Genomic DNA, 139,434 nt, shown 5'->3' with positions numbered 1-139,434 from the left:
GGTCTCCTGAGGCCTGAGGGCCAGAGGCGGCAGCAGGAGCTGGTCCTGGGGAAGCCCCTGAGCAGTGCTCCCCGGGGCCAGGCCGGGACCTGCTCACCGCGGGGGCCCTGAGGAAGCAGCGGTGTCTGGAGGCCCACGGCCCCGCCAGGGCCCGCGTGAGACCAGCCCCACTCACAGGTCGTATCTGGGGAAGGTTCCTCGTGGCAGTGCCCACTCCGTCTTGGGAAGCATCTCTGAGAGCCCGCCCAGGGCACATAGCCATTCCCGGGGCACTCCCTGGGAGCTGAGGACCCCGGGCACTTTGCAGGAGCAGCAGGGGGCAGAGGAGAGTCTGGAAGCTGGGCCAGAGCTGGGGAGGTCAGGTCTCGGAAGCCTGCCCTAACCCCCAGGCCAGGAAGGGAGCCAAGACGTCACTTCTGCTGGCTTGGGGTTTCATGCTGGTTCTTTTGGGTCCATCACAACTTTGATTTCCTGCCCAGTCTTGCCTGTGAAACATGGGATCAGTGGGACCCTGAGCCCCAGCTGGGACTTGGGCAGAGCTGGGCTTGCTGTACAGGTCCCCTCTGTAAAGTGCTGGAATTTGCTAGAACCTGTGCAATCCTCCATATATGACTTGGGAGTCCTAGTGCAATGCTGTGTGAGCGGCAGTTGGACCTGTCACTCAGGGATGATGAACAAGAATGATGTCCCCACAGTCTGGCCCAGGTGCACATGGCCCCGAGTTGTCTTTGAGCTGTTGTTGGTGGAATCCGGGCTGAGGAGCCATGGACAGGAAGGCTGACTGCCCAAGCGCGCAGGCACAGCGCCAGCCCGGCCGCCACCCTCTATGCAGCCATGGGAACTGCGCACCCATCACAGAGGTGCCGACCGCGCTCGCACCCCCACTGTGTGCACAGCACCGCCCTCACACACATCTCAAGAGGACAGCCAGGATTAAGAGCACGTGGACTCAGATCCTGGCCTGCCCCTGTGTGAACCGTGCTTGAACAGATTCCCTCCTAGACTTAATCCCACTCAGCCCCACGAGCCCTTCGCCTCTCCATCTGGTGGCTCACCCACTCATTCATTTGGTGTTTACCGTGTGTGCCGGAGCTGTCCCAGGGCACAGAGCAAACCCCTCACCAAGAGCGAGGCAGAAAACAGAATCAGCAGCCCAGGCAAGGGCACAGGGTGCTGAGGTGCAGGCCGCAGCACTGGGCAGGTGGCAAAGGGCATGTGTCCTGGGCCAGACGTGGTCATGTCCCAGCACACGTGTGTGTGACTTTGGGCGAGCTACTGACCCTCTGTGCCTTGGTCCAGCAGAGATAATAATCACAGGGGCCATCCCGGGCATGATTATGGGAATTAAATGAGTGTGAGTGTGTGAAGGGCTCGGGCTGGTGCCACCCAGCCTGTGCGGTGCCGAGAGCAGCAGAGAAAGCCCATGGGCTGGCTGAAGGTCAGAGGTCATAAGTCCAGCACATCCTCGGGTTATTGGAGCTCTGGACCACGTCATGGCTCTGGGATGCTTGGTTTGCAGGTGAGGGAGAGGGAGGTGAAAGGCCCTGCAGCCCCCGCCCCCCAGCCACAATCCAGCGGCCACCTTGCCCAGCTTGACACCACTGGGCAGGGGAAGCCCACCGGCTCTGGACCAGGCTGGCTCAGACCCAAGCCCCGTTTCCACTGTCAGTCCATGTGTGTCCTGGGCCAGGCACACGGTCAACCGTCTCTGGCGACCTCTTGATGACTGCTGTGTCCCAGGTGCTGTGGGAATCAAGCTCCTCTCCAGATTCCACCCAGCCCTGCACCCCACCCCTCCCAGCACCCAGCCCTGCACCCCACCCCTCCCAGCACCCAGCCCTGCACCCCACCCCTCCCAGCACTGCACCCCATCCCTCCCAGCACCCAGCCCTGCACCCCACCCCTCCCAGCACCCAGCTCTGCAGCCCACCCCTCCCAGCACCCAGCTCTGCAGCCTACCCCTCCCAGCACCCAGCCCTGCAGTCCCCACCCTTCCCAGCACCCAGCCCTGCAGTCCCCACCCCTCCTAGCGCCCAGCTCTGCAGCCCACCCCTCCCAGCACCCAGCTCTGCACCCCACCCCTCCCAGCACTGCACCCCACCCCTTCCAGCACCCAGCTCTGCAGCCCACCCCTCCCAGCACTGCACCCCACCCCTCCCAGCACCCAGCTCTGCAGCCTACCCCTCCCAGCACCCAGCCCTGCAGTCCCCACCCTTCCCAGCACCCAGCCCTGCAGTCTCCACCCCTCCTAGCGCCCAGCTCTGCACCCCACCCCTCCCAGCACTGCACCCCACCCCTCCCAGCACCCAGCTCTGCAGCCCACCCCTCCCAGCACTGCACCCCACCCCTCCCAGCACCCAGCTCTGCAGCCTACCCCTCCCAGCACCCAGCCCTGCAGTCCCCACCCTTCCCAGCACCCAGCCCTGCAGTCTCCACCCCTCCTAGCGCCCAGCTCTGCAGCCTACCCCTCCCAGCACTGCACCCCACCCCTCCCAGCACCCAGCTCTGCAGCCCACCCCTCCCAGCACTGCACCCCACCCCTCCCAGCACCCAGCTCTGCAGCCTACCCCTCCCAGCACCCAGCCCTGCAGTCCCCACCCTTCCCAGCACCCAGCCCTGCAGTCTCCACCCCTCCTAGCGCCCAGCTCTGCACCCCACCCCTCCCAGCACTGCACCCCACCCCTCCCAGCACCCAGTTCTGCAGCTCCCACTCAGTGTTCTTGCTCCGTGGTTGCGAATCAGCCTCCTACATTCATTGCGGCAGTTGAGGAAGCCCCAGATCACAGACCCATGAGGCCATTTACCTCCTCTACAGATAACAAAATATATTTCGATTATTTTTATTTGAAAGGGAGGGAGAGTAGGAGGGAGAGAGAATGAGAGAAACTTCACCGAATGGTTCACTCTCCAAATACCCACAGCAGTCAGGATCCAGGAGCTCCATCCGGGTCTCCCGTGTGGATGTCAGGGACCCAAGTGCTAGCACCAATGCCTCCAGGTGCCAGTGAGCAAAAGGAAGCTGGAATTGGGAGCAGAGCCAGGACGCAGTCCAGGCACCCCGATATGGGAACTGGGTGTCCTGGGCAGTGACTTCGCTGCTGTGTCAAACACCCACCCCAAGCAGCATCCTGAGGTCAGGCTTGTCTTGAGGGTTTTCTCAGGAGCCGAGGCCCTGAGCAAAAAGTGACTTCCACATGCATGTCACCCCGACAGGATCCACTTCGCCATCGTCAAGATTCCCAGAACACGACATCACCGACCAATCCAAGGAGGGCCACAGCTCTGCAGCCTAACTGGGGGACTGCCTCTCCCCACTTGGTGTGGATCCCTCAGCCCCCAGCCCTGGGGAGCCTGGGAGCTCGTGATGGCTGCCGACTCCTCGCTCTGCACTTTGCAGATAAACTGCAGGTCCCTTCACAACCCACGTCGGGGCCTGGCATGCGTGGGCTGGGTGGACTCGGGTCTGGGGTTCTGTGGCACTGCCAATTGATCCCATCGCGGCCTCTTCGCAAGTGAGGAAACTGAGGCAGGGCACCCCTCCTTCCCCTGGTACCATCTTGTTCTCATTTCCACCTCAAAAGTTCCTTCTGGGATACACGTTAGGGCTCCTGGGTAAGACGCTTACCTCCCGTATCTCAGCCTGGGTCCCAGCTCAGGCTCCTGGCCCCACTTCCTGTCAGTGCAGACCCCAGGAGGCAGCAGTTCTGACTCAAATAATTGGTCCTGCCACAGACTTGGGAGACCCAGGCTGAGTCCCTGGCTCCCAGCTTCACCACAGTCCCTGTGGGCATCTGGGGAGTGCCCCAGTGGGTGGGAGCCCTGTCTGTCATGGAGCAGTGGCCACTGGCTGAAACTCTGCGGGAGGCCACACTGCACCTGCAGCTGCCCCTCCTAACAACAGCAACATTACCAAGTTCCACGCATCCACACTGGATCCAAACCCAGCCCTCTGAGCGGGCTTGGCTGGGCCGTGTTTTAGAAGACTTAAAGATGAGGGTGCTTGATTCTGGAAAAGGCTCAGGAAGACAAAGTGACTGGGAGGTGGGGTGTTGCTTGGGGTCAGCAAGGAAATGGAGTCACTCAGCCTCCAGAGAAAATCCATGCACAGGTGGACAGCCAGAAACACACACGTCTGGAGCCTGCCTTGTGGCTCGGGGGTGAAGCTGCCGTCTGCAGTGCTGGCATCCCATATGGGCGCCAATTTGCGTTTTGGTGGCTCCACTTCTAATCCAGCTCCCTGCTAATGTGCCTGGGAAAGCAGTAGAAGATGGCCCAAGTGTTTGGGCCCCTGCACCCACGTGGGAGACCTGAAGAAGCTCGGGGCTCCTGGCTTTAACCTGGCCCAACTCCAGCCACTGCAGGCCTGGGGAGTGAACCAGCAGATGGACGATCCCTGTTTGTCCCTCTCCCTGTCTCTCTCCACTTCTTCCTGTAATTCTACCTTTCAAATAAATAAAAATAAATAAATAAACACAAATTTTTTAAAAATGAACCCCCCTGTGCTTGCTCCAGGGCCAGGGTCTGTAGGTGGGGCCAAGGCGGCTCTGCTCTGCCAGCTCGTGTGGCAATGGGTGCAACCTGCAACACCGGGGACCCTGAGGGCTCCACCACAAGGGGTCTGTGGCCACCTTCCCAGGCCTCTGCTGGAGGATCCTCGAGCAGCCGTGGTGGGGCTTGGTGGGGGCAGTGTGTGTGGTCCCTGCTTCCCTGCCTCTGCGGCTCCCCTTGCCCTGGCACTGCAGGGCCACAGGCCACGTTGGTGGCCACAGGCCGTGTCTGCTGGCTGTGGCTCCTCCCCATGCGTCCTGCGGTAGGCACAGTGCTCAAGTTGGAGGACCCTGGCTGACCTCAGCACTGCCCCAAGTGTTATCTGCTGCACTCTGTGATCCCCAGCCTGGACGTGCTCACCCCCGGTTAAGCCCCCTGTCCTGATGATGTGGCCTACACAGCCCTGCCTCAAGCAGGAGACAGAGAACCAAAGAAGGGGCTGCAAGAAATCCGGCATGGGCAAGGGGCCAGAGGTGACCACTGAACTCAGTCTTATGGAGAAAAGGAGAGGTCAGACGGAGGAGGCCGACCTGCTCCCTGATTAGTGTGGAAGGCTGCTCAGGGAAGGGAGGGGGCATGCGCGTGTGTGTGAGTGTGTGAGCATTTGTACCTGTGTGTGAACATGGATGTTGTGGTGTGCGAGCCTTGTGAGCACGTATGAGCATGTATGAGCATGTGTGTGTGAGCGGACTGCCAGACGCTAATGTGTCTTCACGCGCGTTGATGGTTTGGCTCTGTCGCCGGTGCCACAGACCTTGATGGCGGCCACGCCTCCATGTCCACAGAACAGTGCTGGGGCCTCTGTGCCAGTGCAGTCCCCTGGGAGCAGCCCGACCAAGGCTCTGTGAGACCGAGACGCTTGTCACCGGACAGGATGGGCCTGAGCCAAGCCCCTCCCCACCCATGCGGCTGCCCAGGTGCCACGGGTTCAGTGGTCGGTGATGCCCGTCTTCTTCTCAGAGGTCATTGTTGCCCACGTGCTGAGTCTCAGATCTCTGTTCAGGGAGCTTGGCCACCTTCCTACCAAGGCCAGCCCTCCAGCCACTCCCAGAAGACCCTGGGGGCCCTGCTAGGAGGCCTCAGACTTAGGTGAGGGCTTTGGAGGCCCTGGCCCCACAGCTCTGCCCTTCAGCCTGCCCTGGCCTTGGACAACTTGCGCCTTCTGCAAGCTCTCGTGACCCAGGCTGTGGGGTCCTCCCTTTCGGCCAGCATTGTCTGCAGTGAGCTCTGGCCTGCTCCCGCCAGGTTCGCACCTGCACCTGGCCAGCCAGTGCCCCTGACTCACCTCCCACACTGGGGAGGCTGTGGTGATGAGGCGTGGCTGTGCCTGAGGCAGCCTAGGTCCTCATCCCATAACAGCACAGAGGCAGGGACCACACGGCCCTCAGCTGCACCCTGGCCTCCTGCTGACAGAGGGGGAGGAGGGGTGCAGAGGGCCTGGCGGGGTGGGCAAGGGGCAGACAGCAAGAGGGCTGGGCCCCAGTCTTGTTCCTCTAGGACAAAGCAGGCCTTGTGCCCCAGGCCCTGCCTGACTGGCCGTGTGGGACGTGGGTCTCCACCGAGCCTTGGGCCATGTCGAGCCCTCACCCCGTGATGCCTCTGCCCTGGGCTCCGGGGCCGCAGGTGAGGAGGTGCTGGCAGGGGAGGGAGGCTGTGTGTCTGGAACCTTCCAGCCCCTAGGCCCCCGGCTTGCAGTGTTTGTCTTGGCCACGGTCACCTGAGCTTTTCTGAGGCTGATTTTCTCTCCTTGGCTCTCCCCTGGCTCTGGCCTCTGCGGCGTGGCACACAGAACAAGCCTCTTCCCTGGGCCCGGGAGCCCTGCTCTCCAAGGCAGTCACCGTGTCTGAGTTCTGGGAGACTGGTCCCCTCCTGGGGCCTCTGGGCACAGCCTAGAGCATCAGAGGACAAGAGTGAGGGCTGGCCAGGGAGGCAGGGTGGGGCACAGGGCCCACCGTGGGCAGACCAGAAGCTGCAGAGCCCAGGGACGGAGGCATGTGGGCCAGAAACCAGCCAGACGGGAACATCAGGTCCCAAACCAGTGGGCCAAGGAGCAAGGGGCACCTCCCCTGTCGCTGCTGCCCATCAGCTTTGGTCTGGGCCTGCCGGGACAGGCAGGTGACATCCTGTCCTGACCATTTCAGGGCCTTCCTGTGGACTCAGCTCACACCATGGCCCCGGGCAGTGGCCAGGCTCCCTGGGACGTGGCTCTGCCTTGTGGGGTTGCCATGAACAGAGTCAGTGCTGCTGAGCCACTGGCACCGCAGGACCCTCTCCTCCCTGCCCGGGAGCGCTTCTGCCTCCCTTCTCCTGCCAGGCCCACCCTACCACTCACATGGCAGAGGCTGAGTGGCTCGTGGAACCCCCTCCCCTGTGGCCAAGAGTGAGACTGGGGGTGGAGCTGCCACATTTTGATAAAGGCACAAAGAGAGACTGTCTGTGGCTTTGCAGGGTGCACAGCCTCTATCACAACTGATCACACACACACCAGGAGGGCTTGGTCCACGGGGCCACATGTATGTGTCTGGCATTGCCATGGCCGCCCCAGGATCTACATACACTGCAGCAAATGGTGAGGTAGTTCCCGCCAGTGCTGTGCATGGAGGAGCTGCAGAAGAGCTCTCCCCCCATGCCCCTGTGCCCTGGGCTCATCTCTTTCTGCTCCCCAAACCCTCCCCCAGGGACCCAGGTGGGGTAAGCTGCCAGGACAGTGCTGGCACCCTGAGCTCCTCCAAGGGTACCCGACTCAGCATCTATGCTGACAACAATGACCCAGGACCTCCTAAGTGTGCACATGACCCAGCGTCCATACTGACAATGACCCAGGACCTCCAGGTGTGCACATGACCCAGCGTCCATGCTGACAATGACCCAGGACCTCCCAGGTGTGCACACGATCCAGCGTCCATGCTGACAATGACCCAGGACCTCCCAGGTGTGCACATGACCCAGCGTCCATGCTGACAATGACCCAGGACCTCCCTGGTGTGCACACGACCCAGCGTCCATGCTGACAATGACCCAGGACCTCCCAGGTGTGCACATGACCCAGCGTCCATGCTGACAATGACCCAGGACCTCCCAGGTGTGCACATGACCCAGCGTCCATGCTGACAATGACCCAGGACCTCCCAGGTGTGCACACGATCCAGCGTCCATGCTGACAATGACCCAGGACCTCCCAGGTGTGCACATGACCCAGCGTCCATGCTGACAATGACCCAGGACCTCCCAGGTGTGCATACGACCCAGCGTCCATGCTGACAATGACCCAGGACCTCCCAGGTGTGCACATGACCCAGTGTCCATGCTGACAATGACCCAGGACCTCCCAGGTGTGCACATGACCCAGCGTCCATGCTGACAATGACCCAGGACCTCCCAGGTGTGCATACGACCCAGCGTCCATGCTGACAATGACCCAGGACCTCCCAGGTGTGCATACGACCCAGCGTCCATGCTGACAATGACCCAGGACCTCCCAGGTGTGCACACGACCCAGCGTCCATGCTGACAATGACCCAGGACCTCCCAGGTGTGCACACGACCCAGCGTCCATGCTGACAATGACCCAGGACCTCCCAGGTGTGCACACGACCCAGCGTCCATGCTGACAATGACCCAGGACCTCCCAGGTGTGCATACGACCCAGCGTCCATGCTGACAATGACCCAGGACCTCCCAGGTGTGCACATGACCCAGTGTCCATGCTGACAATGACCCAGGACCTCCCAGGTGTGCACACGACCCAGCGTCCATGCTGACAATGACCCAGGACCTCCCAGGTGTGCACACGACCCAGTGTCCATGCTGACAATGACCCAGGACCTCCCAGGTGTGCACATGACCCAGCGTCCATGCTGACAATGACCCAGGACCTCCCAGGTGTGCACATGACCCAGTGTCCATGCTGACAATGACCCAGGACCTCCCAGGTGTGCACATGACCCAGCGTCCATGCTGACAATGACCCAGGACCTCCCAGGTGTGCACACGACCCAGCGTCCATGCTGACAATGACCCAGGACCTCCCAGGTGTGCACACGACCCAGCGTCCATGCTGACAATGACCCAGGACCTCCCTGGTGTGCACACGACCCAGCGTCCATGCTGACAATGACCCAGGACCTCCCAGGTGTGCACATGACCCAGCGTCCATGCTGACAATGACCCAGGACCTCCCAGGTGTGCATACGACCCAGCGTCCATGCTGACAATGACCCAGGACCTCCCAGGTGTGCATACAACCCAGCGTCCATGCTGACAATGACCCAGGACCTCCCAGGTGTGCACATGACCCAGTGTCCATGCTGACAATGACCCAGGACCTCCCAGGTGTGCATACGACCCAGCGTCCACGTCTGACTACAGGGTGCTCCAACACTTTCGGGCCAACCTTGTGATGTTTAGAAGTAGCCCCTCGAGGGCCTGTATGGACAGCACCCAGTTCACAGCCACTTCTGCTCATGCTGCACTTCCCCGGGAGGCGTCGGAAGAGCGCCCCTGGCTGAGGGGGAGGGGCTCCCTTCTCTTCATTCCCAGTGGACACGACATCCCCTTCACTGGCTACACCACTGTCCCCCCAGTTCTGTCCCCTGCTCATAGCCGAGTGGGGGCAGGGGAGGTGCAAGGGCAGCCAACAGGGTCCCAACCACACAGTGCAGGTGTAGGCCAAAGAGTCCAGGAGAAAACAAGTTTCCGGCTGCCCTTAAATTCCCCGCACAGATCTGGCTCCTGTAACTCAGTGCAGAGCCGGGGCTGTGAGCCACTCGCACGTAAGACACGGCCCTGCCGTCCACAGGCAGGGGAGGACTCTCGAGCTGGTTTAGGGTTTCTTCTCAACATGTCACTCCCACCTGTCAAGTCCCCACCTAACGGGGAACGTGGTTGGTGCGACCATGATTCATCCCTGGCACTTGGTCGTGAGCCTTCTGCAGCTCCTGACAAAAATGCAGCCTCACACCACCCTCCAAGGCCAAGTCCAGGAGGGGAGCCCCAAGGACGAGCCCAGACCATGCAGCGGGCAGGACCCCAGGGAGAGAGAACGAACTGGCTCCGAGTGAGGGCCTCCTTACCTGCACCTCGGGCGGCAACTCCATCATGGATGCAGCCTCAGGGTTAGCAGACAGGAGCCTGGGGAACGGGATGAGTCCTGATGTCCCTGGACCCAGGGCCAGGGCCTCAGAGACCACGTGGGCATTGAGGGCAACACCGCCACGAGGAAAAAGGAAGCAGTGCGTGGGTCCGAGTGGTGGGCGGTGAAAACATGGGCGGCTCCGGGCCTCCCTGAGTTCCAGGCCCCTCCCTGTGCCATGGGCGAGCACCTCACAGGCCTGTAAACACAGGAAGTCACAGAGACCTCAGCAGCCATGCTGTCAAAGATGATGGCAGGATGAGAAATTTCCATCGGCTCTTGAAGAGCAAGGCAAACACGAGCCCCAGCCTGCCTGCGTAGTTGGTGTCTGCCGGCCTCCCTCTGCACAGCTCCAAAACAGAAGGCTCTGCCAAATGCGTCTGAAGGTCGCGTCCAGAGCCGACGGCCCAGACCCTGGGGCGGGCGCACTCAGGACCTTACAGACGGTAACCAGGGTCCTGAAACGGCCCTCAGAAAGTAACTGCCTGAGGCTGCTCCAGGTAGAAATGGGAACAACTCAGCTAGGATGAAAACGGGATACCCTGTGTCGACGCCCTCGGCGGCGCCCACCTGCTCTCTTGAGCATCACAGCCAGTGCTGGCGCCACCCAAGGACAGTGCCTCAGGGACCACCCTGCCCCCCCTGCCCTGGAGGGGACGCTGCCTGGTTCCTATCACCCACACTGGTTTTCCCCATGTAAATGGACCCAAACAACACGTGTTCTTCCGTCTTCCTGTCCTCAAAATAGCTTCAAGATGTTCATATAGCAGCAGTTCACACCGTTTCTTGCCAAGTGTGCCAGAATTCGCTTACCAATGCTCACATTTCCTTTGTCTTCACACTGAAAGACCTGTTGCCGCTTAGTGGGAGAGCACCTCCTGCAGTGACCGGACCAGAGCAGGGGAATGTGTACATCAACCTTCACCCCTAACTCACTTCCCACACAAACCAATGCAGGGTGAACTCAGCCAGCAGCAGGAGGGCGAGACCTTGTCTCCATGAATGCGTAACAGAAGCTCTTCACGATACGGGAAGCAGTGAGCACGCTGGGAACACACACATCAACCACTAACACGTTCTTAAAAAGTAAGAAAAGAAACTGCAATTCACTGCAGGTCTTCATTCAACGACTTCATTAGGAAAATGAACGTGTAAGTCAAAGACTAGGAGAGCTCACACACTCACACTCACAGACATGCACACACACACCCACACACATTCACACATCTGTGATGGAGTGGTTCCACTCAGACTAGGAGAGGTCTCACAGACACACATGCACACACAGAGTGTGATGGAGTGATTCCATTCAGTCCAGGGGAGGTCACGCACACAAACACACACACGCACATACACACGTGTATTGCAGTGGTTCCACTCAGACTAGAAGAGGTCTCACACACACACTTACACACACATGTGTGATGGAGTGGTTCCACTCAAACTAGGGGAGGTCTCTCACACACACACGTGATGGAGTAGTTCTGGACTAGGAGAAGTTACACACACACACACATGTGATGGGTCCACTCAGACCAGGAGCGGTCATACACATACACACACATGTGATGGAGTGGTTCCAGACTAGGAGAGGTCACACACACACATATGTGATGGAGATGTTTCATTCAGATTAGGGGAGGTCTCACACACACACATACACATACACGCACATGTGATGGAGTGGCTCCAGACTATGAGAGCTCACACACACACTCACACAGGTGTAATGGAGTAGCTCCACTCAGACTAGGAGAGGTCACACACATACACATACACACACATGTGATGGAGTGGCTCCAGACTAGGAGAGTTCACACACACACTCACACAGGTGTAATGGAGTAGCTCCACTCAGACTAGGAGAGGTCACACACACACGCACACAGGTGTAATGGAGTAGCTCCACTCAGACTAGGAGAGGTCACACACACACTCACACAGGTGTAATGGAGTAGCTCCACTCAGACTAGGAGAGGTCACACACACACTCACACAGGTGTAATGGAGTAGCTCCACTCAGACTAGGAGAGGTCACACACACACGCACACACACGTGATGGATTAGTTCCACCCAGACTAGGAGAGGTCTCCCTCTCTCCCTCTCTCCCTCTCTCCCTCTCTCCCTCTCTCTCTCTCACACACACACACACGATGAAGTGGTTCCACTACAAGCCAACAAGAAAATGTTAAACAAGGGTTTACACACACATGAAGTGGTTCCACCACAAGCCAACAAGAAACAATGTTAAACAAGGCAAAAGGTTTGATCAGGAATCTAACAAGAGTTCTGGATGACTGCTAAGCTTGTGAGAAGTCGCCCAGCATCCTTGCTCGCCAGAGAAATATACACTGAACCCCTGAGACGTTACCAAAACCCCACAGGGACATGGAGAAAAGAAGGCCGATGGCACCACATGTCGGGGAGGAGGTGGGCAGGTGCTCAGTGGGGTCCACAGAGGGTGAACAGCTCCCTGCGTCCGGTGATCCCACCTGAGGAGCCTACCCAGGAGCCCAGTGGCAGCCAGAAGCATGGTGTTCACCAGACTAAATGCTGTCCAGTCTCTAAGACGACAGGAGCCCTGGTGCCAGAGGCCTTGGAGCCCCAGGAAGGCTCCCCCAAAAGGCTGCCCCCTGGGGCCCTGACGGGCACTGCTGAGGTCATGACCCTGGGCCAGGCGTCCTGACCTGAGCTGGCCAGGTGCTGCCAGGCTCTTCCCGGGTGCAGGGACGACAGCCCAGGGTCCATGCTGTGAAGTGGCCTCCTGCATGCTGTGCCCTGCACAGTGGATGGGGGAAGGGGCTGTCAGAGGAGCAGGGAGGGCAGGTCTGAGCAGGCACCACCATGCAGTGAGACCGGAGAACACCACGATGGAGCTTGCTCCATCCAGAGCTGGGCCTCCAGCCAGCCTCCTGCTGCCCACGCTGCTCTCCCCTCCTCTCACTGACACTGCTGGGAAGAACTGTGCCAATGGGGCTTCCAGAAACAGTGGGACGGTGGGGGGGGGGGGCGCACGCCATGCCCACCACGCTGCCGGCGCATCCCACCCACATCTTCTCCCTTGAAGGTTACTGTAGCACCGTCAGACACAAACTGGAAGGTGTGTTTGACTCGGGACCCACAGGCGTGACCCAGGGCAGGCAGGCACAGAACCCACAGGGAAGTACACAGCTCTATTCAGCTGTGCCTCCTGCTGACAAAAGCAAGGCAATCTGCCGTTTTCAGTAAGAGCTACAGCACACACCCTAGGGAAAACAGAAATCCCGAGTCTGGGGCTGTTTCACAAGCGCTGTCCAGAGAAGCCACAACTACTCCACACTGGACATCCAGGAAAGACGTGGCTGTGGGTGCAGAGCACCTGCCGGGCTCTGGGGCAAGCCCAGCCGTGGTGTCTCCAGGCCCGGGCACTGCGTTAAGCCAGCACAGGAACTGGCAGCCCCCGGTCCTGCAGGGAGTAGGTCCCTGCCCTCTCCCTCCGCGCTGCTCTGAGGAGGGCACCATTCGTGCAATGGCCTGGACTCTGTCCTCCGTGTGCCTTTCTGAAGCCCAGCCCCCGAACCTTGAACATGGCTCATTCCAAAGCAGTATGGAAGCCCGGCTCCTCCCCGCCTGAAATCTATCAGCTGATGACTGGATAAAAATTTGGTAGACACACACAGTGTAATGTGACCCCACAGTCTGTAATAACATGGGTGGGGTGAGAGATCATTATCCCACATGCCAGACACAGAAAGACAAACTCCATGCTTCCTCTCGGATGTGGAAGCTTGCATATGTGTGTGTACACACACACACACATACCTACACAGAATATGGCTCTACATTGTAGTGTGTGGGGTGCCAGGCTATTGGATCTACAGACACTGGAATGTCCTCACTGACTGATACCCTTCTTTCCCCACTGCATGATTTTCTCTCCAAATCCCACGCTCTGTGATAGTCACAGCCCCACAACCGACTTGGCAGTAGTGCGTGTGCGTAACGTGTGCCCAGGAGCGATTTGGCAAAATGCTAAAAATCATTTAATGTGTGTGTTCCATGGACTTCTTTATACTCTGTTCTTCCAAATATTTTAAAATGAAACAATGAAAAACAGGGGAAGCAGTAAGAGCCCAGCAGTAAGGGGCCAGCAGTGAGGGGAAGTGTGCGAGGCCCTGGGCAGTGGGGCCAGCAGTGAGGGGAAGTGTGCGAGGCCCTGGGCAGTGGGGGCCCAGCAGTGAGGGGAAGTGTGCAAAGCCCTAGGCAGTGGGGGCCCAGCAGTGAGAGGAAGTGTGAGAGGCCCTGGGCAGTGGGGGCCCAGCAGTGAGGGGAAGTGTGCAAGGCCCTGGGCAGTGGGGACAGAGCAGTGAGGGGAAGTGTGCGAGGCCCTGGGCAGTGGGGGCAGAGCAGTGAGGGGAAGTGTGCGAGGCCCTGGGCAGTGGGGGCAGCAGTGAGGGGAAGTGTGCGAGGCCCTGGGCAGTGGGGGCCCAGCAGTGAGGGGAAGTGTGCGAGGCCCTGGGCAGTGGGGCCAGCAGTGAGGGGAAGTGTGCGAGGCCCTGGGCAGTGCGGCCAGCAGTGAGGGGAAGTGTGCAAAGCCCTAGGCAGTGGGGGCCCAGCAGTGAGAGGAAGTGTGAGAGGCCCTGGGCAGTGGGGACAGAGCAGTGAGGGGAAGTGTGTGAGGCCCTGGGCAGTGGGGGCAGCAGTGAGGGGAAGTGTGCAAGGCCCTGGGCAGTGGGGGCCCAGCAGTGAGGGGAAGTGTGCAAAGCCCTAGGCAGTGGGGACCCAGCAGTGAGAGGAAGTGTGCGAGGCCCTGGGCAGTGGGGGCCCAGCAGTGAGGGGAAGTGTGCGAGGCCCTGGGCAGTGGGGCCAGCAGTGAGGGGAAGTGTGCGAGGCCCTGGGCAGTGGGGCCAGCAGTGAGGGGAAGTGTGCGAGGCCCTGGGCAGTGGGGCCAGCAGTGAGGGGAAGTGTGCGAGGCCCTGGGCAGTGGGGGCCCAGCAGTGAGGGGAAGTATGCAAGGCCCTGGGCAGTGGGGGCCCAGCAGTGAGGGGAAGTGTGCGAGGCCCTGGGCAGTGGGGGCCCAGCAGTGAGGGGAAGTGTGCGAGGCCCTGGGCAGTGGGGCCAGCAGTGAGGGGAAGTGTGCGAGGCCCTGGGCAGTGGGGGCCCAGCAGTGAGGGGAAGTGTGCGAGGCCCTGGGCAGTGGGGGCAGAGCAGTGAGGGGAAGTGTGCGAGGCCCTGGGCAGTGGGGCCAGCAGTGAGGGGAAGTGTGCGAGGCCCTGGGCAGTGGGGCCAGCAGTGAGGGGAAGTGTGCGAGGCCCTGGGCAGTGGGGCCAGCAGTGAGGGGAAGTGTGAGAGGCCCTGGGCAGTGGGGGCCCAGCAGTGAGAGGAAGTGTGAGAGGCCCTGGGCAGTGGGGGCCCAGCAGTGAGGGGAAGTGTGCGAGGCCCTGGGCAGTGGGGCCAGCAGTGAGGGGAAGTGTGCGAGGCCCTGGGCAGTGGGGGCCCAGCAGTGAGGGGAAGTGTGCAAGGCCCTGGGCAGTGGGGGCAGAGCAGTGAGGGGAAGTGTGAGAGGCCCTGGGCAGTGGGGGCAGAGCAGTGAGGGGAAGTGTGCGAGGCCCTGGGCAGTGGGGCCAGCAGTGAGGGGAAGTGTGCGAGGCCCTGGGCAGTGGGGGCAGAGCAGTGAGGGGAAGTGTGCAAGGCCCTGGGCAGTGGGGGCAGAGCAGTGAGGGGAAGTGTGAGAGGCCCTGGGCAGTGGGGGCAGAGCAGTGAGGGGAAGTGTGCGAGGCCCTGGGCAGTGGGGCCAGCAGTGAGGGGAAGTGTGAGAGGCCCTGGGCAGTGGGGGCAGAGCAGTGAGGGGAAGTGTGAGAGGCCCTGGGCAGTCAGGCTAGCAGGAGTCCCGAGTGTGGGCTGCTTGTTGACAGCAAATTCCTCCTAGGTTGGGTCCCTCACGGCACCCAGTGATGCCGTCTGGCTCACAGATGTGCCTGCTTCACCCGAGCCTTCTGCCTCTTCCCCATGCTTGGAGGTGGCACAGGGTTCGAATCCGTTTCCCTGTGTTGTGATCCTGGACAAGCTACTTCCATCGCTGCCCCGTTTTCCTTGCAGGGTGGGATGAGAACGCATGGTTAGTCCAAGCCAGGTGCTCGGCACCCTGCGCTCTGCCTCCTCTCCAGGACAGCCCTGGCTGCCCCGGGCCCCAGGCACCCACGTTCCCCCAGTCTCCCTGCTGCCTGCAGGCAGCAGTGCCTAGCCTCCTACAAGCTCCGACAGGACCTCCTTGCCAGCCCAGCCGGTCACCGGCCTGGGTGACCTCTGGTCACCCCTGGCAGAACGTGAGCCAGTGCTTCCAGGGCGTTCTCAACCCAGCAGTAGAGCCACGCCTGCGGCAAGCAAAGGGTGAAGGAACTCTGAGTAACCGTTAGCTGTTTCAAAGTTTCAAACATCGATCCTGTCCCCCGAGCAGGAGCTGGGGGTGGTTCCTGGAGTGGAGATGGCCTCTGTGGGTGCCCAGCCTCCCCGGGAGCAGCTCACTTGCATGGATAAATTCTAATCTGTGGTTTTCCCAATCACTGCCTCTTTGTGTGCCCCACAGAGCTGTGCACACAGTGGGAGTTCAATAAACAGGTGTGTATTTGTGGACGCACTCCAGAGCGCGGGCTTTGCAAACAGAAACCAGAACCTGAGTCTCCTCCCGTGCGGGCCGGGGCTCGTCCCTCTGTGCACACAGATGCCCATTCACCGCCTGTCCCTCTGGGAGTCCTGTCCTGGCTCCGAGCGGTGCTGCTCAAAGGGGGCCATTCTCCCGTCGGAGCAGGCCTCAGGCACTTCACAGCGAGGATTGTTTCTCCACTGCCTCAGCTGACCTCTGGACCCAACGGGCAGGGGGCGAAGCCCGGGAAAGGCCCGCAGCAAACGGCTCAGGGCCCCACGCTGTGACCCTCTGGGCTCTCCCGGATTTCCAGGACCCTGGAAAAGCCCAGAAGCTGCGGCCTTTCCCTGCTTCCAGCCAGTGGGGGCCCAGGGTCCACAACATCTGGGCTGTCCCCTTCTCCCCTCTCCTTCCATCACAGCAAGGGGTCTTGGGCTAGCAGTTATATCTATTTTTAAAGGTTTATTTTTTATTTATTTGAAAGGCCAAGTGACATGGAGCAGGGGGAGAGATGGAGAAAGAAAGAGATCTCCCAATTGCTGGCTCACCCCCCAAATGGCTGCAATGGCCAGGGCTGGGCCAGACCAAAGCCAGGAACCCCAAACTCCCTCTGGGTCTCCCACATGGGAGGTGGCAGGGGGGCCCAGACACTTGAGCCATCTTCTGCTTTTTTAAAAATGCTTATTTATTTATTTGAAAGAGTTACAAAGAGTAGTAGGAGGAAGATCTTCCATCGGTTGGTTCACTTCCCAGAGGCCACAACAGCCCGGTCAGTAATGATCACAGGTGTTAGAAGTCAAGGCCAACATTAAAAAAAGGTGTGACTTCTAAATTTCTTTCGGTTTAAAAACCATGTATAGGGCCAGCGCTGTGGCACAGTAGGTTAATCCTCCGCCTGTGGTGCCAGCATCCCATTTGGGCACCAGTTTGTGTCCCAGCTGCTCCACTTCTGATCCAACTCTCTGCTGATGCGCTTGAGAAAGCAGTAGAAGATGGCCCAAGTCCTTGGGACCCTGCACCCGCATGGGAGACCTGGAAGAAGCTCCTGACTCCTGGCTTCAGATTGGCGCAGCTCCAGCCATTGCAGCCATTTGAGGAGTGAACCAGTGGACAGAAGACCTCTCTCTCTCTGTATCTTATCCCTCAAATAAATAAATACAATCTTTTTTTAAAAAAAAAAGAAAACCAATGTACATAAAACAGAGTGATAGAATCACAAGAACTTACCCGCCCCCCCCGCCCGCAGTATGTGCACTTAGCTGGCAAGGTGGCGTTCCAGGGCGAGCCTCGTCCAGTGCACTCCAGATGTGCTGACCCCTGCGATTCCCCACATGCGGGGAACTCAGCTACTGATTTGTGTTACATGCCCTCCCCTGAGAGGAAAACCCAGTGTGATATTTATACAAGAGGAAATCAAACACCAGAGACAGGCTGAAAATAAGACTGAAAGACATCCACAGAAACACCAACAAGAAAGCTGCTGTGTCTTATATTAAACTTGAAGATAACAAGCATTACAACAATATAAAGAACCGTGTAACTCTAAAAGCAGTAATTCACCAGATAACTAAGAATTGTGAATTTGTATGTATATAAAAATTTAGCATCCAAATTTATAAAAAAATGACAGAATTACAAGAAGGAATTTCTAAATTCCTAATCATAATAGCTTTAAAATTTTTTAAAAAATATTTATTTGAAAGGAAGAGAGAGAGAGAGAGAAACGCGTGGGTGCACTCTTCCATCCATTGGTCCATTCCTCAAATATCCACAACAGCAAGGTCTGGGTCAGGCTGAAACCAGGAGCCAAGAACTCCATCTGTGTCTCCCATGTGGGTGCTAGGGACCCAGGTACTGGAGCATCACTGCTGCCTTCCTAATGCATCAGCAAGAAGCTGGATCAGAAGTGGAGCACCAGGCACTCTGACGTGGGATTTGGGTGTCTCAAGTGCAGGCTCAACCTGCTGTGCCACACAGCCGCTCCTAACATCCAGGCATTTAATGGCGACAACTCAAGTCTGATCTGTGGGGGAAAAGCCCAGCCTGGCACCTGCAGTTCTAGCACGCGTCAGTTCTACTCACAGGAAAAGCTGTGCTGGCCGTGGGCTTGTCTCCAGGTGACAGGGGTTTTCACAGCATCATGAACTCTGTCAGAAAACCAGCATCTGAGTGAGTCCTTGGCCTTGCTTTTTCAAAAATCCATCTGAAACAAAACAAAACATACAGGATGCAGCTGAAGCAATACAGGGACATCTCCAGCCACAATGCTCATAGCAGAAGGGAGGAATGGAAGTCAATCAGCAAATCCAATAAACTCAAAGAAAGTAGAAGGAAAGAGAACACAGTTACACAAAGTGTTGGCCACAGCATGCAGTCACATGAACACGTCTACACTTCTGAAGAAAACTGCTCACGTGGGAGAATCTGAGATGAGCCGCTGGGACCTGACAGTTCCTCCCTCACAAACTTGTGCACCACCCCACATGCAGCCATGTTTGCACGAACTAGAAAATGAAACGTCCACAACTGAACGGTGAGTAAAACATGCCCTGGTCTTACAATGGAAGACTGCCGACGAGTAAAGATGGTGGCCACACTGATGGCCACAGACGAATCCAAAGTCATAATGATGGGCGACGGGGACAGAACTCATTTTTCAAAAGAAAACTTAGAATAAAGCCTCTGTGACCTCAGGGTGCAGATGAGTGTCTTCAGTAAGACTCCAGAAGACACGTGCAGTGAGTATTTGGCCTGGAGGTTAAGATGCCATCATCCCACACCTGAGTGTCTGGGTTCAATCCCCAGCTCTGGCTTTTGACTCTAGCTTCCTGCTAACGCAGATCCCACAGAGGCAGCTGGGTCCCCGCCCCCTCTGTGGGAGATGTGGACTTCGTTCCTGGCTCCCAGCTTCAGCCCAGCCCAGTCCTGGATGGGGAGTGAACCAATGCACACTCCGTTTCTGTGTCTCAAAAAAAAAAAAAAAATTATCAAAAAGGGCACATACACTACGAAGTGAAAGACTGATAAAATAGACAGCATTAAAATTAGAACTTCCTGGTTACATAATAAACCAAAGGGAAAAACACCAGAGGCTGAGAGAAAAAATGTATACCATAAATGATTTTGACTGGCAATGGGCTGGTCTCCAGAATTTGTAGGAAAATGATTAAGTATCAGCAAGATTTGTGCAACAGCAAAATGTGCCAAAGGGTGGGGATGCAAACTCACACTCCGCTGCTCGCACACCATCCCCACCCCAGGAGTCTGAGGTCGCACTCAGAACCTGTCACTGTCACCACTCAGCTCCAGTCCCTCGGGCTCTGGCTGGACCTCAGACTGACCCTCTCTGCTGTCCCCACTGAGCGCCAGAGCTCCCTGTCTCTTGATCAATGGTGCACGGCTAGAGCTGCTCGGGTCCCCCTCTTCCCCAAGCCACGTCCACTTCCTGGTCCGAGTTCTAGCAAACCCTGTGGTTAAGGAGGTGATGGGCCCTTCAGCCCTCAACCCTGTGGCCAACTTAGTCTCCCAGGCCGTGTCCTCCCTTCCCCTGGTGGATTCTCTTCCAGGTCTCTCAAGTGTCTGCTGGCTCCTCCAGCCTATTCCCGTGTGTCTGGAGCCCCAAGTATGACACAATTTGAGATCATGCCCAGTTCCCAGAAATATCAGTGCATAGCAAACATAATTCGTGGTTTTGCATTTTTTTCTTGGAGACAGGTAAACACTGCTAATTTTTCCATCAAGGTAGAAAGTAAAAACAAGAATTTGAGAAGAACCAAGGTATGATGACCTCAGCCATGCCATTCTGTTCAGACACAGTACTTTATCTTGGCCCAGTACACCCAGCATGTCTGCCACGGCTCCACTATGCAGGGATAACGGTGACACCACTCAAGGCTTCTGCCTCACCTGCCTGCCGAGGAAGCCAGGCCAGGGAACCTGCGGAAGCCGCCGTATCCCGGCGCCCACGCTCTCACGGGGCAGTAGCACCTCCCCATCCCCGTGGACCTGGGCACAATGACCTGTCCTCAAGCCCTCCAGGAAAGGGAGGTGAGGTCTGGCAATTCTGAGCTGGGCCTCTCAGCACACAGGGGGACAGGGCCACTGTCCTCTGTCAATACCTCCTGGGTGAGGAAGTGGATTTCTTGCTACTGGAACGTTTATTAAAAACTTCATTCGAATGTGGTCTTTGACCTATTAGCTTTACTTTGTGACTTGGAATGACATTTTTATATTTTTACATGGAAGTTACATTTAGACTCTAACCGCCCTCAGAAAATAGCTTTTTGTGAATCTAAAAATTCTTATGCTTGTTGTTTCAATAACTGGAAACGACATTTCTCTAAATGGTTTCTTTAACAGCAGACATAAATCAGCACCACTTACTGGCTACAAAAATACTGATGCAACTAACGGTTTAAAAGTTATTTGTAGATTGGACGCTAAATTTATCCTGAAAATCCACTCATGTCACCAAATACGGGTTTCTCTATAGAACTGAAAAATAAAGTTATTTTTAAATTTAATGTAACCCAAACGCCTGTCAATGGTGCCCTTGTTCCGCCTCATTCTTTCCTATTCTTCTTTGTCCACGGAATAAAATTTCTCCTTGTGATTGTGTTAATAATTGGAATAAAATCGCCCAAAATTTGGGAAACAAAGAAAAAGTTACCCCGATGTCTACTTGCACCCTGCGGGGCCAACACCTGCGCGGGCGAGGCTGAGAGGCGGGACTTCCTGCCAGCGCGGATCCCGCCACGTGACCGCGCCTGTGGCCGGAAGTGCTCTGCGGCCTCCCCAGGACCGCGCCGTGGCCCGGCTGGTTGCCGTGATGGCTTCGCAGGCCTGTAGCGGCCTTCCCGCTCCCGAGCAAGCGCCGTCGTCGTCCTCCGCACGACCAACGCGGAGCCAGCCCTTGGGCCCGCGACCTCTCCGGCGAAGAAAAACCGCCACCCCTCAGACCCGGCCCACGCCAGGCTCGGTGTGGTGCCACCTCCCGCGGAAACCCTCGCTTCCGAGCCAATCACTGGCACATGGGTCGAAGGCCAGCCAATCCGAAGTGGCCCCGTGCTTCTGCCGCCCAATCAGCAACAGCTGCCCTCTAGTGACCACCCCTTGGTTAAGATCAGCCAATCCCTGAACACCACACTTCTGACGCCCCGCAGTCTTGCGCTGCGCGCTGGAGGTCTCCCGAGGCTCAGAACAGTGGGCCCCACGCACTTCCGGTCACGTGGCGCGACCAGGTTCTCAGGCGGCCGGCGAATCCTCGCGCTGATTCCACGTGGGTTGCCCGCCGCAGGGGCCACAGAGGGCGCTCAGTGTCCTGAGGGAGGTGCGAAGGAAGGGTGGGCGGGACAGTGAGCACGCGTGAGGCGGCCGGCCGCGGCCCTTACAGCCCCGGACACGGCACCGCCGTCAAGTGGGAGCGGCGCTGCGGGCCGGGGTCGGGGGCTGCGGTGTGCGAACCGTCCCCGCGCACCTCCGGCCCCGCCTGGCGCCGCCCAGGCCGCTGCTGCCCCCCCGCCCCTCACCCCTCGTGCCCAGGCCGCTGCTGCCCCCCCGCCCCTCGCGCCCGGGCCGCTGCTGCCCCCCCGCCCCTCGCGCCCGGGCCGCTGCTGCCCCCCCCCCCCCCCCCCCCCCCGTCCCTAGCGCCCAGGCCACTGCTGCCCCCCTGCCCCTCGCGCCCGGGCCGCTGCTGCCCCCCTGCCCCTCGCGCCCGGGCCGCTGCTGCCCCCCTGCCCCTAGTGCCCGGGCCGCTGCTGCCCCCCTGCCCCTCGCGCCCGGGCCGCTGCTGCGCCCCTGCCCCTCGCGCCCGGGCCGCTGCTGCCCCCCCCCCCCGCCCCTCGCGCCCGGGCCGCTGCTGCCCCCCTGCCCCTCGCGCCCGGGCCGCTGCTGCCCCCTGCCCCTAGTGCCCGGGCCGCTGCTGCCCCCCTGCCCCTCGCGCCCGGGCCGCTGCTGCCCCCTGCCCCTAGTGCCCGGGCCGCTGCTGCCCCCCTGCCCCTCGCAGAGCCTCCAGGGCCGCCCCTGCCCAGCCCAGGGCCAGAGCCGCCCTACGTCCGGCAGAGGGGTGGGCCCCGGGCGCCGCTGAACCCGCGCTCCGCCGCCCCGGAGCCCGAGAAGGCAGCGGAGACGCTGCTTCCTTGGCCGGTGACCTCCGGTGAGCGGTCAGTCGGTAGGGGTTTAAGCCCAAGGGTTCTCTCCTCACAGCTGACTTGAAGTCTTTCCCTTCGACCTGACAATAACGTAGGGAGCAATTATGAATGTGGGCCAGGGTTTAATTACAAGGATGTTCACAGTTTGCAATAGTAAAAATATTGGACTCAGCTATGAGTTTGGTTAAATGAATCGTAGTATATTTCTGTGGTGGGGAAATAGGAATCATTTAAATAACCTTTATTTTATGAAGAAAATAATATTTCCCATGTGTTTTTTTTTAATAATTTTGAACTCTGTGAAAAGTTGAATTATACAATGAATACCAGCGTATCCTGGCGCCAGATTCATCTGTCGTTGGCTCCGTCCCTCGTGTATTCAGATCTGATAGATGTGTGTTTTTTTTTTTTTTTTTTTTTTTGACAGGCAGAGTGGACAGTGAGAGAGAGAAAGGTCTTCCTTTTGCCATTGGTTCACCCTCCAATGGCCGCCACGGTAGTGCGCTGTGGCCGGCGCACCGCGCTGATCCGATGGCAGGAGCCAGGTGCTTCTCCTGGTCTCCCATGGGGTGCAGGGCCCAAGCACTTGGGCCATCCTCCACTGCACTCCCTGGTCACAGCAGAGAGCTGGCCTGGAAGAGGGGCAACCGGGACAGGATCGGTGCCCCGACCGGGACTAGAACCCGGTGTGCTGGCGCCGCAAGGCGGAGGATTAGCCTAGTGAGCCGCGGCGCCGGCCTGATAGATGTGTTTTGTTTTTGCAAAATCACTTGAAAGAAAACTGCAGACCCTGTGTGACATCAGTGCTGGGCCCTGTAGGGCACGCCCCCTTCCTGAGAAACACCTAACCTAGAGACGCTGATGTTGATGTAACAAGGCCATACTCAGTCTTCTCCGATTGTCCCCAAAATGTCCTGACCCAGCCTCCACGGATCCTGTGCTGCATTTGTGCTCAGGTCTCTTTCGTACCCCTTTCATCTGGGCAGTCCCACACCCTGCTAAAAGTTTGAGTGCTTAATTTACAGGTCCACAGTCTGGATATCTGATTATTTCTCCATGATTGTATTTGTATTAATTTTTTTTTTTTTTTTGTAAAAACCCTGCACAAGCGATGTGGTGCTCGTCCCCTTGTGTGGGAATAGCATCAAGCGGTGTGCAATGGTGTTTCCATTCCTGGGGAGGACACATGGGACCCCTTCCGTGAGGCGACTTGCCACACCCATCAAGGTAAAGATACTTGAGCCCTTGCACTTGGTCAGGAAGCTGTCGCTGACATGTTGAAACTGTGAGCACCCTTTGGTGATCCTTGCCTGAAGCGATCTTTGCAAAGCAGAGGTTGTAACAGTAACTGAAAAGGTTTAGGTCCCAAGCCACGGACCACAGGATCTCAGCAGGTGGCTAGACAAAGCTGACCTTCTGGCCAAAAGTCGGTTGTCAAACTATTGGCTTCTGGAAGTCAGCCAAGGCAGGAACATTTACAACATAGACATCAGCAAATACCACGAACCAGGGTAGACATTCTTTTTGTTTTGTTTTTAAAGAGATGTTTCATCAGCACTCCACTGGTGTGCATACGTACACTACAAAAATAAAAATACTCTGGGGCCTGTGCTGTGGTTGAAGTCTCAGCTGCTCCACTTCCGATCCAGCTCCCTGCTAATGCACATGGGAAAGCAGTGGAGGACGGCCCAAGTGCTTGGGCCCTGCACCCACGTGGGAGACTCAGAAGAAGCTCCTGGCTTTGGATTGGCTCAGCTCCAGCTGCTGTGGTCATGTCAGGAGTGAACCAGAGGAGGGAAGAAGAGCTCTCTCTCTCTGTCTCTCTCTAACTTTGCCTTTCAAATAAATAAATCTTTAAAAAAAAAAAAAAAAGGACACCAAAGTCAGGAATGAAAACGACTTATGTCTCAAAGGAATTAAAATTCTAATATACAAGAGTGATGATCTGTGGTGTGATGATGGGTGAAGCTTCCTTTTCAGCTTCATCCTTTCTTGCGTTTTCTTTTTTTTTTTTCTTTTTTATTTTTTTTGACAGGCAGAGTGGACAGTGAGAGAGAGAGAGAGAAAGGTCTTCCTTTTCTGTTGGTTCACCCCCCAAATGGCCGCTACGGCTGGCACGCTGCGGCTGGCGCACCACGCTGATCCGAAGCCAGGAGCCAGGTGCTTCTCCTGGTCTCCCATGGGGTGCAGGGCCCAAGGACTTGGGCCATCCTCCACTGCACACCTGGGCCATAGCAGAGAGCTGGCCTGGAAGAGGGGCAACCGGGACAGAATCCGGCGCCCCGACCGGGACTAGAACCCGGTGTGCCGGCGCTGCAGGCGGAGGATTAGCCTATTGAGCCGCGGCGCCGGCCTCCTGCATTTTCATAATAAGCACGTGTCATTTTCATAATCAGAAGAAAAAAAAACACGTGGAAGCAGTTTTTTAGTGAGTGCCACTGTGTGCCACGACGGGCTCCAAGAACAGCCAGGCTGCATGACACAGAGAGAAGCCGGGACCTCGGGGTTGCCCAAGGAAGGGCGCCTGATTTCCCAGCCTTCAGTTCTAGGCAGGCAGTCAACAATGACAACAGTGGGAGTGGGCCTGAGGGGGAGGGGTGCAGCTGCCTCCTGGCGGTCTCTGGGAGGGCAGAGCCCAGCCCCTTGGCCGGGTGGGCGGAGCCTTCCAGGAACAGAGGGCTCACTTCCCAAGAGACACCCTTGTGCGTTCCTCACCGGGGTCCATCCAGACTGAGGCACTGCAGCCAAGACGTGCAGGTGGGCTGGAGGTCCCCAGGGCAGTGTTAGTGGCCGTCCTAGTGCACCTGCTGCTGCAGTGAAATAGCTGAGACTGGGCGGCTCTCGAAGAGCAGGGGTTTCTTCAGCTCAGAGTTCTGCTGGCTGGGAAGTCCAGGAGCCTGGTGCCAGTGTCTGTGAGCACCTAGTGAGGGCCACCCCGAGCCCTTAGTCCACGGATGGTTCACCCCCGGGCACAGCCCCCATGGCCCCATCACCTCCGAGGGCCCTCTCAGTGCTGCCACACTCACTGCTGGCAGTCACTGTCCACAGGCCAGCAGCTGTGGCCCTGGTGGCCTGGGCATCCCAGACTCCTGTCTCAGGGCTTCTGCAGCAGGCTGCTGTTGCCCTGAGGCGCACGGATGGCTGGAGTGTCAGTGTGGCAGAGTCAGCACATCCAAGGAGGGGCCGAGCTGTCCTGCTGCTTCCGCCTATTTTTGAAAGCACTGAGGCCGTTGGAGGGACTCTGCAGGCTCGCCTGCATGTCCTGTCACACTCTGAGCACGTGTGCGCCTGACCCGTGCGGGCTTGAGGCTGCCCTTGAGCCACATTGCGTGCTTTCAAAAGCAAACTGGTTTTGCACACACACAAGTCTGTGAGTTGCCCTGGGGTCTGCGGTCACTGAGTTATGCGGAGACCCTAGGACTGATTAAGTCAGGAGGTCAGGGAGCCCTGGAGTCTCTTCAGAGCCAGGTTGTCAGGGGAGGGAGACAAGGCACTCAGGGGAAATGCCTGCCTCTGTGCGTGCATCCTGAAGAAGTTAGAAGCACCCAGAGCCAGGCCTGGCCTGAGACCCCCACCCCATGTGATGCCGGGCATCTTCCAGCTCCTCTCCAGGAGGTCTCACACTCTGCAATAAAGGAGGAAGTGAGGGGAGGAGAGTGAGGCTCGGTGTGGCTCTGCAAGGCGGAGTCTTCTGGCTGTCTTCATTCTACTGCTTCCTCTATGGTTTGTGCTTCTGGGTAGCAGCTCAGTTTGGTTTCTTGCTATAAATGCTTCAGTCTCCTCCGCAGAAATGCTGTGAGTCTCCCAGAGGGACTCTGCTGTGCCAGCCCAACCCCGGCACCTGCTGCACCACCAAGGAAGTGGCAGCAGCCCCTCCTAAAGCAGCGTGGACACGGGGCAGAGTGCAGAGGACACCCAATCCAGGCAGCCCCCGGACTTGTCCCAAGCCCCAGGCAGGAGTGAACCCACCTTCCTGGGTGGGCTCCCAAGGTTCTGACAGGGCCCAGGGACCCCAGAAACATCCCATAATAGTGTTTATGGAGCACCTGTGGTGCCAGGTAGCATATTGTGTGCTTTGAAGATTTTTTATTTGTGTATTTGAAAGGCAGAGTAAGAGAGAGAGAATCTTCCATCTGCTGGTTCATTCCCCAAAGGGTCAGCATGGCTGGGGCTGGGCCAGGTGGAAGCCAGGAGCCTGGAGCTCCATTCAGGGTCTTTATCCAGTCCTGTGATGACTCTGTAAGTTGTTGTGTTTCCATGTGACACTAAGGAGCGTGAAGCATGCCCCAGGGGTGGGGGACAGGTGTGGGTCACACCGCGAGCAAGTGGCAGGGCTGGGACTCCAGCCTAAGCACGACTTTGCGTCCACACAACCTGGAACTTCTTGAGCGCATCCCATGGGCTGTGTGCGTGGCACTGTGCCGAGACAATGTCCTGAAATGCTGAGTTCGGGTTTTCTCTTTTCACCAGGTAGGTTCTGTGCCTGAGAACGGTCCCACCTGGGAAAGAAGGCGATGGAGCAGAATTTAGGGGAAAACGAACCGCCCTGGCTTCTGTGTGAGGCCCTGGCATAACGGCAGGCAGCTGTGTGAAGACCCCAGATTCGGGAACACGGCAATGTTAGGGCAGGCTTGGTGCCCAGGGCCAGGTAAGAGACCTTTAAGGAACCTGGAGGGTTCAGCTGTGGTGTGCCCAGGGCAAGGGCAGCCAGTTTCTCGGCGAGGATGGAGGGGACAGGGCCCAGACAGGCTCACAGGAGGGAGACCAGCAGGGCTGCAGACATGTTGGGGGGGGGGTCACGGCAGGCATGCCTGAACCCCTCTGAGTTCCTGTGGCCCTGCGGAGCAGGGAGGCCCTGAAGGACGAGGAGAGTGACCCCCCCCTGGAGGGCCCTCTCATGTGGGGACAAGAATGACGGGGTCACCCATGGTCCCACCAGCCACCCTCGGCAGGATGCCATGAGAGAGGGGAGAAACCACAGGCTGACCAAAGCCACCACAAACGAAATCAGGACTGGGAGCAGAGACGCAGGGCAAGAAGACAAAGCCACATTCTCCCTGCAGCCGGGTTTTGTGGATCGGGAGTTGCACCCATCACTTCCAACAAGAGTGTTTTGAAGGCACGGAGTATGGGTCCTGCTTTATCCCAGCCTAGCAGGAGACACCTGTGCCACCGTGGGCAGAAGCGGGGTGCACGAGGGCCCCGGTCCCTAGCTCAGCTGCTCACCTTCCAGCCGGGAGGCTTTGCCCAGGACCCTTCCCTCGGCCTGGCCTTTGTGGGCTACAGGGCAGGAGAGTGAAAGGCCAGAGACCGCGGGGAGCCTTGCACTGCACAAGAGCAACAGACACCTTCATCCTCTCACCCCAAGCCACACGAGCGCCTGGAGAACGCTAGACGGAGGCCGGAAGGGGCATCCTCGCACCCTCCCCCACCCCGCACTAGCGCCGGGGCCGCAGCCTCTCCTTGGCAGGACACGTTGCCACAGGTTTCTCTTCACTTTCCAAAAAGATTCATTTATTTGTTGAAAGGCACAGAGGCGGCCTTTTCCTCCCTGAGCCCTCTGCTTTTGGTCGTGGGGAGTCGCTGTGGCCTCAGAGGGCTGCTCTGTGTGTGGGGGTCTGGAGCCTGTCACAGGGCCTGTGTCACAGCTCTGCCCGACCTCCCTGGCCCCGCAGGCAGGCTTGGTGTCAGCCAGCCCGGTCCCACTGAAGACCTGGCACAGACCTCCCATGGAGAAAATCCCATGGGTGCTCTTCAGCCCTCAGGTGAAGGGTGTGTGGGTGGCAGATGTTCCAACAGTGACCAAGGGTGCAAAAATCCCCAGACGGCGGAATCCCCGACTTCACTCCCAGGCCTAAGGGACGGTCCTGCGGAAGGCGTCCGTCCTGGGACTTGTGTGTAGGCTTCTTGTGCCTGATGAATGCAGACAACGTGGCAGGGGCAGACGGACGCTGGCTAGGACCTGCCTGGGTCCCCCGTGAGGGGTCAGGGAGATGGGGCTGCAGGGGCTGTGGGTCAGCCTGAGCTTACCTGCTGACCTGTGCCAGAAACCGGGGGCCGTGGACCAGAGAACCTGCTCCAGGAGAAGCCACTACCTCTGAGCGTGAGGCCAAGAAGAGAGCAGATGGTGGCCCACCAGGCTTGGGGCAGGGCCCTGAAGGAGCTTCCCCTCAGGGCTGCAAGGCGGCCAGATGTGGGCCCTGTCAGTTTAGTCACCCTTGAAATGCAAAAGAGGGGTGTGTGGTGAAGAGGACGCTGGCCAAGGATGGGGGGGGGCATCCTGGGAGGGAGTGGGTCCTCGTGGAGCATCCAGGATGTGGGCAATCAGAGGGAGAGTGGCTGGACAGTGACCCCTCCTTCGGAGGGCAGGAGACGAGGCAACCAGTGTAGGGATGAAGGCCCCGGACGAGCCCGTCTGCTGCTCAGGTGGAACGCATTCAAGGACACTGGGTGTTGGGGAAGAGCACAGGGCCCAGGGGCACCCAGGGTCTGGGAGGGCAGCTGCTGGCCATTGCAGGTCTAAGCCAACACCTGATGGTGTCCAAGTGCGGGAGCAGCAGGAAGTGGTCTGAAGGAGGCTTGGTGCAGAGTGGGCGTGGCCAAGCCTTTGGCCCACCTGTGGCCTCGCCCAGCAGAGACTCCTCTGTGTCTGGGGAATCAGGAAGCTCTAGCCCACTCCTCAGCCAAGGACCTCCAGCCTGGTCAACCACACGTTGATTCTGCCCTGACTTGGGGCAGCCCTCTTGTCCTGCCACCTAATGTGGTTCCTCTGGGACCGGGACCCAAGGGATGCACTGCCCAAGCTGTGCCAGGGCCCTCAGGATCTGCGGCTACTGCCCTTCCAACTCCTCACCCACCCCTCCAGTCCCTCAGCACCAAGGCTGTGCACCTGCCACTGCATGCTTGGTGCTTCCCACAAACCACGCCCTGGAGCCCTCCGCAGCCACTGCACTACCATGGGCACCTGCTCCACTGTCCAGCGCTGGGTCTCTGCTCACTCGACCCACCAGTGCCTCTGTGAGGTGTGGGGAAACAGCAGCAGAGGCCCCTGCCCTCGCTCCCAGGTGCTCAGAGCTGCTGTTAGCCGAGAGAACCGCAAACGTTTGTTTAAAGTGGAATTCAAAAATGAGTTTATTTTGGTGCAAAGAATTAAAATCCATGCACAGTCTTCATAATATGCATTTTCATGAGGTTTTTGAAGACCCCTCATATGCATGGATTCTAAAATTTTTTAAACAAAATAAGCTTCAAATTCAATTTTCCATGAGCTTTTTGAAGTCCCCCTGTGTTAAAGTGTCCCCAGCAGGAGTGTCTCCTCTCTGCCATCGTAATCTGATTTTTAATGTTCTTCTTCAAGAGCAAGAGGGTGGGGCTTCAGGTGAGGGCCCCTTTGGGTGCAGAGCCCCCACACTCAGCGTGGGCTGAGTCACTCCCTATCTAGGACTCCACATCCTCTTTTGTCAGACACAAGATGTGGCCCTCATGTGGAGCTAGGCTGACCGTCTGTGTCCCCCCAGACTCTGACACTGAGCCCCCAACCCCAGGGTGGCGGTGGGCGAGGAGCGGTGGGCATGGAGCCTCATTAAGGGACCCCACAGAGCCCCCTGCTCCCCGCCAGGCAGGGGCATGGTGAGTGTGTGGCGTCTGTGACCCAGGAGGAGCCCTCCCCAGACACCAAAGCTGCCAGCGCCTGGTCTCAGAGCCCCTGTTGGCAGCTCCAGCTGGGAAAGATGCTTGGTCTTTCTTTTCCTTTTCTAAGAATTAAATAAGACAATGTGTCTAGAGTTTTCACTCAATCAACACTAGTCACCTTCTCTCACAGGGAAAACCCTTCATCCGTGACAGCAGACACCACAGGGGCTCCACTTGGTTCCCTGACATCCCAGCCTCTAGGGGTTTGCATCTGTACCTCCCAGAGGCTGCTCTGAGCTGCTGGAGCCACCACTGCCCCACCCCACTGCTACGAAGCAGGAGGCCATTTCTGCCTTTGTGAACACATGCACACACACACAGAGCCATGTCTGCTTCTGTGAACACGTGTGCACATATATGCACATGCATACACACAGAGCCATGTCTGTATGCACACACATGTACACATGTGCACACACAGAGCCATGTCTATGCACACACGTGCACACACAGAGCCATGTCTATATGCACACACACGTACACACACAGAGCCATGCCTGCCTCTGAACACGTGTGCACACATGTACACACACAGAGCCATGTCTGCCTCTGTGCACACACACATGTACACATGTACACACACAGAGCCATGTCTGCACACACACATGTACACACGTGCACACACAGAGCCATGTCTGTCTCTATGCACACACACGTACACAGAGCCATGTCTGTTTCTATGCACACACACGTACACACACAGAGCCATGTCTGTCTCTATGCACACACACACATGAACACCCAGAGCCATGTCTGCCTCTATGCACACACACACATGAACACACGTGCACACACACAGAGCCATGTCTGTCTCTGTGCACACACACATGAACACACACGTACACACACAGAGCCATGTCTGCACACACACATGTACACACGTGCACACACAGAGCCATGTCTGTCTCTATGCACACACACGTACACAGAGCCATGTCTGTTTCTATGCACACACACGTACACACACAGAGCCATGTCTGTCTCTATGCACACACATACATGAACACACATGTACACACAGAGCCATGTCTGCCTCTATGCACACACACATGAACGCCCACGTACACACCCAGAGCCATGTCTGCCTCTATGCACACACACACAAACACACACGTACACACAGAGCCATGTCTGCCTCTATGCACACACATACACATGAACACACACGTGCACACACAGAGCCATGTCTGCCTCTATGCACACACACACACAAACACACACGTACACACACAGAGCCATGTCTGCCTCTGCGCACACACACACATGAACACACACACGTACACACACAGAGCCATGTCTGCCTCTATGGACACACACACACATGAACACACACATGCACACACACAGAGCCATGTCTGTTTCTATGCACACACACGTACACACACAGAGCCATGTCTATCTCTATGCACACACATACATGAACACACATGTACACACAGAGCCATGTCTGCCTCTATGCACACACATACACATGAACACACACATGTGCACACCCAGAGCCATGTCTGCCTCTGCACACACACACACACGAACACACACACATGTGCACACCCAGAGCCATGTCTGCCTCTGCACACACACACACACGAACACACACACATGTGCACACACAGAGCCATGTCTGCCTCTATGCACACACACACACGAACACACACGTACACACACAGAGCCATGTCTGCCTCTGCACACACACACATGAACACACACACGTACACACACAGAGCCATGTCTGCCTCTATGCACACACACACATGAACACACACGTGCACACACACAGAGCTATGTCTGTCTCTAAACCAGAGATGCTCAGGACTTCTGCTCCAGTGACGGACACACAGGAGAACCATGAGGCTGGTGAGGAGCTGAGGCAGGGAGAAGCAGGACCTGAGTGGCTGGGATTAAAACTTGAAGGAAGAGCGGGAGAAGGAGCCAGCAGACAGCTCAGGGTAGCAGCACACGCAAAGGCCTGGGGCGGAAGAGCGCCAAGGCCGGAGCAGGTGGCAGAGTGGGGGAGGAGGCAGCTGTTGCTGGGTCAGAGAGAGACAGGAGCTGGGGGCCCTGGAGCTCCATGGCTCTTGGTGACAAGTGAAGTGAGGGGCAGTGAAGGGGTCTGACCCGGGTCTTAACACAGGCTTCCGAGCCGAGTCTGGTTGGACAAGGACCTGGGAGGAGACAACGGTGGAGCCGGGGGAGAGGTGTGGTGCGGCAGGGGCACAGCTGAGGTGGGGCTGGGTCCTGGGTTCAGGCGCAGACTACTTCCTGCTGCTCGGAGAGAAAGTGAGACCCGAGAGGGCGGTGCTCGGGCTGTGGGTGGAAAAAGTCTGGCTGGCTCCCGCATGGGAGACCAGGAGGAAGCACCTGGCTCCTGGCTTCAGATTGGCGCAGCACGCCAGCCGTAGCGGCCATTTGGGGGGTGAACCAACAGAAAAGGAAGACCTTTCTCTCTCTCTCTCTCACTGTCTAACTCTGCCTGTCAAAAAAAAAAAAAAAAGGTTCAGGCTCCCAGGCGGCACTAGGGACCGCCCAGTGAGACCTTGAGGGAGGCAGAATCGGGGGTGCCCATGTGGTGGGTGGGCACAGGCAGAAGAAAAGAAACAGATGCATCACACAGTGCAGTACCAGGCAAGTCCACTCTTTCCTAATGGTTCATTTATTTGAAAGGCAGAGAGAGAGAGAGAGGGAGAGAGAGAGAGAGGGAGAGGTCCTCCATCTGCTGGTTCACTCCCCAGATGGCTGCAACGGTCAGGGCTGGGCTGGGCCAAAGCCAGGAGCTCAGCCTTCCGTCTGGATCTCCCATGCAGGTGGCAGGGACTCAGGCACTTGAGCCGTCTTCCGCTGCTTTCCCAGGCCATTAGCTGGGAGTAGGCTCGGAAGTGGAGCAGCTGGGACTTGACTGGCGCCCATACAGGACACCAGCATTGCCAGTGGCAGCTTAATCAGCTGCACCCGGGCGCCAGCCCTGGTCTCCTCCTTAAACCTCTCCTCCCCCTCCCCCTCCTTTCCCCTGCCCTCTCCTGTCCCCCTCCCCCTCCCCCTCCTTCTCTGCCCCTGGAAGAGGAACACAACCCTCCCTTGTCCCCCTCTCGATATTTCCAGTAAGAGCACCTCAAGCACAATCTCCCTGCCACAGCCCTAATTATGTGTGAAATCTTTTTTTTTTTTAGCTCGAAACCAAAGCAAACAAGCACACACAGAGAGGCCCATTCTCTGTGGCCAGGAGGAGCTGGCCTGGCACTGTCGCCACCCTAGGCTGCACAGAGGCCCGGCTGTTTCGCCAGCGGCTCCGGCTGCCCGGGAGGCCGTCCACCCCAGGAGGACAGAGGGGGCTCGGTGTGCTCTGCGCCATTCCACACAGGGAGATGCTGTGGGAGGGGCCAGGAGCCTCTCTCGCCCGAGGTCTGCTCTTCTGGTCGTCCCCTCGCTCTCAGCCGAGTCCAGGGCTTCAGGACCCAGCGTGTGGAGAGGTCATCCAGGCCATGGTCCCTACACGCAGCTCCACTCCCACTGCCCTCCCGACGTGTCCAGCAGGCCCATGTGACGTGCCTCGACCTGGGGTCCTAGAGACCTGCTCTGTGTGGGAGGGGTGGCGTGGTGGGCTTACATGCCCAGGCCTTGGACCCAACTCGTCACAGCCACACTGCCCTGGTCTTAGCAGGCTGCAAGGGGCAGGTCCCTGAGTCCCTTGTGCCAGCAACTCCCCACTGTCGCTCCCCCAAGGATGACCAGTCATCTGCATAGAATGGCGGGGAAGTGTCTCAACACAGGTTTCACCTCTTATAGGCTGCCCACTCACACGTGCACACACACACACACGTATACAAGGCAAACGACATGTTTCTGCACATGTAAACGTACACGCAGATGCTCAAGACTACACATATGCATGCACACACATACCCATGCGTGTGAACACATGTGTGCACACACATGCATGTGAACACACATGTGCACACACACGAGGCTGCTGAGATGGCATTGCATTTGACATGAATCACATCACTGTGCTTCAGCACATCCACACTTATCCTCTGTCCCCACACCACTCTGGGGGCCTTGGCAGCCACAGGACTCTATGGTTTGGCTTTGTCCTGTATGTAAGACTGCTCTTGTTTTAAAATGTGTTTATAAACATCTCAAGCATTATTTTTTCATTAACATTTTTGTTATTGCAAAATTTTACTTTACTGCCCGGTTAATTTTTCCTAGAATACAGAAGTTCATCTTGAATCTAGCAAATTTTTTAAACTCTTTTAAAGATTTGTTTATTTGAGAGGCAGAGTTACAGACAAAGAGAAAGGTCTTCCATCCGCTGGTTCACTCCCCAAATGGCTTCAACGGCTGGAGATGCGCTGATTGGAAACCAGGAGCCAGGAGCTTCTTCCTGGTCTCCCACGTGGCTGCAGGGGCCCAAGCACTTGGGCCATCTTCTACTGCTTTCCCAGGCCATTAGCAGGGAGCTATATAGAAAGAGGAGCAGTCGGGGCTTGAACTGGTGCCCGTATGGGATGCTGGCACTGCAGATGGCGGCTTCACCCGCTACACCACAGTGCCGGCCCCTAAACTCTCATTAATACTAGGGTTTGTAGTTTCTGAAGGGTTTTCACATAAATAGCCATCTTGTCTATAAATAATGTGTTTTGTCTATATGTTGGACAGCAACCATTCTTGTCTTGTTCCTAATTTTAAGAGGAAAAGAGGAATGCCTCTACAGGTCTCTCTCCACCTGTGAGGCTTCCCGGAGATGCCAGCTGTCACAGGAGTCCCCCGACCTGTCAGGCCACCTCCTGCCCCTCACCAGGGACCACCTGCACCTCACCAGGGCCCACCTGCTCACCTCCTGCCCTCACCAGGGGCCACCTGCTCATCTCCTGCCCCTCACCAGGGCCCACCTGCTCACCTCCTGCCCCTCACCAAGGCCCACCTGCTCACCTCCTGCCCCTCACCAGGGACCACCTGCACCTCACCAGGGCCCACCTGTTCACCTCCTGCCCTCACCAGGGCCCACCTGCTCACCTCCTGCCCCTCACCAGGGCCCACCTGCTCACCTCCTGCCCTCACCAGGGGCTACCCACTCACCTTCTGCCCCTCACCAGGGACCACCTGCTCACCTCCTGCCCCTCACCAGGGCCCACCTGCTCACCTCCTGCCCTCACCAGGGACCACCTGCTCACCTCCTGCACTCACCAGGGCCCACCTGCTTCACCTCCTGCCCCTCACCAGGAACCACCTGCTCATTGCCTGCACCTCACCAGGGCCCAGCTGCTCACTCCCTGCACCTCACCAGGGGCCACCTGCCTGCTGCCTGCCCAGCTTCTCGCCCACATCTGCTAATATGCAAATTGCACAGCTGTTTTCTGATGTCAGAGCATCCTGGCTTTCCTTGGATAAACTGAACTTGATCATGATGTTTTACTTTTTAAAAAGCACCGGTTTGGGGGCCTTGTTGTGGGTAAAGATGCCGCCTATGAGGCCGGCATCCCCTGTGGGCATTGGCTCCAGTGCCAGCCGTGTGCAGAGGCTGGGGCGGCCAGGAGCAGCACAAAGACAGGGAACCTTTGTCCTCAAGGCTTTGCTCTCTTCCAGGCAATTCAGGCACGAAGGGACGCAGCACATCCTGGGGAACCCCACAGGGCAGCAGGGCGTCGAGCCGCAGGCTTCCATCACATGGACACAGCTGCCCGGCAGAGTGGCCCCGTCCTGCTCTGAGGCGTCGATCGCGAGGGAAGCCCTCGGGGATGCCTCGGGCTTCAGCGGTACTGTTGCCCACTGCAGCCCCATGCCCGCTCCCCAGAGTCAGCCCAGCTGCCCAGGCCGGATCACTCTCCGCTCTGAGAGCTCGGCCTGGGGCATCCACAGGGTTCCAGAAAGGCGAGGCTCCACACACCTGCCTGGTCACGTCCTGCGGCCCATCAGCCACACTCCTCGCCCAGCCCGCCCGTCCTGACCCAGGGGTCTAGGCCGGCTCCTACCCTCTTCCACACCATCTGCCCTGCAGGTCACTGCAATGCCATCCACGTGGTCAGCGCTAAAACCCACAACACCTGGCGCTGGGCGTGGGGCAAGTGTTCGGTCTCTGCTGCCGGCACACCCACGGGAGGACAGCCTTGTCCAGCGGGTTCTTTCTTGGGGTTTCCACACTCACATTAACCAATGAAAAACATGCACGGTTTTCTGTTTTTGCTGCATCCTCATAGATCTTCGAATAAAAATTGTGCCTCATGAAGCTGTTCTGTTTGTTATCAGTGTTTCTGGAAAACATAGAGATTATCAGGGGCGTGGCTTGGCTGTTGGGGGAGTGGCTTGACTATTGTGGGCGTGGCTTGGATGTCATGGGTGTGGCTTGGTTGTCAGGGGAGTGGATTAGTTATCAGATGGGTGACACCACATCCTAAGAGCTTCCTCCTTTACAGGCCCTCTCACCCCATGAAATGGCTATGCTGAGACCCAGCATGAAAGCTTACGGTGCCAGCACCTTCGCATTGGCTTTCTCAGCCTCCAACACTGTGAGGAGTAGATGCATTGTCTTGATAAAGGACCCGGCTGTGGCATTCTGTTCGCACAACAGGAAACAGATGCAGACAATGTCAATGTACAATGGTGTAGGCACTGTGGCAACTCAAAAAATTCAAAGTGTGGGGCTGGCGCTGTGGTGTAGTGGGCAAAGCTGCCACCTGCAGTGCTGGCATCCCATGTGGGTGCTGGTTCCAGTCCCAGCTGCTCCACTTCCCATCCAGCTCTCTGCTGTGGCCTGGGAAAGCAGTAGAAGATGGCCCAAGTGGCCCCTGCAGCCACGTGGGAGACCAGGAAGAAGCTCCAGGCTCCTGGCTTCAGATTGGCCCAGCTCCAGCTGTTGCAGCCATCTGGGGAGTGAACCAGCAGATGGAAAAGCTCTCTCTGTCTCTGCTTCTGCCTCTTTGTAACTCTGCCTTTCAAATAAATACATCTTAAAAAAAAAGGCACTAGGAGACAGCTCCTGCCTTTAAAAAAATTTTGAAAGTGCAATTCCCATGTTGTCTGCGACTCCACTTTTGAGCGTACACACTAAGGGATTGGAAGGAGGATCCCCGGTGGCACCAGCACGTCCCCACCTCAGCAGCCCTCTATCAGCAGCCCAGAGGGGGAAGCACCTGAACATGCACGACAGACCACTGGTGAGCAACTTGTACTGCACGGGTGCACTGGGAGGAGGCTCACAGGGGAGGAGCTGGGGGCACTTGCTCCAGCATGGATGAAGCCTGGGACATTGCATCGCGTGCAAAAGACAGTGTGATTCCATCAGAGGGGCCCTCGGAGACGGGAAGCAGGAGGTGTCTTCAGGGCTGGGCAGAGGCGGGGCTGGGGGGTTGAGTGATGGCAACACAGCCTCGTTCTGCAAGACAGAAGTTCCGGACACCGGTCATACAGTGCAAATGTGCTCAGCATGACCGAGCTGGTCACTCAGAAGCAGCTAAGAGAGCAACTTGTACGTCATATATATATAACATATATATATATATATATATATATATATATATATATATACACACCTCGGCACTACAGGTGAAACGCGGTCGCTGGGCAAGGGTGTGAGGAGTTGGACGGGAAAGCCGAGGGTGCCTGGACCAGCATGGTGATGTCTGCATTTCATGGTTTATGAGGAAAAAGGAGGCTGCAGAGGAGTCTGGGGAGGGGCCAAGAGAGGGGCATCAGGTGCTCACAAGCAGGAGCCTGGGCAGCCGTGGCTGCAGGATTGCACAGAGCAAACGGCTGGCTCAGCCCTCAGGAAGCCAGCGGGACTTGGGATGGAGATGGAGATGGAGGCCGCAGGGGTCCTGAGCAGGAGGCCCTGGGGGATGGGCAGGGCGGCAGTGGGGGTGCTGAGGGGGGTTCGAGCCGGGATGATGAGCACAGGGAGAGCCCGGAAGCTGCAGAGTGCTCACCCACAACCTCGCTTTCTCTGAGAACGTGACCCGGAGTCTGGGGCTGGCAGGGTCACTGCCATGAGCTGAGGGAGGGAAGGCAGGGACCCACGCAGTTTGTAAAGGGTTAAGGCCCACAGAGGCTGGAGGGGGCGCTGTGGTCAGCAGCAGGGAGTGTGATTGGGAGCCGAGAAGCCCACAGGGAGAACCTGGCTGACAGTGGGTGCCACCCATGGGAAAAGTCGCGACAGGGGCTGACATCTGAACACAGGTGCCCTCCACGCCCTGACCCCCAGCCCCAGGGAGAGTGTCCCCCACCCAAGAACACCAGAGTTTAACAGGAAGCCCAAGAAGGAGCAATGTGCCCATAACTGTCACCAGAGCCGGGGCGGGGAGGAGAGACATGTGCAGGGGTGTGAATCTTGCAGGCTTGGTGTCAGGCCCCCCACCTCCACCTCATGACTGGTGCTGCTCTCTGGGAGGCAGCTGTGCTCAACGGTGGGACTCACCTAGGGAACTTTACAGACACTATGGCCTGCACCACCAGCATCCCATATAGGCACCAGCTGCTCCACTTACCATCCAGCTCCCTGCTAACTGGCCTGGAAAAGCAGACGAAGATGGCCCGAGTGCTTGGGCCCCTGCACCCACGTAGGAGACCCAGAAACAGCTCCTGGCTCCTGGCTTCAGCCTGGCTTGGCCCTGGCTGTTGAGGCCATCTGGGGGGTGAACCAGGATGGAAGACTTCTCTCTCTCAGTCTGTCCCTCTCTCTCTCTCTCTAACACTGACTTTCAAATAAATAAATACATCTTTAAAAAAATAAAACTGCGTTGGCCTGGTCTGGGACACAGCCTGAGCTGCAGGGCCATAAAGCCTTTGCTGGGGACATCTTGTGTGGTCATCTTGTGTGGCAGTGGCTCCGTGGCCCGAGGGCCATCCTGGAGGAGGATAGCACACAGGCCTCTGCTCTTCTGACAGTGAGGGACACTGCGTGCGTCACAGCTCGGTCACACCCCGGGCTGCGGCCTCGGCCCCCTCGCTGGCTTTTCAGCTTGTGCCGTCCGTCTAGGTGACGTCCCCAACAGCACGGATCAGGTAAGGAAGGTCAGATGGACTCGGGTGTGGCGTGACACCGGCAAAGGCAGCCACACAGAAACAAACAGCAGGGCAGACGGAGGCCTAGCGACGGGGACACAGCGTCATGTGCTCCCAGAGGGCTGCTTTCGCTCTGTGCCTCCAAGACCAGAACTTTCCACCAGAGATGGCGCGACACCAGGACTTTCTAGCACAGACAGTGTGAGACCAGAACTTTCCACCAGAGATGCAGCATTTGGAGACCTGGTGATGTGGCTACCCCAACCAAGACAAAGCCGGAGAGCTGGACGCGGTCTGCTCAGAGGAGGAGTCGAGTGCCCAGCATCACAGTGGCTCTGCTGACCACACACCTGTGGGCTAGTCCACCCATCTGCGAGTCCCTGCTCACTGTGGGGCCTCACGGCACAATGAGCCTAGCAAACGTGTGGATGCAGGGCAGAGGTGTCCACGGCACCCGAACCAAGACTCAACAGCTCTGGTCTGCTCTTGTCAAAGAACTCAAGTCTGGGCGCTCACTCCCAACCCCTTGAGTCAGGACCACTGGAGGTGGGCTGGCTTGTTATTTGTGTCTATTGTTTCTTCATCTCCTGGTTAAGACCCTCTGCCCCGCAGTCATCTGTCTCGAGGGTTGGTAGGAACATGAGGTGACAGGAATGGAAAATGGTTCAACCCTGTGGGAAAATATTGATAGCTTCTTGTTTTAAAAAGTAAGATTTATTTCTTTGATTTGAAAGGCAGAGTTACAGACAGAAACAGACAAAGAGAGAGAGAGAGAGAGAGAGCGAGTGAGAGAGAGCTTCCACCTACTGGTTCACTCCCCAGATGACTGAAATGGCTGGGGCTGGTCTGAAGCCAGGAGCCTGGAACTCTCTCTGGGTCTCCCATATGGGTGGCAGGGGCCTGAGCACTTGGGCCATATTCCTCTGCTCTCCCAGGTGCGTTAGCAGGGAGCTGAATCTGAAACAGAGTGCCTGAGATGCAAACCAGCACTCACATGGGATATCACCGTAGGAGGCATCGGCCCTACAGGTTCTTATCAAATTAAACACCCAACAATCTCAGTCCTAGACGAGTACCAACAAAACTAGAAATGTACACACACACACACACATTCCTAACAGCTTCATGAGGATCAGCTGCATATAGTTCCAACATACAACAGGTGCAATGAAAAAGGAAACTGTGATAACCATACAATGAAACACTACCCAGTGACTGGAAATAAACCATGGACACAAACACTCAGAAGAACCTTGCAATCAGAAATCAGACATATCACAGACTCGCAGCGCCAGAGGTCAGGGGTCCAAGGTCAGGTGTTGGCCTGTCCATGCTTCTGCCCATCCTTGGCTGGGGCCGTGTGACCAGGCTCCTTCTTCAGGCTCCTGGCATGCAGTGTGGCCCAGTCAACCCACAGCTCTGTCCTAGCCTCCATGGTACCTGACTGCTGGACTCTCAGGGAGCGCTCGGCACGCCCAGGGCTCCTCTGGACCACAAACGAAACCACGGGAGGCATCCCCAACCCTGGTCCCAGCACAACTCCCTTGTATCAGGGGACAGCATGGGGTCTCGCAGGCTGTACCACACCCACTCCCCTTGCTGAGTGTGGAAGGCTGTGAGCCCCAGGTGTGCCCTGGCTCTGTGGCTCTCGTCCCTGTCCAGTGGCTAGAACTAACCACAGAGACTGCAGGGCCCAGCCAGCTCTACATCAGGGAGAGCTCAGTGGCCACAGGAGGCAAGGAACAAAGCTTGGGGAAGCAGTGGGCCTGCGGAGCAGCCCAGCGTCCTAGGGCTAACAGGGGACCTCACACTGGCAGGAGCCCCAAACCCACCACTTGCGTCTGAGACTGGGACCTGGACTGTGCCGGCAGTGGGGCCAAGGAGGGATAGCCATAACAAGGCCCTTTCTAGACAGGCCGAGAGGGGCAAAGACTCTCCCCGGGGCCCCCCAAATGCCCTGTACCAAGCGGGGTGCCAGCCTGGGGCCGAGGCTGATGAAGCAAGAACAAAACCTGTGTGATTTTAGGTCCCTGAGGGTTGGGGCTGTGTTGCCACCACATGTCCCAGCCTGTCCCCATTGGAATCTGGGCCAAGGCTAAGCAGGCAGGCCCTCAACATCTCCTTCTCCCGGGACCCCCAGCCTTGTCTCCGCCTCGGCCATCTCCTCTGGCCCTGGGTCCAAGCCTCTGCCCCAGTGTGGAAACCACAGCAGAGTGCCTGGGCACCCGCTCAGCCTGGATGCTCAGAGCCCACAGGCAGCTCTGTGGGATGTAGTAGACGGCAATGCAGGTGTGGGCGGCTCAGTGGCAAATCCCAGGTGCCAGCTGAGTGTCACCCACCTCCAAGTCCCTGTGAGGCCATAGCCATTTCCACACCTGACTGTGCCCCTTATTAATCTCCACCACGTCTTGTAAAGACTGACCTGACCTTCCCATCTGTGGGCAAGAAGGAGAAAGGACAAAATGAGCACTTGCGACCCCCAGGGACTGCCCCTCACCCCCACAGACCGCCAGGGGTAGAGGCTCAGGCTCTGAAATCATACTGCCTGGTCGTGCAGGTGAGGGCCGAGGGAGCCTGGGCAGGTGAGGGCCAAGGGAGCCTGGGCAGGTGAGGGCCGAGGGAGCCTGGGCAGGTGAGGGCCGAGGGAGCCTGGGCAGGTGAGGGCCGAGGGAGCCTGGGCAGGTGAGGGCCGAGGGAGCCTGGGCAGGTGAGGGCCGAGGGAGCCTGGGCAGGTGAGGGCCGAGGGAGCATGGGAAGGTGAGGGATGAGGGAGCCTGGGCAGGTGAGGGCCGAGGGAGCCTGGGCAGGTGAGGGCCGAGGGAGCCTGGGCAGGTGAGGGCCGAGGGAGCATGGGAAGGTGAGGGATGAGGGAGCCTGGGCAGGCGAGGGCTGAGGGAGCCTGGGAAGGTGAGGGCTGAGGGAGCCTGGGAAGGTGAGGGCTGAGGGAGCCTGGGCAGGTGCTCAACCTCTTGGGACCTCTGTTCCACTTCTTGCAAAACAGGAATAATTTGTGATGGGTCTAAGGGGTCATCAGGTCACCATGAGTTACTAGACACAAACTGCCAGCCACAACTCCAAGTGCAATGGCGCTGGACGCATGGGAGTGACCGTGATTCACTGTGGGCAGCAGACGGGCCAGACACAAGGACAGAGAGCACAGAACAGAACTATTCATCCACCCAACAAACATGACTGAGGGGCACGCCCCACACGCTGCCCTCCCGACGCCCAGTCTAGTGGGCACTCAGTGGCCCCAGCTAGGAAGGGCGGGGGGTAGAGGCTGATGGGGGTGGAGAATCAGAGTTCCTGGCAGGTCCCTGGGACACTCACAGCACAGTGTGAAGCCCAGGGGGCGCCCCCACCTCAAGAGCCAGAGTCCGAGCAAGGCAGCCCCACCGGGAGGATTGCTGCAGGCGCGGCAAGCGGCAGGGCCGGGCCATCAGGCCCTGTGGGCCAAGGCGTCCAGCGGACGAAGCAGCAGGACAGCGTCCAGCGTCTTGTGGTTGGGATTCTGCAGCTCCCCTCTCGCTGGGGCAGGGGTGGGTGGGGGACTGCCGGTCACACCGCAGGGCAAGCTCGGCACAACGGCAGCCTGGCGGCCTCCACAGGCCCTTGGCTCTCGTTGCGCCCGCCTGACGCCCGCTCACACACACCCAGGGCCTGCACGAGCAGCTGGGTGTCCACACCCACACCTGGGTGACCACAGGTAAACGTGTCCTCCTGGGACACAGCCACAGAGAACGGACAGGCCGGAGGTGCCAGGGATGTCGCCGCCCAGCAGAGGCTGGGAGGGTGGGGGCCCCCTCAGCCTTCTATTTTCATCAGGGCGGGGCCGGGCCCTGCTGGCCTCTGACGTCTGAAAAGATGCACAGTGTCCCTGGAGAAGGTGTTGCAGCACAGGAATTTCAGAGGCGACTGCAGGCCCAGCCGGTGAATAGGTGCCTTGTGTCCCGACTTTTGCCTCTGGAAAATCTGTGTTTCCAGCAGAGGCAGCAGAGGGCCAGGGCCAGGCAGACTTTGCACCAGCGTGGGGTGTGGACAGGGAGTGGGGCCTGGCTCCCCTGGGCTCAGAGGACAGCAGAGGAAGGCGGGGCACGTGTCTTCCAGGGTAACTCAGCTCCGTCTCCCCAGTGGATCGTGAGCTCTCCTTGCTCTAACCCTAACTCTAACCCCCGTTAGCCCAGGCCTGGCTCCACCTCCACCACTGTCCTCTCGCCATCCTGGGCTCCCCTGAGTGCTGATCTCCTAAGCTAAGGCATGAAGTCGCTGCAAGTGGTTAGTCTTCGGCTTCCTAACTACACCGCGAATGTCCCTTTGACAGCCACCTGTTGGATACAGTTTAGGCCCTGGTGGAGGGTTTTATTGTGGGGGCCACAGTGGGCCCCACTGGTGAGAACAGGGCGGAAAGGCAGCTGTGAAGTGACCCCACCCCCGCAGTCACGCTCTCCCTAAGGTGAACCTGCCCTGACAAGCCCTTTTCAGGTTGGGGGCCTTCTGGGCAGCTAAGAGCTCTAAGGTGGGCCCAACTTCAGGATTGCAGCTGTGCAGTGCCCATCTCTCGGGTCCTGGGGCAAAGGTCAGGAGACGCGAACTGCGCCAGTGCTCGAACTGCGATGCCCGAGCACCGATGCCCGAGCGCCGATGCCTGAGCTGCCGCAGATCCTAAGCCCCAAGAGCCCTGGCCCTGGGTCGGAGGAGAGCTCACTGCTTGACCAGGCCTGCACTTCTCCCCTCTGGCCCTTTCCCTCTGGGCAACTTCCCCAGGTTGCGTGTTGCATGTTCTAGGGTCTCTGTCTGCCTTTTCAGCCTCGTCTAGATGTTCCCTTCATTTCAGTGCAGAATTCAACACTGTGGAGTAGAATCTGCTGTCCCCATTCCTCTGCTGGGCTGACAAGTTTCTCCCAACTGCCGTCTCTTGGGACGTGGGTGTCGTCCCTCCTCTCCTGAGGCCCAGCCGCCTCCCGTCAGGGACTCTGGAGGCCCCATTCATCCCACCGCAGTCTTTTTTTATTTTTATTTTTTATTTATTTTTTATTTTTTTGACAGGCAGAGTTAGACAGAGAGAGAGAGACAGAGCGAAAGGTCTTCCTTTTCCATTGGTTCACCCCCCAAATGGCCGCTACGGCCGGTGCTGCACCAATCCGAAACCAAGAGCCAGGTGCTTCTCCTGGTCTCCCATGGGGTGCAGGGCCCAAGCACTTGGGCCATCCTCCACTGCACTCCCAGGCCACAGCAGAGAGCTGGCCTGGAAGAGGGGCTACCGGGACAGAATCTGGCGTCCCGAACGGGACTAGAACCCGGGGTGCCGGTGCTGCAGGCGGAGGATTAGCCAAGTGAGCTGCAGTGCCAGCCCCGCCCCCTGCCGCAGTCTTATCCCACGGCCCCAGATGAGTTTTGCTTATTCTTTAGCTGGCACACACTGCCTTCCAAATTTTTGATTGTCCATCATTGGATTCTACATAAGAGTTCAGACACTTGGCTTCCCAGGGTGGAGGCCACTCACGCTGCAGCAGCCCTGGGGTCTCTCCAGTCTATGTCCAGTTTGAGTAAAAGCTCAGGAAAGCTGACGTTGCTCTCAGTTGGGGTGGGGCGGCGTCTACCTGGGTGGGAGGGGCTGGCAGGAAGGGGTCAGTGGGGATGTCCACGCCTCCAACGGGGCTGCTTCCTGTGAACCTTCAGGGAGCTGAACATCTGAGATGCATTTTACGTAAGTCGTCCCTGGGTGTCATGGGGAATTGGCTCCAGGCGTCCGGGCGGACAGCAGAACCTCAGATTCTCAAGTTCTTTGTATTTGCAGGTAACCCACCGAGTCCTCCTGTATACCCTGACTCGGGACTCATAACCACACATGGCGGGTCTCACGGAACAGCTGCCACGCTGCGCTGTGCGGGGATGCCTGAGGGACAAGGCCTGCACCTGCTCAGACTTTTTCCACCCACAGTTGGCTGCGTCTGGGATTTGGGAGTGCCTGTGTCTCACACATCAATGGAAGACAGGAAGTGGGGAGCACTGGCAGTGAGCCTGGCTTGGTGCCGGCACACTGCAGGTGTGCAGGCGCTGTTGAGCGGCCATATGCGTGGGCAGCCCTGCTTTCCTGCCTTCAGTTTCTTCCTTGGTGAAATGCGGCCCCTGCCCTGCAGGGATGGCGTGCAGGGCTGGCACCCAGCAGGAGAGTGAGCCAACACAAGCACGGATGCTGTGACTCCACTCGCTGCCCCCTGCACCCCGAACACCCACGTTTGCACAAACAGCAAGTGGAATGTGGGACTCCGGGGTCTGGGGTGAGGGAACAGGAGTGGATCTCAGGCTGGGAGCCTGGGTGGCGATGCTCACACGACAGTAAGAATGTGCTTCCTGGCATTTTAATGCCTTGAGTGACGATGCTTATGCCACATGTACTTCTCCAAACCAGACGCAAGCACTGTGAGTAGTGCTGTGTCAGCCATGCAGGCACTGACAGTCCATTGTTGGGAGCCTGAGATTCTGAGATCAACCTGTGTCCTCTCCAGCATTCCCATGATGCCTGCCTTTTTCTCCATCATGTTGAAAGACACACACACACACACAAGAGGGGGAGAGAGAGAGAGAGGGAGAGAGAGAGAGAGAGAGAGAGAACCTGCTTTTGCTGGTTCACTTCTCGAAAATCCCAACAACCACCAAAACCCCAAATATGGCAAAGGCAAAAACAACAAAAAAGCAAGAAAACGATTCCCCTGCACTGTGAGCTGGAGCGAGCGCAGAGCTGTGGTGCCCAGCAGGTCGCTTCCGGCTGTGGGCGGCCGTCTGTGCCTCCTCTGCCCACTCCTAGCCAGTGCTGGGGAACACGGCCCTCTTGCTTTTCTCAGCATAGACTCCACGTCTAAGTCACAGTGTGCAAATCTGGGACAATTTTTCGGGAGAATCCAATGTTCATTGCTGAGAGAAAACGGAGGTTTCAGGAGTGCTGTGGCAGAAAAGACTGGTGGCTGTAACGAGGGGCAGAGAAGAGCAGCCCGAGGCAGTCAGGTGGGGGCCAGCAGCCCTGGGGCCTGGGTGCTGGAGCTGCCTGGGGTGGCCCACTCGGCCTGCACCGAGCCCGGGCCTCCCTCCACTCCTTGTACCCCAGGCTGCCCGGGAGACTGCATCGCTTAGGACGACATCACGAACACAGGGAAACACACACACACACACACATACCCTGCCCGGCACCACGGAGCAGTCAGCTGAGCAGGGTGAGCAGTGCCAAGCCCTGTGGACATGGGGAACAGCCGTCCACACCTGCTGCAGGAGGACACGCAGTGAAGAAAGCAAGTGGACTATGAGTAAAATATAAGAAATTATGAGTCATAATCTCTTATTGTATAAATGGCAGGTGCTACTCAAAATAAGAATCTGCTGGGGCCTGCATTGTAGCACAGTGGGTAGAGCTGCTGCCTGCAGCGCCAGTATCTCATCTGGGTGAGGGTCAAGTCCCAGCTGCTCCACTTCCGATCCATCTCCCTGCTAATGGTCTGGGAAAGCAGTGGAGGATGGCCCAAGCCCTTGGGCCCCTGCACTTGCATGGGAGACCTTGGTGGAGCTCTTGGCTCCTGGCTTCAGATAGGCTTAGCTTGGGCCTTTGCATCCATTTGGGGAGTGAACCAGTAGATGGAAGACCTTTCTCTCTCTGTCTCTCTTCCTCCTCCCCTGGTAACTCTGCCTTTCAAATAAATAAATCAATCTAAAAAACAAAACAACATAACAGATGATTGTACAACTATACTTCACTTCTGAGCTCTAAAAAAAAAAATTAAAAAAAAAAAAACTTCTATGAATTCAGGCAAAAAATTCCAACCGAAGCTTCTAGAGTTTCCTTAAGTGAACGCTCCCATTTCTCTGCCAGTGTCACAATGCTGCTGACCTGTTCCTCGCATTCAGCCCAGCACGGAGGTGGTGCACATCCGTCACGGGTCACCTCCCGGTCCGTCCTGCATCCAGAGGGCTTTCCTATACCTTTGTTCTGTGGCCTTTTGCTTCCAGAAAGGAGCACAGGGCTCTGCACATGGTGTGATCATGCCACAACCCAACAGCCGGCGTCTGAGCTGCTCTCACAAGCCCGGGCACGGTGCTCTCTGTCACCAGCCGCCGGCCGCCAGAAAGGCCTGGCCCACCTGCACTCCGGCCAGGCTGCTGCTCCGTGTGACAGCTGCAAGTGGACTGCAATTCTCACAGAAATTATTTTTAAAAGTGTTTACTTATTATTTTTATCAAGTGAGGGGGAGAGAGAGAGAGAGAGAGAGGTCTTCCATCTGCTGGTTCACTCCCCAAATGCCCACAGCAGGCTGAAGCCAGGAGACCAGAGCACCATCTGGGTCTCCCTCGAGGGTGGCAGGGCCCCAAGGACTTGGACCCAGGAGCATCAACAGGAAGCTGGATGGAAACAGATGACCCAGACTGACGCAGGGCTCCAACACAGGATGTAGGCATCGCCGGCAGGGGCTTGGCTGGGCAGCACAGCACCCACTCCCTGGCAGCCATGAGTGCTGTGAGGATCGAGATGCGGGGAGGTGAGGCCCCCCTGTCAGAACAGGGAGTCACAGCCATGCTGCTGGACACACAGCGACACTCTCCTACCTTAATTCCGAGTTGCTGCTTGAGACAGATAGAGTCCCGTTCCCACAGCTAGCATTGGCAGCACGAGGTTTCCACTGTCCACAGACAGGTTCTCCATGGTCAGGCCACGGTGGGCTTGTGCATCCAGTGTTCAAGGGGCACCAACAAACAAGGGAGGAGTGAGGGACCCAGAAGCGAACTCCCCTGGGGCACAGCAGATGCCTCAGGCAGTCAGCTGCACAGAGATGTGGGTGCAGGAACACGGGAGCCCTCTCGCTGTCCCCGGAGGTGCTGGGAAAGGACATCCCGTGCTCCGGAGCCCCGCCCTGGCTCCCTCCTGAGCAGAGAAGGTGCTTGCTGGTGAGCTCTGGGGAGGCCGGCTGCAGGCAGGAGCACACACCATGATGGGAGAGCGCCCCAAGGTGAGCTCCAGGTACCAAGGCAATTCTCAGTGCAGCAAAGTCCCACCCTTGGCTTCGAAAGGGCAGGCCAGGGGAGACGCTCAGCACAGCAGTACATGTGGAAAGCGGGTCTGGCTTGGCCACAGGCTCAGGACAAGCTAAGATGGGGCTGTCACAGAAGCACATGGGTACAGGCTGCAGGCTGCCTTGGCCCGAGCAGTCAGCTGAGCAGAGTGAGCAGTGCCAAGCCCCGTGGACATGGGGCACAGCCGTCCACACCTGCTGCAGGAGGACTCGTAGAGCTGCAAGGAGGCCATGGTCAACACAGAGGAGGCAGCTGAGGGAGGCATGAAGAGCAGGAGGGGGCAGCACACAAGCACAGGGTTCAGGGCTGGAAAGATCCGTCATATGGCAGGAGGTCTGGGGGCACGATGTCCCAGAAGGGGGTCCATCCCGCGGGCATAGCCAGGCAGCCCTGGCCATCACCGCAAGGCTGACACACCAGGTGCAGGGCGTCAGGTGCTCCAGAAGCTGCTCCTGACCCCCAGGCTCTGACTCAGTACAGTGGGACCTGCTGTGGGCACAGAGTTTCTCTAACCTCACACTGCCCTGGGGAAGCTTCAGAGCTGCGAGGGCACGGTGTCTGAGGTTTTGCCCGTCAGACAAGAGCTCAGCCGGCACTGCCAGTCTGCAGTCTGCAGATCACTCTTTGAGCAGAGAGAGTCTGGAACCTGCCAATGGCACAGACAGGGTCAGGCATAGCGAGTCCCAGGGAGGCGGGAAGTCCAGCGTCAGACACACGGGAAGAGGGATGCCACCTGCCCCCAGCCATGTCCTGACCCTTTGCTTCTCTGAAACACACGTCACGCCCGCACTCAGATCCCTGAGGCCCAGTGCCTCGTGTGTATGGTGGGAACGACCCGCATGCCTGTGGCACCAAGCAGCATCTGGCACGGAACAGGAGCCCAATTTGTCTCAGCCTCCTTACAAACCACTCAGCCAGCATCTGTCCCCTTCACTGTCAAGACGAGTTATTTCAGCCGGCACTGTGGCCTAGTGGGTTAACGCCCTGGCCTGCAGTGCCTGCATCCCATATGGTGGCGCTGGTTTGAGTCCCAGCTGCTCCATTTCTGATCCAGCTCTCTGCTATGGCCTGGGAAAGCAGTAGAAGATGGCCCAAGTCCTTGGGCCCCTGCACCCATGTGGGAGACCCAGAAGAAGCTCCTGGCTCCTGGCTTTGGATCGGCGCAGCTCCAGCCATGTGGCCAATTGGGGAGTGAACCATTGGATGGAAGATCTCTCTCTCTCTCTCTCTCTCTCTCTCTCTCTCTCTCTCTCTGCCTCTCCTTCTCTCTCTGTGAAACCCTGACTTTCAAATAAATAAATAAATCTTTAAAAAAAAAAAATGAGTTATCTAAGGAACATTTGTCCCAGGCCTGAGCTGTCCTTATCCCACATTTCCCAGGATGTCTGTCAGACCAGACCCTGTGACCAGGCAAGCATTGGAATCCAGCACCCCCCACCCCTGGGAGTGGGGCTAACGTTTTCCCAGATGGGACAATCCCTGTCCAAGCATCAGGCCGGTAACTAACAAGATTCCAGTGGGTTTCTCGCCACAGGGTATGGGCAGAGTCCCAGTGCTCTCACGCTGAGATCAGACCCAGGGGCCTCATGGACAGCCAGGGCCCCGCTGCCTTGCACAGGGGAGGGCCAAGGGTACAGATGCCCTGGGCCAGGGTCCGGGCCGCCGCAAGCAGAGATGCCCAGTAAAGCGCCCACACGGTCCAGAGGTCAGCACCGGAACTGCAGGGCCCAGATTCCTCCCCGTTGGTGCGCGCTCGTCCTGCTTCCCAATCTTGTCCCCTCCACGCTACGGACCCGCCACCTGGACAGCGCATGACCCGGGGTTCGAATTCAGAGCCCACCAGCGTCCGAGTCTCGGTTTCACGTCTTTATTTGGGGGAGGGGTGATGCTGTCCTCCTGGATCGCCTGGAAAAGTTGAATCAGACACAAGCGCACGCCACGCGGTTGCCCAAGGAAGGCTCCCGGACGCTGGGGTCTTCCGCGCTGTTCTGCGGCCACAAACCGCGGGGCGCGGGCTGCGGGGGCCCCGGGGGCTCCAGCTCCAGGGACACAGCCTGGGCCCCTCCGGTAGTTGGAAGTCTCGCGGCCCCAAGGCGCCCAGCCCGGCATCCTCTATGCGGCCTCCCCTGTGCGCCCACTCCCCAGAACGTCCAGCCAGCTCCCGGGGGCGGGGGGCAGTCGCCCAAACCACGGCCGAACCCCGGGGCTGCACCCTCGGCCGCCGCGTCCTGCCCTCCCGCAGCCGCCGCCGCCGCGCAGCCGCCCGCAATGCAGACGCGGGCGCCCCAGCCCGCCCCGCCCCTCCGCCGCTGGCCGCGCGGGTGTCAAACGGGTCCCGCGCTCCCCGGCGCCAGGCCCCGGCCTCGGCGCCTGCAGCCCCCCGCCCCGGGGGTGGGGCGTCCCTCGCGCCTCCCCGCCCCGCCCGCCCCTATGAATGTGGCGCCGCTCGCCATGCCCGCCTACCTCCCGCCGCGCAGACGGCTCCCGGGACACAGCTGCGCCGCGCCGCCCAGGTCCTCCCCGCGCGCGCCGGCCGGCACCTGACGTCCTCAGCGCCCCGCGGGCCCGCGGCGAGACCCGGCTGCCCTCCCCGCTCGGCCGCCCCAGGGACCTTCGAGAGCACGCGCCGAGGGAGGAGTGCGCGGCGCCCGCGCACAGCACCCGCGCCGCCAGAGCGCCGGGGCCGGCTTCACTGCCCCGCCGGGCGCGGGCAGAAGTTCGCGAGAGGGGAGTCCGACTGCGAGGTAACGGCCCCTGCCCCGGGCGCCCAGCCCCGCAGCCAGGCTGCCCGGTCTGCGCACGATCTGCGTGCGCGGGCCGCCGCCCCGCCCCCGCTTGGGCAAACTTTCTGCGGGCGGCCCCAGCGGAGGGGCTTGGGGGCGTTAGGATGGGGCGCCGGGGGACGCCCTCCTCAGGCTCCGTGCGACTTCGTCTGCGGGCCCGGGGCCGCAGTCGGGAGGTGGGCGCCGACCCCCGCCGTGGACCTGGCTCTGGACAGGGTTCCTCCTCCCAGGAGCCCCGGGCCTGTCGGGCAACGATGCGCGCTGAACGCCAGGCACCCCGAGGTGCCGGGGGGAGGCACCGGCCCCACTGACCGCACACCCGGCCTGCTTGTGTCCCTCAGGGCCGTAGGCGCCCAGGGCTGGGGACAGAGCGGCTGCGAGCGGCCCTGGGGCGAGGGGACCCCGTGCACAGGGACGCGACCAGAGGCGGTTGCTCCTCAGAGGAAGCCGGCGGTGGAGGGGCCGGAGGCCGTCAGAGCGGCCGGAGGCCGTCGGAGCGGCCAGGGGCTGCTCGGGGGCGCGGCTACTCCTGCGAGCGGCCGGGCGGGTGTTCCGAGTTGCCTTCTCCGTGGTCGCCTGCCTTCGGCGTCTCAGGCTGGTCCCCGTGCCGCCGGGGGCGACTGCGGGGTCCCGCTGCCCCGTTTCCTCTCTGATGAGGGGAGGGGCCATGGGGAGGCACTGGTGCTTTGTAAAGCACGCGCTCGCTGTTCCTAAGGGTTGGGCCGGAGTCCAGCCTCGAATCCTCACCCTAACCTTGCCTGCCCAGTGGTTGTGAACGGAGCCTCTGCAGGTGGAGAGACCCCCGGCCCCGGGCCGGCTGGGGTTGGAGCGCCGGCACGCTCCCCGTCCTGGAAGAGAGATCACAGAAGGAGGGATGTCCCCCGCCCGGGGTTCAGACACGTCTGTGGCAAGGGCGAGAACACAGGGGCCCCGTGCTCCTCCGGATGAATTTTTAGTGAAAATCGCCCTTACCCTGGGATGTCCCCTCCTCTCCTTCCTGGGTGTGGCATGGGGGCCTGGGCAACCCTGTGAGGTCACTGAGCCTCCGGGAGGCTTTGAGAGGACATGCTGTGTGTCCACTCTCCGTCACCCCTGGGGCCCTTGGGGTGCTAGGGGTGGGGTGCTCTGCCTCAGTGAGTGTCCCAGCTCTGGTGTGGGTGTTTACGGGGCCTGCTGGCTCTGGGCTCCTCCCAAGTCCCTTCGGGTTGGGCCCCAAGAGACCCTGTACTGAGATCCCACGAGGATCTCTCTCCAGCCTGGGGTTTGTCCACAAGCAGATGGCAAAGGCAGTGTGGCAGGGATTTTAACGGGAGAGGAAGAACAGGCGCTCCCTCAGGCTCGGCAGGAGGGTGGGAGTGGGCGCTGCCGCTGGGCACTTGTTTCTCTGATGCAGACTTCACCGCCCTCTGTGATGCCTGCTTGCCGTGTGTTCATTTGTCTGAAAGGCAGTGACACACAGAGAAAGGGGCAGAGATACCACCCTTCCCTTGGTTCACTCCCCAAATACCTGCAACACTTGAGGCCAACAGGGACCCAAGCACTAGAGCTGCCATTGCTGCTCCCAGGGTGCCCGACAGCAGGCAGCTGGATGGGAACCGGAGCTGGGACTCAAACCCAGGCACTCGGATTTGGTAGGCAGGGATCCCACTGCCCCACGGTGCCCACCCTTACACCTTGTATATTTGCAGCATATGTTTCTTACTGAGGGCTGTGGCCAAGACGGTTCTGTCTCTGGGGAGCCCTTGCCATGGGGGCCAGTGTCTGGGGGTGAAGGCAGCTGGAATGGCTGTGAGAGCCGAGTTCAGGGAAGAGGCCCCCGAGCCAGAGGGAAAGTGATGTGTGGAAGACGGGCTGCTGACCCAGGAGCAGGGGAGGGGACCGGCAGGCGCTGGGTCTCCACAGCAGCCTTGCTGCTGTCCCGTCCCCACCGGGAGTCCTGTGGGAGGGGGCACCTCCCTCCCCCAACAGCCCCCACCCCTCCTGGAGAGGGGTCCTGGACCCTGGGCACAGGTGGGATGGAGAGACCTGCAGAGGGACGCAGGCATGCAGGCCGGAGGGCGAGAGAGGGGACCCATAGGGAAAGTGGCCACATAGCTCCTGTTTTCAAAAGTTGAATTCAGGGCAAGAGCGGAAAGGGCTGAGTTTACTTTTAAAAACTCAGAGCCTCCTTGTAAGCAACCGTGTGCGTGTGTGTGCGTGCGCGTACGTGTGTGTGCGTGCGTGTGCCAGAGGCCGGCCTGCGGGCTGGCTGGGGCGTGTGTGAGGCGGCTCCATTCCCTCTCAATGGCCCTACAGTGTGTCCTAAAGGAGCTTTTTGTTAGACTCAGGGTGGGTGGACTTGGGGTGTGTGGCTCTGGGCATCAGTGTGGCTGTTTGCTCACCTCTGCGGGTTCGTGTTTTCCTTCCAGACACACCCAGCCGTGAGCCACGGCTCCTTCGTGGGTCTGCGCGGGGGAGGGGGTGTTGCCTGGCTGGGCCTGGGGCACCCCTCTCTGGGGAGACTGCAAGGTGACCCAGCAGGGTGAGGACTGTGCCCCGGCCACCCCAGAGCAGGCCAGGAAGGGTCCAGATGGCGATACAGTCTCAGTGCTCCTCCCAGAACGTGCCCGGTCTACAAACCATCCATCCATCCATCCATCCATCCATCCATCCATTCATCCATCCGTGCTCTGTGGGTGTGGCACCAGTCAGCTCTGTCTTCCTGTCCTCTCCTGCTGGTGATCTGATGGGGACGCTGCAGGCTGCCTGGCCGCGGCCCCTCGTTTCTGTAAAGCAATGGTTTTGGACTGGGACTGCTCCCTATACCCTGGGAACACTGGTGGTATCTGCAGAAGGTTTTGCTGTCACTCTGTGGGGGGGGGGGCACTGCCATTCTCGTGGCTGCAGGCCAGGGGTGTTGCTAACCACCCTGCAGCATACAAGACGGCCCCACTGTTGGAAGTGTCAAGGTCCCGAGACTGCTCTGGACCTTTGGTCCCTGAGTGGCGGAAGCCTGGGGTGGGAGGGCAATAACAAAGACTGGGTGGGGAAAGCAGGTCTGTGTTCAGCAGACACCGGGTTGTGGCTGCTGGAGCCAGGTTGAAACCCTGTGTGCCCTCAGGCCAGTCACAGCCTTTCTGAGCCACTGTGGAAGGAGCTGCATGGAGTAGACTGTGCACAGCAACTGTGACTGTCGTCCTCGGGCCTTTAATGGTGCTGCCTTGGAAAATTACAGCATCAGCAGGTGCACACTCATGATCTCCAAGCAGCGTTGCCATGGAAGAGCCTTAAGCTTGGCGTGGGGGCAGTGGGTGGTGTGGCCACATGGTGGCCAACAAGGCGTGTGTGTGGGAGGGGTGCTGACCGCCTGTGGGACAGGGACACGCTCCGTCCCTCTGACTTTGGCCCCTCTGTGAGCTGGACAAGCGCTGGCCGGCGAGGTCCCTTCCTCCCTGTCCCTAAGCCACAACAGAACGGTTGAATGAAGGATCGCACGTGGCACCGTGCATCCCTTTCAATTCTGGCCATGGGCACCCTCTGCTTGCAAGGCTGAAGTCAGGTCTCTCTGGTTCCAGCCCCAGGCAACAGCGCCCTCTGGGGGACACTGCGGATTCAGCACCGGCGCTGGACAGCACTGGGTGGTGAAGGTGGGGGCAGAGGCTGAGGGAAGCCCCTTTCACTGAGGGGACCAGACCAGGTCAGGGACTGGGCTTGCCCAGGCCAGACAGCCCAGTGATGCCTCCATTTTCCTCTCCGTGAGATAGCGTCGAAGTCACAGCAGGTTAAGACCTCAGCAGAAGCCACCAGCAAGGGGAGGATTTGGTAAGTCACTATGCGTCCCAAAGCTTGCTTTAGTCAGAGAACCTGGAGCAGAGGGGGCCTGGGGGTCACCCCCGGGCCTTGTTACACAGATGGGGAAGGCAGTTGGTGGGAGTGGGGGCGTGGCATGGAGCCTGGGCTCCCGCCCTGACTTCCGAGGCCCCTCCCTCAGACAGACGAGAGGAGGAGGCACCAAGTCTCAGAGCCACTCCGCACACCTGGCCCGAAGGTACAGCCACCTCCCTTCCCTCAGAGACCCCTCCTCTCCTCCCCCTCCCCCCCCCCGACTTCTGCACGTGCAGATGGCTCAGGGCGCATGTGGATTGTGGGAAGACTCAGAGGGCTGTGTCTCACCTTCCCCAGGTATGAGAAGGGGGCTGGGGGCAGCATCAGAGCTGGCCCCAAGGGGAGCCTGCAGAGCCTCTGCGTCGGGGTAGGCATGGAGGGGAGGCGGCCGGCCTGTGGGTGTCCAGCTGCCCCGAGGGTCTACTGCAGCCTGGTCTGTGAGCCCACCCCCAGAACGTTCAGGGCAGTTCCCCTGGAGGCGGCACTGTTTCCAAGGCCTTGACGCTCGCCCTGCCCTGGGGATCACTCACCACTGTCTGTGCTTCCCCTCTTTCCTGCCTGGGACAGGGTCTGTGTCCACCATACAGCTGTCCTTGGCCTTGGGCGCTTTGTCCCCAGGAGCCAGGATGGGATGCCAGGGCCGAGGGTTCCCCCTCCAGGGGCAAGGGACGTTGTCCAGGCTGAGGTGGGTCCCTGCCTGCAGGGAGGGCTGGAGTCACCGACTGGCCTGATAGGGATGCAGATGGAGTTGGCGGGATCCTGCAGCAGGGCCCAGGGCCTGGGCCACCCAGGGGAAGGAGACCCCTCCCAGGACAGCCCACCTGTGTCCCCGCCCCCTTGCTGACCCTGTTTCCAGCTCGCATCCACCTGCAGCCAGCCTGTGAAGGTTGGGGGGCTCACTTTTTAAAATTTATTTGACAGGTAGAGTTATAGACAGTGAGAGAGAGAGACAGAGAGAAAGGTCTTCCTTTCGCTGGTTCACTCCCCAAATGGCCGCTACAGCTGGAGCTGCGCCGATCCAAAGCCAGGAGCCAGGAGCTTCTTCCCCGTCTCCCATGCGGGTGCAGGGGCCCAAGCACTTGGGCCATCCTCCACTGCTTTCCCAGGCCACAGCAGAAAGCTGGACTGGAAGAGGAGCAACCAGGACTAGAACCGGCGCGGGGGATGCATTTTAGTCCCCTTTTTTTTCTGGACTTAAACAGTGGGGCGAGTGGTGCAGCCTCTGTGTCCTTGCCCGAGCTCAGCTGCCCCTACCTGGAAAACCGAGGGCCCTTGTCTGGCTGTTGCCCTTATTTGCTGGGCGGTTCTGGGCAAAGTCTCCGAAAAGGTTCACAAATAGCACGGGGTCCCCGGTAGCTGAGCCAGGGCCTGACCAGCCCACACTCCCTGCCCTCTGAGGGTACCCCTCTCCCCTGGCCACGGCCCAGCCAGGCCTCCAGTCCCCCTTCAGGCCCCGACTGAGACTCCCACGTGTCCCCTAAACACAGCCCATGCTGGCTTCACTGAGGGGGGCCTCTGGTGGGGGGAACCTCAGCCCTTCCATGGGGCAGGGGGTGCTGTGTTGGACAGGAGGGCAGGGCCCAGCACTGGGTTTGAGCTCCCCGGTTTACTTCTGTGTATTGGGGATGGGGAGCAGACGCTCTGTCATCAGAAGAGCCTGTGGCTGCATCAGGGGCAGGGAAATGTAGCTGACCCTGAGCAAGGTCACTGCCAGAGAGACCTGCCTCAGAGGTCGTTTGCATGAGGAGGGGTCTCCCAGAACTCCAGAGTGGAGCAGTGGTCAGCAGAGGCTGGGGCCGGAGGGGCAGGGAAAGGTGATTGACAGGTGCTGCCTTTCAGCCTGATGGGCGTCGGTTCTGGGTTCTGCACACTGGGCTACGACAGATGATGTTCACGGGTGGTGCAGTTCTCTAGAGCAAGCAAGAGACCAAATGATGGAGCTCTGGGCGCTCTGACCATAAGCAAATGTTAATGCCTGATGGGCACGCGTAGTGTGTGCATGTACTGTAAGCATGGCATGGTGTGTGTGTACTGTAGGTATAGCGTCTGTGCATGTACTATGGGCATGGCATGGTGTGTGCGTGTACTGTGGGCATGGCGTGGCATGTGCGTGTGGAGGTCCAGCGTCCTGGCTGCGCAGCTGAGCGTCCACCTCCAGGTGCCCACCCCCATCGTCCCAGCTGCCCTTGGCAGGTCAGAGATGACCTCAGTGGTCATCTCTCTGGACCTTTGCTGTCCACACCAAGGACGTTGTGCTCCAGCCCCAGCTGCCCCTGCTGCCTCCTGTCTGTCTTCGGTGTGAAAGAGACTGACAGTTGCCAGTTATGTTTTGCCCCAGCTCCTGGTGAACTCCAACACCCGGGTTCACAAAAGAATCCCTTGAGCTGTCGTCTTCCAGGAGTGGATCGGGTGCAAGGGTGGCCAGGACAGAGCCACTCAGGTTCATTGTACCTCCTGCCGGCCGTGTCGTGGGCAGGGCTGAGGAGGCATCGCTGAACCACAGACCCTCACACAGAGCAGCTGTTGCTGGTCACTGTGGCCGTCCCCAGGCTCACTCTGGGCATCCCAGAGCCCAGTGTCGAGTGGTCACGTCGGCTGTGAGCCCTGCTCTGCACACCTGCTGTCTTTGCTCTGAGAGCGGCTGCTGAGTCTCCCCTGCCTTCCAGGAGCCCACTGTTTGCCCGGGGGCCCGGCTCCGCCTCTGTGCTGCTGCTGATGGTGCAGCCGGGGGTGAACTTCTCCACTGGGGAACCTGGGACGGCAGCTCCCAATTTCAAATGCATTTGAGGCTCAGCTGCAGTGCAGTACGTGTCTGCGGCATGACTTCTGCAGGTGCCCTCCGCATGGGCGTCTCGGGTCTGCTGTCCTCAGAATCCAGCTTGGTTTCCTGCTCCTCCCTGCTGTGAGCATCTCAAGGCACCGAGCGTGTGACTGCCACTGAGAATTGTGTTTCGCAGACAGCACGGTTCTGGTAGAAGCTGCCTGGTTGGTGTGCTGCCCGGTCCAACCCGGCCACAGAGGAAAGAGGGTTGTGTTGGTCTCCCTGGGAGAAGGCAGAGGGACTCCAACATGGTGCCTTCCTAGGCGATTTCCACGGGGAACTGTGGTCCTGCCTGGCTTCTGCCGTGCTGGGGCTACACAGCCCAAGCCGGAGAAGATGCAAAAATTTCCACGGGGAACTTTGCATGGGGCAGCTTCCTGGGATACGGACACAGCTGGCAGGGGGTGATGGAGGGCATTGTGCAGCTTTCCACGGAGTGTTCCGGAACAAGCTGGGAGGCGGGGGCTCTGGGAGGGGCTCTGAGAGCAAGCCTCTGCCTCTCCTGACAGGTGCCTGTCCGTCGGACTTTGCAGTGGAGCCAGTCTGTGCAGAGCCTCCTGCAGCCGTCTGCTCCCTGGGGCCACAGAGCCCCAGCAGGTCCAGTCCCGTGCCTGTGGCCTCAGGCTCTGCCGCTCACTGGCTGTGGGATTCACTCCCTCGGAGCCTGGACGAGGACCAGTCACTGAGCCCTCCCAGCCCTGCTCAGTGCGTGGTCCTGTGGAGGCAGGAGCCGTGGGGTACTCACAGTGTGGGCGATCTCCGCTGTCGTGTTGGGGGCGGCACAGAGGACTTCCTGGAGGTCAGCAGCAAAGATAGCAGAGGCTGCAGTTTCTTGTCACCACAGGCCCCGGGCCCGGTCACTCCTGAGACCCGAGAGCCCCCTATCTCCTGTAGAACGGAGCTGCACACTGAAGCCCAGCTGCAGAGGCTGCCCAGAATCGGGCCAGGTTTTTCTAACTTAGGTCTCTCTCCATCACTTACCCTGCCCCGTTCTCTGTGCTGTTGTGCGCTCTTCTCCTCCCTCCCAGGGTGCCCTCCCCCTGCCTCGTCACCTCCGTCTGGCTCCTGCCCACAGGCTCAGCTCAGCCGCCTGTGTTCTGGCTCCCCAGAGCCTCGTCTCCACCACCTCCTGAGAGCTGTGCTTGCACTTCTCATCGGCTGCCCCCACAGGAAGCCCTGAGGCTGCCCCACGGCCGGTCCAGCTGTGCAGGGTCCACCCCAGGCAGAGGCCCCCAAGTGACAGAGCTGGGGGGAGCTGAAAGGCAGCGACTCCAGATGGGAGGGGCCAGAAGAGTGCTCCACTGGGCGGCAGCGCCCTGCAGGATGCCTGTCCACTTGGCCCCTGGCCAGCACCGAACCACCCTGGGCAGGGGCGCTGACCCGAGGGAGCAGAGGTCCACAAGGCCCCCTCGGATTCTGTGGTTTGTACTCAGATCTCTGCAGTGCAGCTCTGTCGGGTTCTTATGGCCAAGGGCCACAGGTCGAAGTCAGCAGGGCTTCCAGCCGTCCCCTCCCACAGGAGTCACATGGACAGCCCTCCCTTCTCCCAGAGCACGGAGGGCCACCCACTGGGGCAGGCACCTGAGCCTCAAGGTCATGGAGATACAGCTGACCCTGGCCCCCCTACCTCCAGGGGCTGCAGGCAGGGTCCCCAGTAGGCTGGGACCCCTCAGGCAGGTCACTGCAAGAGCTCAGAGGTCACTCCTGGAGCTGGGGTCAGGGGCCACCCTTCCTCTGGGCAACACGAGCCTTTCGTTCCCGGAAGGGCTGCGCTGTGAGCACCTTCCGCCAGTGGGGGCAGCGTTTCCCCGCTCAGAGCAGCTGAGTGTGTGTGTGGGGTGCTCTCTGGGAAGCCCTTCCTGCCTTCCCCCCCACAACCAGGGGGTGCATTGGGGCCCAGAAGAAGAGGTTGACCCAGGTGGCCCATCCCCTTTCTCAGCCTGATGGAACCCCAGGAGCCTGGGCCTCTTCGTCCCAGCACGTCACGGCCCTAGGCCTCTGCTTTGCCCAGGAGTTCGGCTGTGAGCAGGTGTTTCCAGAAATGTAGGGAAGGTGATTTGAAACCCACCTAGGCAGGCACGGAGGAGTGAGTCTGGATCAGGGCCTCCCTGTGCCGCCAGGCTGTCGGCCAGCGCCAGGAGAGGGTGCTGAGCTGCTGGCCTGCGATCCCCGCCCGCTGGACACTTTGGGCCAAAGGACACTCCTTGCCCAGACCCAGGGCTGATGTTTGCACAAGGTCTGGAATTAATGCAGAGGAAACTTCCAAGTGCCTGGGCTGCGGCAGAGGCATGAGAACAGGAAGGGGCTGGTCCCAGGCACCAGGGTTTTTCCACAGAGAAGACAGGGCCCAGTGGAGTGGCCCTAGGTGAGAGCAGCAGGCGCCATTGCGGCCATTCACTTAACTCGGGTTTTCAGTGAAGACGGTACTGGGTGGGTGGAAAGAGCAGGGGAGGCTGCCGTGCTGCAGGGCAGTGGCCGTCCAGCTTTGAGCTGTCTGTCCCCAGACACCGTCTCAGGGCCCCCCTCCTGCCCCACTCCAGGTACCCCGCTGGCCTCTGCCAGAGCCTCTGGCACTGCCATGGCTGAGGGGGCAGGAATGCGATGGCCCCTGGGGGGGGACGAGAGGAAGTTGTTCTCACTGGACAGCAGCAGCTTCCAGAGTCCTTGTCCATGGGAGTTCCAGCCAGAGATGCCAAGAAACTTGTCTGCGGTCACCAGATAGCAGGTTTAAGACCAGGATCTAAGTTCTGGCCGTGTTCTTTGGTCGACCTGCCGTGTCATGCTGCCTGCCAGGAAGTTTCGGGAAGATGCAGAGAGCCTGGGTTCACAGTGGCCCCGGAGGGCAGGTGGAGAACTGGACTTCTCTTGTCAGAGAGACAGAGAGGTGTTGCTAGCAGGGTTGTGCGTCAGTGATGAGGGATCTGGGGAGACAGGCTGTAGGGGACACAGGGACCCCAGTCGGCCCCTTCTAGCCCCTCACATGCCTACCTGCACCTATGAGCCCACGGGGTCTCCAGCACACCAAGGCCAGCTCTGGTGCCTGGGCCCTGGGTTGGGACAGTGAGGTGACCACAGGTGGGTACTGCTGAGTCAGCTGTTTGGGCCGACTTCATGAAGCTGTTGCTCAGAGGGGCTCCCTCCCCTTGCTCCCCACTCCCTGCCCTGCTGCGATGGGCAGCAGCAGGAGCTGACTGGCTCTCCCAGCCGCCAGGGTCCAGCCAGGAAATCCCTGCCTTCTCTGGGATGTTGGCCGACAGGGTCCCAGGTGCTGCTGGACAGATGATGTCTCACCTTGCAGGTGCCTGCTGAGACCCTGCCCACTTAACCAGGAGGGGCTTGGTCAGGGCTCTAAAAAGTACCCCCCCCCGGTGCTGGCGGGAGTCGGGAGAGCCGAGTGCGTCCGTAAGCAGCACTGGGGCTGTGTCCTCTTCTGGAACCCTGGCTGTGGGGACCAGTCCTGCAGTGGTCTTTCAGGGATGCAGGGAAAGTGGGCCCTTCTCTGTTGCTGGGAGCCCCTCCCTCCTGGCACCATTCTGCCAGCGTGGACCCTGCATTCATCCTTGTCTTCCAGGCCCTCTGCAGGGCTGGGCAGAGCCGGGTCGGGGACTGGTTTTCTCCTTCTTAGGAGCTCAGTTAGGGTTGCATTTACCCCACCACCACCTAAGACCTCTGGATCTGAAGTTCCATGGGGACGTTGCTATCTCCCTGTAGCGAACGCATGGTACAACAGATGAATGTAGGGCTGGGACTGTGGAGAAAACCATGAGAGCCAGACTCCCAGCCACCTGCTGTCACGTGGCTCCAGACCAGCCATCCCCTGTCTGCCAAGTGCAGCAGCAATGCTTGCCTTCGCAAAGTTGTTTTAAGGAGAAAGGGCCCACCTGCAGCTCAGCTCAGCACAGGCCGTGCTGGGACTGAAGCCACAGTGTGACTGGGGCCTGGCTCTGAGATGCTCCCTGCTGCCCGAGGAGCCCTGAGTGCTCTGGGCCCAACCTGTGTCCCTGGGGAGGTGGAAGGGGCAGCATCACATTCTTACTTTGCAGTCCTAGACTCTGAACCCTAACTGCAACCCAGCTTGGGGTGAATGCAGACCAACCAAGCTGGAGTGGGGGCATTGCTGTCATTGCGAGTCAAGAGACTGTTGGCATGGGGTGCCACTTGGGTGTGGCTCCTCAGCCAGGTGGCACCTGCTGTCTGCTTGGTGTTAAGTACAGGATGGGCATCCTCAGCGTGGGAGGAGCTGGCAAGGAGATGCCATTCATGGAGGCCATGCAGCGTCTGTCATTTGTCAGCAGTTGGGCAAGGAAGCTGAGCTCCCAAGGGTTAAGTGTTCAGGCCAAGGTTATCTGCTCACAAGCGCCTGTGGGAGCCCAGACTTAATGAGCTCCGTCAGACCCCAAACCCTGCCCCCCACTGTTGGCCCTGTCGCCGGAAAGAAGCCACAAGCCAGGATGAGTCCGTGTACTGACTGTTCCCAGCAGCGAGAGATGAGAAGAAGGAAACCGTTCAAGTCAGGGGACCCTGGGCCCCAGGAAGGAGCGGAGTGGGTCAAACAGAGCTGAGTGCCTGAGATGTGTGGACAAAACGGCAGGGCCAGACCGGGCCCCGGCTTCAGACACCGCACTCGCTGGAGAGCCACCGGAGGCCTCATTAGCAGATCAGACAAGGACGACCCACACGTGGGACGCCCGGCCTGGTGTCCTTTTGTGATTCCCAGTTCCACTACCTGTGCCACACGGACCCTCACGGCTGGGCTCCCCCACTCCAGCATCCAACAAGCACAGGCCTCCCCAGGGGGTGTATGGTGGCCTTGAGCATTGAAGCTGAACAGACGCAGTCGGGGGGTCCCTGAATGTGAGGGAGGCTGTAGGGGGCGAGAGGAGGCTGGAGGGCCGACCTCTCTTCTCCGCCCTGCGTCGAGTTGGTGTCTAGAACTTCAGCTCCAGGGCCAGTTCTGCCACTGCCCCATCCCGGAGGGGAGAGTCCAAGCCTTGAGCTCACGCAGGGCCAGGGTTAGGGCCCAGAGCCCACTCACCATTTCCCGAGGACCCCCCAAGTGACCGGAAGGCACAGCAGCGTGTGTGGAATTAGATTTCAGATGCTTCAGTGACAGCAGAGCGAGGGCATCCAAAGACGGGGGCAGAAGACTCAGTGGGGGCTCAGCGAGGGGGAGGGAGTGCAGAAGGGAGGGGCACAAGAAGCAGCCCGCAGTCTCCCTGGGGCGACTTGTGCAGCCGGATGTGGAAGCTCCAAGTTGAGGCCTCGCGGGGTTCCCCAGGGAGTTTCAGAGGACCTAAGCCTGGGACCAGCGTCCCAGCTGCCCGCCCACACCACCCACAGCGTGTGTTCACAAGAGAAGCAGCTGAACCCGAGGTCGGTCTGGCTGAGGAGCCCCGGCCCTTTCCCCAGGCTGAAAAGTGCGTGAGCTGCTGTCACTCATGGTCTAGGCCCCGAATGATGGGATCGGGCACCACTGGGAGATCAGCCTGCAGATTTGTGCTGTGCTGGAGGCGGGGCTGAGGGGCCTTGGCCAATGGGTCAGTCGTACTGGTCTCCCAGGCTACCAGATTCCAGCGTCCACTCACTCGTAGTGGGGATTGTCAGTCTCATTTTAGATTGATCCTGGCACTCTGAGTTAATCCCGAGGAATTTTTCTTTAAGTTTTTCAAGCTTGATTTTCAGTCTTGAGATCGTAGCCCAGGTCGCACAGTGAGAGAAGGAAGGGGGTGCAGAAGCAGCTTGGTCGAGGGCAGGGCCCAGCGAAGCTGTGGGGCAGCAGGAGGTGTGCAGGGCAGAGAGCTGGGGGGGCGCTGCGTCCAGCACAGTTTGCTGAGCCCACTCGGCTGTGGCGCCCAGGCTGGGCTGGGGAGGGGGACCTGGGCCTCTGGGCTGGCAGATGGCCTTGGCCTCCATGTCCCCTGGGACATGTGTGGACCCAGCAGTGAGTGGACGGGAAGAGAGGAGTGCCCCCTCTCCTTGCCCTAGTCTTTCTCTTTGTGGATGAGAAAGTTCCCACCTCAGCCAGCACCAGCACCCCCTCCATGACCTTGACCGTCTTCCAGCTGCCTGGGTGACGTCACTGACGGAGTTGGTGACAGGCGAGCTCTCCGGGAGCCCCGGGGAGGGCGGACACCGATTGTTCTCTGGGCATACACCACACCGCATGGCGGTGCCGTCTTCAACCAATGCAGACAGCAAGGCCGTGGTGCCTCTGCCGCTGAGCTCTCCTGGACGTGGGACGGGGTGGTCTGAGCGCCCCTGGAGCTGGGCCTTCCTTGGGTCTCCCTTTGTTCACTCACTCGTCCCTGATGGCCCTGGGCACCTGGGAAGCCGACTTCCGTTCTGGCTCCCCCTCAGCCCGCTGTGTGTCCTGGACAAAGACCTTAATCTACTTGGCCTCAGGTTCCTCACCATCAAACAGAGGAGCTGGGCTTGGTGTTCACAAAGATTTATCGCAGCTCTGACTTTCTGTGGCTCTTGGGAGGTCCAGTGTTGATTGACAGCACCGGGGGAGGGACATCTCTGAACAGCAGGCAGGAACAGGTTGGATCCCTGCAGTCTACCTTGAGTTCAACAAGGGGAAAGGCATGTTCTGTGTGATGGGGATGTGAGTGGGGCGGCTCATTTGGACCCCAGGGGCAGATCCTGGGCACAGCTGAGCTGTCCAGAGCACCTGTCAGCCCACCAGAGGCTGTGGACCATGGCCCTTGGTGGGGGAGACTGTAGTGGTGAAGCGTGATAAGCAGTAGCTTTGGAGGAGCAAAAACGCAGTGGGGTCCCCAGTGTGGGGACGCAGTGACTGAGAAGTGTGGCACTGTCCTCCCGTTTTCCAGGCATCTGGCCGTGTGGTGACACTGTGTTTGAAATGAGAGCTGTTCTGCTCTTTTGGGGTAGGCATCCAGCCCCCCTCATCCCAGGACAGGAAGCCTCCCTGCAGCCACTGAGGTCTCTTCCAGGGCCCACACCCACAGAGGCTCCCTTGGGCCCCACGCACAGGCCGATGGGAGGAGAATGGTATTGATGGACGCCTGCCTCTTGTCACTCAGCTCTGAGGAGCTCTGGGGCGGGGGTCTGGAGTTGTCAGGCAGTCACCAGCAGCAGGACCAGGGCCCGGGTCTGAGGGTCTTCATTGTGACTGGAAGAGGACCTGGGGTGAGTGGGTGAGCTGCCTGGTGTGTCCCACAGTTCGATGGAATCAGGGCCAGGTGGGCAACGTCGATGTCAGCTTTCAGAGGTGAGAGATTCCCTGTCTCCGGCTGGGAAAGTCACACACTCACAACACACACATACACACACTCACAACACACACAAGCAAGTACATATATACTCACGCTCACACACACACACATGCACTCACACGCACACACACACTCATACACATACATACATACACACACCCACTCACATGCACATGCACACACCACACACACCACTCATACACACTCACACATACATGCACACACAAATATACATGCACAAACACGCACACTCATATACACACATATGCGCACACACCACTCATACACATACATACACACACTCACACCTACACACATACATGCACACACACCACTCATACACATACACACGCACTCATGCACACATGCACACAAACACGAACACACACACACATACACATGTGCACAAACACATACACACATTCATATACACACACAGTCACACACACACACAGTCTCAGCTCAGGTGAAGGGCACTAGCATGTGAGGTGGGTGTTTGGCCTTTTGATTAAGTTACCTGCATCCATAGTGAAGGGTCTAGGTTTGAGTCCTGGCTCCACCCGCCTGGGAGGCAGCAGCTGTGGCTCTGTAGTTGGGTCCCTGCCACTCACGTAGAAGACTGGGGTGAACTCCTGGCTCCCAGCTTCAGCCTGACCCAGCCCTGGCTGTTGCAGGTACTGGAAACTGAACCAGGAGACGGCAGCTCTTTCTGTCTGTCTCTCTTTTTTTTTAAGATTTTATTTATTTGAGAGGTAGAGTTACAGAGCGAGAGGGAGAGACAGAGAGAAAGGTCTTCCTTCTGCTGGTTCACTCTCCAATTGGCTGCAATGGCCAGAGCTGTGCCGATCAGGAGCCAGGAGCTTCTTCCTGGTCTCCCACACGGGTGCAGGGGCCCAAGGACTTGGGCCATCTTCTACTGCTTTCTCAGGCCACAGCAGAGAGCTGGATTAGAAGAGGAGCAGCCGGGACTAGAACCGGTGCCCATATGGGATGGCGCCACAGGCTGAGAGTTAACCTGCGGCCCCTCCCCCCATTTTTAACAAGTAACAGCACACCTACTTCCTGTTCCACCTCTGTCCTAAGGCAGTGGCTCCCTGGTGACCCCCGCAGCCCCCCCCCTCCGTCTCCACCCAGCTCCCTCCTTCCCTCCCCTTGCCCTCCTTCCCCCGCCCCCAGCTCCTACTGCCCGACAGCTTGGGGCTGGCAAAGCTGACTCCACTCATGAAAGACTCAGTGAGTCCTGGAGATTCTTGGAGCCCAGACAGACTGGAATTTCTCCCTGTTTTCTTTACAGCAGAGAACACACAGCACAGGCGCGTGTTTGTTGCACTATTTCTATCCCAAAGTTTGTCTTAAAAACAGAAGAAATGGAATCAGTGTCTCTGCACCCACACCACCCCCTTTCTCATCACTTCCTGTTTCCTGGTCTCAGCCAGGGAGAAAACCAGACCCAAGCCCCAAAGAACCCTGTGCTCTAAGACAATGTCCAGCTTGTTCAGAGGGCAAGGGCAGAAACAAACACAGAGCTCCCAGAAAGGGTGCCTGAGGGAGGCACAGGCCGGCCTTGTCTGAGCCCTGCGGCTTGGGGGAGAGGGCCACACCTTGACGCCCCTCCCAGCCTGGAGCAGACCACCACAGGTTGCCACACCAGCTCCACCGCACCTGGAGCCCCAGAGATGTCCATCAGAGCAGGGAACCGCTAGGGTGGGCGGGGGCTCAGAACCTGGTGGTCTCAGCTCCTGTGCACAGAGGCACCAGTGTGTGCCTCGGGTGCAGGCAGGAAAGGGCCCATACACCCTCTCCCTCTCCCGCACCCCTACCCCCAGGTGCTCCTCTCATCCCCAAACCCCTCCAGCCCCAGCCCCCAGAGGTGAGCCAAGAGTGACACCTGCTGGGCCCACAGACTCCCTTCCTTCCCCCGCCCCAAGGCCCCGCCCTCTGTGAGGCAAAGGCTTCTCAGCCCAGGAGTCTGCTCTGTCCTGGGTGCCATCAGGATGGACACCACTGGAGACCATGCCAGGCCCAGACGGCATCCACACCGTGGCTGTGCTCACGTGGGCCACACATTAGCACCTTCTGTGATGCTGTTAAAATCCCCGAGGTCCAGGCTGAAGCTGTGATTGCCACGGCAGCCACGGCTGGGAGCCCCAGCTCTGGCCCGTTGCTTGGGCATCCAGCTGGGTCCGCCTGGGCTCTGGTCAGCTGTGCGGGGGCTGCCCTTCACCCTCTGGTTGTCCCGATGGTGAGGAAGCCTTGCCGTTCTCACACACAGGGAGTCTTTGCATCCATAGCAGCACTCTGGGGGCCGTGCCACAGCCCACGGCCACCCTGAGCTCCTTGGGTGGGCACAGCAGCTGCTGGGTCTCCTGAGCCCTCCCAGAGTGGCTCCTGCCAAGACAGACGGGACCCCTGGAAGGCCCAGGTGTCGCTGGGAAGAGGGGGCCTGTGTTGTGAAGGCTTGCCAGGGAGGAGAGCCGGAGATGGGGCTCTGTGTGCACCAGAGAGGAGAGACTTCCCGTGAGTGGCTGGCAGGGTGGGTGGCTGGGGTCTTGTCCACGTGCACAGCCCGGATGGCTGTCGGCTGAGGGGCTTAAGGCCCCCCAAGAGCTGGGTCTCAGCTGGAGCTCAAGGAAGCAGCAGTGTCCGCCAGGCAGGAGGAAGGGTCTCTCTCAGGAGGCCGGGCTCACACCAGGACTCGGCCCTAAGTGTCAGTGCCACCCAGAAACCCCCACAGGCAAACCCAGAGCGAGGCCTGGCCCCACACCCGGCTGCCACTGTGAGAGTTCCTTAGGGTGAGGTCAGCAAGCTGACCCCCGCCTCAACGGAGAAGCCACCAAGGCTCTGGGGGGAGAATGCGTCCCCAGCCCAGGCAGCCTCTGGTGGGCTGTGACCTCCAACTCTGGGTGTGGAATGTGACTCCTATGCCGCCCGCGACCCTGTAGATAACTCCCCCGTCTCCCCTTCCAGGTGAGCCATGACCACTCTGCTCTTGGTCCTGGTGGCTCTGAGAGTCATTGCGGCAGCCGTCTCTGGGGACATCTCAGGTAAGCCCCATCCGCACGGGCAGTGCTGAGGGCTGAGCCCAGCGACCCTGCTCCCGGGGATGCGACTCCCCTTCCTGACCCGTTCCTGGCACTGCTCCGGCCCTGTCGAAGCCAGGGAAGCCGCCGAGGGGCCCCCTGCCCTCGCGCACATATCCAGTAGCCGCGTCAGGTGACCCTGCTCCTGCTCCTGTGCTCCCATGGAGACGGGGCAGCCCTGGTGGATGGCCTCCCTGCCAGGGCCCTTCCTGCCGTGGGTGTCACCCAGAGCTGGGCTGGGGGCAGGACACAGGTGAACCAGGAGGCAAAGCTGTCAGGGAGGCTGGCCTGGAACGTCTGACTGAGAGCGTGGCCTAAGAGGCCATCTGAGAGAGGCCTGCCCCTGGCAGCCCCAGCCTGCTCTCGTGTATGGGGTCATCAAGCCCTGAGCCAAATGGACGAACTTTCTGCTGACCCCAGGGCGGGCTTGGCCCCAAAGCGGAACGCATTTCCCTGACAAGGGCCCCGCTCAGCCATGGTCCTCCAGCCTCAGCTCCCCCAGGGGAGGAAGGCCTGGCTTATGCATTCCTTGTGCAGACACGCAGAATGTGGGTGTGGGTCTCCATCCACACCGCTGCCTGGGGCCCACCCTTATTCAGCCCTGGCCATCTGGGGTGGTTTCCCCACACAGGTAAAGCAGGTCCCCAGGTGGCTCAGAGCTTTAAAAACTGCTGAGCTGGGCACTGCAGTCACCGCCAGCACCCCGGGGACTCGCACTGCAGGAGCCCAGCCGTATTGCACAGTCCACAGAGGGGTGTTTGTGGAGCACCGAGATAGGGGCTGGACACCTCTCAGCAGCAAGGGCTCCATAGCCTGGGACTTGCCGTGGAAAGTGCTGTTTTTTGGAAAAATGTTTGCTTCCACCCCGGGCAGACATGTCAGCGCCAGCGGATTTGCAAGCACGCATGCTCCCTTTCAATGGTCTCCACGGTTTCCGTGGCAGCCAGTCCCACCCCGAGCCTGCTGCCCATGGACTCTGGAATGAAATCTCCGATTCTTCCCAAGGCTTCTCCACTCAGGAGCTCTGGGTTAGCAGCAAGAGGAGCTGTCTGTGGCCTGCAGGGCCAGACGAGAGCCCTCTGTGGTCTCCACCAGAGTTTTGTTCTTAGCTTTAAAGTTGTGAGGCTTTTTCTTACACCTAATGATAATAATTTTCCCCAAAATCTTTGAGTTGATCAGATGGATCCCTTTTGCCAAGGGTGTAGTGTCCCCTGGAGCACCTCAGCTCAGGAAGCAGAGGCAACCACGCCCTGACCGCCCTCCTGGCCTCGCTCCTGGCTTCTGCCTTGAGCTGTGCTGCTCTGGGTGGCCAGCAGTGTCTTGGACACCCTGGAGCCACACCCTGGCTTGGGTTGTGGTCCCTCGGGGAGTCCATGCCTGGGCCCTGTCTGGGGCTGACAGGCCTGTCCCCCCACTCTTCTACACAGACCTTGACAACGCGTTGAGTGTGAGCATCCCCCAGCCATCCCCAGTGCGGGCCCTACTGGGGACCTCGCTGACCATCCCCTGCTACTTCATCGACCCCGTGCACCCCGTAACCACCGCACCTTCCACGGCCCCCCTCACCCCGAGAATCAAATGGAGCCGGATCTCCAAGGACAAGGAGGTGGTGCTGCTGGTGGCCAACGAGGGACGTGTGCGCATTAACAGCGCCTACCAGGACAAGGTCTCGCTGCCCAACTACCCGGCCATCCCCAGTGACGCCACCCTGGAGATCCAGAGCCTGCGCTCCAACGACTCCGGGATCTACCGCTGCGAGGTGATGCACGGCCTTGAGGACAGCGAGGCTACATTGGAGGTGGTGGTGAAAGGTGAGATGTGCACAGACCCACTACCATGGGGCCGCTGCCACGGGGCCACTGCCACGAGGCCACTGCCACGGGGCTCACCTGCCATGGGGCCCACCTGCCACGGGACCCACCTGCCACAGGCCCACCTGCCATGGGCCCACCTGCCATGGGCCCACCTGCCACGGGGTTCCCCTGCAATGGGGCCCACCTGCCATGGACCTACCTGCCATGGACCCACCTGTCACAGGGCTGCCGCTTCACCTGCAGGGAACCAGAAGGGCAGCCTCAGCCCACCCTCCCACCCTATTCCCACATGGTAGCTGTGGTGCCCCGGCATAGGGCTGAACTTCAGCTGTGTCCTCTGTCATTGCAGTGGCTATCTTTGCTCTCTCTGGCCCTTTGTACTTCACGGCAACCCCGTGGCTCCCTGGGTCCCATGGTTACACCATGAAAACTGAGGTGAAGGAACTTGCCTGCCGTGGCCGTGGAGATGACTCAGAGTGGGGCCTTGCTGCCGTCCCCAGGGTCTCTTCCCTCCCTTCCTCTACCCTTGCTCTCCCTCCCCCAGAAACCCTGGAAGGGACTGAAGTTCCCCCAGGCCCTTGCCTTGCTCTGATCCCAAGAGAATGGCTGAGTCCTGGTCTGGCTCCCACACTGTCAGCACCAGGTTTTCCACAGGGGAGTTGAAGATGGTCCACTCCAGGGTGTGCCCTACATAGGGTTTCCAGCAGGTGCCCCCTGGCTGAGGGTACCTGGAGCTCTGAATGCCTCTTCCCTCAAAGAACTAGGAGGTTCTGGAATGATGAGAAAAAATTATGAGAAAGTAAATTTAATTTTAATTCAAAGAAATTTCTTTCCTTTTTTTTATAACATAGACATCTGTCTATCATCTATCATCTGTCTATCTATCTATCTATCTATCTATCTATCTATCAGGCAAGCAGAGACACAGAGAAAGCTGCCATCCACTGTTTTACCCTCCAGATGTCTGCAGCAGCCAGGCCAGGAGTTCTCTCCAGGTCTCCCACATGGATGGCAGGGGCCAAGTACTAGAGTTGTACCTGCTGCTTCCTACTATGCACATTAGCAGGAAGCTAGGTCACGAGTGAAGCCAAGACCCAGGCACTACCGTGTGGGATGCCAGCTTCCCAAGTGGCATCTCAACCACGGTGTGAACACCGGCTCCCAGAGAGCTCTCTGACTCAGCTTGAACACATGTTGAGGCAGTGGGGTCTCAGTGCTGGGGGTGTCCCGACAAACTCGGGACCACATGCAGACGTGCTGAGATCCCGGTGACTGTGGGACCCTGGAACCCCGGGCCTCTGTACCTGACCAGCCGCCTGTGCTGCCAGGTGTTGTGTTCCACTACCGGGCCATCTCCACGCGATACACCCTGGACTTCGACAGGGCGCAGCGGGCCTGTCTACAGAACAGCGCCATCATCGCCACCCCAGAGCAGCTGCAGGCTGCCTACGAGGATGGCTTCCACCAGTGCGACGCAGGCTGGCTGGCTGATCAGACTGTCAGGTGAGAGCTTCCTGCTGGTCAGGGGGCGTGGTGGAGGAGGGGGAGGGGCTGAGTGTGGCTCAGCTGGAGCTGGAGTTGGGGGCCAGGGTCCTTCAGCCCTCCCCAAACCATGCTGCTCTCTGGCGAGGGAAGAGTGGCTGGCGGCTGTTTGCCTTCTGCCAGTTCCTGCACTGCTTGTTTTTAGCTCTGCCGTTATCCACTATTTTGTAGACCATCTTAAATCTATTTTTTTGTGTTTAACAAGGCATGACACATATAAACTAAGCTTCTAGGTCCCGCAGAGGATGGGGCAGGCAAGGCTTCTGGAGGCTGGCTCTGGTGGGATCTCGCCCAGATGCCAGCACCCTTGAGCAAAGCCTCAGGGAAGCATCTGCAGTCTTGGGATAGACCCTGGGATAGATCCTGGGACACAGAAATGCTCACTTAAAACAGAGACAGTGGTCGAGTATGGCCCAGGACCTGCCCCTGGGCCTCAGAGAGAGCTGGACTCCAACCCCAGCTCTGGCTCTTGGCAGCTTTGTGACTGAGCAGGTGTCCCCCGTCTGTGGGCCCCGGTGTCCTGCGGTATGAAACACAGTCCTTGTAGCAGGTCAGTGAGAGACGGCAACGGTACTGAGCAGTAGCCCTGACAGCCAAATCTAACCCACCTCAAGTTTTACTGAAAGGCAGTGAGGCCCATTTGCTTTTATGTGGATACTTTAAAGCGTTTGTCACAAATGGAATTAAAAGACAAGTTTATTTCGGTGCAAATAATCTTGAAATCCATGCAGTTTTTTTATAATATGCATTTTCCACGAACTTTTTGAAGATATTCATTTGCATGGATTTCAAAAAGTTTGCACCAAAATGAGCTTCTCTTTTAGTTGCACTTCCCATGCAGTTACCAGAGTTTCCACATGTGCTCTGTGGCTGCTGCCTGCTAGAGTGGTCATCACTATCACAAAATCTCAAACATTTACCCTCTGGCCTCTCGTAGGAACCGTGATAAAGCATGTTTGGTACCAATAAATACTCAGCCCTGGGGGCCGTCTATTCCCACATAACTCCAGCAGCAGGGCAGACAGCCAGGTGCTCCACTGAGCCGCTGCTTCCTCCCACGAGAGGCAGGACATGGGGCACACTCCCCGGCTCCCCCCAGACTCTGGGTGTCACCCCACACTGGGATCCTGGTGGGTACCCCATCCACTCTCCCTGGGGACCCACCCCGGGCTCCCCCCAGACTCTGGGTGTCACCCCACACTGGGCTTCTGGCAGGTACCCCATCCACACACCCCGGGAAGGCTGCTATGGAGATAAGGATGAGTTCCCTGGCGTGAGAACCTATGGCATCCGGGACACCAACGAGACCTATGACGTGTACTGCTTCGCAGAGGAGATGGAGGGTGAGGCTACCTCCTCAGGGGGAACCCTGCTTCTGTCCAGCAGCCCCAGCACCCGTGCCCAGGATCACTCACAGGGCCTCCTCTGGGTAGGACTCAGGCCTGATGCCCAGGACATCGCACTGCCATGTGGTGGGTGGGGTGCCGTCACATCTGGACCCCTCATGTCCACTTGGAGAGGGTCTTGGTGGCCCACAGGCAGCTGCAGCCCATGTCACCACTGGAGCAGGAGGTCTCTCCCCTGGGACTGCCCCTTCCAGCCTGGACCCTGACTGCTCTGGTCAGCCCAAAACCCAGCTAATCCCCGCCGAGGCTGCTCCAGGGTGGGTTCATCAGATGTGTGAGCTCCAGGCCAGCGGGCTCTCAACCTCCTGTTGCCAGTTCCCAGTCTGTTCTGGGCCAGCTGCAGTTCCTTGGAGAGAATGGGGGCAGCAGGGAGGAACCTGAGTTTGTTCTCTGGTTTGTAAAGGACGCTGACCGTGGCCAGGGAGCTCCCCTGGCCTGTGGGGACAACCCCTCCCCATCACATGCCTTTGCCTCTTGGGACAGTTCTAGAACCCACCCCCTGCCCTCGAAGCCTTGGCCCAGGAGGTGGCCGACAAGTGGCTCATGGGGCAGAAGCACAAGTGGCTCACACCACAGCCCCTTGTGTGTTCTCACCCAGGGCCCCACCCATCCATCAGAGGCACCAGGAGATGGGGACACCCAGATCTGTGTTCAGGAGCCAGTGCCCCCACCCCCACTCTTCCCTGGCGCACTCCCTGTTGGGTTTGTGGGAATATTCTTTAAAGCAGCACTGGCGTCTCACTGCACCGTGGCCGATGCCGCCACCCCCGTCAGACTTGGAGTCACTGTGCGCACGGCCGGGGGCCTCTGCTCTCCACTCCACTTAGCTCCACCTGTGCCCCTCCTTCCCTGTGGCTGCTTCTTTCCTGGTGCCCCTGCCTTGGGGGACTGATGTCACCAGGACAGGGTGGAGTGTGGAGGGTGAAGGGCAAGATCTGGGGTGGGAGACCCTCACCTGCTGACCATGTCCCTCATAGGTGAGGTCTTTTACGCAACGTCGCCAGAGAAGTTCACCTTCCAGGAGGCAGCCAGTGAGTGCCGGCGGCTGGGCGCCCGCCTGGCCACCACAGGCCAGCTCTACCTGGCCTGGCAGGCCGGCATGGACGTGTGCAGCGCTGGCTGGCTGGCTGACCGCAGTGTGCGCTACCCCATCTCCAAGGCCCGGCCCAACTGCGGCGGAAACCTCCTGGGCGTCAGGACCGTGTATGTGCACGCCAACCAGACGGGCTACCCTGACCCCTCGTCCCGCTACGACGCCATCTGCTACACAGGTGGGGCTGGGCCTGGCGGCAGGAAGGGGGTGCACACCATCGACACTGGGGCCCAGGGCAAGATGGGACCTTGGAAAGGAGGTTTTGGGTCCTTGCCTCTTCCAGAGGCCTCTGGGCACCTACACCTTGAGTCTGTAGCTCCTGCTCCATTTTCCCTGGCTCCCTGCAGGAGCTAAGGTAGACAGGGAGACTGCAGACCGCCTGCCCCTGTCGGGGCATCAGCACAGGATGGCACTGTGAGCTTCCGGGTTTGCTTCCCCGGCACTGGGCCCTGAGCCTCACTCCCCTGCCACTAAGCTGCACTTAGAGGCAGCCTGAAGGGTGATGGGAAAGTCGGACTAGGTTTTTAGGTAGGTATTTCATACTTAACACAGTTTGATCATAATTAAGTCTTGGAGGAAAAGACTCAGTGAGTAAGGTGATGAGGAGGTGCCAGGCTTCCTGCTGGAGCTGGTAACTCCTGGACAGGCCACTCTGCAGGAAGAGGCTGCGGTAGCAGAAATGTCGGTTTCCCCCAAAGCCTCTATTCACGTGTCGGCGCTCTAACCTGCCTTTGGAAGCAGTGTCATGCTCACGAGCTTTGTCTTTGCCGATCGCCCGCCTGTTTATGCCAGACGGTTCTCCAGTGCCACCGTCACCAGTTCCACCCACTCTGTCTTCTGCAAGGTTTTACAGATCCCCTGCTAGCTGACGTACACTGTCTTATTGGACAGCTGGGGCCTCCAGTAGCCATCAAGGTGCCCACAAACAGGGGACATGAGGGCTGGTGCTGACTGGGCAGGGATGTTGGGTGGCACCTGCTGCTCGGGTTCCTGGCCGTGAACTCAGCTGCCCCTCTATAGCTGCAGGTTCCAAACCCATGGATTCCACCTATGGTTGAAAAGGAGTTGGGAAAATGTGTCTGTACTGAGCAGGTACAGCCATTCCCTAGGCAACACCGTGCAAGTAGGCCTCGCATGAGGGATGTCAGTCACCCAGAGCCCATTAGAGCTGTGTGTTTATCAAAGGGACTCCTGGGCCTGCAGCTCTTCAGACTCATCCCTGTGGGCACTGAAGCAGGGCAGGGCGTGGGCAGCCCCAGGCTGAGTGGCTGCAGCTTGTCTGCCCCTTTCCAGGTGAAGATTTCATGGACATCCCAGAAAACTTCTTTGGAGTGGGCGGTGAGGAGGACATCACGGTCCAGACGGTCACCTGGCCTGACGTGGAGCTGCCTCTGCCCCGGAACATCACTGAGGGCGAAGCCCGAGGCAGCGTAGTCCTCACTGCGAAGCCGGTCCTGGACGTCTCCCCCACTGCGCCGCAGCCCGAGGAGACGTTCGCCCCTGGCGTTGGGGCTACCGCCTTCCCCGGGGTGGAGAACGGGACTGAAGAGGCCACCCGGCCCCGCGGCTTTGCCGACGAAGCCACCCTTGGCCCAAGCTCTGCCACGGCCTTCACGAGCGCGGACCTGGTGGTGCAGGTGACCGCTGCCCCTGGTGTGGCTGAGGTCCCTGGACAGCCACGCTTGCCAGGGGGTAAGTCCTCCCCCTTGGGGGGTACACCACAGCAGGAGGGTGGGGGGCCCCTGGCTGTGCCTCCACCTTCACCTGGGACCTGGGACAAGCCCTGCCCTGCAGCCATGAGACAGAGCATGGCCCCCCAGCCACGCCCACATCCTTTGCTACCTGGGAACTCACTTATGGGGACTGACAGGAATGGCAGGCGGATTAGGGACCCTGGAGGTCCGAGTGACCGGGGCTGGGGTCCTCATGCCTCTTTGCCTGATCCTGCCGGACACTGCCACAGAATGGGGCCACAGGGAGCCGCTGTGCTGGGTGACCCTGAAGCCACTCCAGCTCTGGCTCTCCAGGCCAGGGTTAGCAAGGCAAGGCCAGTAAATCGAATCCAGCTGGTGTTGCGTGGCCTGGGGATTCAGAGCCGCCTTCGGCAGCTGGGGTGCAGCCCACAGAAGATAGCGTTGGACGTGGAAACACATGCATGTCCACAGAGGGGTTTTTCTGGAACAAGGCACTCGTGTGTGGGTGTGCTGTCTCAGGCCAACTTAGAAAGCTGTAGTAGATCCTCATAGCAGAAGCCAAACTGCCCACAAAGCTTGCCCGGCCAGTTCTAGCCCTGCCAAAGGACGGCAGTGCTCCCAGCGCTTGGGGGCTATCTGGGGACTGGGCTGTCCTGTGGCACAGAACTCAGCTGCTGCCCAGACCCAGATCCATGACCAGGAAGGACATTCGTGTGGTCTCGATGAGGGCTTGCTGGTGTCCCTGGCCCTAAGACAGACGGGTGGACACCACCACCATGTGGGAGTTCTGTCCAAACAGAGGAGCTAGGCTTTGAGCCAGGTGGGTGCCTGAGCCTGATCCCCTCCTCTTTCTCCACCTAGGGGTCGTGTTCCACTACCGCCCGGGGCCCACCCGCTACTCACTGACCTTCGAGGAGGCCCGGCAGGCCTGCCTGCGCACAGGGGCGGCCATGGCTTCGGCGGAGCAGCTGCAGGCCGCCTACGAGGCCGGCTACGAGCAGTGTGACGCCGGCTGGCTGCAGGACCAGACCGTCAGGTGAGGTGTGGGCCGGCCCCCCCTCCCTGCCCAAACCCTCCAGCATCAGGCTCGAGGCCGGCCCCACGCACACTCGGCAGGCAGCCAGTGCCTTGTAGACTGAACACCCCTGTGATCCCTCCCACATCCCCCCCCAAACTGAGGCCGTTTCTAAGAGGACAGCGCAGGACACAAGGGGACGGGAAACTCTCGGCCATTACCCCCAAGAGGCCTGCAGGGGGAGCCCCTCCCCCAGAGACCTCTGTTCCTCCCCAGCATCACCAGGTGCCCTTCTATGCGGCAGGCTCCCTTCTGAAGCCAGGGATCCCCCAGGGGCCCCCAGGCAGTGCCCCAGCTGCTCAGGGTCACCTTGCTGGTTTGAGCCCTGTCAGACCCCTGAAGATGCTGCCCACGTCTGAGTGCATCCAGAATAGACCTCATCCTCCCCTCCCCCACTCCTTTGCAGATACCCCATTGTGAGCCCACGGACTCCCTGTGTGGGCGACAAGGACAGCAGCCCGGGGGTCAGGACCTACGGCGTGCGTCCACCATCAGAAACCTACGATGTCTACTGCTACGTGGACAGGCTCGAGGGTACGGGGCCCTGATGGGCAGCGACGCTGGGGCAGGGGGACCCCCCTCACCGTGCTTCCAGCACTTGTCTGGGTGGAAGGGAGCCTGTAAGAAAGAAGCCCCCAGACGCCCGGCACACTGGCCGGGGTGCCCCCACTCCGCCTCCCGTCACCGTGAGTCCCGCCACAGAAACTTGGCTGACACTGCCCAAGCGCGTGTCCCCACAGACCTTTATTTTGTCTCATTCCTTTTAATTTTGGTGGAAGTCACCAGGTTGCTGTTCTTCTGAACCCAGTTTTAGAAGTGCAGGTGTTCTGGAAACATCTCAGTGTTGCCCTCACTCACGCTGGGGCCCTGATGATCACTCAGCCCTCGGGCCTCAGCTCCCCACCCAGAAAATGGACTCATTTACGTCCACATCAGGGGCTTTTTGAGCATCCAGTGAGATTTGTCTGAAAAGTTCCTGGCACAAATAGGTGCTCAGTAGATGTGAGCATCTTCCCCCGAATCGGATGGGACTGGTTCTGAGGGTTGGGGTGGCCCCCAGCACCCACGGTGCTTGTGACGAGTGTGGGTGCCTGGGTCTGGAAGGTGCCCAGATGTGACTAGCAGCTCCAGGAAGGAGGGAAGGAGGGAAGCTGATTACAGGACCTGCTTCCTAGTGTCCCCAGGGGAAGTGGGGAGCTGCGCCCTGGTGTTGGCCTGCAGGGTCCCCTCCACATCCTGCCTCTGACCCCTGGTGGGGCACAGAGAGCTCTGCCCTGGCGTCCCCCCAGAGTCCCCATCTCCTGCCCCTGTCCCCTGGGGAAGTGGGGAGCTGTGCCCTAGTGTCCCTCCAGAGTCCCCACCTCCTGCCCCTGTCCCCTGGGGAAGTGGGGAACTGTGCCCTAGCGTCCCCCCAGGGTCCCCACCTCCTGCCCCTGTCCCCTGGGGAAGTGGGGAGCTGTCCCCTGGGGGGGGAGAGAAGAGCTCTGCCCTGGCGTACCCCCAGGGTCCTCACTTCTGCCTCTGCCCCCAGGGGAGGTGTTCTTTGCCACGCGCCTTGAGCAGTTCACCTTCCAGGAAGCACTGGAGTTCTGTGAATCCCACAACGCCACACTGGCCTCCACTGGCCAGCTCTATGCCGCGTGGAGCCGTGGTCTGGACAGGTGCTATGCAGGCTGGCTGGCCGATGGCAGCCTCCGCTACCCCATCGTCACCCCGCGGCCTGCCTGCGGTGGGGATAAACCCGGTGTGAGAACCGTCTACCTCTACCCCAACCAGACGGGCCTCCCGGACCCACTGTCCCGGCACCACGCCTTCTGCTTCCGAGGTGAGTCCTCCTCTGCCCAGGGGGCCACCTGGGCTCCCCGTCCTGGTGCACTGTAAGGCTCCGACCACAAGGCAAGGTTGTCCAGAGCCGGGGAGGGAGGGGAGAACCTGGGCGCTGGGATTGGACAGAGCTGAATCTGAGTGACTGTGTGGCCTGGGCACGGGCCTGGGCCTCTCTTCCTCTGCCTGGGGGTTGCTACTTCAGAGAGCCGCCCTCAGCGTGAACTGGGAGCACGGTGTCAGCACCGCGCTCCTGTGCAGGAGTGCTGGGAGGATTGCTCCGATCCACTAGCACAGCTCACGCACCTGTCGAGTTGATTGACCCAGGCTAAAGATGGGCAGCTGCCCACGACAGTGGACGTGGCCACATGGCTCAGGGCGATGTCCTCGCACAGCAGTGGGCATGGCCAGGGTGTGGCCATGTGTTGCTGGGCTCTGACCGGATAGGTTCTCACAACAGCATCCATGGAGGTTCCAGGCCTGCTGCCTGGAACACAGGTTGGAGTCATGGCGTGGGCCGTATTACAGATCTCACATTCACACTCGGTGTTTGTGCGATTTCCTGTGAAGCTGTCATTATTTCCAAATAAAGTTGAAGAAGTAAAACCCCGAGACTCCCAGGGTCACCTCTGAAGTTTTCGTTTTAAAAAACTCAGTCCCTCTGGCTGAGCCTCGAGAAGCTGGGTTTGCCCAGGGGGTCTGATGAGGTTCTCGCCCCGGTGCCCCTCCCACCGCCTGTCACTCACCACCCTTGGGTGCTATTCTGCAGAGACATGAGACCAGCACAGTCACCCTGCCACTGAATCTTGACATCACCCCTCAAAATGGTGGCCTGAGAACCCCTGGCTTGGTCCAGAACAGGCAGCCTTGGGCACTGGCTGAGTGTGTGGAATCTGGCACCTGCTGCTTCTTCAGGCTACACTGCCTCAGTTTGCCCTCCTGTGGCATGGGGGAGACTGTTCTGAGATACAATGCTTTGCACACAGCGCTCGGAGCAACACCACCCTGACTGCTAACAGAGAGTCCCACACTGGGCTGGGAGTGGGCAGGTCTGCCCATCTGAGTCCCACCCCTCCCCACTCCTTTCAGGTACTTCAGAGGCACCCTCCCCAGGGCCGGAGGAGGGTGGCACAGCCACACCTGCATCTGGCCTGGAGGACTGGATTGTCACCCAGGTGGGGCCTGGCGTGGCTGCCACCCCCAGAGCAGAGGAGAGAACCGCAGTCCCCGGCTTCGCCACTGAGCCAGGAAACCAGACAGGATGGGAAGCAGCCTCCAGCCCAGTGGGCACATCCCTGCTGCCAGGTTGGTGTGGCTGGGCTTTGCCCCCGTCTGCCAGTGGTGGGTCGTTTCTCTCCCGGGACCTGTGCTTGCTTTTCCCAGCCCTGACCCAGCTGGGAGACCTCTGCTGGCCTGTAGGGCCTGGTCTTCATTTCTCCTGCACACACAGCCAGTTACCCGACCTCTGTGTCTCTCTTCCAACACTGACAACCCTGTTCTAATGCTCTTTAACTTCTCTTGCATGGACATCTCCCAACAGGGGAAGAACCGGGGTGGGGGCAGGTGTAGGAGGGGTGACTGTGGTCTGTTGGCTCCTCGTCTTTCTCCTCCTTCCCATCACTCTTCTGGGCCAGGCCTCCCCAGCCAGAGCCTCAGATGGGACACGACACAGTGAAAGCCGCATCCCCAGACTTTGCTGGAGAAAGTGTTTTGCTCCCACCAAGCTCTGGGAATGCTGCTCGTTGACGTCACCAGGATCGCCCTCTGCAGACTGTCTCAGCCTCACAGAAGCCCAAGTGCCCTGGGGAGGGTCTCCCAGGGGAGGGTGCATGCAGGGTGCCCCAAACGGCCCTGACCACAGCAGCTTTTTTGTCTTCTGTGGCTCCCAGTTTGGGTCAGGCTGGACGAAAGCAAGGCACCGTGGTATGTGTGTGCCAGACAGAGTGAGCTCCCCGAGTGCATGTGCATCTGAAGACAGGAGGGTCTGAGAGCTTCCCTCCAGTTCGGTCCCAGGTTTTTCAGTTGTGCCAGGTGCTCCTCTGTGCTAGGTGAGGGTGCATCTTAAGCAGGTGAGACTCTGGCCCAGCTACCTCACCCACAGCCACACCTGCCCAGGCCCTTCCTCACCCCTCCCAGGACAAGAATAACGGACTCCCCTTTGGAGTGCGATTGTGGTGTGGGGCTGGAGCCAGCAGCCACCCTCAGGAGTTCCCCATGGGGCGGGGCTCCCACAGCCCCACAGCCCTCAGCTCCTGGCTGCCTGACTGACGGCAGCTGTGCCTGGAACCACCTGTGCTGTTGTTCACGCCACATCTTCTGCTGTAAATTGGCTTGATTTTTTTTTATTGGCTTGATTTTTAAAAACAAGTGAGTTGTGGTGGCATCTGGCACAGTGGGTAAGACACCACTTGGGATGCCTGCATCCCATTTCGGAGCACCTGGGTTCAGGTCCCAGCTCCGCTTCCGATTCCAGCTTCCTGCTGATATGCACCTGGGAGGCTGCAGGTGATGGCGGAAGCACTTGGTTTCCTGCAACCGGGAGACCTGAACTGACTCTGGGTTCCGGCTTCCGCCCTGGCCCAGTCCCAGCCGTCGCAGGTGTTCGGGGAGTGCGTCAGTGAGTAGGAACGCTTTCTGTTTCTCTGCCTCTCAAACAAACAAATAAATAAAGTTTTGAAGCTTGCGGGAAAATGGAATTAAAAGTTAATTTTTTTCTGGTGCCAAAGTGTTTGAAATTCAAACACAACTTTTTTCATAATATGCATTTTCTGTGAACTTCCTGGAGACCCCGTGTGGTGTGTGCACTCCATGATCAAAATGAAAAGTGCGTTTCCAGGCTTCTTCCCTCCCTACACCTCAGTGCTCAGATGCTCACTGGGAAAATAAGGCCCAGGGTACATGCGAGGCTCGACACTCAGCTTGGGTATTGTTAAACGCTCAGGAAAGCAAGATGGGTAGAAGATCACGCAGCCGCGATTATTTAAAGTGCTGGAGCTTGCTTTTTTCCTCTCTATTTTTAAGTCTTCTGTAACAAGGCATCAGAATGGTTTACAAACAGCACCCTTGCTGCTGCCCACCTCATAGGGATGGGTGAGACCCAGGGTCCCCACACTCTGGCCGGCACCAGTATTACCCGAGGACTTGAGGGGACACGGGGTCCTGGCCCCAGCAGAGTGTCTGCCTCAGGCTGAGAATTTGCTTCTCTCTCAGCCACCCCACCCTTTGGAAATCCGAAAGTGTGGAAGGACTTGAAGGGTCGCCCTGGTTGTCCTAGGTGGCAGCTAGGCCCCTACCTCCAGCCTCACCAGGCGCAGCCAGTGTAGCCTGCAGCCCTGAGGGTACTGGGGGAGCCTCTCTCCCCTCCCTGCCTTCCCAAGACATTACACAGTTCCAGTAGAACAAGTTGACATACAGCTGAGCACCTGAGAGAGAAGTTTTACTGTAGAAGGAATAGAGTTCAGCTCCTTTAGATGAGCTTAAAACGGGGCCGAGTTAACAAATGCACACCTGGTCTTTCTTCTTCCGTTTTTCAGGGATCCCTCCCACGTGGCCTCCAACTGGCACGGCAGCCGAGGGGACCATGGAAGGTCTTTCCACAGCCGCAATGCCTTCTGCCTCTGAGGAGCCGTACACACCCTCATCGCTGGTGGCCAGGGAAACTGAGTTGCCAGGTCTTGGGGTGACATCTGTGCCCCCCGACATGAGTGGAGACTTCACAAGCAGTGGAGAAGCTTCAGGACTCTTTGGCCCCACCGGGCAGCCCCTGGAGGGTAGTGCAAGTGGCCTGCCCTCTGGAGAGCTGGACTCCGGCAGTCTCACCTCCTCAGTGGGATCAGGTCTGCCTATTGGAAGTGGACTGGCCTCAGGTGATGAAGACAGAATTCAGTGGTCCAGCTCTACTAAGGTTGGTGGAGTGACTTCTGGAGGAGAGATTCTAGAAACTTCTGCCTCAGGAGTTGGGACTGACCTCAGCGGGCTTCCTTCTGGGGCAGAGATTCTAGAGACTTCTGCCTCAGGAGTTGGGACTGACCTCAGTGGGCTTCCTTCTGGAGGAGAGATTCTAGAAACTTCTGCCTCAGGAGCTGGGACTGACCTCAGTGGGCTTCCTTCTGGAGGAGAGATTCTAGAGACTTCTGCCTCAGGAGTTGGGACTGACCTCAGCGGGCTTCCGTCTGGGGCAGAGACTCTAGAGACTTCTGCCTCAGGAGCTGGGACTGACCTAGGTGGGATTCCTTCTGGAGGAGAGATTCTAGAGACTTCTGCCTCAGGAGTTGGGACTGACCTCAGTGGGCTTCCTTCTGGGGGAGAGATTCTAGAGACTTCTGCCTCAGGAGTTGGGACTGACCTCAGTGGGCTTCCTTCTGGGGGAGAGATTCTAGAGACTTCTGCCTCAGGAGTTGGGACTGACCTCAGTGGGCTTCCTTCTGGGGGAGAGATTCTAGAGACTTCTGCCTCAGGAGTTGGGACTGACCTCAGCGGGCTTCCTTCTGGAGGAGAGATTCTAGAGACTTCTGCCTCAGGAGTTGGGACTGACCTCAGCGGGCTTCCTTCTGGAGGAGAGATTCTAGAAACTTCTGCCTCAGGAGTTGGGACTGACCTCAGCGGGCTTCCTTCTGGAGGAGAGATTCTAGAGACTTCTGCCTCAGGAGTTGGGACTGACCTCAGTGGGCTTCCTTCTGGGGGAGAGATTCTAGAGACTTCTGCCTCAGGAGTTGGGACTGACCTCAGTGGGCTTCCTTCTGGGGGAGAGATTCTAGAAACTTCTGCCTCAGGAGTTGGGACGGAACTCAGCGGGCTTCCTTCTGGGACAGAGATTCTAGAGACTTCTGCCTCAGGAGTTGGGACTGACCTCAGTGGGCTTCCTTCTGGGGGAGAGATTCTAGAAACTTCTGCCTCAGGAGTTGGGACTGACCTCAGCAGGCTTCCTTCTGGAGGAGAGATTCTAGAAACTTCTGCCTCAGGAGTTGGGACTGACCTCAGCGGGCTTCCTTCTGGGGCAGAGATTCTAGAGACTTCTGCCTCAGGAGTTGGGACTGACCTCAGCGGGCTTCCTTCTGGGGCAGAGATTCTAGAGACTTCTGCCTCAGGAGTTGGGACTGACCTCAGCGGGCTTCCTTCTGGGGGAGAGATTCTAGAGACTTCTGCCTCAGGAGTTGGGACTGACCTCAGCGGGCTTCCTTCTGGAGGAGAGATTCTAGAGACTTCTACCTCAGGAGTTGGGACTGACCTCAGCGGGCTTCCTTCTGGGGTAGAGATTCTAGAAACTTCTGCCTCAGGAGCTGGGACTGACCTCAGCGGGCTTCCTTCTGGGGGAGAGATTCTAGAAACTTCTGCCTCAGGAGCTGGGACTGACCTCAGCGGGCTTCCTTCTGGGGCAGAGATTCTAGAGACTTCTGCCTCAGGAGTTGGGACTGACCTCAGCGGGCTTCCTTCTGGGGCAGAGATTCTAGAGACTTCTGCCTCAGGAGTTGGGACTGACCTCAGCGGGCTTCCTTCTGGGGCAGAGATTCTAGAGACTTCTGCCTCAGGAGTTGGGACTGACCTCAGCGGGCTTCCTTCTGGGGGAGAGATGCTAGAGACTTCTGCCTCAGGAGCTGGGACTGACCTCAGCGGGCTTCCTTCTGGAGCAGAGATTCTAGAGACTTCTGCCTCAGGAGTTGGGACTGACCTCAGTGGGCTTCCTTCTGGAGGAGAGATTCTAGAGACTTCTGCCTCAGGAGTTGGGACTGACCTCAGTGGGCTTCCTTCTGGAGGAGAGATTCTAGAGACTTCTGCCTCAGGAGTTGGGACTGACCTCAGTGGGCTTCCTTCTGGGGGAGAGATTCTAGAGACTTCTGCCTCAGGAGTTGGGACTGACCTCAGCGGGCTTCCTTCTGGGGGAGAGATTCTAGAGACTTCTGCCTCAGGAGTTGGGACTGACCTCAGCGGGCTTCCTTCTGGGGGAGAGATTCTAGAGACTTCTGCCTCAGGAGTTGGGACTGACCTCAGCGGGCTTCCTTCTGGGGTAGAGATTCTAGAGACTTCTGCCTCAGGAGTTGGGACTGACCTCAGTGGGCTTCCTTCTGGGGTAGAGATTCTAGAGACTTCTGCCTCAGGAGTTGGGACTGATCTCAGCGGGCTTCCTTCTGGGGCAGAGATTCTAGAGACTTCTGCCTCAGGAGTTGGGACTGACCTCAGCGGGCTTCCTTCTGGGGTAGAGATTCTAGAGACTTCTGCCTCAGGAGTTGGGACTGACCTCAGCGGGCTTCCTTCTGGGGCAGAGATTCTAGAGACTTCTGCCTCAGGAGTTGGGACTGACCTCAGCGGGCTTCCTTCTGGGGGAGAGATTCTAGAGACTTCTGCCTCAGGAGTTGGGACTGACCTCAGTGGGCTTCCTTCTGGGGGAGAGATTCTAGAGACCTTAACTTCTGGAGTTGGAGACCTCAGTGGGTTGTCTTCTGGAAAAGAAGGCTTGGTGGGATCTGCATCTGGAGCTTTGGACTTTGGCGAAACTCTAGGAAGTGGACAAATTCCAGAAACAAGTGGCCTTCCCTCGGGACATAGTGGAGAGTACTCCGAGGTCGACCTGGAAAGTGGCCCCTCCTCCGGCCTGCCTGACTTCAGTGGGCTTCCATCTGGGCTCCCAACTGTCTCCCTGGTAGATACTCCATTGGTGGAAGTGGTCACAGCCACCACTGCACGTGAACTGGAAGGGAGGGGGACCATTGGCATCAGCGGTGCAGGGGAAATATCTGGACTTCCCTCCAGTGAGCTGGACGTTAGTGGGGGGACCAGTGGAGCTGAGATTAGTGGTGAAGCTGATGTTGGTGGGGAGACATCTGGACTCATTGTTAGAGGACAGCCATCAGGGTTCCCCGACACCAGTGGGGGAGCCTCTGGAGTGACCGAGGTCAGTGGACTGTCCTCTGGACAGCCAGATCTCAGTGGAGAAGCATCTGGAGTTCTTTTTGGGAGTGGTCCACCATTCGGCATAACTGATCTGAGTGGAGAGCCCAGTGGGCAGCCATCCGGTTTGCCAGATTTCAGCGGGACGACGCACAGAATCCCTGACCTGGTTTCTGGAGCCACAAGTGGTAGTGGTGAATCTTCTGGCATTGCCTTTGTGGACACCAGTGTGGTCGAAGTGACACCTACTACACTGAGAGAAGAAGAAGGCTTAGGGTCTGTGGACCTCAGTGGCTTCCCTTCTGGGGAGACAGGGGTGTCAGGCATGCCTGAGACCATTGATGTCAGTGGACAGTCCTCTGGAACAATTGACTCGAGTGGGTTTACGTCCTTGGCTCCGGAAGTCAGTGGCTCACCAAGTGGAGTAGCTGAGGTCAGTGGAGAAGCTTCTGGGACTGAGATCATGAGTGGCCTGCCCTCAGGAGCGTTTGACAGCAGTGGACTTCCATCTGGTTTCCCCACTGTTTCTCTAGTAGACAGAACTTTGGTAGAATCCGTAACCCAGGCCCCAACAGCCCAAGAAGCAGGAGAAGGGCCCTCAGGCATTTTGGAACTCAGCGGTGCGCACTCTGGATTGCCGGATGTGTCTGGAGCCCATTCTGGATTTCTGGACCCAAATGGACTACAGTCTGGGCTGGTGGAACCCAGTGGGGAGCCACCACGCACTCCGTATTTTAGTGGGGACTTTCCTAGCACCCCTGACGTGAGTGGAGAAGCCTCTGCAGCCACAAGCACCAGTGGGGACGTCTCAGGACTTCCAGAAGTTACTTTAATCACTTCTGAATTCATGGAGGGTGTTACTCAACCAACTGTTTCTCAAGAACTTGGCCAAGGACCCCCTGTGACCCATGTCCCAAAGCTTTTTGAGTCCAGTGGAGAAGCCCTTGCATCTGGGGACATGAGTGGAGCTGCACCAACCTTCCCTGGGTCTGGACTAGAAGCATCCTCCGTCCCAGAATCCCACGGCGAGACATCTGCCTATGCTGAGCCTGGGACGAAGGCAGCTGCTGCACCTGACACCAGTGGAGAAGCCTCTGGGTTCCCTGATTCTGGTGAAATCACCTCTGTTTTCCGTGAAGCTGCTGGTGAGGGAGCCTCAGGCCTGGGGGTAAGCAGCAGCTCTCTGGCCTCTCAGCAAGGCCCCAGGGAGGGCTCAGCTTCCCCAGAAGTGAGTGGAGAGTCTACCACCAGCTATGACATGGGCACAGAGACATCGGGCCTGCCTCTGGCCACTCCCACAACTTCTGAAGACAGAGCTGAAGTCAGTGGAGACCTATCTGGCCGCACGCCGGTGCCGGTGGACGTTGTCACCAATGTCCCAGAGGCCGAGTGGATCCAGCACAGCCAGCGTCCTGCAGAAATGTGGCCAGAGACCAAGTCCTCAAGCCCCTCGTACTCAGGAGAAGACACGGCTGCAACAGCCACCTCTCCAGCCTCTGCAGACACGGCAGGTGAACCAGGGCCCACCACAGCAGGTATTGTTGGGACGTGTTTCCTCTAAGGTGCTTTGGTAAATTCAGCCTGCAGGCAGCTGTAGTGCAGTGGGAGGCTGTGCAGCCTCAAGGCTCCACCATAGTTGTGCAGCCTCAGGCAAAATTCTTAGCCTCTTTGAGCCTGTAGTTGCAGGGGAGCTAAGAAGGGTCAGCAGAGCATAAACACAAGCACTCAGCATCACCCCTCGCACGTGGTACACTTTCAAAGATGAGTGATTGCTGTCGTTCCAGTGGACTCCAGCACAGGAGCATTTTTGTGTGGATCCAACCATCTGTGCTTTGCACAAGGAGGGAGAGGGTGCCAGTGTAGGCAGTATTAGAACCCTGCTCGTGCACCCTGGGGAGCGGGAACCCGCTGTTCACTCTGCAGTTGAGGTCTGCACAGTGCAAGGAGCTGCGAAGGGTCACTGTGGCCATGTCCTGATTCAGACCCTGAGTCTACAGGGACCCCGTCCTATTGTCACTGTCTCACTGCAACACAATCACGGGCAGTTGCTGCTTTCCCATTGCTCTTGGCTTTGGGACCCCTTGCACCTGTCTCTGGGCTGGGAGAGCTTTCACAGGCGGAGCCCCCCGCCCAGTGCTGGAGGCCAGGAGCCAAGGAGGGACTGAGTCCTCAGAGACAGACTCTCCCAGCCTCGCAGGGGAGTGTGGGAACCTCCTGCTTCAGCCGCCCCCAGGCTGCTGGGGTCTTGATGCTCAACCTCTTCCCTGGGGTCACAGCCCCCAGGTCCTGTGCTGAAGAGCCCTGTGGCCCTGGAACCTGCCAGGAGACAGAGGGACACGTCACATGCCTGTGCCCCCCTGGCCACACTGGCGAGTACTGTGACATAGGTAAGTCCCTCGTGGGCCATGAGGTGTGAGGGTGGGGCACTGGCTGGGCTCCTTTCTCCCAAGAAGTACAGCAGGAGGAAGTGGCAGAGCTCAGTGGAGGCTGAGAGGAGAGGCGGGGGTGGGGGAGAGGCGAGGGGGGGAAGTGGGGAGGAGAGAAGGTGGGGAGAGGAGGAAAGGAGAAGTGGGGGGGAGGAGAGGCAGGGGAGAGGTGGGGAAGAGAGGGGAGAAGAGGGGAAAGAGGTGAGGGGAGAGGAAGGAGGAGAGGGGCAGGAGACTGGGAGGAGAGGAAGTGGGGAGAGGTGGAGAGGGGAGGGGGAGGAGAGATGTTGGGGTGGAAGTCGTGAGCCCACAGCAGAGTCACTGGGCACCAACTCTGGAGCCCGTCTGTCCTTAGCCTCAACCCAGGACCTGTTGGGTAGGTGAGGAGCTTGGAGGTCCTCCAGAGGAAGGAATGGCCACTTTCCTCCAAGCTGATAGTCTTGAGTTAGGTCTCTCCACCACCCCAGGGCCCTTATCCACAGCTCCTAAGTCCAGAATTCAAGGTCCAAGGTCTTTCAGGAAAGGACCTGATTCCCAGGACAAATGGAAAAACTGAAAGAAATGAATCCTGGGGAAGACACTGGCTGGAAGAGCCATTTAACAACAAGCGAGTCCCACCCGCCACGGGGGTCTCCCGCTCCTGTGTGGCTGAGGAGCCAGCGATAGGGACCAGCCGCGCCCAAGCCTGGGCTCCCAGATTCACTCAGCTCATGGTTCCGATGCTTACAGCGGCAGCTCGGGCCGTGCCCGTTCTGCACAAGCACCTGTTGCTTCTGGTGCTGGAGCCGGGAACCAAAGGTTGTCAGAAGGACTGGGACCCATGTCCTCCAATGCCTGTGGGCAGGCAGCACGGGTCCCGAGGCAGTGTTTGAACCCTCAGGGGAAAATTTCCACCTTGTAAGGGGTTAGAGGCTGTATTTAGTCCAGAAAGAAAACATCTGACAGTTGCTCTCATCTTGTTCAGTCAGTATCCATAAACAATTCCATGATAAGTTATTTTTTAATATTTCTTTTCTTTTTTTATTTTATTTTATTTTATTTTTCACAGGCAGAGTTAGACAGTGAGAGAGAGAGAGAGACAGAGAGAAAGGTCTTCCTTTTTCCGTTGGTTCACCCCCCCAAATGGCCGCCAGGGCTGGTGCTGCGCCGATCCGAAGCCAGGAGCCAGGTGCTTCCTCCTGGTCTCCCATGCAGGTGCAGGGCCCAAGCACTTGGGCCATCCTCCACTGCCTTCCCAGGCCACAGCAGAGAGCTGGACTGGAAGAGGAGCAACCGGGACAGAACCAGCGCCCCAACCAGGACTAGAACCCGGGGTGCCAGCACTGCAGGCGGAGGATTAGCCTAGTGAGCTGCGGTGCTGGCCTCATGATAAGTTATTAATCAGTACTTTGGACTTCAGAATAACTGTTGAGTGAACTCCCCGACTGTGTGGTGTCCCAGGCACGACTGCTGCGTTTCTCACCTGCGGCAGCAGCAGCACCGGGCCCTGGGGTTCCGACTCAGCCTAGAGCCAGCCGGTATGCTTTGAAAAGTGTTTTGTGGCCAGCACCGTGGCTCAACAGGCTAATCCTCCGCCTGCGGCGCCGGCACCCCGGGTTCTAGTCCGGGTTGGGGTGCCGGATTCTGTCCCGGTTGCTCCTCTTCCAGTCCAGCTCTCTGCTGTGGCCTGGGAAGGCAGTGGAGGATGGCCCAAGTGTTTGGGCCCTGCACCCGCATGGGAGACCAGGAGGAAGCACCTGGCTCCTGGCTTTGGATCAGTGCGGTGCGCTGGCCGCAGCAGCGCACCAGCTGCAGCGGCCATTGTGGGGTGAACCAACGGAAAAAGGAAGACCTTTCTGTCTGTCTGTCTCTCTCACTGTCCACTCTGCCTGTTTTAAAAAAAAAGAAAGAAAAGTGTTTTGTTTTGTTTCGTTTTGCTTTAGTTACCCCAGTGATTCTTACATGCAGCAAGGTTGAAAAACGTGGTTCTAACCCAGTCCCCCGTCCAGCCTCAAGTGGTCCCAGGGCTGTGTGGCTACCTCTTTCTGTTTTGCTGCTGCTTCTCTAGAGGAGCTGAACTCCTCCCCGGGAAAGAAATGCTTTCGAAGCCATTGGCAATAGAGGGTTGCAAGTGAAAATACAAACTACACCTTCTTGACTTGACAGAGAAAGTCCACAGGCAGATTTAGCAAGGAGGATATTCAGGGTACTTTCAAGATCAACCTTTAAAATATAAAAGACTTGAAATAGTATAATAATGATCACACACTTTTTAACTTAATGAAGCATATTCTAGAAACTAACTGGAACTGGTCAGGATTTAAAAAAAAAAGATTTATTTATTTGAAAGTCAGAATTAGAGAGAGGGAGAGACAGAGATAGAGAGGACTTCCATCTGCTGGTTCACTCCCCAAATGACTACAATGGGTGGAGCTGGGCCAGTCTGAAGCCAGGAGCTGGGAGATTCTTCCAGGTCTCCCAGATGGGTGTAGGGGCCCAAGGATTTGGGCCAACCTCTGCTGCCCTCCCAGGAGCATTAGCAGAGAGCTGGATCTGAAGTGGAGCAGCCAGAACTCAAACCTGTGCCCACATGGGATGCCAGTGTTGCAGGCAGTGGCTTTACCCGCTGCGCCACATTGCCGGCCCCAATCTGGGTGCTCTTAAGTCCTGTTCTCAACTGTGCAGCCCAGGAGCCACAGGCAGGTCTGTCCTGATGGACCCTGAGTCTGTACAGAGGGCAGAACATCTATGGGGCTGAGGGATTTTCCCCTGGGGATTGTCCCCTGTCCTCTTCCAGGAAAGCTGTGTGAAGGGTCAGTGCACAGGTGCACAGGTTGTCCCTGACCTCCTGGTATCAGAGTCTTTGTGCAGGGCAAGCCCTTGACTTGAATATCGTTAAGGTCTGCTGTCACAGAGTTTTCTATTTTCACACCTGCCAGGAGCCTTGCAGGTCCTGGGCTCTGACCCAGGCAGACATGACCCATTCAAGGCGGGGCCTCGTGATTATCGGCTAGATCTCTGCTCCCCTCACCTTCACTGGGTGCTCAGAGGGCTTCCTCCCCAGAGTCGGAGGCTTGCAGAGGGCCGGCTCAGAAACAAGCTCTCTCTTTTGCTTGCGGGAGTGTGGAGAGGACCAGGGAGCCCCCCCGAGCACCTCCAGTGGTGATGAGGGAGACTTGCCGGTGCAGCAGCTGAGCATGGAGGACCCCCGAGTCTCTTCCTCCACATGGGGCAGAAGCCGGCTTCAGATTCACTCCCAACTCTCCCCTCCATCTCTGCTCTGTCTCCCCTACTGACCAGTGTGGGCCAGGCACTGTGCTCGGTTCTGCCCCTATAAGTGACCAGCAGCTCCCTGCCCCTGGGCCGTGGGAGCTGACATCTGGCTCGGAGGGGTTCTTGACAGTTACTGCTTCCTTGCCTTTGTGCTCTTCCTTCACGGAGTCTGCCCAGGCCCCGCCCCCTTCTCTCCCTCCCTGCGAGCACCTGGCCTGGGGTTCATACTCCACACTCACAGCAGTGACACGTCCCTTGGTTCCAGAAGCCCAGAGATACCCTAACTGCCCTTCACAGGAAGCAGAGGGGAGGAGGCAGGGCGGGAGCGCATCCCTGGTGAGCGGGACCCCCAGGACCCCTGGGACCCCCAGGGCCCCGGCTGTGCCCCCTGCTGTGGAAGCGCTGACTCAGCTTCTCCTGGCCCTTGGGGCTTCCTCTCCTCACCTTTGAGCCCAGAGCCCTGCAGGAAAGACGGCCCCTGCTGCACTCTCAGATTTTGTACCCTGGACAAGCACAGGAGGGGAGGGATACTGCCTCCTGGGGCCTCTGGCAGCCTGGGAATGGGGGTGCAGTAAGCGTCTGGGACAGCTGGGAGCCTGGTGTCCGGCTCTTCCCCCAGAGGCCACTCCTGTGCCCTGCTCTGTACGACTGCTTCAGCGCCTACGTTTGCTTGACTGCCCTTGCCCAGTGCTTCCCATTCCCGCAATGACTAATGGACAACGGAGCACGGAAGCCCGGCTTCCACCCTGCACACTGGCCTGATCTGTTTTTGCTGCCACTGCTGCTGCCGGGAGTCCTGCTGCATGCTGGGAATCAAGTGCATGCTGGGATTCCAGTCAGTTCCTCATGCATTTTGGTTTTGCTTGGTACAGTTCCACCCTTGGAACTGTTGGTTTCTAATCCGCGGTGTGTGCTCTCTGAGGTGTTAAGGACATGGTCAGATAAGCAAGAAGCCTCCCACTGCATAAGCCCAGCCCTGGTCCAGAAGATATCCGCTGTGCCCGCTGCCCAGGACTGGCTGTAAGATCTGGCGTGCGCTTGTGGGAGGCGAGGACTAACTCCTGGCATGTGTTCAGGAGCACAGGACTCAGCTGCTCAGTTGGGGAGGACCATGGACGCGTCATTGAAGCTGACAGCCATCAGCACAGTGGCCACGTCAGGTGGCAGAGCCCTGTTGACTGGCAGGAGGAGCTGCACCATGACTGTCACGTTCCCAGGGGAGGAAATGCAGCAACAGCCAGCAGGAGCCGCGGGAGTGGAATAGGAAGAGAGCAGAAGGAATTTCCAGAGCTGCTTGGAAAGAACCGATTTGATCTCATTTGTCACGCTGCATAACTGATGAGAAATTGAAGTAAAGGCCGGTGACTAACTCAAGTCCTACGTAGAGGTCTGTCGGGAAGAGCGTCATGGGCCAGGAGCACAGAAGGAAGACAGATGCCCCTGAGAACATGCTGATGGCAACCTGCCTGCATCCTAGGGGAAGAGCGCTTCACTGGGGGAGGGGCAGTGCGCCAGCTTCCAGTGCTGTCCCCCTCTGGACGGGATGGAGCCCCTTTAGACACTGTGACTCTGCAAAGAGGTCGCGTTCTGGGGAAACGCTGGGCACGATGTCTGACCTTTTCCCGAGAGATGCTGGCTTCGTCTTTACGAGACATTGTAGATAAGAAGGCAGTTGCTGAGTCTCCCGGGAACGCCCGTGCGCCCTTGTCTGTGGGTCTGTGCTCTGCAGGCCACTGCCGTTCTTTCTGGTCCTGCTCGGCCTTGCCCCCTTCCCCGGTCCCCAGCTACAGAGGAAGGACCGCTCACCAACGTGCTACCATGTTCACAGCCAGTTCAGAACCCTTGGCTTCTTCAGTCACAAGAGAACACCTCTGGGAGGACTCTGTGTGCTCACAGCAAGCTTTTGGCCTTACAAGTACCAGATCCCCTCACCCCACTGGAAGACCCAGCAGCAGCACCCTGTGCTTGCCAATCAAGAATCACACACATCTGAGAAAACCTGTCTGGCTCCAGGATGGCAGCGGCGATGGCGGCAGCGGCAGCAGCAGTTCTTAGGAAAACCAGCCAGTCCCCTCCTGGGGCTTGGAGAGGCTGGAGTTGCCGGCGGGAACCCTAATGGCAGCCCTTGGTTTCTTGCAGACATTGATGAGTGCCTTTCAAGCCCTTGTGTGAATGGAGCCACCTGCGTGGATGCCATCGACTCTTTCACATGCTTATGCCTTCCCAGCTACGGAGGGGACCTGTGTGAGACCGGTACGGCCGTCTCGGCTTCAGCTAATGTTACTAACTGCTGTACCCTTCCTCCTTCACCCTTCCCTTCTAACCACAGACCACAGGCCCTGGAAGGGGCCCCCGGGACCACAGCTGCAAGTCTGCCCCACTGACTCCCACTCTTGCTCCTGAAAGCCTCCTCAGGCCCAGCCTGTGCACGGCACTCGTCTTCTCCAGGGCAGACACGCCTGCTGGCGACAGCGCCGAGCTTAGGTCGGTGCACGCGCCAGGCTCAGAGGACAGGGCTGCTTCCATGTGTTTGTCTCGAAGGAAGCTGCGGGTGGGAGCAGTCGCTTCTCGTCCCAGTGACTGCCGTGGACCTCCCCAGCATGGTCACAGGCACATGTCTGCTGCTCTGCCCGTGGAACCTCTGTGGCACCCTCCACAGCCCTGGGAGCCACTGTGCACCTTGCCCAAGTTGCCTTGTCTTCTCCTCGGGCAAACGTGATGGTTGGTCTGCCTGAGAGCTCCTGTGTCCCGGATGTCATCACTGTCAGTGCCAGGCCAGCCCGCACTGCTGCTCTCTTTACTTTGTGCAAGACCAGGGGCTGGCCAGAGAGAAACGGCCTGCTTAGGGGGCCTCTGCTTCTGCACCTGGGTCAGGCTGCCCGCTCTGCTCAGGGAGCTGTGCCAGGAACCCCCCAGGCCAACCAGAGGGAGATGGCTGCTGCAAGGGCGGGGGGGGGGGGGGGGGGCTCTGCTTCTGCCCCTGGGCAGCTTAGCCCCCAGCTCACTTACCGAGTGTCTCCCCAGCCTTGGGGTCTCAGAGGCATCCCAACTCAGAAAAGGGGGCAGCTGTAGTCCATGCAGAAATGGAGGAGTGTAGGGTCTCTAGGTCCTTCTCAGTAAACCCAGAAACTTCCAGAGGGTTGTCAAGACACTAGGAAGACTCCCTGTGGTACCAGCAGTGTGGGGAGGTAGTTTTGTGTTATATGCTCCTTGGAGGCACTGCCAAAGTTACAGGCTGGTGGAGGAGCTTAAGCCTTCTGGAAGAAAAGGCCTGGAATCCTTCCTCCCCTGTAGCCTCCCACCCTCAGCCCACGGCCCCCAGAAGTCAGTGCGCGGGGTCTTGGCTGGGGTGGGGAGACTTTTCTGCAGGGAAACACTGGCCACAGGGGAGAAGGGCCTGGAATGCCCACACAGACAACAGCTCTCTCCCTTCCTGGGACGGGGGCTGTGCTGGAACAGAGATGGTGCCCAGCCACAAGGCTGGGCCCTGGGCCCTGGCACCTCCCCTCCCAGTCCTGAGCCCACACTGCCCCGTGGTGCCGTGTGCCATGGCTCTGGCTCTGCCACTTCTTCCAGCCTCCATGCTTGTTTCTCCAGAGCCTCCACCCTGCATGCCACCCCCCCCCCCCAACACCCAGCAGAACACCTGCACCTGCCAGCTTTGCCTGCCCAACCCTCAGGTCAGCCCTGGGCGGCAGCTCAGGACTCAGCAGTGCCGAGCTCCCTCTGAGACCTCTCTGCCTCTCTCCAGACACTTGCCTCGTGCCTTGGGGTGGCATGGGCAGCAGGGGTGCCCATGGCCGCCTCCTCAGCCACTGCTCTGCTGCTTTCTTCTCAGGCTGCTGCCTCCCACTCTCCTCTGTCTCCACTCTTCCCGCTGTCTGTCCTGCAGCCCTGCCAGGCGTCCATGCCTTCAGCACGGGACTCCTCCCCCTCAGGTACTGGTTCTCCCTTCCTGAGACAGCCAGACTTTGGGGGCAGCCCGGGGGGAGGCTGCCTACTGAGTTCATGGCCCCACTCAGCCAGGGAGGGCAGCTCTCCACCTGGGAGGCCTTCAGGGAAGGAGGAAGAGAGGGTCTTGGAATTCCCTCTGCACAGTCAGCGATGGCTCTTTCTTACAAAGAAGGAAGCCTGACTACAGCACCAGGGCCTGCAGGGAGCCGCTCAGCTCAGCCACACCAGCACCAGGGCCTGCGGGGAGGTGCTCAGCTCAGCCACACCAGCACCAGGTAGCCAAAGGCAGCGCTAGAAAGCGACACTTGTGATTGGCTCTCACACCTGTGTGAGAGGCTCCCAGCCATCCCTGCTGCTGTTCGCCAGGCTGCTCTGTGAGCTCCACGCCAGCCCCTTGTCCAGAACTGAGGAAGAGAGGAACTTACCCCTTTCCCCATCTGCCAGCAAAATAGGATGGAGAACCAGGCCCCCGACTGCCCCCGTGGGCCAGCATGGGTGCTCACCGGAGCCGGCCCTGGGGCCCTGCGTCTCACCCACAGCAGACTCCTGGCTGTTGCTCTGTCCGCTCCCATCCAAGGCTCTGCCCAGCACTGCCCGCGCCAGCTGCCCGCGCCTGCTTCTGCAGCTCCTCCTGGAGTCCTGCGGAGCCTCTGAGCTGCAAACCTTAGGACCTCTCACCTTCCACCTCTTTTCACGGACTCTGCCCCAGGAGGAAAGCTGGTGGGGGGTGGGAAAGAATCATTCCCTGGCCTTTCCCCGAGTGGGGCGCCTGCTCAGAGGCTCCGGGGACCAGGCCTTACAGGTCGCCTCCGGGACGAGCCGTGTGCGGTGGGGTGAGTGCAGGAATCCTGCCTTTGACTGGCACCGCCAGTCACCCCAGTTGGCCCAGCCCCCCTTCAAACCCTTGCCTATGTTGCAGACCAGGAGGTCTGTGAGGAGGGCTGGACCAAGTTCCAGGGCCACTGTTACCGTCACTTCCCTGATCGCGAGACCTGGGTGGATGCTGAGGGCCGGTGTCGGGAGCAGCAGTCACACCTGAGCAGCATCGTCACCCCGGAGGAGCAGGAGTTTGTCAACAGTGAGTACACCAGGCTCCAGGCCTAAGGACGGTGGCCTTGTCAGCCCCATTGAGGCTGCGTGGGGTGGACCTGGGAGGGAAGGAAGGGGTTCCCGTAGCCTGAGTCCCCTGAGAGAAGGCAGAGGTCTGGGGCCAGTGGCTCTGGCTGCATGCAGGCAACCCCACACTGGCCCTCTGGCTGTCACCTGTCTGTGCCAGCCGGGGAGGCAGCCACACACGCACGTACTAAGACCTTGCAAAGACCTACCGTGCTCCTGGGAGCCCCCACTTCCTTCTCTGAAGCCCCCCCAGCTTAGACACTCTAAGGTGTCCATCAGCATTCCCAGCACCATCCTTTCTCTCCAGACAACGCTCAGGACTACCAGTGGATCGGCCTGAATGACAGGACCATCGAAGGGGACTTTCGCTGGTCGGATGGACACCCCCTAGTGAGTGCTGCTGGTGGCCCAGTGGAGGGATGGGATGAAGACTCCCCCAGAGACAGTGCCGTCCAGCCAGGCACGCAGCTGCTGGCCCAGGCCATCGCAAGGGCAGGGAATCAGCTTCCTTTACCTCTGCCTCTGAGACCGCCCAGGGCACCGCAGGAGGCCTGGGGAAGCTGGGAGAGAAAGGCACGGATAGCAGGACCCACCACTAGGGGTCTGTGGATGCTCAGAGATGCCCCTTGTGGAAAGCAGCCTATGTGAAGCCTGGAGGGCCTCGGGGAAGGCTCCCCAGAAGAGACAACCTGGGAGGGGTGTGGAGCCTTTGAGGCAACAGGAAGGGGGAGGTCTCAGGGACTGGAGAGCAGAGTCCTGACTGGAGAGTCGGGATTCTATCGTCCAGTCAGTCCCACCGGCCTATGGGAACAAGGAGAGTGATTGGTGTGTGAGCGGGGGTGGGGTGGTGGTGGTGGTGAATCCTGGCCGGTTCTGAGCTTCTGAGAAGTGTGGCCAGTGCCCTGGGGGCCCATGGGTTCCAGTGCCTGGGACAGCCCTGACCGGACAAGCCAGGGCGCCTGCCCTCTCCTCACTCCCTCCTCTCCCATCCACAGCAATTTGAGAACTGGCGCCCCAACCAGCCGGACAACTTCTTTGCCACTGGGGAGGACTGCGTGGTGATGATCTGGCATGAGAAGGGCGAATGGAACGATGTTCCCTGCAATTACCACCTACCCTTCACGTGTAAAAAGGGCACAGGTGCGCAGGCCTGGGAGACCCAGAGCAGAGGGGCTGAGGCTGGAGGCTGTGGGTGCAGCTCCTGCCGTGTGGCCGGTGCCAGAGCCCCTTGTCTTTGGTTGCTGGCGTCCCCTTGCTTGTCTCTGGGGCCCGGCCCAGCACCAGCATTGCAGGGCCAGAAGCAAGGGCAAGCTGGCTCCTGTCTGTCTGCCAGGACAAGGGAGTGTGTGACCGTCACAGGCCAGGCACAGGACCCCCACTGCACACAGCACCTCAGACGTGGGTTGTGGGAAGTCACCGCGAGGCCGGCTTGGCTGGAAGCCTCCCTTTCTTTGGGGTTCCCAAGTCCATCGGAGTCAGGTTTGCCAGGCTCTGACCACTTGTGTCTGTGGACACCCCTTGCGCCTGCTTGTGGCCTTGTGTCTGCCAGGCCTCTTTTGGGTCCCAGTCTCCCCAGCCTGTGTGTTTTCACAAAGAATCCACAGTGGTCTGCTGGCTCTCCCAGCCCTTCCCTCCCTGTGTTTGCCCATGGAGGACCCCTCTTTTTTTTTTTTTAAGATTTATTTATTTTATTTAAAAGATAGAGTTATGAGAGGCAGAGAGAGAGAGAGAGAGAGAGAGAGAGGTCTACCATCCCCAAGATCACTCTCCAGATGGCCGCAATGGCTGGAACTGGGCTGATCTGAAGCCAGGAGCCAGGAGCCAGGAGCTTCTTCCAGGTCTCCCACAGGTGCAGGGGCCCAAGGACTTGGGCATCTTCTACTGCTTTCCCAGGCCATTGCTGGGGCCTGATCAGAAGTGGAGCAGCCGGGACTTGACCCAGCACCCGTATAGGTTGCCGGCATTCCAGGCGGCGACTTTAACGTTGCACCACTGCGCCGGCCCCTGAGGGCCCCTCCTATATTCCTTTCCTGCTGCTCTAAATTGCTGAGGGATCCGGGTGTCAAACCAGTGGTGTGCAGACCCTTAGCTGCATGAAAACACTCCTGAGGGCAGTCCCGGCTCTGGGCCATCTCGGTCATCACCGAAGACCTAGGAGGGCCCTTACCAAGAGGCTGCCTGCCCCACAGTGGCCTGTGGAGACCCCCCCGTGGTGGAGCACGCCAGGACCTTTGGGCAGAAGAAGGACCGGTACGAGATCAACTCCCTGGTGCGGTACCAGTGCACAGAAGGCTTCACCCAGCGCCACGTGCCCACCATCCGGTGCCAGCCCAGTGGGCACTGGGAGGAGCCACGGATCACCTGCACACACCGTGAGCTGTGCCCTGATTCGGGGGTGGGTGCGGGTCCTGCCCAGGTCGGAATGCTGACCCGTCCTGGCCTGGCCCCCTCCTTATCAACACCAACCTGAATTTCTGTAGCCCAAGGAAGTTTGCAGACCAGTGAAAGCCAGCCGAGCAGGAAAGTCTCGGGCCGGGAGGGTTGAGGCCTGACCCCCTTCTTCCATCGCCCTCTCTCCCCAGCCACCACCTACAAGCGCAGAGTGCAAAAGCGGAGTTCCCGGACCCTGCAGAGGAGCCAGGCCAGCACGGCGCCCTGAGGGACCTCCAGGTTGAGTCGGATGCTGAGCCCAGGAGCCCACCAGGCTAAGAGTGCGTCCCACCCAGACGATGTCCTCTCATTGCCGCTTTTTGCCATATATGGAATCCCATTAAAGAAGAAAAACATAAATCCCACACATGTAAGCACCACACCCCACCCGCCCCCAGATCACCAAAACTGCATCTAATTTGTCCCCCAAACGCCAAAGCCAAGCACTTCCTGCAACCCACGGACTGAGGTTAGAGACAATCTCCCGTCGTGCCTTTCCAGGGACCAGGGCAGGGACAGGGGAGAGGGGGAGGGGTTAAGTTAAATAAAGAAGATTATTTTTTGTTTCCTGACTTTATCCAAGAGCAGTGCAATGTTGGTTATTTCACCTCCAGGGAGAGCTAGGGAGGTGGGAGGAGGGGCCAGAAGGAGCTGGAAGGGGCAGAGGCCCAGGGGCCGGACCGGAGCCGCAGCTGAATGTATTGGAGAAGGAGCTGGGGGGGGGGGGGGTGCCCTCTGCGTGGGGCCAGGGAGCCATCAGGGGTCATGCTCCCCTGCAGGGCTCCTCCTCTCCTCTCACCTGGTTCTGCCGCCGGTGGGAGTCTACCTCGGCAGGGCTGGATGGGGGCACTGCTCCCCTTCCCTACCCCCATCCCCGGGACCGTGCAGGCACCAGGGTTCCGTGCACCTATTTATATTTTTGGAAACTAAAGATTATGATAATTATAATAATAAAGACTTTGGAACAGATCCATTTCTTTTCCCTTCTTCAATGTAAGAGGAAGCCAGGATCCGGGTGCTGTTGAGGGCTCTTAGGCAGTTGACCAAGTGACCCCCACATCAGGGGAGTCCCCCCATCTGTTCAGAGTGGCCACCATGGCCACGAGTGCTTTGCTGTGCTGTGCTCCCAGTGGAGTGTGAGAGAACACAGGACATGTGCACCTGTCATCGCTGACGTGTCCTCAAAAACTCCAGCGAAACAGGCGTGGTCACATGCGCAGTGCAGCTATGTGACGTCACTGCTTACGTGACAGGTGCCAATCAGCAGACTGAGTCCCAGGACCAGGATTTAGAAGAGGGAAGAAAAAAAACACAGATTGCAAATAGTGTAGCAGCTGAGGAACTGCTCACACATGGGTTCAAGGGTCTGCGGGCTTTTGTGACGTCTGGGCGTCCTGCTTTCCAGCAGATGACTCAGCTGCCACCCTAGGCTGCAGCTGGGGTGAGTGTGCTCAGCCGCCAGTGTTGGGGCGGGGACGCCTGAGTGTTGGCCACAAGCGTTGGGGGGAGGGATGCCCGAGTTCTGGCCATGAACATTGCGGGGGAGGGGGGGAATGCCCGAATCCTGGCTGTGAGCACAGGGCGTGGGGTGGGGTGGGATGGGATGCCCAAGTCGTGGCCACGAGCGTTGTTGGGGGATGCCAAGTCCCGGCTGCGAGTGGCAGGGGGCACACCCTCTGAGTGGGAATTTGAGTGTGCCAGCATTTTTTTTTTTAAAGATTCACTTATTTATTTGAAAGAGATACGGAGAGAGTGGGAGACCGAGCACGCTTTCATTTGCTGGTCCACTCCCCAGTGGTGGCAAAAGCCAGGGCTGAGGCAGGCTGAAGTCAGTGCCTGGATGTCCGTGTGCGTCTCCCACTTGGGTGCAGGGCTCCTGGGCCATCTTCCACTGCTTTCCCAGGCCATTAGCAGGGAGCTGGATTGGAAGTGGAGCAGCCGGGACTTGAACCACTGCCCATATGGGGTGCGGGCTACACCACACCAGCCCCTGTCAGAATCTTCGCAGGTCTGTGCGCAGTTGAGTGTTGGCAGGTGAGAATGCAGGAGTGCCCACTTCACCTGTGACTGGGTGATGGGGGCAAAAGCAGAGGGAAGTGCCAGTCACCTGGGAGGGGCTCCATGATGGTGTGACTGATGGCGGCATCTCTGGATGTCCAACTGGAGCGTGCATCAGACTCTTCTGGAGAGCTGGGCTCACCAGGCCTCGCAAGGGCCCAGGAATCCGATCTCAGTGCCCCGAACACTGCCAGCTAGGGAAGGGCCTGCCTGCTGGAGGCAACAGGCAGGATGACGAGGGCAGCCAGAGATGGGACACAGGGGGATGGCTGGTCCCCAAGACCTCTGGCCTCTGAGACCCTCTGCAGGGCGCAGCCTCACCCCCTCCCCTGCCAGGCCCCACACACGCTGACATGGGCAGACACGAGCTGGGCCCCAGCTATGAGGCCAGCCCCCGAGGTAGGCCAGCTCAGGAGTGCACTGACCCAGCTGACCTTCTGGCCCCATCACATCCACTGGGCAGAGCACTGGGCCCTGAGAGGGGGTGGACCGGGCAGCCAGACCAAGAAGGGACTGCAGCCATCGACTGTTCAAGGGGAATACATACCTGAGGGCCACTCCCCAGACAGGGAAAAGTCAGAAGGAAACTTCGGAACTTTCAGAACTTAAAAAGGAGGCGAGAATGGCATAGAATTTCTCCGTTCCTTTGGATCTCACCCAGGAGCTCAGGGACCCACCAAGAGGTCAGCCTTGCCCCCAGCCCCTTCCTGCCCAAGCTGGGCACCACCTCCCTGGGCAAGGGGCTGACTAGAGTCAGCAAGGCCCTCCAACATCCCCAAGCAGGCAGGAGGGCTCCTTGGAGGAGGTGGCCTGGGCTATGCAAGAAGTATAAACAAAACAAAAACAAGATTTCCCCAACCCACAGGGAAAGTGAGCTTAATAAACACACCGCTCATGAGGGAGGGGGGACAAAATGGGGCCGTAGTGCTGGCGGTAGCCACAGACATCTTAGGAGCAGCTCCAGGGGCCCACGGTGGGGGCGGGAGTGAGCCTCAGGGCAGTGGTGTGTGGTGCACACATGAGTGGGAGGTGTGACATGTGAATGCAGTGTGTGGTGTGCAGAGTGGGAGGTGTGTAAAGGGTGTGTGGTGTGCTGAGTGAATGCAGTGTGTGGTGCACACACAAGTGAGAGGTGTGTGATGTTTGAGTGTGGTGTGATGTGAACGCAGTGTTGCTGGGTGTGTGGTGTGTGACGTGTGAGTGTAGCATCAGCATGTGCTGTGCAGAGTGGGAGATGTGTGTAATGGCTGTGCAATGTGCGAATGCAGTGTGTGGTGCACACACAAGTGGGAAGTGTGTGTGCTGGGTGTGGTGTGTGATGTGAATGTAGCATCAGCGTGTGCTATGCACAGTGGGAGGTGTGTGTGCTGGGTGTACAACGTGTGAATGCAGTGTGGTGCACACACAAGTGGGAGATGTGTAAAGGGTGTGTGTGGTGTGTGACGTGTGACTGTAGCATCAGCGTGTGCTGTGCACAGTGGGAGGTGTGTGTGCTGGGTGTACAATGTGTGAATGCAGTGTGGTGCACACACAAGTGGGAGATGTGTAAAGGGTGTGTGTGGTGTGTGACGTGTGACTGTAGCATCAGTGTGTGCTGTGCACAGTGGGAGGTGTGTGTGCTGGGTGTGCAACCTGTGAATGCAGTGAGTGTGCAGCGCACATACAAGTGGGAAGTGTGTAAAGGCTGAGTGTGGTGTGACGTGTGAATGGTGTATGTGTGGTGTGTGAATTCAGCGTGCTGTGCACACAAGTGGGAGGTGTGTGTGATGGGTGTGTGACATGTAAATGCAGTGTGTGCTGTGCACACAAGAGGGAGGTGTGTGTGACGTGAACGCAGTGTGGTATACACAAATGGGAGGTGTGTGACATGTGAATGCAGTGTGTGGTGCACACAAGGGAAGTGTGTATAGGGTGTGTGGTGTGTAAGTGTGGCATCAGTGTGTGCTCTGCACACAGCACCTGCACTGGATGAAGCCACCTGAAGTCAATGCCAGGTCTGCCGGGTGACAGCGCCAATGCCGCTCCCTTAGAAGGGAAGACATCTGAGCACCAGGTGCAGGACTGGAAACAAAGCAGGTCACAAGGACCTGGCAGGAAATCCTCCCAAGCTTCTCTGAGGACACGGACCTGGTTCTGATGGGCTGGTCTTGGCATCGGTGCTCCTGTTCACTCTCACCCTTGGTCCCACTACGGCCAGTCTTGTTCCCATTTCACAGGTGAACTGAGGCCTAGAGAACCTAACTGCCCAAGGCCACACAGGGCCAGCATCTGCACCGACTCAATGACCTGAGGCTCTCATCTCCTAGCCGCTCGCCATGTTTATCCCGAGAACAGAAGGGAGCGGACTTGTGGAAAGGCAGGGGCCACAGGTCGTGGCAACAACAGCCGCAATGCAGGGCGAGGGTTGGACAGAGGGCGGGCGAGTTTGGTTACAGCAGTCTGACGCACCAGCAGTGGGTAGGGGGCCAGCACATGGGATTTCAACCCTGGCCGTCCACGCTGAGTCCATGCAGACTGCCCAGGGAAGGAACCGAGGTAGGAGTGGTTCAACAGTGAGGGATGCAGGCAGGAAGAAGGGACTAAGAGGGCATAGGTAACTCCACAGTCACCTGAGGTCTCGTGGGCAGGTGGGGGCTTGGTGAGCAGTGTCCGGCTGCCTGCACAGCCCCTCAGCAATGAGAAGAAACGCATGGCCAAGCTGGCAGACGGGAGGGCAGCCCTTTGCTCTGCAGCTGGGACTCCTGGCACCAGCAAGGCTCAGGTCACAGTTCCTGGAGAAACAGAACCACCAAGGGCAGGGCTGCTTCTCCCAGTGTCTGCTGATCCCCAGGGGAGGTCAGAAAAGGGGCCTGGGGGAGGGAGGAATCCCGAGGTCATCAACTCCCAGAATAGGTGACGGCAAACCCGGTCCACCCAGAGCTCAGCCAAAGGAAGGAGGGGGCTGAGGGGCCCGCAGGGGTGAGAAGTCGCCCTCCCCATTTTTTTGTTTTTGACAGGCAGAGTTAGACAGTGAGAGAGACAGAGAAAAAGGTCTTCCTTCCTTCCTTCCGTTGGTTCACCCCCCAAATGGCCGCTACGGCCAGCATGCTGCGCCAATCCGAAGCCAAGAGAGCCAGGTGCCTCCTCCTGGTCTCCCATGCAGGTGCAGAGCCCAAACACTTGAGCCATCCTCCATCTGCCTTCCTGGGCCACAGCAGAGAGCTGGACTGGAAGAGGAGCAACCAGGACAGAATCCGGCGCCCCAACTGGGACTAGAACCTGGGGTGCCGGTGCCACAGGTGGAGGATTAGCCTAGTGAGCCGCGGCCCCTCCCCATTCTTGTGGAGACCACCCCCTGGCTCTTCACCCCATCCCTATCCCTGCCCCGTCCAGCTGGCCACAGCAGCCCTCAGGAAGGAGTCCACCCCAGAATCTTCCAGGAGTTGCCAGCAAAGCTATGCCTGCCCGCCCAGAGGCACCTGTGTGCTTCCAGCATGGATCCGAGTCTGGATGGGAAAATTCACATTTAACACTAGGCTGGCTTCACACACCTCTTCCCAGGGAGTCAGTTCCTCCTCTGCCACCCCTTCCCAGATCACCAGGGCACTGTCCTGGCCACACTGCCACGGGGAGGGCAGAGTACCCTGGGCTTTCCTCCCCACACAGCTCTAAAAGTAGCCTGGGATCACAGGGTTCCTGTTTCTTCAGCCCAGCCCTCCGGCTGCAGAGAAAATGGAAATTCTCAAAGAAACCTCAGCCCAGGCGGGGCCCATCTTCCAGGTGTGGGAGGGGACCAGGCATTCACGGAGAGTCTGTGTGCAGGGGGAGTCCTGGGCCCCTCACCAGACAGCAGTTGTGGGTCCTGCCTAGGGGCAGCAGGAGGTGGAAGTCCCACCCCCTAGAGACAGACAGACACTAACTCTCACTCTCTCTCTCTCTCTCTCACTCACACACACACACACACACACACTCTCCATCCTACTGCTGTTGAGCTACTTGAACACAAGGGGGCGCTGCAGGGGCCCCGCAGCACTGGCTGGAGCAGTACAGACCACAGCGAGTCCCAGTGAAGAACACAAATGTATCTGGAAGCTGCCTGTGTGCTGTGCAGTGAGGACAGCAGAGTGGCACCACACCCGCCCGGCCAGCCCCCTCCCTTCCGCAAACCTCCAGGTCCAGGACAAGGGTCAGTAGCGGTCTCCAGGGAAATAGGAGCAAAGGTTCCAGGGCTAGGTGGATGTGAGGATGTGGTGTATGGGAAAAGCAGCCAGGGGCTCTTCAGTGTCAGCCAGGGCCTGGCAGCAGGCACCCACCCTGACTCCAGCCCCGAGTGATGCCTGAGAAATCGGGATGGTAGGGGGGCCGGGCGCCAGAGCATTGGGAGCTTAGGGTGAAGAGAAGAGAGGAGCGTCTGGTTGGACCCTCTCTGAGGCTGTACTACAGCCCACGGCAGGAGCCCCCCTGGCCAGGGCCCCCAGGAGCTGAGGGTGAGGAGGAAAGAGGAGTGTCTGGTGGCACCCCCTATAGGGAGCCGGGGCAGGAGCCCCCCCCCCCCCCCCAGGCCCCCAGGGAGCTGAGGGTGAGGAGGAGAGAGGGGTGTCTGCTGGGATCCCCTCTGGGGCTGTACTACAGCCAGGCAGGAGGCCCCCTGGCCGGGCCCCCCAGGAGCTGGATGGAGGGTGAGGAGGAGAGAGGAGCGTCTGGTGGGACCCCCTCTGGGGCTACACTACAGCCGGGCAGGAGCCCCCCTGACCGGGCCCCCACTAGCAGCCCAGCAGCTCCAGGCGCAGAGTGATGCGGTTGTGCCACGCCACGGGCAGGATGCGCACAAAGCGAGCTAGCACGGGCGTCTCAAACACATTCTTCTTGTGCGAGTAGTTGTCCAGGTTGCCAGGGAAAACCTGGAGACAGAGGGAGTAGCATTAGCAGGACCCCAGGGCTGGCAGCCCTCCCTCCCGGGCCCAGGTGGCATAGGGGAAGACAGCTGAACACACACATACCTTGCTGTCCGCGGCCCCCTGCTCCTTGTACTCGGTCCAGTTCCGGCCATCGTTGCTGTGGGCCACCTTGTAGGCTGCCACATACTGGATGTGGCCAAAGTCCCGAGCCCCCTGGGTGATGACGCCCGTCACCCGCTTCTGGGAACCCAGGTCGACCTGCAGGAGAGCCACGGGGCAGTCAGGTGGACAGGCAGACGCGCTAGGGCACAGTCAGGTGGACAGACAGACACACTAGGGCACAGTCAGGTGGACAGACAGACGCGCTGGGGTACAGTCAGGTGGACAGACAGACACACTAGGGCACAGTCAGGTGGACAGACAGATGTGCTGGGGCACAGTCAGGTGGACAGACAGACACACTAGGGCACAGTCAGGTGGACAGACAGACGCACTGGGGCACAGTCAGGTGGACAGAGAGAAACACTGAGGCACTGTCAGGTGGACAGATGACAGACACACTGGGCACAGTCAGGTGGACAGACAGACACGCTGGGGCACAGTCAGGTGGACAGACAGAAGCACTGGGGCACAGTCAGGTGGACAGACAGACACACTAGGGCACAGTCAGGTGGACAGACAGACGCACTGGGGCACAGTCAGGTGGACAGACAGACGCGCTGGGGCACAGTCAGGTGGACAGAGAGAAACACTGGGGCACTGTCAGGTGGACAGATGACAGACACACTAGGCACAGTCAGGTGGACAGACAGACACGCTGGGGCACAGTCAGGTGGACAGAGAGAAGCACTGGGGCACAGTCAGGTGGACAGACAGACACGCTGGGGCACAGTCAGGTGGACAGATGACCGACACGCTGGGGCACAGTCAGGTGGACAGATGACAGACACGCTGGGGCACAGTCAGGTAGACAGACAGACACGCTGGGGCACAGTCAGGTGGACAGAGAGAAGCACTGGGGCACAGTCAGGTGGACAGACAGACACGCTGGGGCACAGTCAGGTGGACAGAGAGAAGCACTGGGGCACAGTCAGGTGGACAGACAGACGCGCTGGGGCACAGTCAGGTGGACAGATGACAGACACGCTGGGGCACAGTCAGGTAGACAGACAGACACGCTGGGGCACAGTCAGGTGGACAGACAGACGTGCTGGGGCAGTCAGGTGGACAGATGACAGACACGCTGGGGCACAGTCAGGTAGACAGACAGACACGCTGGGGCACAGTCAGGTGGACAGACAGACACGCTGGGGCACAGTCAGGTGGACAGACAGATGCACTGGGGCACTGTCAGGTGGACAGACAGATGCACTGGGGCACTGTCAGGTGGACAGATTACAGACACACTGGGCACAGTCAGGTGGACAGACAGATGCACTGGGGCACTGTCAGGTGGACAGACAGATGTGCTGGGGCACAGTCAGGTGGACAGACAGATGCACTAGAGCACAGTCAGGTGGACAGATGACAGACACACTGGGCACAGTCAGGTAGACAGACAGACGTGCTGGGGCACAGTCTGGTGGACAGATGACAGATGCGCTGGGGCACAACCCCATGCTGTGGGAAAGCCACTTCATGTGGCCAAGCTGTTTCAGTTTACAGTTTCTGCTGTAATAGGGACCGAAGTGATGCCACCCAGCATTGGGCACTTCACCGTTTCAGATCCCAGGCCCAGAGCCCAGGTCCCGGCCCCAGGCACAGGCCTATGTGGGGTGTGACAGGAACAGGGACAGGACAGCAGGGGCCATAGCTGGGCCACCCACAACCTCCCAGCAGCCCCAATAGAGTCCCAAGGCTGGCAACTTCTCTTGGGGCCTGCAAGACACACCTCCTGCCCCACCCCCAACCAGCCTGGAGGACTGGTCAGCCATGCCTGGAGGTGGTCCAAGCCCCAGGCTGCAAAGCCCACATAGCCTCTCAGCTGGCAAGCCCCAGGTTAGTGCTCACCTGCCAGGCTAGTACTCACCTGTCCCAGACTAGTGGTCACCTGCCCAAGGTTGGTCCTCACCTGCCCCAGGCTTGTGCTTACCTGCCCCAGGCTAGCACTCACCTGTCCCAGGCTTGCGCTCACCTGCCCCAGGCTAGTCTTCACCTGCCCAGGTTAGTCCTCACCTGCCAGGCTAGTGCTCACCTGTCCCAGACTAGTGGTCACCTGCCCAAGGTTGGTCCTCACCTGTCCCAGGCTAGTCCTCACCTGCCCCAGACTAGCACTCACCTGCCCAGACTAGCACTCACCTGCCCAGGCTAGTCCTCACCTGCCAGGATAGCTGCCCCATCAGAAAGACTCTGTTTACCCATTTCCACAAAGCCCAAGGCCTTCCCACACCCATGCCCACATGGAGAGGTCCCCAGGAGCCTGGGTGGGGTCTCCATCCTCCCTCCTGCTCTGCTGCCCACAGGCAGAGCCTCATCCACTGGGGCAGCCAACGGGGGCCTCGCACACCCTTTCTCCACCTGGAGAAAGGTGGAAGAAAGGGAAAGGTTCAAATACAAGAAACCACGCTTTTCAGAAACTCTTCTGGGGAGAAGTCTGGGCTGGGCAAAGTCAAAGATCTGGCTGACCTGGCCCTGCAGCCCGGTAGGGCCTGACCCACCTGCAGCCACTCAGAGGCGTCGTTACTCTGGGCCGTCCAGGCGTTGAACTTGCCCTGCTTGTCCAGTCGCCCATAGAAGGGATACCAGCCAAAGGCACGCAGGCCCCAGGTCTTGTAGCTGCTGGAGGCCGTGATCTGCTTGTCGGGGATAGTGTTGTCCTTTAGGCCCAGGGGTTCCGAGCATCCTGCTGGCAAAGAAGGCCAGCACTGTGATCCCAGGGTGTAGACACGAGGCCATGGAGGGGAAAACTCCACAGGCCCGATCAGAACCAGCTGATCCACCTTCTCACTGCCTGTCCTGCTTGCAGCCTGCCCTGCCCAGCTGGTCTCTGCTCCCATCCCCACCCCAACCTGCCCCTCACAGACCACCCAGGACCACCCTTCTCCCTTCTCCAACTTCTCCACCACCTCCAACCTCTTCCAGGCCTGACCTGCTCCAAGGAGCCTGCCCTGACCCCTTCACTGAGGCAGTCCCCTCCCTGCTCTGGATTCAGCGCCCCTGCACTACCCCTGGTGCAGCTGCCAGCCACACCTCTGAGTTCGGGGATTGCTGTCCAGAACAACCACCTCTGTATTCAGTGCTCCTTTGGTCATTAAATCTGCTACAAAAAGATCCAGAATGAAGTAGAAATGGCATTTAGGAACCCCATTCTACAGATGGAAAAACTGAGGCCAAGAGCCATTAGCAGTGTGTCCAAACCCCACTACCACCACCCTACACACACACACACACATACACACCCTGGACAGCAGCTCCACCATCCACTCATCCCCCAGGACCCAGGAAGGCCCACCTGGCAGTGAGGACAACACTCCTGCCTCCAGGAGCCCGAGACCCCATGCCTTTTGGGGACTTTTCTGCAGCAGCCCTACCAGAGAGCCTCGCACACTCAGCAGATGAGTTCCAGGTACCGTCCCACGGGTCCGAGGGCCCAAGAAGCCGGCCTTTGTTCTCAGGCTGATCCACACTCCCAGCAATGTGCAAGCTACTGTGCTGGCATCTGCGCCTGCAGGTGGCCAGGACAGCCAGGCACAGGCAGGAGATAACACTCGTAAAGAATGGGGGTGTTGGCCGGCGCTGTGGCTCAACAGGCTAATCCTCCGCCTTGCGGCGCTGGCACACCGGGTTCTAGTCCCGGTCGGGGCGCCGGATTCTGTCCTGATTGCCCCTCTCCCAGGCCAGCTCTCTGCTGTGGCCCGGGAGTGCAGTGGAGGATGGCCCAAGTGCTTGGGCCCTGCATCCCATGGGAGACCAGGAGAAGCACCTGGCTCCCGGCTTCGGATCAGCGCGGTGCGCCAGCTGCAGCGCGCCAGCCGCAGTGGCCATTGTGGGGTGAACCAATGGCAAAGGAAGACCTTTCTCTCTGTCTCTCTCTCCCACTGTCCACTCTGCCTGTCAAAAAACAAACAAAAAAAAGAATGGGGGTGTCCTCCACCCCTGGCAGAACCCCGTTTCATGGACCAGCACTATGGCACCTCACAGTGGAGTGCCACAGCTCCCTGCTGACGGCCTGGGAAAGCAGCAGAGGATGGCCCGAGTGCTTGGGCCCTGAACCCACGTAGGAGACTCAGATGGAGTTCCCGGGGAGTGAACCAGTGAATGGGAGATGTCTTTCTGTCTCTCCCTCCTCCCTCCCTGTCACTCTATTTTTCAAGTGAAAGAGTTTTTAAAGTGAAAAAGAGGAGGAGGAGGAGGAACAGGAAGAGCTGAGGGGAGGGGCAGGGTCCTGCAGAGCCACAGGTCCATCTGGGAACAGACCAGAGATCACGCGGTGCTAAGCCTCCCCCGTCACCAACTGCCTGCCAATCACACTCTCACCTTGTGATGGCTGAGTACCAAGGGAACCCCACCTTAGCCCATGAAGAAAGGCCTCGGGCAGGGGGATGGCCCAGCTCTTGGCTAAAGAACAGGGAAGTCCTGAGGCAGGCAAAGTTGGGCAGCCTTGCCGATGGCAACAATCCTAGCCGTTCACTCAGACTGGGCCCGCACAGAGACCACCAGCCCCCAGCAGGTCAGGCCCCCGCTCTGGGCCTCCCCAGGAAATCAGCCTTCCAGGAAAGAGCAGCTGAAAAGGTTCTAGACAACACCAGGACTCTCAGCTCCGTCACTCCGTGAAGGAGGGAGGCCCTTCTCGCTGTGACTGGGTCCACATCTGGTGTAGTCCAGCAGGCCCAGGGTGTGACGCTAACACTGCTGGCCCACGGGGCACTGCCCCTCACTCTCTAAGGGCCACATCCATGCCAGGTCCTCACCTGGTGTCCTCTCAAGTCCCTCACCCAACACCTGCATCGCGTCACCACCCAGCCGCCCTCAGGGTGCTCATGGCCATCTGACCGGAACAGCTCTGTAAGGTCGAGGGTCTCACCTTACTGTTCCCAAGAGCCAGGTACTGAGCCACTTAATAAAATGTCTTAACAGAAGTTTACAGAGTCAAAGACTTCACACACTTTCCAAGGACACAGTTCCTGCCTGCGAAGAGGCGACCGTGCACAGGGCACCAGTTCCCCTGTGCATGCCTGTGACCGCCCATACCTCGGCCTCACACACTCAACATGCCCTTTAGTTGGCAGGAATGCCTGTCAGCAAAAGGGTCAGGCTGGGCCCTGAGGGCGGACCAGCCAGCTCTGAGGCTCCGTTAGAGGCTCCTCCCAGCCCAAGGCTAAGGCAGCAGTGCTGAGAGGCCTCCCGGTAGGGCACAGGCCTGGCTCTGTCCCCAATCAGCTGCTTAAATTCCCTTTTAGCAAAAACAAAGTCTTTTACTCCCCACTTCCAGGACAAGGCTCAGAGGCAGGACTCTGGGAGAGGAAGAACACCAACTTAAGCTCGGGCAAAGCCACCGCCTGCAGCACCGGCATCCCATGTAGGCATGGCTTTGAGTCTTGGCTGCTCCACTTCCCATCCAGCTCCCTGCTGATGCACCTGGGAAAGCAGCTGAAGACGGCCCAAGTGCTTGGACCCCTACCCCACATGGGAGACCAGGAAGAAGCTCCTAACTTTGGGCCAGTCTCTCTCTCTCTCTGCCTCTGCCTCTCTGTAACTCTGCCTTTCAAATAAATAAATAAGTCCTTAAAAATCAAAAAGAGGCAGGCAGAGAGCTCAACTCTGAGTGGTTTTAGGGTGGTCTCTGAAGGTAACAGGAAGGGGTGCCACATAAGGAGAGAGGGGTGTGTAACAGGAAGGGGTGTCATGTAAGGAGAGAGGGGTGTGTAACAGGACTGGTCTTTGGTAAGACAAGAAAGGTAGTCCACAGCTCTGGCCAGTAAGCTGTAAGTTCCCCCAGTGGCCAGCAGGGGACACTGTATCTACAGAGACAGGGAACTACCCAGACGCCCACAAGGAAAACGCTGAGACAAGACGGCCAGTGGAGTCTGCAATGGGGAGTTTTCCCGGCTCTGGGTAAAGCTTTCCTGTTCGGGGACCCCCATCTCTCCCCCCAAAAGCAGGAAGCACGAGCTTAAAATCCACAGACCTAGAAGCCCCCACACTTCCCCCAAGTGCAGACCACAGGAGGTTTGGCAGGGGAAACACTAGACAGCCCAGAGACCTGGAACAAGTTTGAATACCCTAATAAATATCTGAGTCTCACTTCATCACTCATCAAGTATTTTGAGCACTGGGACTACATCAGGGAACAAAACAAATCCCCTTCCCTCGTAGAGCTGCAAAACGGCAGCAACGCTGGGTGTTCTAGAACTTGAAGAAGCCACCCAGAACTAGTGAAAGTACTCTGCAAGCTGACGTGATGCCTTTTCTCTCTGCCAACCACTGCCCAGAGCCATGGGGTGGCGGGCTGGGAACACCTAAGCAGGGTGCTTCCTGTCTGAGCCCAGGTCCCTGGGACGGCCTGCTGGCCCACCTGGTTCAAGCAGGCTGAGAAGCAAGGGAGCAGGGCCATCTCCTAGGAGCAGCTGCCACGCCTGCACTCACCATTCAGCTCACAGCCCAGGAGCTCCATGCGGAGGGTGCAGCCCCGGTGGCAGGTCACAGGGTACAGCCTCACATACTGTGCCTCCAGAGGGGACTCGAACAGGTTGGTCTTCAGTCCACTGTTGTCCACGTTGCCGGCAAACACCTGGGAGGGAAGGGACAGGCCAGGAGGAGAGGTCGGTGTGGCAGTCCCCTTCCTGTGTCTGCAGGGCAGAGGTGAGCTGAGCAGGCAAGGACTCAGCAGAGCCAAGAGGCCTCACACAGCAGCAGTCTGGTTGGCCAGTACACGGCGTTCAACACAGCTGCTGCTTCTCACACCCTTCTTGCCCCACCCTGGGGCCTAAGCACCAACACTGACCCACAGGGGCCTTCATTCTGACCATCCTGGCCCACAGCATGCAATGTTTGCCTTGTGAGTGGTGCCCACTTAGTGATGCTATCCTTGAGCAGGATACAACCTGCACAACTCCACGTGGCCCTGAGGGCTCCAGTGTCATGACCACCCCACAGGGTCTCCCACACGCTTGTGCCTAAGTGGAACTAGTACTACCTGCGTCTGCTGATTTCTGGGAACAAGATGCACCTGGAGACGTGCCTCATCTGACTCACCCAAGGTACCCTGCCCAAGGAAGGGCCCCCAACAAGCCCCACCTTGTCTCCAGACCCGTCCGCTTCCTGGATGAACTGGAACTTGCGCCCATCTAAGCTGTAGGCCACCTTTAAGGTCTTCACGTACTCAGCGCTGCCCGCGCGGCTGGCACCTTGTGTCACAACACCTGTCACCCACATCTTCCGCAGCAGATTCACCTGGGCCAGAGGCAGGGAAGACAGCACCCTCATCTCCTGGCTCCCTTCCACCTCTTCTCTCCTCCCACCCAGGGGAGGGACAGCCCAGGCAGAACAAAGGAAGAGAGCCCTCAGGCTCTCCACCTGGTGCTCAGGCGGCCAGAGAGGCCTTATCCAGTGCAGACAGCCCCCCACAGCCTGGGGCCTGCTCCCTCCACTCAGAGACCTCACCCGTGTGGACCATGCTGCAGAGGCCCCAGTGTTCGCCCTGCCACAGCGACCCCCAACACGGCGCCTCTCCCATCACCCCACCTTGGGGATTCCTCATCGTACCTGGATCCAGGGCTTCCTATCGTAGTTGCTGGCTGTCCAGGCGTTGACAATGCCAGTCTGGTGAAGCCGGGCCAGCTCCGGGGCCCAGCGCTGCAAACCCAGGAAGCCCAAGTGCACCGATGAAGCAGAGAGCTGGGAGTCAGCGATGGCGCCACCCTCCATGCCCAGTGGCTTGGCGCACCCTGAGCGGAGGGAGACGGCAGTCAGGTAGCCATGCAAGCGGGTCCCAGGGTCCAGTGAGGACCAGAGGAGAGGACAGCAGGACAGCACTCAGAACCTCATACGGAGCAGGGACCATCGAGGGACGTGCCGGTAGGCAACGTCGCTCTCATAGGGCACCCAGCAGCTGTGCAGGCATACGGGGGAGGACTGTCAAGAAGGGCTTTGGGGAAAAGGGGGCGTCCCTCGAACAGCGTGAGCAGTGTGTGTAGAACACACAAGGTCACACACACATGATGGGTGTGAATATGACAACACACACGTGATATGCGTGAACATACACAACACACAAGGCCACACACGTGATGCATGTGAACATGCACAACAAACACGGGATGCGTGTGAACGTACACAACACACAAGGCCACACACATGTGCGATGGGTGTGAACGTGTACAACACACAGGCCACACATATGCGATAAGTGTGAACGTGAACACACATGCGATGGTGTGAATGTAAACAACACACAAGGCCACACACACATGCAATGGGTGTGAATGCCATTTCACTTTTCCTCACACCCCTTTGCCTCTTCCACCTGTGGGTCCTGACCCAGCAGCCTCTCTCATTCTAGGGACACTCACGGTGTATACCTGGGCTTTCCAGCTGCCACGCAGAACCCAGGGATACACCCAGTCTCTCTCCAACACCCCAGGCTCCAGCTGAGCTCAGCACCATCCCCTTCTCATAGGAAGAGCAGGGAGGCACAGAGCAAGCCGTGGCCAACCCAGGTGCAACTCCAGCTCTGCCTCTCCAACTCTCCTCACATGCTACCCTGAGGGACCGCAGTGTGTACTCCTGGGGCTGCTGGGGTCCCTCCTGACTCCACGGAAACAAACAGAATGAACAAGGAGAGCTGTCCCCCTGAATGTGTGGTCACCCCCTATGTTCTGCTCCAGGCGCTGCCCTGTCTGTCCATCCTGGGGCAGACCCCAGGCCAAGAAGCTGGGAGACTAGGCACGCAATTCCAACTGTGACACACCCACGGCTACCTCAGATTCACTCAGTAATTAGTGGGCTCAGCTGGCCCCACCCTGGGCTCTGTCTGCCTTAGCCTCCACCCCCACAACCCCTACACTCATAGCCTCAGCCCTGCAACCACGGCATGGGCCCTGGGTGCTGCCTCTTCCAAAGTGAAAGGCTGTCCCTCCCAGGGCCCAGCTCCCGCTCGCTGGTCCCAGCCCTCCCTGCCCCTTCCTGGCGGTCAGCACATCTCAGAGGCATTCCCTGTATCTACTCCAAGGAGGGTACGAAGCCACCTGCCCCTACCCACGGTGCTCAGCGACAGAGCCACTGACCTGAAGAAACCTGGGGCCCCACACCCATCTCCATGCCGCAGGCAGCACAGGAAAAGCCCTAGTAGGGCTGGGGAGAGGACAGAGGGGCTCCAGCTGGGCCAGGATGGGGGCGGCACGGAGAATCACTGCTGGCAAGGTCTTCTGGGCACCCACCAAGGGCCACTGAGTAAACACCCAAACAGGTCAGGCAGGTCAGTGCCCCGGCACCCTCCAGGCCTCTGACCGTACATGAGCGAGCATGGCCTTGGCTGCCTGGGCCTCTTCCTCCACCATCACGAAGCCCTCTGCAGTTGCGAGGAAGCCACGGGTCAGTCACGGGCCCTGAGGTCAGCCTGACTCACTGAGCTCTCGGGCCCCGAGAGATTAACAACTCCTAGCAGAAAAGTCCCCAGGCCTAACCCTGATGCTGTGCCTGGTTGATGGAACTCAGAAAAGAGCACTCCCACGACCTCTAGGGTCACCAAGCCCTTCCTTCCCCCGCAGTCCCATGAGAGAGATGCGGATGGAACGAAGCCTGGGAAGGGACGACAGGACCTCTGCCCCCTGCCTGAAGAGGCTCCATCCCTTGCTCAGTGTCCCCAGAGGCAGCCTTGACACAGGGGAGGCCGGCACATGGCCACACCCCCACCCCATACTCACTGGTTTCACAGTGGGTGCCCATGTAGCCCTGAGGGCACTCGCAGATATAGTGGGTGAAGACATCCCCTCGGTGAGCGTCACCAACCACCTGGCATTCAGCATTGTTGTAGCAGGGATTTGGGGAACAGGGACCTGGCGACACGGAGACAGACAAGATGGACAGGTGATCAGGAAGGAGCTGCAGACACAGGAGGCAACAGATGGGCCCAGCCCAAAAGAACCCTTCCCCCGACTCAGCCCACTCTCTCTGCCATCTGTGCCCTCCCCCAACCTGCCAAATGGAGCCTGGGCCAGTCACGAGTAGGTGACTCGGGGCAACCCAGGTGAAAAACTGGGGACTGCTGCCCATGAGAGGAAGCTGGAGGCTGGGGGTCAAGAGCAGCGGGCACAGCCCAGGGCAGGTACCTTCCTCCGTCTCGTTGCACACGAGGCCAGTGAAACCTTCAGGGCAGAGGCAGAAGAAGGGGGCAGCATCCTGGCCCATCAAGCAGGTTCCACCGTTGAGGCACTGGCTGGAGTCACAGAAGTCACCTGCAAGAGCAGCCCTGCCTCAGGACCCCACGGAGCCCAGAACTACTGGGAAAGGGGTGGGAAGCTGACAGGTGACAAGAGGTACAGGCCAGCACTGAGCAACCCTGGAGGTGGGCGTTTCACAGGGGAGGGACCGTCTGAGCTCATCTGAAAGGCAGCACAGCACTCTGAAAAAGCAGGAGCCTACTGCAGGACACTGGCTGGATGGGGAGTCAGGAGTCAGTATGGGAGCCCCTAAAACGAGAAAAGCTTCTGGGGCCGGCGCTGTGGCACAGTGGGTTATAAAGCCCTGGCCTGAAGCACTGGCATCCCATATGGGCGCCAGTTCAAGTCCTGGCTGCTCCACTTCTGATCCAGCTCTCTGCTATGGCCTGGGAAAGCAACAGTAGATGGCCCAAGTCCTTGGGCTCCTGCACCCATGTGGAAGACCAGGAAGAAGCTCCTGGCTTTGGATCGGCACAGCTCTGGCCATTGCGGCCATCTGGGGAGTGAACCAGCAGGTGGAAGACCTCTCTCTCTGTCTCTACCTCTCTCTGTAACTTTCTTCCAGATAATTAAAATAAACCTTAAAAAAAAAAGAGAGACAAGCTTCCCCGGCACTGTGCAGCCTGGAGAATACACAGAGAATCCAGGTGTGCGGTGGGGGGTGGGAAGCCCAGTCCAATTCTGGAAAGGAGGTGAAGGGGCGTGTCTGGAGCTGCAGACAGGTCCCCCAGGCACAGGGGTGTCCCAGACTGGACCTGAGGTACACGGGGTACACCATGAAGAGGCGGCAGGCAGCTGTGCTGGAGGCCTGGGGGGCAGAAGTGCACAGCCAGCTACAAAGGAGAATACAGGAGGAGCAGGTGCAGGCTGTGGTCAAGGGCACTTGGGTTTGCATCTGAAGGACTATACCCGGCTCCCAGCGGCCTCAAATCCTGCACCCATCCCCACATCCCGGCGGCTTCCCTTGGAGTTGGGCTCTGCACTCAGCCTGTTCCCAGCCCACTGGGGCTGCCAGGCCCAGGAGGCTCCTCCAGCTGACCTCCGAAACCCCAAAGAGCTGCCCCAGACCCCACACCCAAGCCCATCATTTCAGGTACAACTTGAGAAATCATTTTCCTGCCTTCAGTGCTCCACCCCAGGCTCCCAAGGCCCCAGAGAGGCCCAGGGCCAGGCCATGGTCACCACCAAAGGGAACCAGCCCTGGAGCCCCGCCTTAGCGGGGCCTGGGGAGCTTAAGGCTGCTCCTGAGGGCTGTGGTCAGTGGCTCTAAATAGCCGGTTAATCCATCCCCCAAGCTGGCAGGCGACAGGCACTGTGTGGTCAGGGGCTCTGCAGTGGCCAGAGGCCTGGTCTCCGGTCCCAGCACCGACCCTCTTCTGCTTTACTGCTTCCAAAGGAAACGGGGCGGGGGGGGGGGGCGAGGGAGAGGGGAGGGAAAGTCCTCCCCTGACCCCGCCTGCGCCCGCATTTCTACAAAAGCCGGGCCACCCCGCACCCGCCAGCCCGGGAGACCGGCCCCGGTATGTCCCTGGAGGCTCCGGCTGGGAGGGCGGGAAGGAGTGGAAGGGACCCGAGTGGGAGCCCGGGGCACCCTGAAGGTCTCAGCTCCAGCCCCGGGTCATAGAAGTGCAAGGACGCGAGGCCAGGCCCAGCAGCAGACTTCCCGCTTCTGTCAATTCCGCTTCTATGGAAAACGAGGGGCCAGGGGTACCCCGACAGTCCCCGTTTCCCAGGGCTCCATCGGGGTGGGGCATCCCAGGACCAGCCCGCTGGGGCCCAGCTGTCCTCAGGGCTCCAGGCGGGGGAGGAGGATCGGCCGGACGCGGCAGCCGGCCAAGGCCGCGGCCCGGGGCCCAGGAGGCGGCCCTCTTCCCAGCCCCGCCCCGCCGGCCGGGCCTCCCCGACCCCAGTGCAAGCGGACAAGCGGGGGTGCGCAAAGTGCGGGAAGTTTCCGCAGCCAGCAGGGCGGGGCCCTGAGCTCGGAGGCTGCAGGGAGCGCGCGGCCGGACGGCCTCGCCGCACGGACGGGAAAGAGGCCACGCAGCGCATTCCTGTGTCACGTGCCAGCCACGTCCTGTGGGCGGCGGGGATGCCGCCCGTGTCCCGCGTCCACGGCCGCCCCGACGCCCGGGCGCAGACGCAGCGCCAAGCCCCGCGGCTCCCCGCACGGAGGCAGGCGGCTCCGGCACCGAGGGGCTCCCCGCACAGAGGCGGCGCGGACTCACCCGAGGCGGCCAGCACTCCCGAGGCGCACAGCAGCGCGCCGCACAGCGCGGCCCACGGACGGAGATCCTGCATGCTGCCGGGCGCGGGCGCGGGCGCTGCTCCCGCCCCGCAACACCGGAATAAATCGGTGGCGCAGCACCGCCCACCGGCCCACGTGCTCCGCGCGGCCGGCGGGGGCGGGCTCGGGGCGGGGCTCGGCCGTACCCGCCCCTGCCTGGCCGCACCCTGCGCCTCGCGGGTCCCGCGCCCTGAGCCGCCCCGGAGCCACGCAGAAGCAGGTTTTGGACGTGCGGAGCCCGGGTGCGTGCCGGGCCCTGGACCCCGGGGGCCTCGCGGGCTATGGGCGATGCCCATCAAAATCTCGGACGCCGACGTCACCCGAGCCCCGGCAGCTCGGCCCCCACGCCCACGCCGGCGCGCGGGGCGCGGCCAGCGACCAAGGCCCACAGAGGAATGCGCGTTCTCCGTGAGCGTCTAAGGGGGCCTGGAGGCTTTGCCGCAGCGACCCGGGGAGGGAGGCCTCGCCCCAGGGCCTCGCCCCAGGGCCTCGAAGAGAGCTCTGGTGCAGTGTACGTGCGCGCGCCCTGCCCGCGAAGGAGCGCAGGGAACGCCAGCCTCTGTCGAGGTGGAGGAGCGGCTGGGGGCCCCGGCGGGAGCCCACGATTCAGACCGTTCCGCGTGCGAGTTCCTCAAGACACTGGAAACACCTGCCTCGTGACTGCCTGCCGCTCTGGCCGGTGCGTGTCCAGGGAGAGAGGTGAGAGAGGCGCCCGCACCGCAGGTCCCTACAGCAGCAGCGAGACCGGCGCCCTTCCATCCCCCCCGCGGAGAGTCTGGGTGCCTGGTGTGATAGGTTCACATTATGTAAAGGTATTGAAATGTTGCACTAAGTGCCACAAAAAAGTGCAAGCACTGCATGTTAATAGAAACATTTTAAAATAAGACTTTTCAGAAGGGGGAAAGCATGTGTCATCAACTCAACAAAGAAAAAGCGTTTGATAGCATCCAAACACCTTCCTGAGAAAGCACTCCCAAACTAGGGTGGAGGACGTCTGCAGCACCGCCACAGCCCCGTCGTCCTCACAATGAGAGCCCGGGGGGAAGCAGACACAGAAGTGTGCACCTGCCACTGCGGCCCCACTGCACCGAAGGCTCCAGCGGGCGATAGGTAAGAGACAGAAAAGGCATCCGGCTTGGGAAGGAGTGAAAGCCGACTGTTTCTGCTCAGATAACCTGACCTTGCATGTGGAATACACCAAATACTCCCGCACAAAAGTTATTAAAGTTCAGAAACAAGTCTTCAAGATACAAGATCAGTATACAGAAACGAGGGGGTGAGTGACCCAAGCTGGAATAGTGGAAGGCCTGCCTAAGGCCTCCACCGTTACCAGCCGCACACTTAGGTAAAATAATTCAGTGTAAAAGCGAAAACGAGAACTGAGCCACAAAAGCACAGGTGTTGTATGATACTGTGATTTCACTGTGTGCTGTGCCTAAAGTATGAAGATTCTTAATTGTGGTTTCGAAGCAGAGTGGCGGTTTCTAGAGGCTGAGCTGGTGGACGCGGGCTCAGTCCTGCAGGGTGCAGCTGTGGCGGAGGTCAGCTTGATGCTGGGTGAGCCCACCGAACACCACCGAACTGCGCATTTAGAAGCCGCCGAGGAAGCCAAGTTTTATAATGATCTTTACAGCAAAAGTGAATGAATATCTTAAAAAGATTACTGTTATGTTATCCCACCACGCCATCCCACACACTGAGGGCATAGCCATCTCACTTTGTGAGCCTACTGTGTTTAAGAAGATAATTCCAGGCCGGCGCCGTGGCTCACTAGGCTAATCCTCTGCCTGCCGCGCCGGCACACCGGGTTCTAGTCCCGGTTGGGGTGCCAGATTCTGTCCCGGTTGCTCCTCTTCCAGTCTAGCTCTCTGCTATGGCCCGGGAGTGCAGTGGAGGATGGCCCAAGTGCTTGGGCCCTGCACCTGCATGGGAGACCAGGAGAAGCACCTGGCTCCTGGCTTTGGGTCAGCGCGGTGCACCGGCCACAGCGCACTGGCTGCAGCGGCCATTGTGGGGTGAACCAATGGCAAAGGAAGACCTTTCTCTCTGTCTCTCTCTCACTAACTCTACCTGTCAAAAAAAATAATAATAATTCCAAGTTCTAGTAAGTTCTGTGGAATATTGCAGGAAGAGCTGAGAGAATGGGAACAAGGGAAGGAAAACCAATGTAAGTAGGAGGCCGGCAAGCCGCGACCCTCAGTGGTGAGAAGGCCACCTCCCGGTGCCTGGGAAGTATGATCCCTAGAAAGGAGCGAAACACTCCACGAGTGGACCCCAGCACATCAACCGATTGTAAACAAAAGTGCCGTGGTATTCAATGGAAAGAAGACAGTCTTTTCAGCAATTAGTGCTGTACAGCTGGATGTCTATCTGCCAAAAAGACTCCACACCTTGCTCAGAGGTCAACTCAAAATGGATCAAGTCTAACTGTAGAACTTCTGGAAGAAAACAGGAAATCTGCGTGACCTTTGATGCCATGAGTTTTTAGACTTTCAAAAGCAAGATCTATGAAAGAAAACTGGGTAAATCTGACTTGATCAAAAGTGAACTATTTGCTCTGTGAAAAAGATTTAGTGAGAGAACTAAAAGACAAATGGCGAAGTGGGTTGGACTGCTGCCTGCAGCACTGGCACCGCATATAGGTACCTGTTCCAGTCCTGGCTGCTCCACTTCCAATCCAGCTCCCTGCTACGGTGCCTGGGAAAGGAGCAGAAGATGGCCCAAGTCCTTGGGCCGCTGCATCCACGTGGGAGACCCAGATGAAGCTCCTGGCTCCTGACTTTGGCCTGGCCCAGCCCAAGCTTTTGTGGACATTTGGGGAGTGAACCAGTGGATTGAAGATTCTCCTCACGCCCTGCCCCGTAACTCTGACTTTCAAAATAGATAAATAAATAAGTCTTTTTTAAAAAAATTAATTTAAATTAAAAAAATTTTAATTTAAAAATTTTTTTTTTTAAATGTTAAACGTGGGACCAGCGCTGTAGTATAGCAGGTAAAGCCACTGCCTACAGTGCCAGCATCCCCTATGGGCACTGGTTCAAGTTTCAGCTGCTCCACTTCGGATCCAGCTCTCTGCTATGGCCTGGGAAGATGACCCAAATCCTTAGGCCCCTGCACCCGCTTGGGAGACCCTGAAGAAGCTCCTGGCTCCTGGCTCCTGGCTCCTGGCTCCTGGGCTCTGGCTCCTAGCTTCTGGCTGCTAGCTTTGGATTGGTGCAGCTCCGGCTGTTGTGGCCATTTGGGAAATGAACCAGCAGATGGAAGACCTCTCTCTCTCTCTCTCTCTCTCTCTCTCTCTCTCTCTCTGCCTCTCTGTAACTCTGCCTTTCAAATAAATCTTTAAAATATTATATTGACACAAAAGCCTGTGAACCAGTGTTTATTGCATAGTCATCAAAACCTGGAAACAATAAAAATATCCTTCAACAGGAGGGTGAGTAAACACTGGACTGCAACTGAATACGATTTCATGATCACAGGGACTGAGCTATTGAGTCACACAATATGGAGGAATTCTAACTGAATTACGCTACGAAGATAGAAAAAGGCCACATGTTTCAAGATTTCATTCATTTATGAAAACTCTGGGGATGAACAATGCATCACGGTGTGCTGGGGACTGGGCGTGAGCAGTGTGTGCTTGCAAAGGGGAAGCCCCGGTGAACTTTTAGATGATGTCGTTGTTCTGTATGACTCGGGAGCCTGGGCTGTGGTGCAGTGTACTCACCAAAGCCCATGGCCCTTCCTGGCATAAAGAGTGAGCATTATGCAATTTTTAAAAATGTCAACCAGGATGATGGAGCACCCCAGATGGTGACAAAGCGACCTAGCCATTGCTGCGAATGTGAGGTGACCTTGCTGAAGGGCGCTGCAGAGACAGGGCTTGACCTGGAAACTCTGGAAAAGTGTCTTGACTGAAACCATGAGGCTGAAGAACAGCAACTATGCCTGACCACTGAACTCCGGGTCACACGGAAAGAAAACATGCTACAGACGATGGGTGGTCAGTGGGCGGAGCTAGCCTTGTCCCTGTCGGAGGGAGATTCTGGATCAGCAGATCTGTGCAGATCTGTACTCGTCTGTACCGATGAGTCAGAAGCGGCGGTGGGAATCCACGTTTCCCCTCACACGGAGAGATCCATGTGACCCATGGTTTGAATCCATAGGTGCATTTCCCTCCTCTGTCTGCTTGGAGCCCTGAAGGCAGGGAGACCCCAGTGGCAGTGACAGCCTCGTGCTTCCACCTCGGTGCCCAAGGTCATCCTCCGGTAAAAGTAACCAGAACTCCTGGGAGAAATAGCTGGTTCTAGGACTGGGGCAGAGAGGACACAGGAGACCCTGGAGCTTCTTACACCAGAAAGTACGTGAGCATGCAAAGAAAAGGGTGTGGGCACATCACAGGGACACAAAAGCCAGCCTGAAAGGGCGTCCAGCCACCGAAACTGAAAACATGGGAGTAACAAAGTGTGGAATAAATATCCATGAGACCGTGCTATACGATGAGTGAATAAGAAATAGGGGAGAAGAGACCAATCTTCACAGAATTGCAAATAATTTACATAGGTGTTTCCTCATCCAGAGGTGGCGGTTATCGGCCCCTCCCTTGCTTTAGCGTAGGCTGTGCTATGCTAAATCTGCTGTAAAGTAAAGGTGTGAGGTTGGTTTGTGTGTTTGTTGGGGTTTTCTTTTTAATATGTATTTATTTATTTGAAAGGCTGAGTTAGAGAGAGAGAGAGATGGATCTTCCATCCACTGGTTCACTACCCACATGGCCACAATGGCCAGGGCTCGGCCAGGCTGAAGTTAGGATCCAGGAGCTTCATCCAGGTCTCCCACGTGGGTGCAGGGCCCAAGCATTTGGGCCATCTTCTGCCGATTTCTCAGGTGCATTAACAGGGAGCTGGATTGGAAGTAGAGCAGCCAGGATTTGAACAGGTGCCCATATGGGATGCCACATCACAGGCAGCAGCTCCACCCTCTGTGCCACAACACTGGTCCCAATGTGGGTTTGTTTGTTTTTTTTTTTTTGTTTTTTGTTTTTTTTTTTACAGAGTGGACAGTGGGAGAGAGAGACAGAGAGAAAGGTCTTCCTTTGCCATTGGTTCACCCTCCAATGGCCGCCGTGGCTGGCATGCTGCGGCCAGCACACTGTGCTGATCCGAAGCCAGGAGCCACGTGCCTCTCCTGGTCTCCCATTCGGGTGCAGGGCCCAAGGACTTGGGCCATCCTCCACTGCACTCCCGGGCCACAGCAGAGAGCTGGCCTGGAAGAGGGGCAACTGGGACAGAATCCGGCGCCCCGACCGGGACTAGAACCTGGTGTGCCGGTGCCACGGTGCCAGCCCCAATGTTCTTAAAATATGGAGCAGGTGTTGTGGCACAGCAGGTTGAGCTACCACCTGCAACTCTGACATTCCAAATCCAGAGCCCCAGTTCGAATCTTGGCTGCTCAGCTTTGAACCCATCTCCCTGCTAATGCACCCAGGAAGGCAGTGGAAGATGGCCCAAGTGCTTATGCCCCTGCCACCCATATGGGAGACCCAAATGGAGTTCCAGGCTCCTGACTTCAACCCAGACTAGGCCTGGCCATTGTGGCCATTTGGGGAGTGAGTCAGCAAATGGAAGATTTCATTCTTTCTCCCCATCTCTCTCTCTGTCACTCTGCCTTCCAAATAAATAGAATCTTCTCTCTCTCTCTCTCTCTCAGATAGATAGATATAGATATAGATATAGATATAGATATAGATATAGATATGACTCTGGCTGCTGTGTGGAGAATGTCTCCTAGAGAGACAGACCAGTTAGGAAGCTCTGTGGTGGCCCAGGAGAAAGGTGATGGTGAATACTGAGCCAATGGGATGTGGCAATGCAAAGGATGTGTGGGGCCAGGGTGCCACAAAGACCCTGGTCTGAGCAACCAAGTGGATGGCGGTACTTTACCAAAAACAAACAAACCAGCATGTCACACATCTGTCCCATCCATACAGTTAGCTCCTTATCTCCAAGAAGGGGCGCAAGTGCCCAGCACAAAGGAAATACCCCTAAAAACTTTGCTCAGTAAGTGGTTCCCCTGTGAGCAGAACCAGGCCAGGGTGTGGAGGCAGTAAAAGAGGAGGTGTGTGCAGGATAGGGAAGTGTGCTCCAGTGAGCAGAGCTACATGTGTAAGGAGGGGTGGGTGGAAGTTGCTGGGAGTCAGTGAAGGGCCCGCCTCAGGAGGACAGTGAATAAGATGGACTGCGAGGTCAGGTGGGCTCTGAGGCCTGCACTGTACCTAGGGTGTTGGTTCTGCATATTTGATGTGGAGAGGAGGGAGAGGTTCTCTGGTCCAGCCTTTCCTCCCATCCCCCCCCGCCCCAGGCTCACACTCATGCCCTCCAAATGCACACACACACACACACACCCGCTGTGCCGTTCCCAAACCAGATGTTCTGGGCTGGGCACACCTCATAGTCTGCGAGCAAACATCCCAGCCCAGCCACCAAACAACCCCCTTCTGTTTCCAAGCCAGAGGCCAAGGGCCAGAGGCCAGTGCCAAGGAATAAATATGCTTCAGTTTAAAAATGTGCAGTGCTTTCTCATTGAAACCCAAGGAGCTGGTCAAACTCTGAGCTGCTTTTGTATAAATGTCCATACTTGGGGGTCCTGCTGACTGCTGCGCCCGCCCCCTGATTTTCTCTGACTTCTCCCTCCATCCCTGACTCATTTCCCCTCTCTGACACCTGCAGCCTGGACACTTGGAGCCAATGGCCTCAGCCAGTGGTCTCCACAGCCAAATGGTATCCTGCCGTCTTCTCACCCAGTGTGCATCTGCTACTCTGAGATCCAGAGGTGAGCCCTGGCCTGGCTACTGGTCAGGCTCATTGATTTTATCCATTCAAAGGTCATTTCTTCTCCTTCCCAGAAATAGATCAGTAGCATCCATTGGCCCAGAACAGCTCCAGGAGCCTGCATCAACCATTGAAAAGGAGTACGCCCATGCCTGAGGCCGGTATTTGCTGGGCAGAATAGGAGAGATGGGGAGGAAATGCCTTAGAAGTATTTATTTTTATAGGGCTCCACTCAAAGCCTTTCTAATTCATCCAAATGACTATCTGGACAACCCATCCTGTATCTGAGTCCAGAGAAAAGCCATTTCAAGAAGAACATCAAGTCTTTTCTTCGGAATTAAGCCCAGAAACTGCTGAGTAGGAGCCCCAGTTGGGCAGAGTTGAGAGGCAGGCAGTGAACCGTCGGCCCAGAGGGCTGGTCACTACTCAGCTCCCACCCAGCACCCCGCCTTTCCAGTTCTTACTCCCTTCCCCTGCCCTAGTTGTGCGAGGAGTCAGATGGGTTAGCTGAGGGTGGGAAATGTCTCTTCCCCAACCGTTATCTCAGGCAAGGTCAGAGTGCCTGCCTGCCCTCTCCTCAAAGCTTCTGCTCAGGAGAATAGGGAGGGGGTGGGGGTTCCTTCTGAGCGCCCCAATTACGGTAAAGTGTCCCGCCCTCTGATGCCTCTTTATTTTATCGCGAGCAAGCCAGACAGGATGAAGGGCTGCACACCAGGTCTTATAACTGAACGTCAAGATTTTTCTTCTCGAAATTGTGCTTAAAAACCCCAGTACCATCACCTTCTTCAGGTTTTTCCTCGCTTGGAAGCCCTTTCCTTGCCACCCTGGCCGGAGCTCTCTGCCTCTAATCAATCTTGCTTTTAAATCTTTCTGCTTGTCCGCATTGAAATTCTTCTTCCATGTGAGACAAAGAACCGAGGTAACATATTTTCTCTGCCGATGTCTCACCCATTACAGTTAGGAGAGCCTCTCTTTAAGGTGTTAGTGGAGATCAGTGTGGGGTTCTTTGCACAAGAAAGAGTTCAGGCATGAGACAGAGCAAAGCAGCAAGGTTTGTTAGGGACAGGGCATCTGTCAGAACAGAAGGAACAGAGAGAAAGAGAGAGAGAGAGTGTGAGCACTGTGTGGAATCCCACAGGAGTCCAAAAAAAAAAAAAAAAATAGATTCACAGATCACTGCTTACCTGACCACCAGAAGGAGGTGAACTGTAGAAATTCCACAGAGAATCCTAGAGTCAAAACAACTACCACTATCCACAAAGTGAAAGTAAAGAGAGGTGGAGTCACTCATGTCAAGCCAGAGACTGATGACATCACTTACGCTAAGCTAACGCTTGCCAAGAAGAAAGCTCCTCATCACACTGAGCAGACACCTCTGGAGAGCCTGATATGGTGTGTGTGATGGGTAATAACCTTGGCTACCTCACTTAGACGAATCCTGATTGGCCGCACCCCGAGGGTGAGCTGGATACACCCTGTCCTAGGCATGGGATTGGTGACACCCAACTGAACAAGCAGGAGAGCTGCCAAGAAAACTAGGATAAAAGGAGAGCCTTTCGCATTGCTCTCCGTCCTCTCGAGGCTCATGGCCCGGTGTGTGTGAACCTCTGGATCTCCACACATCTGGAGCTGAAGGGGCAGCCGTTACTCTGTGAGGAACAAGTAATGGCAGAAGGTGACAGCAGATCAAGGGCCCAGTGTGTGTGAAACTCTGGATCCCCTCACACTTGGAGCTGAAGAGCTGGGGACTAAACTCCAGTGGAGCTGCGGCCTTGCCGCCTCGCCTGGACCCCTTGTCAGCCTGCTGCCAGGCCTCCTGACCGCAGGGCCAGACCAGGCCTCTCAGTAGGGGACCTCTCCAACTCCTTGCTTTGTGTCTGCCTGGAAACCTCGAGCTCACTTCCCAGAGTGACAGCCTTCCCACAACTTCCTGCCTGTAAGTGACTGATCCAAGATCCGTCTCTGCTGAGATGTTGAGCTCCGGACTATGAACACTGACTCTTTTTTGTGACTGCGATACGAACCTTGAGAACTCAGCCTTTATAAATGACATTAACCATGTGTACTGTAAGATGAATAGGCTTTGACCCTATGACTAAGAGTAATGATACATGCCTTGCTGTACATATACTATTATAATTGGATAGCCCTTGAAGTTACTTTAATGCTATATATTGTGATCTGTGGTTTAATGAATATAATTGATGAGTAGTAAGTAAGTGTTAAGCTTTGATTCCAGTAGTTCTTTAGTATCATTGTTAAGGAAATAGTGTTATTATAACAGTTAAGTGTTATTGTAGTAGTTAAGTGAAGTAGTAGTTAAGCCCTAGATTGAATTTGCTGTGGATTATGTGCTTGCCGGTGTTGATATCTATTAATCCACGGATTGAATGTGTCGTGGGTTGGTTGATGTCGATACTGATAAGTATATTGATACTGATAAGTATATTGACTTTAATGAGCCTATTGATAAGTAGTTTTTTAAAAAACCTCTGGTGTGTAAGCAATAAAATCTTTCATTGGATTATGTCTATGTGTTCCCTCTTCCCTGTGCTCCGACACGTCGCCCTTAAGCCCTGTCGAGCTGCGTGACAGCAGGCACTCATGACAAGAGCCATCACTCAGACTGAGGAGAGCAAGGTCACAGGGTGAAATGGAAAGGACACAGCTGACAGGCAGGCAGCTCAGCAGAGAGTGAGAGCTGAGCACACTGTCTGTATTCAGACGGGCTGATAAGAGAAGGGGTCCAGGTTTCTCCTTCCCCTCTGTCACAAGCGTAGTAATGGAACAGAGGTGGTGTTGGTCCCAATAAGGCTTTTTTATTATGCAGTAGGAAAATCTTATGTTTTAGTTTGTATAACACAACACGCTGGGTAAACCAACCACCCAAGGTTCCTAAGGTACCTCTGGTGCTCCTCAGGTGTGTCTTAGCCACAGAGGCAGAGTTGCAAAGCGTCCACAGTGGTGGTGCCTTGGTGCCTCTGAGCTGGAAAGCACAGGTCTTCAAGGGGATCAGGGTCTCGGCATCTGGCTGGTGTTTCAGCTGGGGAGAGCAGAGCCTCGAGGCCTGGTGAGCGCAGGGCTGGCTGGGAGAACTTCTCTCGCAGGAGGATCTGAATGCCATGGGTCACCCAGGAGCTTTTGCTCAGCCGCACTCAGTAGAATCTGCTCAGGGTCCCCGTGGATCTCCTCAGTCTGTGGTTTATATATGTGTTCTGACAGTGTAGGGTTGATAAGGTCTTGAGGAAGCTGTGTGCAGGCCGTGGGCAGTTCTCATCAAGTCCATGCAGACCTCCTGCTGTCTGCGTAGCTCTTGCTTGTTTTTGTTAATATTATGGTGAAGTTGTTTAATTTTCTGCTCCCTACACCCTCCTCCAGGACAAAGGGTTTGCTGAGTGTAAATTAGGAAAAGTCCTCTCGAGGGTTCACGGCTCAGTGCAGTCAGACTGGGGAGCCCACCACAGGGCAGAGAGGCCTGCCCTAGGTTGTGAGGTTGTATTGCTCACTGTTATCAAGCCAGGTAACCCTTGTGGTGCTGAGGAGAGAGGAGTCTTCCAGGGAGCTTTCCCTGGGGAGGGCTGAGTTCTCCTGGAACGTTACTGGGGTCCAGGCAGGACTTTGCAGTGTGAGCCCTAGGCTGCTTCCAAGGGGGGCTTCTGCACGTGCTGTACTCCTCAGGCCCCTCCCACGCACAGGCTCATTTCTAACTTCCTATCTAACAAAGGGACCTTTCAGAGCAAGGGTTCCTGGGAGCTTTCAGAGCAAGGGTTCCTGGGACCTTTCAGAGCAAGGGTTCCTGGGACCTTTCAGAGCAAGGGTTCCTGGGAGCTGAGTGTCCTCTTTCTCCTATCTGCTGCTTCCTTTTTAAAGCCATCAACCCCAGAACATGTCAAGCACTCGTGTTCCCATGTTGTCCAAGAAAAATCCAACCTTGTTAAGACCTAAATTTTCTGACTTCTTGCTCCTAAACCATTGCTCTGTAGCTCTGGCTTCAAAGCATCTTGAAATTCAACACTTGAGGGGCCGGCGCTGTGGCGCAGTGGGTTAACGCCCTGGCCTGAAGCGCCGGCATCCCATATGGGTGCTGGTCTTGAACTGCTATGGCCTGGGAAAGCAGTACAAGATGGCCCAAGACCTGGGCCCCTGCACCCGTGTGGGAGACCTGGAAGAAGCTCCTGGCTCCTGGCTTCGGATTGGTGCAGTTCCGGCAGTTGCAGCCAATTGGGGAGTGAACCAGCGGACGGAAGGCCTCTCTCTCTGTGTCTCTCCTCTCTCTCTGTGTAACTCTGACTTTCAAATAAATAAATAAACCTTTTTAAAAAAAAAAAAGAAATTCAACACTTGAGTCCTAGCAGATGTCAGGAAAGCAGAGTTGCCAGGTGAGTGAGCTGTCCTGTCAGGCTCTGCCAGTCTCCAAATCTGCCCTAAGCCAGGAGAGCAGAGGCCACCTGCTCTCCAGGGAGAGATCTGTTGCTCAGGATCCCTGTTCCACGTGCCTGGCTATCCCAACAACAGCATCTCTATCTAACCCTTACTGTGTTCACTCAAAAATGGATGTTGAGCAGCTGCCAAGCTGTGCAGTGCAGGGAGTTTCGTAATGATTATCTCCCTGAAGACATTCAAATGTGTTAGATTCAGAAAGAAGCCTTGCAATTTTCCTTATATGACTGAAAGCAGAGACTCCTGAGAAATGAGGACTGGCATACATTCTGTGTTTGGGGTCAAGTCTGCTTCCAGGAGAGCTGTCCAAAGTGCTCTGGTCAGCAGGTAAAGCTTCCACTTGAGATGTCTGCTGGCTCGAAGCTCAGAGGTGCCACTTGCAATTCAGCTCCCTGCTGGTGCTCCTGGGAAGGCAGCAGGTGATGGCCCGAGTACTTGGGTCCCTGCCACCCACATGAGAGAAACTGATGGAGTTCCTGGCTCCTGACTTTGGCCTGGTCCAGCCCTAGCTGTTGCAGGCATTTGGAGAGAGAACCAGCAGATGGAAGATCTGTCTCCCCCATTCTCTCTCTGCCACTCTGCCGTTCAAACAAATAAATAAAGAGAACTTTTTAAAAAATCACATCTGCTCAATTATTAAAAAAGAGTAAATATGCCATAAAGTGCCCATTCTGGAGGAGTTCATGACCCTAAAGAAGACAGAAAGATCATTCATGACTGTATGAACATTATCACAAACTGTCTTATCTCCTAAAAACCCCGTTTTTCTTCTCTAAAGAAGTCTGTCTGTTCTGAGATGGCATTGGTACATGCCACCTTGATGGGATTGTATTGGAATCCCCTGGCACGATTCTAACTCCATCATTTGGGGCAAGTCCGATTTTGCATGTCCCCAATTGTACATCTCCTCCCTCTCTTTTTCTCATTCTTATATTTAACCAGGATCACTTTTCAGTTAAGATTTAAACACCTAAGAATAATTGTGTGTTAATTACAGAATTCAAGCATCAGTACTAGAACAAAAAAAAAATACTAAGATGGATATAAAGTATTACATTGTACATCAACAGTCAGCACAAGATCTGATCAAGTCACTGTTTCTCATAGTGTCCATTTCACTTCCACAGGTTTCCCCTTTGGTGCTCAGTTAGTTGTCATTGATCAGGGAAAACAAATATTTGTCTCTTTGGGACTGGCTTAATTCACTCAGCATGATGTTTTCCAGATTCCTCCATCTTGTTGCAAATGACCGGGTTTCATTGTTTCTTACTGCTGTATAGTATTCTATGGAGTACATGTCCCATAATTTCTTTATCCAGTCTACTGTTGATGGGCATTTGGGTTTGTTCCAGGTCTTAGCTACTGTGAATTGAGCTGCAATAAACATTAATGTGCAGATGGCTTTTTTGTTTGCCAATTTAATTTCCTTTGGGTAAATTCCAAGGAGTGGGATGGCTGGGTGGAATGGTAGGGTTATATTCAGGTTTCTGAGGAATCTCCAGACTGACTTCCATAGTGGCTTAACCAGTTTGCATTCCCACCAACAGTGGGTTAGTGTCCCTTTTTCCCCACATCCTCTCCAGCATCTATTGTTGGTAGATTTCTGAATGTGAGCCATTCTCACCGGGGTGAGGTGAAACCTCATTGTGGTTTTGATTTGCATTTCTCTGATTGCTAGTGATCTTGAACATTTTTTCATGTGTCTGTTGGCCATTTGGATTTCCTCTTTGGAAAGATGTCTGTTGAGGTCTTTGGCCCATCTCTTAAGTGGGTTGTTTGTTTTGATGTTGTGGAGTTTCTTGATTTCTTTGTAGATTCTGGTTATCAACCCTTTATCTGTTGCGTAGTTTGCAAATATTTTTTCCCATTCTGTCGGTTTCCTATTCACTTTCCTGATTGTTTCTTTTGAAGTACAGAAACTTCTCAATTTGATGCAATCCCAATAGTTAATTTTGGCTTTGACTGCCTGTGCTCCTGGGGTATTTTCCAAGAAGTCTTTGCCAGTACCTATATCTTGCAGGGTTTCTCCAATGCTCTCTAATAATTTGATGGTGTTGGGTCGTAGATTTAAGTCTTTAATCCATGTTGAATGAATTTTTGTGTAAGGTGAAAGGTAGGGATCTTGCTTCATGATTCTGCACGTGGAAATCCAGTTTTCCCAGCACCATTTATGTTCTTCCCACTGGAGCCTGCTCTCTGCCACTCCCTTTCCTCTGCTGACTTAGGTCTGTGTCTGTCAGTTTTGCACAGCTATCACAGAATGTGACACTGGCAATCCACAAAGAACAGAGGTGGGTGTTGTGGGCACAGCAGCTGGAGCTGCCACCTGGATGCCCAGCTGCTCTGCTTCCTACGGATGACCTGGAGGCCCCAGCTGATGGCCCAAGTGCCTGGGTGGAGTCCCAGCTGGAGATCCTTGCTCCTGGCTGTGGTCCTGGTTGTTGTGGACATTTGGAGAGTGAACCAGCTGATGAAGGTCTTTCTTCCTCCCTCTCTCTTTCAAATACAGTTAATCAATCAATCGATCAATTAACTTTGAGGGGAAACACAGAGATTTAGCTCTTACAATGCTGGAGGCTGTGAAGCAGGCAGGCATACAGGCTAAAATTGGTTAGATTTGTGAGCTGGAAGACCACGCCTTCGCCACGCCCCTGTGTGACTTCATGCCCTGATACCTTCGCCATGCCTCTGTGTGACCTTACACTCTACCTGATACCCCACCACGCCCCCATGTGACATCAGGCTCTACCTGACCATACCTGAGCGCCCACCTGGCCACAAGCCACTCCCCTGTGGAAAATATATAAAAAGGCAGGGAGTGTCGCAAAAGCTCTCTCGGCCTCTGCGGTGCTGCTGGTGATAAGCGGTAGATAGCAGCTCGAGCTGCTTGCTGCACGTGGCTCTGGCCTGCTCTCTGAGCAGTATGGACACTAATCCAGTTTCCAGACCTTCCCCTCTCTCCTACCTGAACTAAAGCCTTCACTTCCCTAGATACTTCTTACACTAAATAAAAGCTTAAAACATACCATGCTGCCTTGTTTATCTGTGCTGGTATTTAGAATTCTCTAAATATTAGGCAACAACCCTCTTAGGCTTACGAATATCGGGGATTTAGTAATAAGCCCGTGGTGAAATCGTATGGCACCCCAAATTCCGGTAGCGCATGTGGCACCCCGGATAGCATTTCTAGGGAACTTTAAGGGGCCACAATTTAGTGTGAAGTTTAGGGGGTCTTGTCCAATTTCACAGGGTCAAGAGCCCACATCTGGGGCCGGCGCTGTGGCCTGCAGCACTGCATCTTCTGTGGGCGCCAGTCTGAATCCTGGCTGCTGCACTTCCAATCCAGCTCCCTGCTGTGGCCTGGGAAAGCAGCAGAGGATGGCCTAAGTTCTTGGGCCCCTGCACCTGTGTGGGAGACGTGGATGAAGCTCCTGGCTCCTGGCATCAGCCTGGTCCAGCTCTGGCTATTGTGACCATTTGGGGAGTGAACCAGTGGATGGAAGACCTCTCTCTTTCTCTCTCTCCTTCTCTCTTTCTCTGTATCTCTGTCTTTCAAATAAATAAATAAATTTTTTTAAAGAGGCCCACATTTGGCAAGGGCCTTCTTACTGTATCATGGAAAAAGGCAGGAGGGCTAGAGCACGTGTGGGAGAGACAGAGAGACATCTCATGCACGCGGACTTGTCTTTATAACCAGCATCCATCCATAGGTGAAGGTGCAGACCGCATGACCTAGACACTTCCTATTAGGCACACCTCCCAGCACTGTTGCACTGGGGATCTAAGCTTTCAGTAATCCTTTGAGGAGGACACAGTGAAGCCACAGCCATGGAGCTCCAGACCCTTAGCACCTCCCTGGTCACTCGCGTCTGCGTGTGCTGCGTGCGCGTGTGTCATCAGATGCATGAAGAAACTTTTTTCTCTTGCTAATCTTTTTTTCCATTTAATTTGCAGATCCTCAGGTACTGAACCTAAGAGGGTGGGGGAAAATTTGGGTTTTTTTCTTTCCTGGCAGTGGTTTGCAGTGAATCTTGTTTCAGTCTCCAGCTCTCAGCAGAGCCCGAGGCCCCCAGGCCCTTCACCCAACACTGCCTCCTCCTTGAGCCTGTTGCTAACCTCTGCTCACCAGGCCCGAGGAGACAGCCCAGTCCTCAGCCTTGTTCCTTTCTGGCCCTTACTCTCCAAGTATCTCATAACCTTAAGAGAGGAAAACGCTGAGAACATGAGCCTTGAGCCAGAAATCGACACCTTCCTCAGGAGGGGAGCTCAGCAGGGAGTTAGGTAGGAACAAATGAAGTTGGGAGCATTTTTTCCATAGTTTCTGTGTAGCACTGCATTAAACCTGTCAGTCTAGTACACCCACTTTCCCATCATGCACTTGTGCCTCATCCGAGACCAGGAAGGAGGAGACACACTGACAGCTGCGTGGAAGGTAAACTCCACTTTAAGGAATAGTGAAGCCCCCAGCACACCAAACTCCATCTTGTTCCACCCCTGCCTCACCCCCTGCCTCACGGATGAGCGTGCCACCTTTTGCTTTTGGTTTCTGGACCTTATCTGTGGGCCCTTCTCCAGCCTCCTCCCGTGCTCTTTCCTCATAGGCAAATCTCTGGCTCACCCCCGAATGCCATCTCTGCGTGGGTCAGCCCACACTCACCTACCTCTGCGTGGGTTGGCCCACACTCACCCATCTCTGCGTGGGTCGGCCCACACTCACCTAAATGCACACTCACTCTCTCTTTACCTGCTCTCACCTTTTTTTTTTTTTTTAAAGATTTATTTGTGTATTTGAAAGAGTAACAGAGAGAGTGGGAAAGAAAGGGAGGGAGAAAGATCTTCCATTTGCTGGCTCACTCCCCAGATGGCCACAACAGCCAGGACTGGGCCAAGCCGAAGCTGGGAGCTTCTTCTGGGTCTCCCACATGGGTGCAGGGGCCTAAACACTTGCGCATCCTCCCCTGCTTTCCCAGGCCACGAGCAGGGAGCTGGGTCAGAAATGGAGCTGTGGCTTTACCTGCTGAGCCACATTGCAGGCCCCCTGCTCTCACCTGTGTGCTGTGTGTCTCTGCTTTGAATTCTTATCTCTATGGGGAAAGAACTTGGAATAAAGTGAAGATTCTCATGCTTGTAACATAAGTATTTGTATTTGTATTTGTCTTTCTGGGTCTGAAATCCAGATTCGTGCCTGGAGGGCTCCTGCCATACAGTGTGCTGGTCTTTGGCCAAAGGAGTTCTGGCGGTGTGCAGAGAGCGTCTCACAAGCAGAGCGAGCTCTAGGGAAGCTCGTGCTAGATGAAGTGGACCCTTTCACGTGTCCATGAGGCGGACAGCATCCATGCTCAGAGGTAGCACTACCTGACCCTTGAGTAGGAAAAGAAAACGTCCCTAAGGGCCCTGTGATGTGTGACACGGAGCTGTTTCTTCACCCACCCCACCCCCAGTCTCTGGGGCTTGCCAGCAAGAAGAAAAGTCCCAGGTCAGGCCAGACTCCTTAATCCCTGCTCTCAGCAACACACACAAAGAGGCAGCTGAAGCTGAAATTACCACTCGCTGAAACGCAGATTGCATTCTTAGTGAGGGGAACTCCTCCTCAGCCACTGGGGAAGGGGGCGGGGTTCTGCTGCTGACGCTAGGAGTTGGGCAAGTGAGGCGTCCAGCACAGCTGCACACAGACAGACAAGAGCACTGGGGTGGTGGAAATGACAGCGCATCCTTGATGGCAGACCCGGGGAGAGGAAATAATCTATTATTTTTTTATTTTATTATTATTATTATTTTTTTTTGACAGGCAGAGTGGACAGTGAGAGAGAGACAGAGAGAAAGGTCTTCCTTTTGCCGTTGGTTCACCCTCCAATGGCCGCCGCGGTAGCGCGCTGCGGCCGGCGCACCGCGCTGTTCCGATGGCAGGAGCCAGGTGCTTCTCCTGGTCTCCCATGGGGTGCAGGGCCCAAGCACTTGGGCCATCCTCCACTGCACTCCCGGGCCACAGCAGAGAGCTGGCCTGGAAGCGGGGCAACCGGGACAGGATCGGTGCCCCGACCGGGACTAGAACCCAGTGTGCCGGCGCCGCAAGGCGGAGGATTAGCCTGTTGAGCCACGGCGCCAGCCGGAAATAATCTATTATATGGTCAGTGCCCCGCCTGGCTCTGCGAAGATGCCCTCTCCAATCTCTGCCCCAGCATCCCCAGACACTTCAAGGAGAAGAGGGGAAGGAGGGCATGTTACCGGTCACGGCGGGGAGGACGGTTGCCGGAGTGAGATTCCTGGGTTCTTTTCCTCAGCTTAGTATAGAAATAAAAAGCCAGGAAACAATTTGCAAAGAGGCAGAAACTTTTATTAGACAGAAGAGAAACTTAATTGATTGGCAGGTGACAGAGAAAGTGTCTGGCCTGAGAGGAGCCCAGGCGGAGTGCCCGAGTGGGACGCTGGCTCTGAGGAAGTGGCCCGGTGTCTAAGGCGTTACTGTCTGCTCACTGGGTCATTCTGGGGGTGGGGGTGCCCATTGGACGGGGGTTTCTCACACGCACGTTGATTGGCTTGGGGCTCATGGAGGTAGCGGATGGACGTGGGGATTTCCTGGAGATGTCTCTGTGTCCTTAGGGCCCAGCCCCCTCCCCTGCCAGCTCTGGGTCAGAGATGGCAGCCACCTGGAGGTGTGGCTTAAAGCCCCAAGGTCACACAAGATAACCAGGGTCTCCTGGAGCCAGTCCGACTCTCCCCAGGGAGAGCCCCCTCCTCTGCCAGCTCTGGGTGGAAGATTGCACCCACCCAGGTGTGATCTAAGGCCGTGAGGTCACACACGCAGCACGGGAAGCTGTTAGTGGGGGAGATACCCCCCTCCTCTGCCAGCTCTGGGTGGAAGATTGCCCCCACCCAGGTGTGATCTAAGGCCGTGAGGTCACACACGCAGCACGGGAAGCTGTTAGTGGGGGAGATGCCGGTCGGTGTGGAGACAGCGTTCCAGCCGCAGCCGGCAGCCTGCGTGTGCAGGACGTCCTACCTGCGTCTGAGGGGCCACAGACCCCAGCCCCACTGCAGGCCTCAGGGAACCAAGAACCTCTCTGGATACGAAGTAGCCACATGGATCTGAGTCCTTCAGACTGGGATTGAACCTAGTTCTGCTGTTTTTGTGGTAGCTCTGATGTGGGCCAGGCAGCCAGGTAGTTCAGATCTGAGGAGCTGGGAGCTGCTGCAAGCTCCCATATGCAATTCCAGCCTCTTGCTGGTGCCTCTTTCCCAGGATACATATGCTTCATCCAGGACCCAAGGGGGCACGCCATGAAAATATGGAATTAAGCTCTGCGTGGAACTTGCGGAGGTTCCATATAATTCCCAGTGGCCTCACACCTGTAGAGGCCCCACCCCCTCAAAAAGGGGCCAGCACTGGGGGAGGAGCTCTCTCTTTCACCGCTAGAGGTGCTGCCAGGTGCTCTCTGCATTTCCTGCTCCTTTTGGGCAACCCTTGGCCCGCTGCCCACTCATGACCAGTATTTCTTCTTGTGGGACAGCCCACGCTCACATTGTATGTGTGTTCATTTTCTCATCTTTTCAATAAATTTTATTACCACTGTCTGCACTTAGAAGCTTGCCTTTGTGCAAGAAAAGAGGCTAGAGTGAAAATCAGTGTTACTCAAGCCCATATCAGGATAGGTTGCATGATATTCTGGGCTCCGTTCAAAGTGAAAACGCAAGGCACTGGGGCAGGCTTTATCCTAGCAGTGAAGACATTAGTTAAGACGTCCCAATCTTACGTCTGAGGACCCAGATTCAAAACTCGCTCAAGCTCCTGACTCCAGCTTTCTGCTAGCGCAGGCTCTGAGAGGCAGGGGTGCTGACTTCAGCCACTGAGACCCTGCCACCTGGGTCTGGGAGACCCAGAGTGAGGTCTCAGATCCTAACTTTGGCCTTGCAGGCATTTGGGAGTGAACCAGCAGATGAGACACTCTCTCTGTCTCTCTCTCTCCCATTTCCAGCCTCCCAAAGAAAGGGGAAAAAAAGGGGCCAGCACCGCGGCTCACTAGGCTAATCCTCCGCCTTGCGGAGCCGGCACACCAGGTTCTAGTCCTGGTTGGGGCACCGATCCTGTCCTGGTTGCCCCTCTTCCAGGCCAGCTCTCTGCTGTGGCCAGGGAGTGCAGTGGAGGATAGCCCAAGTCCTTGGGCCCTGTACCCCATGGGAGACCAGGAGAAGCACCTGGCTCCTGCCATCGGATCAGCGCAGTGTGTTGGCCGCAGCGCGCCTACCTCGGCGGCCATTGGAGGGTGAACCAACGGCAAAAGGAAGACCCATCTCACTGTCCACTCTGCCTGTCAAAAAAAAAAAAAAAAAAAAAGGGAAAAAAAGGAAAGAAAATGCAAGACACTTTGTTAAAAAATTATTAAGAATTTCAAAGTCAGTTTCTTCGTCAAGGTGGGAGTCGCCAGGGTGGACAGACCTGCCTTACCACCCCTCCTGACCTGGATTTGCTGCAGAGGTATTACTTAGAAAGCCTCTTTTCTACTCAGTTGGCAGGGGAAGAGGCAAGGATATGGATTGACCCAGAAAACTGGTGGCCCTGTAATTATAAGCCATAGAGGGTCAGACTAGTTATCCACACCTGCAGGTTGGCCCCCCCAAAGTGATGGATGGGTCATTAAACTCTCCTCACTCATCCTGAGCCTATGGTACTGAACGTCAGGTGGACACGAAGGTGACCAGCTAGAGTCTGTCATCCCATGCAGAATTCACCCAGGGCTCACAGGCCTGAGGGCCACTTCCAGGCAGTGCCCAGTTCTGGGGCACAAGATGTCCTGGGCCGTGTTGCCCATTGCCAGGTTTGGGGAACCAGTTTTGCAGGGGTGAGTGTGGAGCCCCTTCTCCCGCCCCCCACCAGCCAACACAAAGTCCTCACCTCTCTCCAACTTCAACAGGCTTCTCAAAACCTCTCTCTCCCTGCTTCTTCTGGGTGCCCTCATCTTCACCAACTCTCTTTATTGTGCCCATTTCACAGTTGGGAGGTTGAAGCACAGAAACATCTTCCAGAGAACCAAGAGAGTAGATCCTGGCTTGAGTCTCTGGGTTTCCTGGGGAACAACTGCATCAGGCTCTCGGCAGCTCGCAGCTCCCAGCACTCCCCTTCCGCGAGCCAGCAGCCAGGCTGGGGAGCGGCACCCGGCGAGCAGCGGCAAGTGGCAGCCTCCCAGCAGGTCTTTTAGACTGAGGCGTTTTTGAGGAGCGCAGAACTGTGGGAGAGCGGGTGGAGCTCTTTGTAGGAAAAAGCATAAAGACACATTTAACTACCCCAAAACGCTCCCTTGTTAGCCCCACTGGCCAGCTCTCCCTGCCCCCAGCCCACAAGCCGACCGCACAAAGCCAGCCAGAGCAGAGCATGGGCACGGAGAGCTCCTTCCTGTGGCAGCGACACAGGCAGCAAGCAGATGGACGTTCCCAGGAGGCCCGCTCCCAGGCTCTGGCAGGGACCTTCCCAGCTGCCCAGCACCAGCAAGGCCATCGAAAAGAAGTGAAGTGTGGGAGCAGAGCCCTTGGCGGGGCCGCCCGGGAGCCACCAGGCTGCCATCAGGCCCTGGCCAGAGGAGGAAGCTGCTTGTCTCAGAGAGGATAAAGCGAAAGGCAGCATGGCCCCGCAGGCCAACTCTTGCCAGCCTTCAAGGGGTGCAGAACAAAACCCCTCCTTACCAGGTCTTTGAACCCTCCACCAGGCTGGGCCATTGGTTGGTTCTTTCCCAGCTACGTTGTCATGGAAAGGTGTGACCGTCAGGGGGCTCACTGAGGAGAGCCCCTGAATGTGCACACCGAGGGTCCCAAGCCAGTGGCCACTCCCTGGCAGAGTCAGAGCCGCTCTCCCTGGGGAGCAGGGTGTGAGCTTTGCATTCTCAGAAACTGGAGGCTCAGAGCCATCTTGTCTGAACAGCAGGGAGTGAGCTGTTTGGACAACAGGCAAGGTGCACAGAGCCATTGTGCTTGCTTGCTTCTGGGCATCTCCAGAATGATCAACAAAAAATGAGCTGCTTGAGTTGACTGCAAGAAGAGGAACTGGGTGGTTGGGGAGCCGGGGAGGGAGGAAGACTTCAGAGTGCAC

At 58.0% G+C, this 139,434-nt stretch overlaps 2 protein-coding genes across 5 annotated transcripts; one reads left to right on the top strand and one right to left on the bottom strand.

The window, feature by feature from the left end:
• The first annotated feature begins 50,850 nt into the window (after positions 1-50,850).
• Positions 50,851-99,454, top strand: ACAN (aggrecan). 3 transcript variants are annotated; one of them, XM_062204905.1, is made up of 19 exons: positions 50,851-50,938; positions 67,868-67,944; positions 69,408-69,791; positions 71,123-71,297; positions 72,552-72,679; positions 73,720-74,013; positions 75,129-75,527; positions 76,391-76,565; positions 77,011-77,138; positions 78,136-78,429; positions 79,518-79,733; positions 81,962-86,824; positions 87,590-87,700; positions 93,131-93,244; positions 95,865-96,023; positions 96,369-96,451; positions 97,057-97,201; positions 98,251-98,433; positions 98,644-99,454. In XM_062204905.1, the coding sequence occupies exons 2-19, from the start codon at positions 67,875-67,877 to the stop codon at positions 98,718-98,720; spliced, it is 7,998 nt and encodes a 2,665-aa protein (XP_062060889.1). In that variant the 5' UTR covers positions 50,851-50,938; positions 67,868-67,874; the 3' UTR covers positions 98,721-99,454. The 3 variants fall into 3 exon arrangements, with proteins under 3 accessions (XP_062060889.1, XP_062060888.1, XP_062060890.1); XM_062204904.1 differs by having other exon boundaries at positions 81,962-86,848; XM_062204906.1 differs by lacking the exon at positions 93,131-93,244 and having other exon boundaries at positions 81,962-86,848.
• Positions 99,455-104,595: 5,141 nt separating this feature from the next.
• Positions 104,596-118,136, bottom strand: MFGE8 (milk fat globule EGF and factor V/VIII domain containing). 2 transcript variants are annotated; one of them, XM_062204902.1, is made up of 9 exons: positions 118,031-118,136; positions 115,695-115,820; positions 115,290-115,421; positions 113,131-113,312; positions 112,663-112,818; positions 112,012-112,156; positions 108,084-108,271; positions 105,529-105,684; positions 104,596-105,429 (listed from the first exon to the last, which is right to left on the bottom strand). In XM_062204902.1, the coding sequence occupies exons 1-9, from the start codon at positions 118,101-118,103 to the stop codon at positions 105,292-105,294; spliced, it is 1,296 nt and encodes a 431-aa protein (XP_062060886.1). In that variant the 5' UTR covers positions 118,104-118,136; the 3' UTR covers positions 104,596-105,291. The 2 variants fall into 2 exon arrangements, with proteins under 2 accessions (XP_062060886.1, XP_062060887.1); XM_062204903.1 differs by having other exon boundaries at positions 108,084-108,268.
• Between the last annotated feature and the right edge of the window lie 21,298 nt (positions 118,137-139,434).

Source organism: Lepus europaeus, chromosome 11 (genome assembly GCF_033115175.1).
Source record: "Lepus europaeus isolate LE1 chromosome 11, mLepTim1.pri, whole genome shotgun sequence".
Taxonomy (NCBI): domain Eukaryota; kingdom Metazoa; phylum Chordata; class Mammalia; order Lagomorpha; family Leporidae; genus Lepus; species Lepus europaeus.
Note: the sequence above shows the minus strand (reverse complement) of the source record. Positions and strands in the feature narration are given on the sequence as shown.

Excerpts from the sequence above, each read along its gene's own strand:
- MFGE8 (XM_062204902.1), bottom strand. The coding sequence starts at position 118,103 with ATGCAGGATCTCCGTCCGTGGGCCGCGCTGTGCGGCGCGCTGCTGTGC. Across the intron at positions 108,272-112,011 it reads CCTGGGCTGTGAGCTGAATG|CAGGATGCTCGGAACCCCTG; the intron begins GTGAGTGCAGGC and ends CTTCTTTGCCAG. Across the intron at positions 105,685-108,083 it reads ACGCCTCTGAGTGGCTGCAG|GTCGACCTGGGTTCCCAGAA; the intron begins GTGGGTCAGGCC and ends GCTCTCCTGCAG.
- ACAN (XM_062204904.1), top strand. The coding sequence starts at position 67,875 with ATGACCACTCTGCTCTTGGTCCTGGTGGCTCTGAGAGTCATTGCGGCA. Across the intron at positions 67,945-69,407 it reads CGTCTCTGGGGACATCTCAG|ACCTTGACAACGCGTTGAGT; the intron begins GTAAGCCCCATC and ends TCTTCTACACAG. Across the intron at positions 86,849-87,589 it reads ACCAGGGCCCACCACAGCAG|CCCCCAGGTCCTGTGCTGAA; the intron begins GTATTGTTGGGA and ends CTGGGGTCACAG.